Source organism: Melospiza georgiana, chromosome 4 (assembly GCF_028018845.1).
Source record: "Melospiza georgiana isolate bMelGeo1 chromosome 4, bMelGeo1.pri, whole genome shotgun sequence".
NCBI lineage: Eukaryota > Metazoa > Chordata > Aves > Passeriformes > Passerellidae > Melospiza > Melospiza georgiana.
Genome location: NC_080433.1, coordinates 33,450,312 through 33,594,490, shown reverse-complemented (window position 1 = coordinate 33,594,490; position 144,179 = coordinate 33,450,312). Strand labels below are relative to the sequence as shown.

Here is a 144,179-nt window from a genome sequence, read left to right as displayed (position 1 = left end):
AATTTCAGCTGTAGGTAAGGAAATGTTTCTGTATGAGAGCCATTTTGTAGAAATATAAAACCTAAAGATTAAACCCCATTGCACCATTTATAATCTTCATTGCCACACATTCACAACTAGATGAGCTTTCTTGTCTCAAAAACAGTTAACCAAAATGCAAATAAAGCTGCTTTGTTTTAATTCATGTGTTCTGCTAATGGAGCTCATCTCCGTACAGTAAAATAACACTCTCAAATTCAGCAAAAAATGTAGGTATTCATTTGCTTCCAAATTGTGTCTAAGGGAGTTATTAATACTTTTGATTCTCAGAAGACAGATCTATTCCATTTCTTGACTGTGAATTACAAGAAAATTGCCTTAAATCATGCTTGGATCCAATTCATAGCACCTTAAGCACAGCAAGTCCCCAGTGCAGCCTGCATCACGCAGGCACGGCAGGGAGCCAAGCACGGCTCGCATTGTAGATTTCCTCCCAGTCACTTAGGAGAAGGTTACAGCCCAATGATCACATGTTCAACCAGGCCTAAATCATAGATCAGCTTATGAAAGCCATCACAGTAAGCTCCCTCTCCTCCCATCCTAGGATTCCTAAGTAACTAAGGCGCCATTTCACCAGTCTTCCCAGCCTGAGCAGTTCTGCTCCTGCTGCTTTAATTTGTCTGAGTCTTAGCACAGACAAAGGGAGGCACACATTCTTGGACCACCATCACCTGGGAGCCAGCGGCAGAGTGCCAGCTGCTAGAACCTCCTGTAAGATTACTGACCTTAACACTGCTGAAGCTTTGTGGCATTCAATGATGCCTTTCTCTGCAAACTCTTCCTTGCCCCTTGTGTCTCACACAGACACCAACATGCCTGGGGCTGTAAAACCTTCCCTGATAGCCAGAGCACAGCTAAGTGACACTCTGGCTTTAGTAGAGTCAAATGAGCAGCAAGACAATTGTGGGATAAACCCCTGCCTTAAGCAATGTATCCTTTTTATGAAAATTGGGGGGGAAAATGGGCTGGAGAACTACTGAGCATGGGTCCCTGACATGTCTGGCAATGCCATTCCACCTTCTTTGTGTTCACTGCAGGAATGAAGGCTCAATCCTTCCTTCTCCCCACGAGCCCATGCAGGCATGTACTGCTTGACCATCCTGTTAGCATACACAGCCACATCACAAGCATTGCAGAGAATTGCAGGTATTCTCCTTTTGCCTCAAATCCTTTCAAAATACCTACTCTCTGAAATTTCAACACCCTGCTTTATTTAGTCTTCAAATTGCCTTTCAGTCATCACCAAAATGTATTGATTACAATTCATTTACTGTGTAAGGATTTACAGTGAACTATGCCTCAGTGAATTGTGCCAGATTAATTGTGCACTCAGCTCAAATACACAAGCAAAGTTCAGCCCTCACCCAGCTAAGGGGAGGGCTATCTTGGTAATTTATGATGTCCTCTAGCCAGGGGAGCAGAAGAGGGAGCAATCACTAACCAGTAAAGCCAGCTCTGAGTTTTTATCACACAGCAGCAAATGGGCCTTTGTGGTTTGCAACAGGGTGAAGATCCTTGCTGCAAACCCTTCTTCCATAAACCGTTTGTACTGGAGAGTCCAAGTTAAGAAAAGATTGGTCTGGTCAGAGTTCAGATGGGCACAGGACTGTGTAACCAGTCATTTCATCCACTTCAGCAGGACCAGCTATTTAAACCTGAATACTGGTTTTGCATGACCTGGTTTTGGTAGCAGGGGGCTACAGCATGGATTCCATGAGAAGCTGCCAGAAGCTCCTTCTGTGTCGAGCAAAGCCAATCCCTGACAGCTCTAAAGATGGCACATGCTGGTCAAGGCTGGGCCAATTATGGTGGTAAAGCCTCTGTGATAACGCATTTAAGAAGAAAGATAAACAGAAAGTGGTTGTGTAATTTTTTTAAAAAGTGATTGGACCACTCAAACCACAAAAAGTGGTTGGAGTGAGAACATGTGAGAAGAAAACTGCAGACACCAAAGCCAGTGAAGGAGGGGGAGAGGTGCTCCTGGCACCAAAGCCGGGATTCCTCAGCAGGCCATGGTGAAGACGTGGTGAGGCAGCTGTGCCCCTGCAGCCCACAGAGATCCATGGGAAGGCAGAGATCCACCTGCAGCCCGTGGAGAAGCCCTACACTAGAGCAAGTGGCTGAGAGGTGGCTGTGAGCCCATGGGACACTCATGGAGAGAGGGGCCCTCCTCTCAGGCTGGAGCAGCCTTTCTGTGAAGGACTGCACCCCATGGAAGAGTGACCCACGCTGCAGTGCTTTGAGGAGAACTGTTGCTTTTGAGCTGGACTCGTGTTGCAGCAGTTTGCAGGGAGCTGTTGATTGTGAGATGGACTCATATCAGAGAAGTTCATGGAGAACTGTCTTCCATGGGAGAGACCCCACAGTGCAGCAGGGGAAGAACTCCTCTCCCTGAGCAGCAGGAGAAGCCACAGGTGATCAACTGACCATAACCCTCATTCCCTGTCTCCTTGCACCGCTGGAGTAGAAGGTAGAACTGGGAAGGAGGGAGGAGTGGGAGAAAGGTGTTTTTAAGGCCTTTTTTTACTTCTCATTCCCCTGCTCTGATTTTGGTAGTAATAAATTCACTTCATATCTCTAATTTGAGCCTGTTTTGTCTGTGCTGATACTTGATGAGCAATCTCTCCTTGTCCTTATCTCAACCCATGAACCCTTTGTTATATTTTCTCTCCTCTGTGCAGCTGCAGAGGGAGGAAGTGAGCCACTACCATGGGTGCCCAGCATCTGGCCATCATCAGCCCATGACAACCCGCCACTGCCTGCCACCTCAGACAGGGCCAGCACCAGCCATGCTCAGCTCAGACATCTTACCATCCTTCCAGGGCCAAGCCCCAAGGTCTCTCTTCTGCACAAATACCTGCCCCACTTCCAGAACTGGTGAGTATTACCCGGGCAGCCCAAGACAGAAATTCTCCATGGGAAAATCACTTGAGAGAAGGAGGGACATTCTCATGGGAATTCAATTTTTTCTGGAGCTGGCAGCAGTTGTCTTCTTTCCGGATGAAGTAGAAACTCAAGGTTCTTCCTGCTAATAGTCATTAAATAACTTTTCTTTTTTTTTCCTAGTACCATTTCAGTATTTTGATCAAGTTCCAGCTTGGTTTAATTACATACTTTCTATCTGAATTCCTGCCCAAGCTTCATTTAGAGAAATTATTCATTTCCTATCTTCAACATTATTATTATTATTGTGCTTATTTGCACGATGTGCTTAGCATTCATTGTACACATCTTCAGTGATCTGATGGCCTCATCAGAGTGGTGCCGGTGGGCTGGAACAGAAGAACACTTCTCATCCGCCACCCTGAAAAATCAGCCCTCCTTCCCATCACATATAGGCAATTTTGCATTGCTGCACATTAGGGAATGCTCACACTCACATCTGGAATATGACAAAATTATTACCAGTTCCTCCTGAGAACATGCCTGAATGCTGAACAGTAACATTATTTAGAAACAAAATCCGTATCTGAGTGCAAGTAACAAGTAAAACGGAAGATGTTCATTTCAGACTATAAATTTTTCCAGGACACAGATTCCCAACAGTGAAGACAAGGAAAAGTTGGGTAGAAATGGCAAAAACACATACCCAGGAACATTTTTTCTCTTTCCTTGCAAGGATTAATGATTTCAACAGTCTTCATCTCACATGACAAACTTATGCAAACCTCATGCACATGGTTTTCTGTCCCTTAGTAATGGATGTGAACAGAGAACTTCCATTTCTTTATCATGTCGACAGCAATGTTTTTCTTACCACGGTGATTTATTTTCTACCCAACTGTTTTCAACTGCTTTTAGACTTCACTAAATATCTCCGTATCTCTCCTGCAGCTTTCCAAGTTTTAGCACACAGGGTCAGAGAAAAGCACTTTTTCCTTCTTTCCATCTCAGCCAAGGAACCTAGTTTGAGAACTCCTGGAGAGTGGCAGAGACACCAACACAAAAGCCATTTTGCTGGTTCACTGACAGAAGGGCAGTGATGGTACAGACAGAATGGAGGAGTACATAACCCCACACATGCTCAGGAGCAGTTGTGATCATTCCCCATACATGAGGTCAGGCAAGTATTAGTTAAAATTATAATTAATATAAAATGGATGATCCTTAGATCTGCATTATATTGCACTTTTGCCGGGCATTAATATCCCCAGGACAAGAGCAAGCCTTGCATAAATGTCAGAAATGGAGCAAACACCCAGTCAGCCTATCTTAATAAATTAACTGCACTCCAGCTCTTGGCATTTGCTTGCTTTCTGATGTGGATTAGGATCTGATTCCAAACACAGGGCATCAAAATCAAAGCATTAGCAGCAGCTGGACAGGGATGAGACAGCTCCATGTGGATTTAATCATGGATAGATGCAGAGTAGTGATGGAGCAGAAGATGACATATCACCATGCAGTTGACATAGCACTTCCTAATGCTGAAATAAAACCCAAAACAGTTTCAGTGGCTCAGCCTCAGTCTAGATGGCAAACAAATTTCAATGAGAGGACACCTGATCTTCTGCTTGTCATGCACACTCCTTCCTGCACCACACATTACTGCAATCTCTCTTGAGAAAGCACAAAGCCCCTCTGAGGCAGGAAGTTTCAGTGTCTGTAATATCAAGCCACGTTACTAGCACCTTTCCAGCCTTGCCTTGGGTTAGACACGTTTTTTCTACAGAAAACTGGAAGTGATTTAAGACATTAGCATTCCTTAGATGCATGTCACCCCCAATCTCCTCACACCTATCAGTAGGATCCTCACTCCCACTGCCAGGAGGACAAAAGGTGCAAGCATTCCTCACCTACTGTTCTTCAAAGCCGGTTATCTGAGCTCAAGGTGCTGGGGGATAACGATCTGACAATACTGTAGTATCCAACTGCAGCAGCTCAGCTGGCGAGACAGAAATCTCTAGCACTGATGGAAACTGAGCAGCTGGGGATGAGAGCTTCTTAAACTACCTCACCTAGAAACAAAAAAGCCTGTCCACATCCTCAGACATCTTGCACATTCTCTAAACCCACTTCTACTCAAGATGTAACATGTACGTCTCACCCTGGCACTCAAATTCAGGCTCCTCACAGCACATAGGTGTGAATCTCCCCAGTTACACAATCTGGGTAGCCACGCTAGCAAAACTCTTGTGGGATTTGATGAGTATTAGCAAGTATTGCCCAGGCTGTAATCAACTAACTACCCTAGAATCTGGGATTTGATACAACTTCGCATACTTGCAAGCAGACAACAAATATTCCAACATTACACAGCAAATAAACAGAATCAAAAAAGTAATGCTTTTGTTTGTTACTGGTAGTGGTTTGATCTTGTCATTTTAAAGGCAATCACATTTTGGAGAGGAGGCTTGGCACACCATTTCTTTATGTTTAGGTTGACAGCATTGTTTCCAAACAGCAAACATTCTGCCATACTAAATACATACATGTTCAGGGACCGACTTACTACAGGTATGATTATGCAACATATTTCTGGTATCACAAGCTCATACTGGCCCATAATACATGTGAAAAAAGCCAATCACTTGGTTTTAAAATTTTAAAAATTTAATAGTAATAAAATTGTTATAAAAATAGTAATATAATTAGAAAATAAAAAATTTGGTCAATTTGGATTAGGACAATACGAGACAACAAAAACAAAGAGTTACAGACAGTCTGGGTACCTCTTCCTGGGCAAAATAAGCCCCAAAAAGGGGGCTTGTTAACATGTTAACAGAGGATTAACCCTTAAAAGCAATAGCCTGTTGCATATTCATACATCTTATACCCTGTTGCATATTCATACATCTTATACATGATGCATAAATTCCATTCAAACAAAGGATTCTGTCTGGGATTTGTGTGATACATGTGACTGCTAAAATGGCTGGGGAGACAGAATGCAGATGAAGGGACAAGGTTTGGTGGTCAGCAAAGAAGATGAGCTGGCAGATCTAGAACAGGATAGAAAATTACAAGACACAGAGCTGTAATACAGTTGCTTTTTACAAAGAGAATAGCTAATGGGAAGAGGAGACAGCTAAAATGCTGCTACAAAGAGGTCACCACCAGTTCACACAAGCTTTTTGCAAACACATCATGCCTTCCTCAGTATAAAAGCAGCTGTGAGACTGGAAGTCTACAGTGCAACCAGGTGAAAAAGACAAAAGAGGTTTGGTTGGTAAATTCTGCAGAGATAGCCACAAAGATCAGCTGAGGAATTAGATGGGAGCTTCCATAAGTACCACACTAAAGTAAAGGAAAATAAGAGAGAAGACCTAGGAGCTGCTGTTTGAAAGCAGCAGCAATCAGAAAAGGAACAAAAAGCTACCGGGAATCCCTCTAGAGCTCCCTAGAAAGCTTATCATTTTATTGCACCACAAGATTTCATGAAATCACCAGAGCCTTGACTCTGCTTGCTGTTATCTCACACATAGTCAAACTTTTTGTTTACTCTCCTCACTCTCTTTCAAACAAACCAGTCAAAGAAAATGTGTTTCCTTTCTGAAGAGCCCTCAATCAATGCCAGCATGACCCTGTTCCCAGAGCATGGTGACGCAGAAGCCACATGGCCACTGGGACCTGCTGAGTAAGGAGCTCTACCAACACACATCAGCACAGAGCCAGGCACTCTGTAGGACCACAGGAGGACACAGGATGCTCCTGTGCAGCAGAGCTCAGGACAGCAGCATGCCCAGGGCCACAGCACGTGCATTCAGAGAATCAGGGGAGACAGGGAAGGGTCCCTATTTCAGCCTGCATAAATGCAAATGTTAGCCATGGCCTCAGCAGTATTACCCTCCCACCCATGCCAGTCTGTGAAAACTCCACCTCCTCTTCTCCAAATGGAATTGGCCCACTTCTCACCTCCCCAGCAAGCTTCAGCTCCCAAAAAGCTTTGTTTTTCAGGTGTCCTTATAAACACACCATCCCTGCTCCACTGCAGCTTCTCCCAATACAAAAATAATGTGTGTACCAGCAGGGTTTCATTTGGGGAAGAACAGAAAAGCAATTTCAAACCAAACGTGTCTTTAAAACACTTCTCAGATCTGACTGTCAGGCCTCTGGCAACCAGGACAATCGTCTAGAGCTTGTTATTAGGCCATAAATTATCTAGCCAAGAGCACCACAACCAGAAGGAGTCAAAGAAAAACACCAATAAAAAAACCAATGTGAAAATAAACCAGTACAGTTGTCTTCCCCTACCACTAAAATGCCCAAGTAGCAAAGTTACAGAATAACATTACAGTGAGGTTTTCTAAGAAGCTTGGTGCGAAATTGTATTACAAATCCTAGTATTTCTGAACCATCAGTTCTCTTCCAGGTCAGACCAGTATTCTATAACACATAACTTCTCAGCAGTACTGCAAATCTCAGACCAGTTCTCAATAAAAACCCCAAAGTGTTCTCATTGGAAATGCACCACCTTATATTGTAAGAATTAGAGAAAAATCAGAAAATATATAAATTAAACTCGCATTTGTTTACCACTTATTTTGGTGTTTTAAAAGGATTTAAACAAGAATTTGTGGAAATAGCTAGACAGGCATAATTATCTTTACCTACCAGGTGCATTTGCCAAGACAGGGACTATAATCATACCAGCGGTCCAGGATGGAGTATATTTAGAAACAAGTTCATTTTCATCTGGCAGCACAGCTTGGATCTGTTGAGAAATGCTATCTTCCATTCAAGTTAATATCTAACCATATTAATTTTTATGACAGATAAAAACATAACTCAGCTATTTTTTAAAACACAGAAATAATTTCAGAAGGTTTCTACAGAATTATTCTATCTCAATTTAAAAGTTACACCTTCAGATTTCAGTGGGTTTCATATATACTAGCTTAAAGCAACTGTCATTTTAACCTAAAATCTTAAACTTGCATGTTTTAAAACACTAATAAACTGGAGAGGGAAAAAAAAAAAAAAAAAAAAAAAAAAAAAAAAAAAAAAAACCAGACTGGCCTTTTTGCTAAGCTGTGGAAAAATACAAGACTATTGCAATTCATACTTTCCCAATAATTTTTCAGGTATGGAAACTGGTATCTTTCTGGACAAAGAAAGTGAAAAAAAAAAAAGAAGAAAAAAGAAACAAAATCATTGTAATATCCACACAGAATTATCATTTGGAATCAACATTTTGGATGGCCCACTGGAAACCAAGCTAAGCCTCTATTTCATAAAAATGTCAAAGCAGCCATTGCTTAGTGAAAGAAAGTGGAGTTTCAACTTGTGTGAGCACAGAAAAAGACTTTGTCATCTCTACTCCCAATCTACTCTCATCATGGCTTCCAGTAATAAAAGAAACCTCTTAGGAGGTTCAGGCAGCATACAGTACTGCTGGATAGATCTGTTGTTTTGATTTATCTGTCGATTTAAATTTCTCTGTTTCTCCATGTTTGTTTTTAATCTGAATGACAGCAGCTCAAAACAACCTCAAAGTTAGTAGAACCCATTCAATGAAGTTTTAAAATAATATAAAAGACTGAAAGCAGCCTTGTTTGAGGTAAATGAAGCTGTGTGTTTAAGGAGTTTATTTATATAAAAACTGAGAGGTTTTAGGAGAAAAAAAAATATGCTGCTGTCATTTGTCGACTCCAGGGTCTGGAGGGAGAGGTTTTGGGTTTGCCCTGAAAGATCTGACAATTTGTCCATGCATTTTCAGGGCTGGCAATACCACAGAAGGGCAAGAGATGGCAGCATTGGTAAAGCATCGCACGGCTCAGCCTCTCCCTTCCCAGGGCCGAGCCAGACCCTTTCAGGGCATTGTTCCATTGCTGCTTAACCCCCACATCAAAAATGTTCTGATGAAGTGTTCCCTGAATTGCTGGCTATTTGCAGATCTTGTTTGTGTGCGCTGCAAATGTAGACTGTTTAAAAAAAAGGGGAGTATTGGAAAAGAGAATGTTACTACTCTTCTTACCAGAACACAGGCCAGTTTTCAAAGGCTAGAACTGCCAGTCACACGCTCCTGCTCCATGTAGAAAAAAGATTGTCATTCCTCATGGTAGGCACCCAATATTCCAATCAGAACTCTATGAATTCTGACTTGCTGAAAAAGCATAAATTAAAAGGCAGTCCTTGCAAAAGAAACTTACAATGTAGATCAGGACACACAAAATGAAAACTCACTAAATCACTGAGAATGAGAGCAGAAGGATTGCAAATACAGAAAAACTATTCTACATAGGATAGTCCACCCTCACATAAATTTTGTAAAATAACCCTGCACTTAAGAAATTGAAGTGTTTGGAATCATAAACTAACTGGAGAAATTTTTATTTTTTTTCAAATATCACGTGGTTATCTCTGGCAAAGAGATTGCTGGGTTCCTGCATTGTTTCTTGAGAATCTGAAATCCTAACTGCTCGTAATGCGTGACTGTATTTCTCCATGTAAGACACAAACACTCTTATTAACAAAGCAGCCAGTGATGGGTTCATTTCCAATTGCTATGACATCATTCTAATTTCCTAATGGTATTCTAATGGTATATATAATGGTATTATAATTACAGTTGTAAGTACCTGAGAGTACTTATAGCTGTAATTATAAAGAAATATCCCAAGAGTGCATAGTATACAGACCTGACTTTTCCTGATCAAAGGCATTAAAGCGGTTTTAACACAAAAACTTGATAACCCTTAACCCACCACATTGGATTAACTGCAGAACAACAAAGGGGCCGCAGACTACTCTTCTTCCATATTTCTGTTCTCCTGGAAGCACACCACAAACCTTTTAAATAGTGAAAAGACTTTTGGAGTGACCACACTGCCAAAATACCATAGGGCCTTTTCTTTTAGAGAGACTATTTTAATTGCCTGAACTATATTGCAGAAAAGCCCAAACATTTGTGAACATTGGTCAAATGATTATTTTTAAGTGAGAACAGGTTTCTCTCCTGTTTTTTGATAAAATAGTCTGAAGAACCATCAGTTGCTGTAAATCTAGCTGGATTTATTCACATAGAAATAAAAAAGCAACAATTTTTACAAAAGTATTCTCTTACGCAGAAACTGGGGAGGTGTCCTTTATGATAACACTGGCAAAACCACAGATTTGTTCCTTCTACAACATAAAAGTACATTTTGTACACAGCATAACTGCTGAGTAAAAAAAAAAAAATTTCCCAAACAGAAATTAAAGAGGGCCATTGTGGCACATAAAACTAAGCAGTTTTTCTAAAATGTAGTAAAATACAATCTTAATTTAAAAAAACAAAAAAAAACACAAAAAAACAAAACTGTCTTCTCTCTGTTCCTGGGAAGAGAATTACTTTTTATTTTATTTTTTACTAAAAAGGTAAACCTAATGCCCCCTAGGGTTAGTGTCCCACTGATATTTTAATAACACTTTAAAACAATGAGGTAATCCTACCTCATTCAATGCCTTCACTATTTGAACATTGGAAAATGCCAGACATTTGCTCGCATGAACACGTAACCCTGTTCTTTAAAGTGATATCATTACTGCTATTCAAACTTAAAATATTTCTTAGCATAGTCATTAAAATATAATATGCTGTTTATGGTATTTTCTTAAAAAGCCCACTACATACTAGCTACCATGTAATGTCTTCAATTTAAATTATACTGTAACTTCTTCTTTCTTCACAATTTTTTACTAAGATAATTTCTTGCTTTATAAGAAAACATTTTGCAGCTCTGCAAGGTAAGAATCTGTTTCACAGCAACTGAGATACGTTTATGTGGTGAGATTTTTTTCTTAGGGAAGTGTCCTTTAGTCTCACAGAAAAGCAGTTACAGAGATGCTGAAAGCTGGTATTGAACACAGCTTAAATTAACATGAAGCAGCACAAAATAGAAGCTAACAGATAAAATATTCATAGAAACAATGTTTCTAGAGACACTCACTGAAATTCTTAACTCAAGAATGAGTATTACTTTGAAATTCTAAGGGGAAAATCCTGAGCTTGATTTAAAAACGTAGAGAGGGCAGTTCTACAGTCTGCTGAAACGGGAGGTCAGAGATATGTTCCTTTCATATCTGCCCTTAAAATATATTATTATAAGCATAATTCTCAAGAGGACATATTTTATTTTCCTAGTCATTTCATCAGCACTTCCATGGGGAGTTGCACATCTTTCCTTTCATTGTTGTTCCACAGCTGTCACGTAAGCAGAGAAATATGCAACACCATTAAGCAACCTCATCCCAAAACCTTGTGCCTGCCCCAGAACATCCCAGTTCCACTTACACAGACACAAGAAAACATACCTCAAGTTCTTCAAATCTTGCATAGTATGCCTTCTTCATTTGTAATACAAGAAAAGGAAGACATTGTGAAGTTAATATAAATGCAGATGTAGGTGGTCAAAATAGGGTGAAGGCCCCGGGAGCACAACTTTTCACTCAGGTGAACAAAGTTTCAGCCTCCCAAATCTCGCAATTATTTCTGCAGTTATTCAAATAAGCAGCGTTTAAACTCAAGTATTTTCAAATGGAGCAGAATTCATCTCAGGTGACCTGGGCCAACCAAAATTGCATTAGCAGGAGAGGATAAAGCCTGAAAAACACACCTGTTGTGATGCTTCCAAAAAGGATGGTGAGGACACAGGTGGCAACACTTGAATTCTCAGCAATTTGTGCTATAAATAACGGCAAGCTATCCCACAAGCAAATTTACTTCCCTTAATTGATAAACTTGCTAGATACTACAGGTGCTGGCCATGAGAGAAGTCTGTATTGTTAAATAAAGCTTTTTTAAACATAATATCCAGTCCAATAGGTTGCTATGCTACATCTTGCTGTGTTTTTTTCCTATTCCTACCTTTCTACTGCCTCTTAGTTGTTACTGCATTCATTAGTTGTTAATCAGTCCTGGTCACAGGTCTCTCATGAAGAACTCACCACTTCTTCCAAGTATTTTCATTTTCATAATGTCAAAACCAAGAAACAAAATTCTTGTGTCACATCATTCCCCACATGAACAACCATGCTGTCTTCAAAATCATAGAATATTTTCAAACTCCCATCCTTTTTACTATAATCTTTTATTTTTTTGGCTTTAGGGAAGGAAATGCACCCTCATATCAAACCTTAAATCACACACAAAAATATTTGCTTCTTATTGGCTGCTCCAGCTAGAACCATGACTGTCCTCCTGTACAGAGAATTATGGAGTTCTATATTCTACTTTTTTTTCAACTCTCACTTCTCTTTTCCATCTTGCCGTCCTGTTCTCTTCCACTTTAACTTACAGCTGAACCCAAGAGCTGTGAAGTATTCCCAGATTCCCACAGTCAAGAAGAACTAAAAAGATGTTGTGAGGGCAAGGAGCTATTCCAAGTATCTCACAGTAATCTCTAACTTCAACTTTTGCTCTCCTTTTTCTAAAGCAGAATCACAAGAATAAAACTCATGAAGTACATAAAAGTGAATAAAAGCACTGTCATAGAGGACAGCCTAACAAACAGCCCTCAGTGTGTGGGCCTCCCACTCATCTTCACAGAAGGCAGCATAAGGAGTCCCTGCACAAAGCACAATCTTCTTCTGCTTACAGAGAAGAAAAGCAGTTACCTGAATTCAAGCAGACAAGTGGTAAACATGATTATGTGATTCATCCAATAAAATCACAGAGAATCATCACACAGTCAATGTGTCACCTTTATTGGTCACAAGTAACAATTACCAACATTTTCTGTTTTGGTAGTTGAGATCCAACACCGGCAAGAGGAAGACAAAAACCACGTAGCAGATTATGAGTGCTTCCCCCCTCCCCGCCCCAACTGAGCAACATAAATCAGTCTGGTGGGCAAATGATTTACAACCCTTGACTCTCAGACTGAAGATGTCAACAACTTGATGTTGCAAGTCTGGGTGCAGACTCTGTTGCATGTCTTCCCACCTCTCCCTGCTCACCAAGGCACTTGGAAAGAGGCAGAGAGCACAGTCTATCATCTTGTGGTTACCAGAGCAGTAAATCAGGGGAGAGTCAGTAAAACAGCAGTTGAGACAGACACTCCATCATCTAACAGAAAAGCCTTACTGGATACACAGGATACAAAATAAAGCAATATTCATTATTATCCATTATCCATTAATGTTATCCATTATCCATTGTTAACAAGACCTCACTAATCCTAGCTATCATATATCCCAGCAGTCTTGAGCAGTCAGAGATGGTAGAATGCAGAGATCCATGCAAATGCAGCTCCTTCATATTTGGTGTTCCTCAGTCCTTTCTTCTTGTGATTCTTGTATTTTTTCTTAGTTCTTTCCCCTACTTCAGCACTTGTTTTTTCTGCCTCTTTTCTAAATCCTTACAAAGATACTCTCCTCAACTTCTTCATCTCCTTCCATTCTGCTTACAGGCTTTGAAATCACACAAGAGCACCATTTGTCTCTGGTTTACTTTGCTGGGCCAGTTCTGGGTTACTCAAGCCAATGGTCACACATGCCAACTACAGGCTGCACTGGCTACATCAGGACTGCATGTGTAATGATTCTCTCTCTTGATTAACCTAGTGGTAAACTTTGGGATACTACAGTCTCCCTAGCTGTCATTCTAGAATGTCAATCTTGTCTCTGTAACCATGTCTACAATGAACATGAAAGAAATGTCATGGAGCATGAAAAGTCAACACATAGAATGCATTTGCCTGACTAATGCAAAGCCCTTAAGCTAATTGCCTGAAAAACAAGTGAAACATAAACTCTGACTTAAACAACTCAACATAAACAACTCAAGCTCACAGGAGGAGTTTGACTGTGAATGTATAAGAACATGCAAGCAAAAGGGTTATTCTATTTTCATCAAGCTCAAGAAAAGGGGGTGATATGCAATGTCGATTTAAGGACAGGAAAGCACAATCACTTTCCAAGAACTTATTTTGGTTTTAATAGAAAACTCCCATTCTCTCCAGATTTAGAAATTTTTCTCTTTTTCTAAAAGTCTCACTATGCTGTAGGAAAGTATAGGACCAACATTACTACTCCTATGTAAGCAGCTGCTCGGGAGAGTGCCAGGACGCTTTCTTGTACTGCCAGCAACCAGCAAGTATATTCAGCTCTCAGCAAGCATCCTTTGTCAGAGATCTGCAGGCTTCATCACTTGCCAGGAGAAAAATTTAAACTCGATTTTTCTAATTCCTTACCTCCTGTTCATTCACGTTCTCATCTCTCCTCCATCTCAGCTTCCATTCCCTTTCAACTCTCAGCTCTCTTGCAGATTATTCTGCACCACCTGATCAATCTCTTCTGCTTCCAGGCTTCCTGAATATGACTTAACACTTCCCCAGGAAAGCTTAACAGAAGAAACTCAGTAAATTAGACCCTCTCCTTTTCCAATATTCACTCCTACATTTTTAATCCACCTTTTTTGTAACAAAGTTAGATAAATGAATAAAATTTTATATTTCTTTCACTTGAACTGCACTGCTGAAAAAATTATTTAGCAGCACTATGTCTGCTTCTGTATATATTTTTCAGACAACATTTTACTGACCATCTTGAGGATTTTAAAGCATTTCAAGACATTTCAGAACGGCACTGACCTAAAAAGAGATGATGCAGAAAGTTCCCAAGACAAATTCTTGCTATCCTCTAAACCTAGATTTCCAGAAGTATTATCAGAGTTCCACATAGGGATTCAAACTCCCATTCCACTTTAAATCCTGTGCTAATTTCTGTAATCATGGCAGATGCTATGGAATACCAAACCAAGATGAAATAAAGCATAGGGATAAAGAACAAAGGCAAATTCACACATGAATTTTTACAAAATTTTTATGAAAAATGTTTACGTACATTTACACATATGAATTTTACACTTGTAGTCTTTCTTTTTTGAGTAGTGGTTTCAAGTCATTATTTTTAATTTACTCATACGTTCCATAGTTTCTTACTCATTTAACTGTATATATGTTATGCATATATTAACTAAAACGTTGGCAAATATACAGAACCAAAGTTACAGAGGTCCACTTGGCAACAAAAATCTCCTGCAGCTTTGTATGAGACCACTCTGACCTAAAGCTGTGGCCAACTCTCTCAGTCTCTGCCAAAGCTTAAGGCCCTATGAATCTCTAGACCAATCCAAGACACTTTTGAAGCCTGAAAGCATAGCCTACCTGTATCTCCATTAGATGCTGTCCTGGTTCCAGCCAGGACAGGATTATTTTTTACAACAACCAGGAAGAGGCATGGCTAGGACACGGTGGTTATTCTGTATCACCTCATGTCACTGCCAGGAGTAAAGGAAGGGATTCTCTTACGGGGAGAAGTTCCTTCCAGTCAAGAAAATGTGGTGGGGATAGCCATCCAGTGTTCTCTACTGTTAGGAGGTTTCTTTGTGAATCATTTCTTTGCTTGTCCCCTCTGTCATAAGTATTGCTACTGTTACTGTGTATTTTCTTATCTCATTGCTGTTTCCAGTAAATTGTTCTTATTTCAACCCTGGTTCTTTGCCGTTTGTGTCTCCAATTCTCCTCTCCATTGTGTCACAGGAGGGAGGGGGTGGGGAAAAGTGGGGGAGCGTGAAAGTGGTGTATGGTTTGGAAAGTCTTGTTGGAGGCACTGAACTGGGGTTTCCATTCCTAAACCACAACAGATCCTTAGAGGCTCGCCAAGATTGTATACCCAACACTTCTACCAATTTATTTGTTCATCCAAACTGAAATTGTGTGGTTCTCAAGCAATTTGTCTTTTACTGAAAAACAAAAGGTATGTGAGTACAAAAACCAGATTAATTCATTCAACTGAAAATCTCTTTTCAATCAAGTTATCAATACTTTGTAAAATTAGCAAATAATGACTTCTCTAAATCCTGTTGAGCTTAAATTGACCATTAAACAAACATCAAAGAATAATACTGTTCACCTCCCCACCTTTCTCTAGACACTATTTCCTGTTGCTGCCCTTGGGCTGGCATTGCTGTTTGCACTCCTCACAGTCAGGAAAACTACGCCAGCAAAAGAAAAATGAGATTTCAACTGGAGTGACATCCTCAAGCAAGACATCACATAGCCACAGGTGCATGAGTGGCACACGGGAAGGGGTGGGAAGAAGTGACAGAAGACAGCAGGAGAAGGAAAGCCAGCCTGCTCCTTTCAACAGCAACCCATACTTCTGTCAGATTAAAATAGCAGTGCAGTGACAGTCTAAAGCATTTTGAACAAAGAAGGGAAGCTTCTTTTAGGAGAATTTGTTTCCTGTAAAATTTCCATAGTAGAACGTTTGTTTGCTAAAGGGAAAGTATTCAGTTACGACAAAGTATGGAAAAAACAACACATGTTTAAAAATCCCATTGTTATGTCAGGGTAGGAGATCTGAGTGAGCTTAATGGACTGAAAAATTTAAAGAATTATCATAAGACAATCTACGACAATTAAAAAACTATTTTACATACAGCTTTCTTAAAGGATTGTTTTGGATTTACAGCTAAATTGTATTTTCTGAGAATATCTATTCTCCACTCAGAAAAAACATGGGCATACTCTTAAAAAAATACAGATGTTGAATACTTGCTTTGCTTTCTGAACAGAAATGTTGGAACAGAATTGTTTGAGTTTTTATCACATTTCTTCTTCACTCTATGTTCTCTGAAACGATTTTTCACTTATCTTTTATGTTGATTCAATTTTTCCCTTTGCCTTCTATATAAAAAATGTTCCAATTGGCTACTTTCTTATAACTCAAAGACTCTGACATTCCTAATTGTCCTAGTTTTACTTGCGGGAGTTGGGAAGGGGGCAGAGCCTAGCACTGTGTGGGCATGGCTCGGTTGCTATTCTGTATCCTGAAATCATCACTGGGGGCCATGGGCTTGGGGGGAAGAGAAAGATAAACATGCACCATGAGTGTGCCATTTTGTTCCATTCCTTTCTCAGAGAGCCTGCCAGCAACCACACTATGAACTCTGCCCGTATCCACGCTGCCTGTCCCTTCCTGTCCCTCAGGAGAAATGCAGGTTGGAGTGGTGAACACCGTCAAGCCTGGCTGTGTACTGCTGAACGCAGCTGAACCTACAGAGCAGTGCAGTTCAGAAGCTGTCAGCCTGGGCAGGGCACTATGGTTCAGATATAGCATCATTCAGATTGGGGCATTTTCCGACAGCTGCTTTTTGTTCTCTTGAGCTCAAAGGAGAATGCCAGGCTGCAGTAACAGCTGCCATTTTCGCCTTTTTCTCAGGAGACCACATGGTGCTGGTGATGGTGCCATCCACCATCTTGTTTTTGTCTCAGGATGGTGCCATCTGCCATATTGTTTTTGTCTCATGTCAAACTGAGCCAAGGTGATGTGCACCTTTGAATGTGTAAATCACCCTCTCCTTTGTATACTTGTGTTAATTGCTGCTGTTACCCTCCCTATCATCATCCCACTGCTGATTGTTTTAGCAGATTGTTATCTCAACCCAAGGGGTTGCATTTGTCCTTTCAAAACAGGGAGGGGCAGGGAGCAGGGGAGTGGCTTATTTGAACTTTAATTCTCAGCTGATTTTAAACCATCACACTTACTCATTTTTAGCCCATCTTAAGTATAGAAGTCTCAGACAAAGAAATCATTAAACATCTCTGCCTAGTTTATGTCCCTGTTTGGGAAGTAACTGTCCTCATCAAGTAACTGACCAATGCTGTTATTGGTCTGCCTTTTGCTATTAATGTTTTTTTTTTAAGTTCTTTTATTGTTCCTGACAGTACTCGCCAGTTTCAACTCCAATTCAGTGAAAAGCATCTCTGTAGTCCTCCCACATCGCCTGATCTTGCTTCTAATGGCCATTTTTTCTTCTAATGCACATTTCCTTTCTTTGCCGTAGTGTCAGAAGAATATCACTGCTCAGTAACAGGCACTGTCAGAAGTAGAGCAGGAAGATTAAGCATTATCTGAGTACCCCTTAGACTGTTCCCAGGCTTTTCATTATACACAACAATAAATTCTTTTTTTAATTCACATTTCACTTATATGACCGATTGAAGCAAAAGGTAAAAATTGACAGTCTACACTGTATTATGTCCATACTAACCCTTAAAAAAAAATCAATTAACTATACCAAAACTGTCAAATTCCCTTAAACTGACTCCAACTCTTTTCCCTGTCACCACCTCTTCAGAAACGCATCCATCTCTCAGCTCCACTATTCATGGCATCATTCCAGCATCCTGAGCTCGACTGAAAGTGAGCACTCTCCTTGCCTGATTTTTCCTGGATCATTTTCAGAGATATGGTAAAACTTATGTTTTCATTCCAAGACTGCAGAAGTGAATTTTTAAATATATAAATATCTAAATACCTATCTTGCCACTCAATCCACTGGAACAAATATGTACACATAAAATCTTTTGCTAAGCCACATATTCAGTTTGAGTTCTTTGTGTATGGATAAAAGCCAAACAAAGACTTTCCTACTCAAATTCCCACTGAAAAAACAACTGCCATTGACCGGGAGAGGGAGACAGATGAGAACAGCCGAAATCAGGACTGTTGGTGCTGATCCTAAATTAGACATATTGCATTACACAGGTTTTTTTCAAGTCCCATTTCAAAAATGGTCAGTAGAGTACGTCTGTTACAAAATAATCCATATTCAGTTGTAATGCAAAATGGTTTCCTGATTCCTTAAATTCTTGAGGGTTTCTACTTTCTTTTATTTGTTAATCTTATTCTTGCAGTTACAGTTAAAAACTTGAATCCCTTCCCTAGAGTATTTTCTGAGGAAACCAGGGAGAGAGTGCAAGGAAATGGGGAAGAGAGGTAGAGCACTGACTTTCCCTTTGTTGGAGCAGCCTTCCAGAACCACAGCCAGGTCTGCCAAGATTCGAAAATTATAAATAAGATGTGAAAATGAGGGGATACTTTCAACTGTAAGAAAAAACGTAGAAATACAAGTATTTTCTTCTGGCATGAGAGATGAAGGCAATGGATGAGGTGGGGAAGGGGAAGCAGTTTATTCTACAAAGGATCTAGTCCGTTTTAGAAGACAGTTGTTTGCACACATCCTCCTGTGAGATCAGAGTAAGACTTTTTTTCCTTTTTCTCTTAAATCATCTATTTTACAGCTAGGCAAGGAACCACGTGTTTTGAAACGCAACATTCTTCTACTCCTGGAGCATGAAGTCCTTGAAATGCACAGCATAACTGCAAACCACTATAGTGTAGTGAATTCTGTGAATTCCCCTTTTTCCAGGCTTGACTTGGTAGTGTGTGTGCGCTTGTGCACACACAAACGTACATATGCAAGTTTGCACACACATAAATTTCTTGTCAGGTCATTGCTGTGAGCAATGGTGTCTCCTTCACCAGCTGGCAGTGAGAATAGTGTGTGAACAGCCTTCTGTAAGACCCTTGCAGCTGGTGAAGGGAATTCTCATGCTGCAGCCAGAAAACGGGAAAAGCAGAGATCAATGGTCTTCATTAATTGGCTTGCTGCACAGAAGTAGTCTTGACAAACTGGAAAAATAAGTCAAAAGAAACTTCATAAAGGTCATCCAAAATAAAGTCCTCTAACTGGTACAGTAATGTAGAAACAGCTTGAACTGGTCCCATGAGATGGAACCACAAACAAGGTAAGTCCTGTTTTTTTACACATTCACCCTATGCATGATAGTCTAGGGTCTTCCAGATGAGACCTTGGCTGTGTCTCTGAGTGTCTGGTCACCTGGATGGGCCACAGGTTCCCTGTACCCTTTGTTGTGCAAACTCTTGCCTGATGCTCCAGCCAATTCCTGCCACCCAGAGCTCCACCAGCAGCTGCACTGCAGCTACACACTAAGCTACTGAATGTATACTGCTCAACACTGTCCACCATGCTGCTGTGGATGGGGAGCATGAGAGCAGTTGGGTTAGAAATTACAGTAAAATTTTTACTTCTCACTTTACTTGAAGAATCTCTACATTTTGCAAACATTTGTCACAATGCAGCAACAAGATTACTTTTGCCTGGTTTTTGTGCCACCCTTAAAATCAATACATATATTTACATATATTTACATCCAGACATGGCTGAGAAAGGCCTGTAGGAGAAATCTTTATACCTAGTCCTTATACCCTTAGGGATGATGAATGTTGGAGATTCAGGTGCAGGTACACATGGTTGCCTCTCCTCATTAAGGAGGAATTGTTCACAAACAGCTTGACAGCAGAACAAATTAACCTCGCTTGTGATTGCTTGCTGCTACAAACAGGGTTGTTTACTCCTTTGCTACATCCCACATGTGCAGCACACCTACTCTACAGCTGGTTGCAGCATTTTGCTGGACTCCAGTGAGCCAGCTAAACTCATGGATTTGGCCCTTGGAGGATGGAACTAGAATCTGGAGTGTCAGTGAACTAAATTGACTTGGGGGATGTCTGACAAATACCAAAGCTAGCCCAGGTGAAAGTGGGGAATATCTTCAGCAGCAGCTGCCTTTTATATCTACTCCACTGAAGATCAAACAAAAGCCAGGGAAGTGAGTGGCATACATATATATCTACTTCTTCCCCTCAGGTGCGTAAGGTTAATGCCTTCAGAAGCATGGAGGTCTAAAAACAAAGTTTGCACTGAAACTGGAAACTGTGTAGCAGAGATGCCTAAAATTCAGGCATGTATACCACTTCAGCATGGCAGAAAATCATGCCTGACTGTGAGAAACTACACGCGTTTAAAAATGTCAAAGGCTTATTAAACCTTAACAAAATACAACAAAGGACTGAATAAGGAAAAATTACAGCGCTGAAAGTCTGCGATCAGCAGCCACATAGCGTCTACAAAATGGCTGCAGTGCCTTTTATACCCTTGGCGCCTCCCAAAGTCTTGTCAGTCAACTCCTTCTCTGCCATCCATTGGTGGAGATCACCTTCTTACACCTTGATTGGAGGTCAGATGTTGCCATGCCGTGCCTCCTGGTAACAAGCTCGCCCTCCCCTAAAGGCTCCGACTAGTGGCAACAATACAAGGGGGAATGGAAAGAGGACGATGGGGAGAACACATAAAAATAACATAACTATACATCTATAAAACTTCTCTTAACATACACATAATACTAATCTCTAATTGTGAGAACCAACCACCGCACTACCCATTTATAACATGACAAAACCATCAGCCACAGAGAAGTTGTGCTAGCCACTGCCTCCATACGGCTGAGAGACATGCCACAGCACGGCCAGGGTGAGGCGTGCTGTCTCCCTTCTGCTCCACATGCTGCTGCAGGAAATGCAAGTCAAACCTCCAGACAAGATCCCCTCCAACATGGAGTAGGACGGTGCCTTTGATCTGTAAAAGTGAGGAATGCGTTGGTGGAGGGAGGGGAGAAGAAGCAGCAGTGTTTTCCACGGTAATGGGCTGACATAGACAGGGTATGCTTATCTTGCTGGTATCTGCATGGAGCAGAAGGGAAAGGGTAACACCCAGGTTTGTGTCCTGTACTAATGAGAGTGACTGAGGAAAATAGGCAGGCACAGGGACACCTTTCTTTGTCATGGCGGCAGCTGGCAGTGGAGATACAGCGCTTGTAGGGCTGTGATAAAAAGGAACGGAGCAACTAGGGTCATGTGCCAGGGTAGTAAAAAGTCACATCCAAGCATGGGGCAGGCAGGAACGAAAACTGCACACAAATGCAGGGGAGCAAGGGACGGGGAACACTCCAGGTGCAGCCATGTCCCTGCAGACAGGCAGCTTTCACCAAAACCAGAAAAGCATGTTCTGCTTATTTCCTCTCTAAGTGGAAAAACCCCAAATGTTCAAAACAAAGTACTTCCCTCAGTATGGAGGAAATAGAAATGTGGTTAGGCAGTCAGGGCAGAGCGACAACACACACGGACTGAGGATGAGTAGCAGCCCTAGAGGCACAGAGCAGTGGTGGGGGCTGTGCTGGGCTGTGGGGAAGCCGCAGGGGAGCACAAGTTTGCCGTGCTTCTGAGAAGGAGGCCAGGGTGAGGGGGGAAGGGAAGGAGGAGGCGGCGGGAGAATGCTGAGGAACAAGGAAGCAGATCCGGCTCGGGCCGGTTTGAGCCGGTTTGGGCCGGTTGGGGCGCTGCAAGGACACAGCAGCTGAATAGGCCGCCCCTGCAGCTGGGCGGGCGCTACTCTCCGGCACGGATCACCAGAGCCTTCGGAGCGGGGCGCCGCGCCCCCGCCGGCAGCCGCGAAATGGCCCGGCCAGGCCACGCCGCAGCCGGCAGCTGGAGCCGCCTCCAGCCGGAATCCGCTCCTGGCTTCCCGCCGCGCCCCGCGGGGCCCCAGAGCGGCGGCGGGGCAGGAGGCCCCGGTGTCGGGTTTCAGGCGGAGGAGCTTGTTGTGCGGCCGGGGGAGGGGAGCGGCGGGGGAAGGGCGCTCCAGGGCCGACCTGAGGGACCGCTGCCCTGGGCAACCCGCAGGGCAGTGACCGCCCCGGACACGGCCCAGCCGCCCCGGGGAGCAGCCCCAGCCCCCGGTGCGGGTCCCAGTGCGTACATCCCGCTCTTGCCCGGCGGGAGCAGGGAGCAGTCCTGGCCCGGGGTGTGCCCGGCGTGCTGCAGGGATGACAAGGCTGTGTGGGGCTGGGTGGAGGCCTTTGAATCGCTGGTAATGCATGGAGAAAGAAATTGGTGTTTTCTCGGTAACCCTTAGGCCAAGTTTTTGGTCTGAAATGCCCGTTTTCTAGGTTCCTTTTCCACTGTGTTTGCAAATACATAAGTATTGCCTTTACGCCGTACTTTCGAAGTACAAAATGGCATCTGAACTCTTGTAGGAGAAGCAACAATGTCCCCTGAAATATATTTGCTGTTTTTCTTCCTATGACTGATACAATCTCATTAATAAAGTGCCTCGTCAGTGGAGCATTGAGCCACAGACTCCTGACTTTCTTTGGGTAACAATTTCACGCTTTCATACTTGAGCGAGTAGAAAGTGATTTTTTATTCTTTCTTAGCCTGAATTACTGTTAATTACGTTGTATTTTCAAAATGCACTTTCAGTGGCAATCTCCAGCGTAGTAAGTTCATCAGTTTCTAACAAATTGTACACTTTTCATCTGTACCCATTACTTCAATGGAGACAATTACTGGTGTTCATATTATTTTGGTTTTTCTGTCACACTGAGCTGGTAACCACCATATACACTGGTTCATGGTTTCAGCTTAACAGCTAACTCAAATCATTTAATCATCATACTGAAGAGCAAAAACAGCCTTGCCCCCTCTTTTTGTATTAGCTCAGATCTCTCTGTGTATCTTTAATCTCCTCATGAGCGTTTGATCTGCCTCTGGTTTCAGTCTTTCATCCCCACGACTCCTACTGGGTTATACAGTTCTCCAGATAACCCTGAGAAATGAGAGATGTGCCCTATCCACCTGTCTGTCGTTAGCAGTGGTTTTACTAATTGTTTGTGTTGGGGATTTTTGTTCCTTGGTGTGTAACTGTGTCAGTTTTTCTTTGCTGGCAGAAGTAGGAATGGTGATACAGATAACATGCACTTCTCCTTGGTTTTCTGACCCATTTAGAGTCTCTGGAGATCCATTTAGAGACACCATTGATAAAAAATAGTGACCGTGCAGCAGTATGGTCACACATCTTGCCAGAAGTGGAGCTGCTCTGATAACTCCAAAGCAGCCACTTTGGAGTAATCTAGCTCAGGCAGAATCTAAGGGTGTAGGAAGCCGCAGGATATGTGTTTTGTTCTTCAGAAGTGCAGAGGAGTCGGCATATGTCAATTTGGACAAATTCAGGTTTTATAAGCAGTAGCTATGGACAAAGTCACTGGGCCAGAGGTGTTTGTGTTTCAGCTCAATGTGATTAGTAAAAAGAGATTTGCCAGTTGCTCATATCCGTATTTTCTTCCAAGAAGATACACAAGTAAATATAGCTTAGCAGCAGGTACTTTTAATCCTCATGACAGAGAAATTAATGGAACAAGAAATGTTCTTACTATATATATTGGTTACTACAGCACATTCAGCTCTGGTGGTTTGGGTAAGTTAGCTGTGCTGTACTATTCTGATACTCCATATTGGCAAAGAATGGGGATGAGTCCCCTCATGTACTGTGGCATTAAAATTGTTTTTAAATCCATGGGACAGTTTATTCTCCTAACTCTGCTTCTGCTCTGGGTTTTTCTGTTTTAATAATAAAATGTGCACTTGTGGATCATCAGAGAAGAAAGAGACTAAATCCAACATTTCTGTTCTTTAGTTTCATGGATATTGCATCTTGAAGCATTTCTGCACTTCAGAAAGTTAGTCCCAACTATCTGTGACACCAACACAGAACTGTAAACTCCTGTTGCAGACAGATGTTTTTTGCCCATGCTGATTTGAGAAGTGTGACTCAATGAATAAGTTGTTTCCTGCCTGAGTCTCTTAAGTGTTGGTGAATGTGTTGCTTCAGCCAGACTTGCTGTGTTAATTTTGTTATGTTTGAAGTGTATCAAATTTTTGTAAGAAAAAAATAGGTCTGAATTATAAAAGATCGTTATTCTGTCTTCTTTTTTTCCACCATCTCCCCTGAGTGTTTATTGTAGCATTGTGGTGTAACCATAAGACAAAGTGTCAAATAAATGAGTCAAACATGAAGTAGATTCTTCATTATTTGCATATTTCAGTTTTCGTGGTTAATGCATCACATGGTGAGTTTACGTTTTAGCACTTTAAAGGAACAACATTGTGTCATCTGTGTCACAGATCCTTTTATAGGGTAGGCATGAAAAAAATTTCCTCACCCAACAGGAGAATGAGTTAAGGGGAGTTGCTGAAGGTCACTGCAAGTCATGTCATGCCCAGGACATCCATCATCTGACACCTAACTGCTAGGCTCTGCTACTCTTCTCAGATTACCGGGGTTTAGATTTTTAAATAAAATTGAATTGGCAGTCATTTTTCATCTATCTGCAAAGATAAGAATTGAAGATTCCATATCTATAGGCACAATTAAGAATATCACAAGTGTCTAAAGCTATATAGGATGTTCAGTGAACTTTCATTGCCTTTTATCCACTGTTGCTTAGGCAACAACAAACTTTGAACATGAGTCCTGCAAGATAAATGAAAGAAAAATTCAGTCTTTTTAGTGTAAATTGTACACATGCAAGCGAATTGTAAAGCATTGCTTAGTACAATTGAATACATATAAATGGAATTTCTTTATTTAGTTCCCAGTTTTCCTGATGTTTTTAATGGAGTATAAAACCACAGAACTTACGAAATACCCTTCCAGAAGATCTTAGAGATCTTCTTTTTTGTCATTGTCTTGTTATTGAATATAACATCTTGATCAAACTTCAGTTTGTGTAATTACATTTGGTCAGTTCAAGATTTAAGCCACTGTGGTATACAGCATGTGTTTGCAGAATCACAGAGGTACTTTGTTCTGCCCCAGACCTGGCTGAATTTTAACTATGCAGAGAGACCTCCTAGGGATAATCAGAAGTGGAGGGTCTGGAGCCCAAGTCTTAGAAGAACTGGCTGAGGACAATGGAGATATTCAGTCATTAGAACAGAAGGCTCAGGAGTGACCTTGTCACTCTACAACTACCTGAAAGAAGGCTGTAGCAACTGGGGAGTCAGTCCCTCCCCCAAGTAACAGGACAACAGGAAATAGCCTCAAGTTGCACCAGGAGAGGTTTAGACTGGATATTAGGAAAAAATTGTTCATGAAAAAGAGAGTCGAGTTTTGAACAGGCTGCCCAGGGAAGCAGTGGAGTCACCATCCCTGGAGGTATTGAAAAGACACGTAGATGTAGCACTTAGGGACATGGTTTAATGGTGCACTTGGCAGTGCTGGGCTAATAGCTGGACTTGAACATCTTAGAGAGGTCTTTTCCAATACTTCCCATACTTTTTTCCCACATTTCCAGTACACGTTATTTTCTTTCACAAGATCTTGGCCATGTTCAATGTACAGAATTAATCAAAATTATACAGCAAAGGAAGCATCCACAAAAGCCTTGTGTTTTTTGATGGAGATAGAAATTGTGTGGTAGGCTACCATTGTTAGTCTGGGCATTGCTCATGTTTTTTAACAATTTACAACTGTGCAAAGTCTCTAGATTTGTTACTAAGTTGGGCCTTGCCTAATAGCTTTTGTTTGTTGTAATTGTAAAAAAGTCTGAATCATTCTGTTAGTGTTTGGTCAGTTTTTAACTTACTGCTAACACAAAGAAATGTGGGCATATGAACAGTGTGTTGTTTCCCCCTCTTTGGGGGCATATTGATCCTGGCTGGTCACTACTTATTTGACATTTTCTTTGTTTCCTCTATCTTCTTGAGAATTCAGCGCAGTTTCTTCATTTTTGTTATTCATGCAAAACAAATCAAATTGTTTGTTGCTGTAGCATTTGGGGAATCCTTTGTGCCTTGTTACTGTTGAGGATTAAAATACAGATAACAGGATGTTCTTCTGAGATGAGTAATTGCTTATCTGTGTTACTCAGCTTCATTTTCTATAGCAGTTTATGGATTAAAACCTGTGTTAAAACCTCACATGTAGTTCTTTGATTATAATCTAGCTTTGTCCAACAGCTAGAGTAAAAACTTCTTCACTTATTCACTTGCTTTAGGGAATTCTAATTACCTCCCACTGGAAAAGGGAGTGTTAACATCCTTTGGGATAACTGAGACTAGAAGGAGTTTGTTTCAGGGCAAGTTTACGGTTGCTCCAAAATTCTCCAAATCTTTGAGTGCAAGAGAGATTGTTCTCCACTTTGGGTTCTTAAACACAGCAATAAGAACCTTGGTAAATAATGTATTTAGAGAATAAAATGCTTTATTCTCCTGTGCTGTTAAGTCAAATGGAAAAACAACATAACAACAACAAATGCCAACACCAAAACAAACAAAAACCCCCAGATGAATTAATTTTGCTTGGAGCATTTAAAAATACTTTCCAGCTGAAATTAAACATGGAAAATTGTCAAGGCCTAAAATTTGTTGTGATTAAAACTATTCTGAATCCTCAGTAATGATGTATTAGGACATGTCTGTTAATATCAAAGTAATCGCAATTAACAAATAACGGGGACTCATGAGAAATAAATTTTGAAGGTAGTGACTCTAGATTTTCTTTTCTCCAGAAGTCCCACACTCTAAAACTTCCAATAGTGTTTTCTGGCTTGTAGTTATTTGCAATAGAATAGAGTTGCTGGAAAGGCTTAGGGGATCATAAGTCTTCTCTTTAATTGTCTAAACTACAGTTGGAATTGTCTGGCAGTCTCTTAAGTTACCTGAGGGCAGGGGGGGAAACCTGATCTGCTGCATACCACCTGATTCAGTCACATGATGGCCGCATCCAGACCTGACTACCTCTGAAAAGTTGCTTGAAGAAGGTCAGAGACGAATTAAGAACACCTCTCCCTCTGTAGATGTCTTGATTAAGAATTTACATTAGCAAGTACATTACAGAGTTACCTAATTTTAAATGGCAGCACGGCCATGAATGTGTTTGTTTTTTTACAGTCTGAAGCATTTTGGTTACTCAGAACTTGACAAAAAGAGGGAAGGAGAAAGAGAAGAATGCAAAACTATGTCTGTCTCCTTTCTTGCAAAGTGAAACATAAAGTTAGAAGAGTTGAGGACAGGTCCTGTGAGACAGCGCCAGAAGAGAAGTGTAGTATATGGTGGAGATAATTCGTGCTATTAATGTATAAAATATTGTAAGATCCAAGCTATGTGTTTTGACTACCCCAGCCGGGAGCAGAGTCTTATTCTTATTCATCCAGTTCCCAGACATTAAGATCATATCAGGTTCTTTAACATAAGAATAGAACCTTCCTGAGCAATGATCACTGACTTCCCTGGAATGCCAGGACCATTCAAGAGTGATTTCACACCTCGAAGATTGCATCTACTTATGGTGATCACCACCCAGGCCACCCTGTTACATGTGAATGCTGACTTCTCTAGAGCGCTCTGACAACATCTAGACACCCAGATTGGACTTTTGTCTAACCCTGCACATGTATAGCCCTGGTTCTGCATGTGAAGGGACACAAATGAACATTTGGTCATCTCTGCCTCAGGCGGAATAAACTGTATAAAAACTCACTGCGCAAAGCAGCATTTGTGAACATGGGAGACTCTGACACTCGGGAGTCAGATCCGTGTGTTCACCCAGCGTCGATCCCAGGCTCGGCGCTGCCCTTGGCTGTGGTGGTTTTTTTGCTGATTGAAATTCTGTTTCACTGACAATCTAATAAATCATTGCTTGTGGGAAGATATCGTGATGTCATGCTCAAGATATCGCGATATTACGCTCAGGCGGAACCCCCTCCCCTTTTACCGTTACCGTACCGTTACCCCCTGTTATAAATTACCCTGTTCAGCCGTTAATAAACGCCATTTCACCATCCACCACATTGGGGTGTGCGTGTGCTTGGTCCCTGTGGCAGGGGTGCTGCCACCAAGTCGTCCTTGACCCAGGACACCATGCCCCTAGCAGCAGCCCCAGTTGCTAAATTTTCTTATAAATTTGGCTCTCGATTTGATAATTTATAACAGAAGCAACTATGGTCAAGAGAATGAGAAGAGAGAACAGGTTGGAAAAACTACACACGGCATAGGAAGGGAGAACAAAAAGATTGTAGATTGGAAAAGGACAATAAATGATGGAGGTTGGCAGAGTGTTGTGGTTTAGTACTTCTCAATTCAGCATCCCCACTGACTCTTCAAACCACACTGCCACTGTCTCTCACTCCCTCATTTTCCCCTTCCCCCTTAACCCCCTGGTAAGATAGAGAGGGCCTGAAAGGCAAAGAACACAGGTTGAGATAAGACCAATTTACTGGAAACAGCAATGAGATAAGGAAATGGACAGGAACAGCAACAATACTAACCACAGAGGGTTTAAGAAAAAAAAAATATTATCACAGAAAAACAATGATAATAGACAACACTGGATGGTTCCCTCTGCTCCATTTTCTAAACCAGAAGGAAAACCTTATCCCTGGAAGAAAGTCCCTTTCCCCTGCCCTGGCAATGGTATGAGATGATATAGAATAACCTCCAGGTCCTAGAACTGCCCTCTCTAGAATACTCTAAAGAAATTAAATCTGACACAGAGGAAAGGAATAAACCAGGAAGAAGGAAGATTAAATGAAGAATAAAACAGATAAAAAGTAGGAATTAATGAACAAGTAGATTTGCAGCTTTACTTCCAGAAATCATTCTGAGGTCAAAATACCTCCATAGACCTCAGTATAAAGTCTACTTTTTTTCTCACAGATTTATCTTCTAGATGTTAAAAGGTTTTGATTGGCATAGTCTAGCTTAGAGTTCATAGTACAAAACATGATGTATCTTGGGTACAGCCGTGCAGACCATGGTTTATAAACACCCATGTTTACAGGTCGTTAAGTATGAAATAACCAAGTAATTGAGATTCATCTGGTCATTAGTTATTGGGCTTTACCTCACAACTGGGATAAGGCTAGTAATGTAATATTCCTGGAGATATCTTTTAAATGACATTCGTTGATTAGACAATAGCATTTGTCTGAGTTATTTTTATTAATGCATTTTTCTGAGTTCCATAGTTTACTCATGGGTGGTGGTGATGGGTGTTTTAATGAACATTCTCTGTAATACTTCTTTTCCTGAACTGGACTAAGGAGCTTTCGGGATTAATTTTTCATTATTCACTTTAATTAAGCAACAACTACCTTGTTTCAACCAAGATTAGAAAAGTTTGTACTCCTTTACAGTGTCAGAGAATGGTTTCTGTCACCAGATATATGCATGTGTTGGCAAATAAAACAGACAAATATCAGAGCTGTAAGGGAGATTTCTATTTCACCAGTTATTTTCTAAGAAGTTGTGTCCTGTTATAATGTTCTTGCTTATTTTAGGCAGTATCACTGTGCACAGTTTTTCTGAAGAAGTGGAATTGATCAAAGTGCCTCTTGCTTCCATTGTCATTTTTAACCGACTACTATTTCTAATCTTTACTAGAAGCAAATGACAGTTCCCTAAATTTGAGCAATAATTTGGGAAATTATATTGGATATTGCACCAGTTCTGGATCACACATTGCCCCATACTTGTATTGTGTGGCTTGTATTGTACTTGGCTAGAAGGAAGGAATGTATGTACTGAATGTACATGGATTTCAGATGCATACTTTTTAAGTGACTCTTACCACAGCAATACACTTGTTAAGCAAGTTATTTCTTCTTTTGCTCTCATTGTTTGTGAGTTCTTTTTCTTTAATGCTGAGGTTACACAAAGTGTTCAGTGTTTGATAGCATAGGGTATAACTTTCCAAATGCCAACAGAGATATATAACAAACTGTTTCTCAGAGTGAGAGAAAAACACTGAAAACTGAAGAGACACTGCAGCAGAATTCGAAATATCACTAATTTATGTCTTGCTAATGGGCATATGTCATAGTTCCAAATTTTTCTTTATGTAACCTGAGCAGGACACATATTTTCGAGCAAACTGTACTTCTGTATGTAAAACGAAAAGGCAGAAGTTCTTTGAAGTCTTACTGTGAAATGCTCAATGCCATCAGGACTATGAAACCAGGGGAAAATAGCAAAAAGTGTTTATCTTCCTTTACACTTATGTTAGGATTGCTAGAAAAAGAGGGAAGGAGGAAGAATTTTACTCCTTGATCCTTCAGCTAACTCAGAAGTGAACAGTAGTGCTCTAACCAAAAGCTTGTGCCTGGAATGGAAATCCTCTCCCACACCCTTCCAGATTGACCTTCCCTCCCCCACCTACCATAGCTCGTATTTCAGAGCTGAGCTGGCCGCCAGCAGACTGTGGGCTGCCAGGAGGAATGCATTATTTGCTCAAAAGAAAAACAGAGGTGCAACCATTAACTGCCCCCTCCTGCCCCACTCCCCACAGAACAAGACAGATTTCTACATAGGAGAGGAACTTGCTATTGGTACAGCAAATCTCATAAAAACCATCATGTGTGCCCACCAACAAGAGGGCTTTATCATGATCGAGAGGCTGCATTTCCTCCCAGAAAGCTGATTGGGTCATGGCAGCTGACTTGTGCCTGTTTTCTCATGTGATCAAGTCCTAAAGCCAAATCCAGACTGTTGTTCTCATGTGATTTAGGCAATCTGCTTACATCTGGTCAGCAGAGAAGACACAGATCAATAAAATCAATAAAAGCAAAGTTTATAACTCAGATTACGCTGTTGTCCTTGGGCACAGGACATTTAACAGAACATCTTGCCTCTACGAAGAAATGTTTATTTAGGTAGTTACATTTTGTACCAACAGACACTGCAAGTGGATATGTATGAAAAGTTGAGGGTCTTTTGCCCCTGCTTCTAACACAAACAAATTGGCAACAGTGCCTCTTGCATTGTAGCTTCATCTCTTCTTTGCATTTTTGGCCTCATGGCTCTATTAGTCATGGAAACTGGAATGGCTGGATTTTCTTTAGCTTTTTCACTCTAAGAAATCAGGAAGAACAGTTCCAAAACATGAAATTAAAAATTCAATATTAGGAAAGTTTTATAAAAGCCAGGGATATTTTTGCTTTTCTTCTTCTACATCTTTTCTTTGGCAATGAATATTCACTCACTACTAATCATCAACCATAATTGAAGCATTTGTGTTAATGTGTGCACATTGTGCTTAGAATATATTTTGATTCCCAGGTAAGTTTTACATTTAACTGCAAGAGGACCTTTCCATGGAATTAGGTATGATGAGGCAAAGGAAATTACTTGAAAAAATGGCTGGACATAAAGTGACATGATGGCTGTATAATAAACTCAACATTAAACATCTATAAATAGATGAACAAATTAAGCCCAGTGGCATTGGCTATTGTACAGGAATTTTTATTCAAACAAGTATGCAGATATGTTTTTCCCTTGAAGTATTCATATTTGTCCAATAAACATTCTTTATATCATGTCATCATAGTAAGTGTGGAATGAAAAGAGTTTTCCCTATCAAAGCTCAGTATTTTAGGGTGACACAGCAAAAAAACTAAAAGGGTCAAGTGCTGTCTGTATAAATTAAAAACTGTGAAATAAGCTGGGATGTAAATTTAAGAGCACAACAGCTATTCTCACCTCTTCTTAACTAACATGAAGAGCTTTCATATTCTGGTTTTGAGTATCAGTGTTATATTGGCAGGTAGACAAACTCTCAGTTACAATGTTTGTTTTAACAGCACCATGAGGTTAGGTTGAGTTGGGAGAGGCGATGAATTTAAAAGTGCAATGGCTGCTCTTCGGTAACTGGGTATGGATATTCCTTATTAAGAACAAAAGCATGTACAAATGGATCTAATCAGCAATAGCTTCATGTGTGAGCAAGTACTAATAAATTATTTACTTAGAATCTAAGTGACAGAATTTGTCAGTCAGAGCGGTTATTTATTCGTTCCACTTAGAAGATCTGAATGCAAGCTACTCTTCTGGATAAGAAACTGAACCTGACCATGCCTGCACTCAAATTAGAGCCTTACAGAAGCAAGGTGTCAGAGAGGAGGTCTGCAAGCCATCTTTCATTTTCCCCCTGCCTCTGGACCCATCTTAAAGCCAGATCAAAAGAGGTCTGAGGATGCAGTTAACCGTGAAGAAGGGCTCTCCTAGGCACTAAAGAGGTAGAGATCCTTGAGCAGACATGTTGATGAGCCCTGGGTCTAGAAGTATTGAGTCACAAATGTTTTTGACATGATATATTTGAGAAAATTCAGCATCAGTGCCATCTCCCAGCCTCAGCAGTTCAAAGCAGTTTCAGAGGGGACACAGGTCTAGACTTGTCTGCACAGGTTTCCCATTGCCTTTATCTTTTTGGCTCCTTATTGTTAGAATGAAGGATTTTCCCCAGCCCATGGAGAGAGGCAATCACATGCACAGATTGTTGTATGGGAAGGCATACAGAGAAGCCTTGTAACTAGTTTCTCTTTTTTTTTTTTTTTTTGAATTGGGGAAGAAGATCTTGTCAGTTCACGGCTTCTAGGAGGTGATGGCTACTGTGCTGGAAATGCTGACAACTCCAAGAGCCTTATGTAAGAGCCAGCTAAACCTGTTACACAAGTATATCAGTTCCAAGGCATTGGCAGGCTCCAGAGCTGCTCTGGAGGCTTCCTGTTTTGGCACTGCAGGAAGGCCTGTGTGCAGTGCTGCTTGTGGCATGTCCTTCCAAAAGAGGATGGAAGAAGCCATCACATTTTTTTTTTTTTTGTTTCTGATCTCAGGCTTCACTGCCAAGGAATCTCAGGAGAGATTTCTGAGCAATAGAATTTTTCCAACCACTGCTTGTGGTTAAAGCTCCTGCTATCTCATGCTTTAAGCGAAACTATGTTACTACTGCAACTACCAGTGAAGGAATGCGTTGAATGCAGCAGGCAGTCCCGCTCAATGCAGACCTTGTCTTTACAAGCTCTTGAAAGAGGCCACACCCTCATCAAACCAGTTCTGTCTAGATTCCTTCTGCTGCCCTCCCCCACAAGAGGTGACTGGCACTGGAGCCTGAACCTTTGCACACCATCTTCTCCAGCCAGGATGACTAATAGCTGCCTGGCAGTGCCATGGAAACAGTTGTTAGGAAAGCAATAGAATTGCTGGTGACCAGACCCATGAGCAAGGATGGTGTCATGGGGAAGAGCTTCTCAGGACCTCGAAACCTCATCTGACATAGCTTCTCCCAGTGTTCCCACAAAGAGACAACCCTTCACCAGGTGACACCAAACGGTTCTTCCAAATACTGTTTTCTCAGCATCAGGTCCCAACCCTCAAGGTGTTTATTCCTCCTCACTAATGCAATTTATCCCTCCTCAGTGAATCAGATCAATGGTGTGTGAAGCTGCACTGTTAATTAGGTCACTGGAGAGAGGGGTGAAAAAAAGAAAACTAACCCAAAGTATATTCCCCTCTGTAAAGCTACATTTCAAACCGACAATTTCTGTAGTCTGGTGTAAAGTACATCTACATAAAGGGTTTATCAGCACAGGAAAAGGAGTGGCAGGCAAGCAGCTAGGGGTAGAAGCATGCAGCTGACCTTTTCATCCCTGTTAAGGTGACATGAGCCCCAAAGCCAGCCTGTGGTGTGATGGTGCAGCTGGTGTTGTCCTCTTCCTCCAGTGAGTGTTAACAATAGCAGAATAAGGTGTTTTTTAAGGTGCGCTGTTTTTGAAGAACTCTCTGCCTCAGAACACTGACAGTGACAGTCTTTGACTAATCTCAGAAGTGGTGAAGTGTGGGTAGGAGTATATTAACATCCATCTACTTTCTCCTTCCCCTTGTGGCTGTTCTCTGACATGTCCACAAGACCCTATTAAAGGAAAAAGAAGTTTAGTGGCCATGGTTTTGCTGTAGTAAGCCTTTCAGCAGGGGTTCCTAACACAAGAACTGTGTTGTGAAAGTAGCCCATGAAGTAGAGGGAAATGAACACTACTTCCTCAGAAAATAATTGTCAGCTCATTTTGTACAGGCTGCTGAGGACCACCAAGCAAATTAATAATTTACAGTCACTCCTAGCCTGAGAACAGTTGGAAAAACCTAGATGACCTAGCTTCTGGTTTATTAATCCTTTTAGCTTAGTTTTTTAACACCTGTGGCACCATCCTGCCCTCTCACAGTAAGAACACAAGAAGGTCCCTTGACTGCTCCTTTTCTTGCTGTTCATCTGCCATGTTCTATTTGTTTTTCCTGGCCATCTGTGTCCCATTTCCTTTCTGTACTGTTCTTTTCCTTCCTTCCTTCCTTCCTTCCTTCCTTCCTTCCTTCCTTCCTTCCTTCCTTCCTTCCTTCCTTCCTTCCTTCCTTCCTTCCTTCCTTCCTTCCTTCCTTCCTTCCTTCCTTCCTTCCTTCCTTCCTTCCTTCCTTCCTTCCTTCCTTCCTTCCTTCCTTCCTTCCTTCCTTCCTTCCTTCCTTCCTTCCTTCCTTCCTTCCTTCCTTCCTTCCTTCCTTCCTTCCTTCCGCCACTTCCTTCCGCCACTTCCTTCCGCCACTTCCTTCCGCCACTTCCTTCCTTCCGCCACTTCCTTCCTTCCGCCACTTCCTTCCTTCCTTCCGCCACTTCCTTCCTTCCTTCCTTCCTTCCTTCCTTCCTTCCTTCCTTCCTTCCTTCCTTCCTTCCTTCCTTCCTTCCTTCCTTCCTTCCTTCCTTCCTTCCTTCCTTCCTTCCTTCCTTCCTTCCTTCCTTCCTTCCTTCCTTCCTTCCTTCCTTCCTTCCTTCCTTCCTTCCTTCCTTCCTTCCTTCCGCCACTTCCTTCCGCCACTTCCTTCCTTCCTTCCGCCACTTCCTTCCTTCCTTCCTTCCTTCCTTCCTTCCGCCACTTCCTTCCTTCCTTCCGCCACTTCCTTCCTTCCTTCCTTCCGCCACTTCCTTCCTTCCTTCCTTCCTTCCTTCCTTCCGCCACTTCCTTCCTTCCTTCCGCCACTTCCTTCCTTCCGCCACTTCCTTCCGCCACTTCCTTCCGCCACTTCCTTCCGCCACTTCCTTCCGCCACTTCCTTCCTTCCTTCCTTCCTTCCTTCCTTCCTTCCTTCCTTCCTTCCTTCCTTCCTTCCTTCCTTCCTTCCTTCCTTCCTTCCTTCCTTCCTTCCTTCCTTCCTTCCTTCCTTCCTTCCTTCCTTCCTTCCTTCCTTCCTTCCTTCCTTCCTTCCTTCCTTCCTTCCTTCCTTCCCCAACATTAATTATCATATAAATCCCTCTGGGTTTTTTCTGTTCCTGTCAAAAATTACTATTAAAACCACAACAACAACAAAATTTTAATTTTTACAACATTGGACAAAAGTAGGTAATTTTGTTTGCCAGCCCATAGTCCTAAGAGAGAAAATCATCTTGCCTATAAGACAGAAAAACACTTTGACAGAAACAAAGCATAAAACATTAGGAAAAAATTTCTAGCAAGATATTTTTCTGGGCATTCTACAGCAAGGAAAACATTACTTTGGTAGAGTGCTTTAATCAGTATGCTCTGTTCTACAGTAACCAGGTGTTCGTTGCTTCAGAGGAAGGTACAAGCTGAGGACTAACTCAGCTAACTAAATCAGAGAAAATCTCTTTAACACTTCTCATCATCCCAACAGAGCCTGTCTTCACCTGACTTTACCTTTTTGGCCATTTAACTTGAGGACCTGATGTTTGTAACGGTTAATTTGCCTGCTCATTACACAACTGATCCAGATTCTAAAAGTTTCTTCTTCAAGATAAGGCTATCTTTGCTGATGAAAAGGGGTTGTGCTTGTGTGCATTCCTAAAATTTCTCTGTGGAATGCTAAAGGAGACAAACGTGGACAATGACTACTTCAATACAGTTAGACAAGGTCAGCATTATGCTCTAATACAGTCTGATACAGTCTTTCCACTCACCAGGCTAGATGTAGTGTAACAAAACCCACAAGGCTCTGACTTTCCCTGGATTTCCTAGCAGGATAGTGAATAAAACGGAAAAACCCCTCTAATTTTGTCTGTAAAAAAGACAGGCGGCTACTTGCTTTCCTCTGGAATCTGCTAGTTGTTTTTTCACTTCCTTTCCCCCCCCCATTTAAATATAATTCTTGTGTGATGACTCATGGCAGGAAACAGGGCTGCCTTGTGTGCTTGTGCAAGCTCCAGAAGGCATATCTGGGTCAACAGAGCATGTACAGAATGTCCTGCAAACTAGAATGCTAGGCAGTCCACATTGTGAGTGCTTACACTTAGAATTCAAGAGTACTACAAGTACTGGTGGAACACTATGTCCTGGGGAAAAAAAAAAAAAAAAGAAAAAGAAAAAAAAAAGGAGGAAATCCAGCAGCAAGAAATGTCATTTGCTAGGAAAAATCTGGAGCCATCCTTTCTGAGAAACCACTTTGTTTCAAATTACTCTTTGCTAAGTTGTGCAAAGAGGTGCGGAAACTAGAGAACATAATGAAGTTTAGGTAGAGTGCAAATTCTGATTAAAACTAAAAAAGTGATAAAATTGTGTGGTGACCCAAATAACTTTTTCCACTGTCCAACTTTTTCCATTGCTTCCATGCCTTTGCTGTATGACAGGTAATTATCTATGATTCATACAGGGTTACAGCCTGCATCTGTTGAGAAGTTCTGTCCAAACACTTATAGTCACATTTTCCAACAGTATCAGCCATGACTCATGTGGAAACGAGCGCGAAGCCTAGCCATGAAGATAAAAAAAAAACACTTTTAAAATTTGTTCAGATCTGTAGAGCCCAAATAATGTAATTTGGTTTGCCATTTCACTTCCAGGAAGTCCCAACATCCACTTCATGAAACAAGTCATGCCCGGGAAACTTAAATAGACTTCTGAGGACTTTGCAGATAGCTGACTTTGGGCTGATGTAAAGCTGGTTACTACTTTCAAACAGAACAGAAAATTTGACACTGATGCAGTCAATCCCAAAGTTACTTTTTCCAAGTACCACTCCTGAGTATGATTCTACTGTATCAGTTTTTGACAGTTAAATTTTTCTGGTTTTCAGATTGTCTTTCCATCAGTACAAATACTGGTTAGATGAGCTGTGATTCTGATTGTGCAGAAAATGGTAAATTTACAGGTTCATAAAGCATAAATTTCACTGCCAGTAACCTCTCTCAGTTGAACTGGGAATAAATATAACACCAGTTAATTACGGTGATCTTATGCTTTATCCTCTCAGCTTCTTAAGATCTCCTGGGGTCATTTTTAAAATAATCTACCTTTTTTATTATTTATTCAGCCCTGAAGTGCCAGAAAATTTATCTATCCTGGAACTGTGAAGACTGGCTGTCAGAAAAAATTTCTAATCAGAGAAAAATATGTTTTAAAACAATCCTTAGACTGCAAGGAATCCAAATCTTATCTGTCTTTCCTGGTGCAAACAAAACTAAAAAATGCTGCTCGATAAATTTAAGACCTTGAACCTTTTTTCAGTGATACAATTTGAAGTCAAGTTGGGAGCACAGGGAAGAGACAGTCTGACTTAGTTTCACTCTTTTACATGTCAACCACAGAAAGAGAAAGGCTCAAAAAAATTAAAAATCATGCAGGTTCTTGTTTGACATACTCAGTATATTTCCCTTGCAGGAGCATTGAAAATGTGTCTTTCTAAGAACATACCAGTTATCAAAAGCACACAATGTCTCTGCAAAACATAAGCCATCTACAAAGGTCAGGAGACCTCTTGTAAGGTGGCAGATTTTACCTCTCTCATTTGAGGGGTTAGGACTCTGCTTCAGACTGGAGAGAAGTCACACAGAGAGGGGTTTGAAGAGAGTCAAATGAACTATGCAGAGGCTGAGATGAGCTCTGTTCTGCAAAGAAGGGGTTTCAGCTGGGGGTCCTGGGAGAAAACTATCCATCTCAGCTCTTTCAGCTTCACCCAGCTTCTTCTTGTTCAACAGTTATGTCAAGGAGAGGCATCAGATCAGAGAATTCCTTTCAGCCATGCCTTTCCCTTAGCCAGCCTCATCTGCTGAGGATAGTGCTTGTGCTCAGTTGGGAACAGATTTCATTGCACTGTGTCTTGGAAATGGCTTCCATCTGGTTTTTATACTGTAAATTCTGGATTCTATGTAATTACTTTAGCCCAGGTTTTAAAATAGATCCATATAGTTTTGCAAGAGATTTCAACTGCCAAGCACCATTTCTCCTATGCTGTTAGTGAACCACTGAATTTCCCATCAGCAGGGTATTTCAACCAAGGATATCTTGAAATTGTAACATGATGTTTACTTGTCAGGCTCTGGTGCTGCGTGAACTGGAGCTTTCAGATTTGGCATTTCCAATCAAGAACCTAAGCATGATAGGAAATTTTTTAGACTTTGGTTTTGACACTTTCTTCATCATGCTGATAGATAATCTCCATTGGTTCATCTCCTGATTGTCTTCAGATCCTGTTAACAGTTCAGCAACAAACAAATATATACCTCAGCATTCAACTCTAATAACACAAATTTGTCCCCTTCAAGTTTCTGCTGACAGCACAGGAAAAAAATAAACAAAACTTGGGGAATTAAAAGGCAGGAGGTTTGAACTCTGATGTTCAAACCAGATAGAATTCTATTTTCTTCAAAATTCTCCATAGACAAAAGAGATTTATCATGACACCATTTCCAACAGAAAAACCAAACAAACAAGCACAGAAACAAACAAACAAACCCAGAAACCCAGCAAATTCTTTAACCTATAAATCTGCCTGCCAGTATTCCAGATCCTGTGTTGCTGGGTTTTTTTTTGCTTTAAGATCACAAATAGCCTGACACAGCAGGAGCTGGGAGCTGTAAGAACCCTGAGGTCGAACCAGTAAGGAAACCAGGTCAGACTGTGTGAGAGTGAGGTGTGTAGGGCGTCAAGCTGCTCACTGCAAAGGGGCCTCCATCCCATTAGTTAAAGTCCCTGGTGGTGAGAGTGTGACTGCCAGAGTCCTCCTGAAGACTCCAGGAATGTTTCCTTAGGAGTGTTTCCTCATTCCACAGGAGGGCTGTGAAATACCTGCCTTCTTCACTTGTCAGGTTTCTGGCCATTTTGCTGAGGTCCAGATATGAGCTCAGCAAGTTTATCCCTCAACCCTCTCTCTTCCTTGAAGCTTTATCAGCTACTCAGCAGGTGACAGCCTCTATCTACAGAGGTATGCAGGTGAAATAAGGAAAAAATTTTGTAAAAAATCTTTATTGGCCCAAATACTAGGCCAAACACCACCAAGGATGACATTTTGTTTTCTTTATCACTTTTTGATAATTTCTTTTCCCAGTTTGAAGTGCACTTGAAAATAACATAGTTTTTTCATTTGCAGTTCATTTCTACACAACCATCAAGCCTGTATGGAGTTGATAATCACTTGGAGCTTGGTGAGGAATCTGCAGCTGTGACTGTAATTGCACAGTCAGACCTTGTGGTAAAAAGATAAGAATTGTGCAGTGTTGCTTTAAGTTGGTGAAGAATTGATGAGGCTTGTTGAGAAAAACATGAGCTGGACCCCTTGTTTGTCTTTGCAGCTCATGATTGAAGGATCCTCCATAGAAAGAATAGGGATCTGTCACAGGGAGGATCTGTCAGGGGATCATGATGGGGCTGTATTGAAGCACAGGAGAGAAAGGTGTGGCCACTCTAAGGAGGTCTGTACCGTTTTCTGTGGAGCCTCATTAACAAGTTGTAACTGCAAACACTTGTACTGCATGGTGCACTTGTGTTTTGACATCAAGCTGGCACAATTTGAGGAGGAAGCTGTACAGAAGCAAATGGAGAGGTTGATCCAGGTGCGGAGGAATGGTGGATGGAGAGCGACAGGCAGCAGAGTGGCTCATGTGAAACACACACGGGTTCAGCACGACCCTGTTTCCTGCAGGACTCTCACGTGTGCAGCACAAAATCAGGTGAGATGACTCAGAACCAGCTTCTTGGATATATTTGTCAGTGCTGCTGTGGGAAGCCAGAAACCAGCAGGAAGGTTAGAAAGGTCTCTTCTTTGTTGGTCTTCAGATGTAATGAGGTCATTCCTTCTCCTCTTGATATAATCTGGCAGTGGGTATAAAGCCATTTCCTGAAACTATGTGAGTCCTACTGACTCATTAGTTTTCCTTTGGTTTTCTTTGAAAAGGATAAGTGGCTTCTAAGGCAGAAGATTAAACACATCTAAGGCAATTGTATGTTCATTTTGGCTCATTGGTCTGTTTTAAAATGTCTTCCAAGCCTTTTCTTTCTAAGTCATGGTAATTTAAGAGGTGTACATTGATGTTAAAATCTGGCCATCATAATTACCACTGCTTTCCAGAACTAGCTTTGGGGTTTTGTTTTGGTTTTGTTCCTTTGGATTTTTTCCTGTCACACTCACAGATTCCTGTGTATCTTTTTTTATTCCCTGGTGTCATGGTTTTAACCACATTATTATTCTCATACTTAATTCAAAACAAGTACTTATTCACTACTAAGAAGAAAATTAACTCTACCAGCTGAAAATTAACCCAGCTGAAGGGCACATGAAGGAAAATACCACATAATTCTAGAAAAGCACCTCTTTGGAAGGACATAAGCAAATTACATTTGCAATATGGAGAGGAAGCTAGTGGTTTGTCCCCTCAAAAAATATTTCTAGAAAAAGTGACTTGGATTCAGGTACACATAAATATAGCATCACTGTATTTCTAAGTTCTCAAACAGATCTTGCCTCCTGTGGACTTACACTTTTTCTTGCCTACAATATGGCAGTCTCAAAATTTAAAACATCTTGTCATTTCTTTGTTTAAGATCAGAAGGCAAATGTAACATCCACTGATAAACTGGTAGGATACCCTAGTATTAACATGCTGTTGAAGGAATGGCACTCCCCCATTTAGTGCTCCCAATGAAACTCCAAATCCCACATTTCTAGTCCGTTCTCCCCTTTCCTCTCTGCCTCTGTGCTGCAGCGGATTGGAGAGAATTGGAGGCACAAAAGGCAAAGATCACAGGCTGAAATAAGAAAATGAACAGCAACAGAAAGAATATTAATAACAAAAGGATATAAAAGAGAGAGTGCAGAGTTTGCCCTGACCACAGCCATGCTGACCATTCCTTCTACTCAGAATCAGCGTTATCCCACTGCTCCGTCCACCACGCTTGCCCAACCAGCAGGAGCCCCTTCTCCCCTGGAAGCAAGCAAGTTTCTCCCCTCTCCCTGCCCCCAGCAATGGCTGAGGTGGTAAGGAACAACTGCCAGGTCCTGGCTGCACCCCCTCCCCTCTATTGCAAAATTTAACCCTGTCCTGGTTGGAACCAGGACACAGGATGCAATTGGTGTTAGCATTCCACATTGTCTCCTCTCTGCCTCTTGACACTGGATATTTATAAGAGAGAGAGGTTCATTTTTAAGGACCTTATGTTGGGTTTCAAGTGAATCAATTCCCATGTGCTAGCATGCTTATATGGAAAACTGCCAAGGAAAACCCATTTGCTTCAGTTAAAATACTAGATTTTTTCCCTCCATGCTTTTAATTTTAAAAACTTTGATTTAAAGAGATCTTGAATTATTTTTTAAAAGGGAAAAATTGAATTAATGTCCACTACCATGCCACTTCATTCATGCTTCTGTTACAGAATCAGAGTTTTCCTACATTAGAAATGAAGTCCTGTGATCATTGGTCTGTGGCAGAAATGATTTGTTACACATTTGTTGTAACATTCCTCAGCTGTCTATGATGGTCATACCAATAACATTACATATTTTGGCATGCCATAATAAAACAGAACCACCCATTAAATAATTATTACCTATGTGAGACACCTGCTGAAGGTCCAATTAGGAACATACAAGTCTGTTCATGGATGAATATATACATATATATATATATATATGGTGAGGTAATGGTAATAAATATGGCTAAGCCTTGCTTGGTTTGGATACTTCAGAGACATGTTTTCATAGGTATATTAACCCAAGTTTACTGCATTCAGGTAAGGTGAGCACAGTAGTACACAGGGTTAGTAGTTAATTGACTGACCAGGCTTGGTAGCTTACAAAGTAATTCTCTTCAGAAGTCACTCATGAGAATCTTATTCTAAGTAGTATTTAATACTACTCTGTAATACTCCAGTGCAGGCATGCAGCCATGAAAGGATTTGAATATATAACCTTCTGCTTACAGAAGCAATCATGTAATGCAGGAGTGTATGCAGTGTGAAGGCTGCATTAGCTTTCGTGCCTCTCAAGAGAGGAAGTTAGGGGAACATTGTTGTTAGAACTGAGCTGTTGTGAACAGTGGGATTTCACAACAGAGATGACATTGCAAAGGCATCCTGAATTGGTAAATGTGTATCTTGACTTGCTTAACTACACATTTCTACTTTAATTACAGAATATGCAGAAGTAGAGTTCCAAGGACATTGGCAAATAGGTCCTTCTTATCTGCATTCTATTCTCAGCCGTAGTTCATTCAGCTTTGCTGTAGGAGAAAAATCATAATTTCATACGTCATCATTCAGTGCCGTAGTTTCCATGCCGTCATTTTCTTAGCCACCACCACTCAGTGTTTATATGAGCTAAGGGGAAGGGTTAGCATTATCTTGTAAGGACTCCACCAGAGTTTGGGCTTGGGAGACGCAGAAATAATTTCAGTGGGTGCAGTGATGATGTCATTGCATAGTACTCTCTGTTCTTAACTCTCCTGACCCCGTCTGATGGACTGCTTCCCTTATGGCTCTCACTTCCTTCTTTCATCAGCATTGCACTTCCTGTCTCCAATGGTCCTTCACAGCCTTTCATTCTCTTTGTTTTGCCTGCAACCAAGCCCTTCCTTTTTTCTCCCTGCCATATAAAGCAGAGAGACATATCTATAAAGGCACACCCTGAAACTGAAAAACCAAGACAGAAGTCATGGAAGCAAAAATATCAGCTACTGTTTTGCTCTACATTTGTCTTTTTTGTCCTTTGTATCTGTCTTAATCCTTATGCTCCATAGTGAAAAGTATTAGTGCACTGTAAAAATTTAAATATTTTTAATGATTCCAACAATAGAACATTTAAGTTCAACCATTGCATAAAAGAGCTTGAAAATTATTAAATTTTATGAAGGTTTCCTCTTTCTCTCCCACACAAACACCTTTCCCATTTTTTTATAATTAAAAAGAAGAATCCAGCAACTGAAAAATTCATGACCACGAAACCTATCCAGCAGAAAAAAAACTATGGAAAATTAGCCATTTTCTTCAATGCAGAATTGAAAATTATTAAATCCTACATGTATATTTTTCTGAAGGGTTTTACAATAAATCCAAAATTTGTTTTAATAGATCTTTGTAAGATACTGTAATAGGATGTTTTGTCCTTTGTGTCTTCCTTTTAATTAATATAATTCTAGTATTTATTATTTCCATATCTTATTTTACTGTAGATGCATGCAAATCACATTGCATCTTGAGACAGAAATAGAGAATAAAAGGATCCCTACAGTGGTGTTTGGCCACAAAACCTTGCATTTACAAAACATACAATGACATTATGAGTTAATATAAACAAGGATGACTGTTGCTTTTCACATGAATGAAAGGCAGTTACTTCAGTTATATGTCCCTGAGAAATCACCTATTTATTTTGCAGCTGAACAGTAAAACCAGCTTTTAATTCTTTAAGTAGAGCAACCCAGCCTAGGATGCTCAGAAACTAGGGCATCATTGCTGAGTTTCTTAGTGCACAGTATGGCAGCTTTAGTTGAAACCTCCAGCAGCTGACTCTTTTCCTCCAGCATTGGCATCTCAGCTTCTGAAGTCCAGCTGCAATAAACCTCAAGTTCAAAGAAGATCTACATTTTGTCCTGTGCCAAGTTCCCCTCAGTAGGGAAAGGACAAGTTACATCCCAGGCTGCAGCCAGGGAATCTGCTTTTGGGAAGAAGAGCACACTGAGAGATGTGTATTATGGACATGGCTTGGCATTACTCCTCATGGAATAATGGCTCTGTCACTCCTGATTCACCACATGGCAGACAGGCATGAGTGATCTGATCTTGGGTGCCGAAGTGAGGGGAGGCAGCACACTGCACCAGCAGTGTGTGAGCTGTGGGTGATGGAAAATGAGACAAGAAGAATTTGAGTCAGCCTGAAGCTTCCTGAGTCAGGGAACCATAGCCTGTTTATTCCTAAAATGTTTTATTGTTTGTGCAAATGTCAGATAACAAAAGGTGTAAAGCTCTACAGTCCTGCTTTCTCATTACCCTGTTTATGGGTTTTGGGGCCTCACTGCTCCAACATTTATGGCATCATTTACAAATTCAGAATTGTATATAACAAATCAATATATCAATACACATGGTAAAGCGTGGGGCAGAGGAAACCCTCACCTTCATATGTAATTGTTTAGCATTGCTAAATAGCAAACGAGGGTACATGCAATAGTTGGATACATGAAATAAAATATAGTGCTTTCAATAGCACAGTTGACTATAAAAGTATTACTGTTCTGTGCTTGATATTAAACATGTTTTCAATTTAAATTCAAGGTGAGTGTAAAGTAAGGTCTCTTTACGGATGGAATTACTCTCTTCCATTTATCTGATAAAGAAGAGCATACATTTTTTCTAATACAGAAGACCATAATTTGACCAATGTGTGCTGGTGACAGTAATAAAGAGGGAGACAGAAAGGCTGGGCATTTTATCACATTAACTAGGAACCAGAAAAAAAATTCTACACTTCAGAAATGCTACAAAGTGTGCTCATGAATTATAAAAAGAACCTGTAGTCACAGTGATTTGCACTTCCAGTAGAATCCTGGTGGCTGAAGAACTTGGCGTAGTTAGTGGTTTTTTGCAGTACAGGAACTGGGGAGTGAGGGACCACTACTTCTGGGACTTCACAAATTTACTTTTAGACTGTGGCAGTGAATCTGCCTACTTACTTGCTTCTAGACTGGCTCCTCATCAGCTGCTCCTTAATGTACCCACTTCACAGACAGCAGGAAAGTTGATACTAAAATGGCAATTCTAAAATGCTAAACAGAAGTCCTGTAGAATAGGTCTAGTACCAGAAATTCAGCTTGACATGTAGGGATTTTAACACAACAATTAAAAAATTATTTTCCATTGCAGAGTTTGATAGTAAGAAGAAAAAGCTCAGAACTGGTTTCTCTTGTGGATGCAAGAGACACGAGATTAATGCCTGGAGTGGAACAAAACTCAAGAATATCCAAAGTGGATACTTTTTTATTTATCTTTGGGTCACAGAATGGTTTTTGTTGGTAGGGACTTTTAAAGGCCATCTAGTTCAACCTGCTGCAATTACCAAAGACACTTTCAAATTGATCAGTCTTCTCAGGGCCCCATCCAACCTGACCTTGAATGTTTCCAAGGACAAGACACCTACCACCTCTCTGGGCAACCTGTTCTACTCTCACTGTAAAAAGCGGATTCCTTATATCTAATGTCAATTAACCTTCCTTCAGTTTGAAACCATTACACTTTGTTCTATCACAACATCTTTCCTATAGGCCCCCTTTAGGTACTGGAAGGCTGCAATATGGTCTTTCTGGAGCTTTTTCTTCTCCAGATGAACATCCCCAACTCACTCAGCCTACTTACATGTAAGTAACTGTACCAAACTGATGTGTGACTCAACAGGCAAGAAGCCACAATGCTGCAGAAGTATAGTTGCTTTGCAGACTTTTACTATGATTAGCAATTAGTAGTGTTGTGTTAGTGATTAGAGAACCTTGCATAAAACTGTAATTGGGGTGTCCCAGTTTGGCTGGGGACACATCACATGCATGCATAAATATTTACCCTTGTATTACATATTTTTTGTCTTAGCCACTCTACTCATTTGGCATGAGCAGGTCATGAATTTTCAGAACATCTAGAACAGAAAACCAAAAATGTTTGCATGTTGTTATGCAAACATCTTGCTTTCTCTGTTAGTTTCCTCTGGACCTCTCTCACTTTGTGACCTCTTTTGTTGGGATGCAAAGTCTAGATCTCAGCAAGTCTCTGTAAACACATTCTGATTTAGGGAACTGTACTTTACCTACCTGCATTACTAATGCTACTGATGAAAGTACAACCACAATGACCAGACTTTAGAGAGCAACTCTACTGCCTGAGAGTGATACTCTCCAATGGGTGCTTCTGATCTCGGTCTCCACCATAGAACCAGAATTGGGGCAGGGATGGTCTGTAATGCCCTTTCACACCCCAGCAGTCTCTCAGCTTGCCCTGTGTGTGGACTGGAGAGGGGGTCACAGAGCAGATAGGAAGGGCCAGCTGTGCATGCCAGGAGCCATCCCCAGGGATGGCCAGAGCCAGATCCCACAGCACTGGGCCAATGCAGGCCCAGCACCCCAGCACCTTCCTTCAGACACTGGCCGTGCCCCTTCCACCTCAGCCCATCCTTGCTCCTGCTCCTTGCCCTGTTGGGGCCCCCCACACCCCTGCCATGTTCCGAACTCTCTGGAGGCACCTCATGTCCCGAGCCCTGGTTGCCAGGCAACGCCGAGTCCCTCACTCGTTTCCAGGGAATGGTTCCCGCTGAGGCCGCCATGGCCATGGGCCCCTGGGGCTCTGTCCATAGGCTAGTGTCCATAGCCCAGGCCGCATTCCCTCCACTGCCCTACACGGGTATGGGACCACTGGCCACTCCACGGCTCTGAAAAGCACAATGGGAATATCTTGTTCATAGTTTTGTTCACTAGAAGCAGAACCCAGGCGTGCAGGTGGGCTGCCCAATATCATGCACCCCACTGTGGTCACAGTTCAGCCAACAGGCAGACATGTTATTTCCATGAATGCCATACCTTGGTGGAATTCGTTTTCTCTGAAGGTACTTAAGGGAGTTGAAGAGCATTTGCACACGGGCGTGCACACGCCTGTGCATGGCCAGAGAGGAGACATCACAAAGGGATCATCTGGAATAGGAAATAAATCCCTAAAAGCATTTGGTTTCTTCTTCTAGGAAAACTATTCTTACCACTTACCACTCCACCAATAAATTTGCAAGTAAATAATAAGTAAAACCATGATGCTAATCCTTGGCAAGAAGCAGAATGGTATAAGGGAAACCCAAAACTCTTCTTAAAAATGGATGTTGCTTTTGAGTAATTTGAAGAAGCCACTTTAAGATTAGAGGGGCCAAGCCCACTTAAAAAAAACACAAGCCTGCAAAGCACAAGAAAGTTATTCATCCAAGCAAAATCTGAAGCAGCACAAACCTATGACCCCTTTGCAACATGTAGGTGGCTTTCCTAGATAAATAGCCTCACCTCCTTTTCAGTATAATTGTAAGGTAATTTCAGTTCTTACAGTTTTGATGGATATATATAAAACAACTTTGATTTTCTGCTGTTGCTCCAGTGCTGTAGCTTACAGGTTTGTGAATTGGTAGCTACGTAGTTCCTCACTGGTTCTGCTGTTGGGTCATCAAAACTGTGAATGAACCTGCTTTTTCCTCAGCTGAGAAGCTCTGAAAAGTTTCATATGTCTGGCAGAAGTGGAAAACCATGGACACACTGGCAAAGAGTAAGGCAAAAGAGATACCAGACCCTGGAGTTGCTGGAGCAGGTGAAACAGAGTAATGCCTTGTGGACACATCTCAGAAGTAAATGGGCTGGACATTAGCAGGAGACTAGAACAAAAGGCAGAACTACACAGAAGACCGGAAAGAAATGCACCTAAAAACCTCAGTGATCTGAAACGGGATGACTATTTACCTGAGGGTTTCATTCCTTTTGATCAGAGTTTTGTCCCCTGATGGTAACTTGTGACCAGTTTCCAATACAATCTCAAAATATATTTTTGTGGGTCAAGTCTTGGGGACAGGAATGGAAGAATTTTTATGAAGAGGAGGATGCAAAGAAAGAAAAGATAATTGAAAAAATTTAATTAGTTAAGCAGGATTTAACAGATATATTCTTTCAAAATATATCAAATATTCAAGTGGTGTTTCTGACAACTATTTCTATAGTTGTCCAAGTCTGTTGTTAATCAAACACTGTGCGGAAGGTATGTTATTGTAAGTGTTGTGATATATTTACTTCTCTGTCATCTATCACACAAAAACTTTTATTTTGGTATCTGACAGTATTACTGTCAGATACACCAAAAAATTATGCATGCCTCTCATTTCAGGCAACTTAGCACTAGCATCATGAGGGTGGGCTGTTTAGTTCTGGTTAGGGTGTAGAGTTCTGGAGATCTCTGTATGTTTTCTCTTTCGAAACAAAAGACGTAGATAAACTGAGGTCACACAATGAGTGTTTATTAGTTTAAAAAGTCTGTATTTTCAATGAAATAAATTTTAATGTTTTCATAAAGTGGTGTTAATATAATACAACTGAAAGTAAAATATAATTTTCTTTCAAAATAAATTCTAAAGAGTAGCATTGGCATTTGAAAGTTCGGTGAAAACGCAAAATAAAGTGTGAATTTGCTCAAAGATATTATAGGCATTTAGAATATGCTGTTGAATCACAGAATCATAGAAGTGTTAAGATTGAAAAATACCTCTAATATCAAGTCCAGTCTTTAACCCAGCACCACCACATTCACAATTAAACCATTAAACTATGTCCTAAAGTGAGTGTCAGCATAACATCTTCCATTTATCTATGGAGTTTTTGCACGAGCCATTTCTCTTCCTCCAGCTCCAACAGGGAGAATCTTTCCAGAAAAGACTGCATTATAAATATGGTTCTACCCGATCATAATGAAGAAACTGAGCATGATGTTTTGTTTTGAATTTTTCTAAGTTGTTCATCTCATTTTGAAACAAATGAGCTACATTTGAAAAGATGATTATGTTAATAATTAATAGTTTGACTTAAATGATGAGCTATGTCAAGAAGACATTAAAATTCCAATTTGCAAGATAGAGCAGAAAAACAGAAACAAAGCAAGAACCTGTACCAACTTGTGTGAAAAGGAACTAACATTTCAGTATTTTTATCAAAAGGCAAAAGAATAAAGGGAAATACATTATTTATTACACAATAACAGCTTTGGGCTCTTCTTATTTTGAGACAGGGGTGGCAAAAAGGTGTTTTAATTTTAACTGCTCATTCCCCTAATCAATTCTAATGGGCAATAAATATTTTTCCTGAAGTCAAATTTGTTTTCCCAGTAGTACTAACTGGTAAGTGATTTCACTGTCTATCTTGACTGTCCTAAGTTTGTCCACGCTGTTTTTTCCAACAGCTCCTGTTGAAGAGGGGGAGTGAGAGATCAGCTGGGTGTTAAACAAGGCTAAGCCACCACAGTCTGTTTTGTTGTCCAAAATGTGGTTGAAGGAATTAGAGATAATGACAGTAATTGGGAGAGGCAGTGTACAAAACTTGAACTAGACATTGCCAGGGAGTGGAGTAATTTGGGGAAAGCTTTTATTTTCATGTTGTAAATTAATTTTGTGGATAATGTGGGATTAATGTATATTTTAATGACAAAAGTGTCTGTGATTTCAGGATCCTGTATTGTAGGGAATGACGCCATGAGAGGGGTCTGCTACAGTGGTAGGGGCATATGATTTTTTCTATATGGACATGTTAGCTTCTTAGCCAAATTCTAAGTAGGTTTCCTCATCAGTGGCTCCTTCCTTCCTTCCTTCCTTCCTTCCTTCCTTCCTTCCTTCCTTCCTTCCTTCCTTCCTTCCTTCCTTCCTTCCTTCCTTCCTTCCTTCCTTCCTTCCTTCCTTCCTTCCTTCCTTCCTTCCTTCCTTCCTTCCTTCCTTCCTTCCTTCCTTCCTTCCTTCCTTCCTTCCTTCCTTCCTTCCGACACTTCCTTCCGACACTTCCTTCCGACACTTCCTTCCGACACTTCCTTCCTTCCAACACTTCCTTCCTTCCTTCCTTCCGACACTTCCTTCCTTCCGACACTTCCTTCCTTCCGACACTTCCTTCCTTCCTTCCTTCCTTCCTTCCTTCCTTCCTTCCTTCCTTCCTTCCTTCCTTCCTTCCTTCCTTCCTTCCTTCCTTCCTTCCTTCCTTCCTTCCTTCCTTCCTTCCTTCCTTCCTTCCTTCCTTCCTTCCTTCCGACACTTCCTTCCGACACTTCCTTCCTTCCGACACGTCCTTCCTTCCTTCCTTCCTTCCTTCCTTCCTTCCTTCCTTCCTTCCTTCCTTCCTTCCTTCCTTCCTTCCTTCCTTCCTTCCTTCCTTCCTTCCTTCCTTCCTTCCGACACTTCCTTCCGACACTTCCTTCCTTCCGACACTTCCTTCCTTCCTTCCTTCCTTCCTTCCTTCCTTCCTTCCTTCCTTCCTTCCTTCCTTCCTTCCTTCCTTCCTTCCTTCCTTCCTTCCTTCCTTCCTTCCTTCCTTCCTTCCTTCCTTCCTTCCTTCCTTCCTTCCTTCCGACACTTCCTTCCGACACTTCCTTCCGACACTTCCTTCCGACCCTTCCTTCCTTCCTTCCTTCCTTCCTTCCGACACTTCCTTCCGACACTTCCTTCCGACACTTCCTTCCGACACTTCCTTCCGACACTTCCTTCCGACACTTCCTTCCGACACTTCCTTCCGACACTTCCTTCCTTCCTTCCTTCCTTCCTTCCTTCCTTCCTTCCTTCCGACACTTCCTTCCTTCCTTCCTTCCTTCCTTCCTTCCTTCCTTCCTTCCTTCCTTCCTTCCTTCCTTCCTTCCTTCCTTCCTTCCTTCCTTCCTTCCTTCCTTCCTTCCTTCCGACACTTCCTTCCTTCCGACACTTCCTTCCTTCCGACACTTCCTTCCGACACTTCCTTCCGACACTTCCTTCCTTCCTTCCGACACTTCCTTCCGACACTTCCTTCCTTCCTTCCTTCCTTCCTTCCTTCCTTCCTTCCTTCCTTCCTTCCTTCCTTCCTTCCTTCCTTCCTTCCTTCCTTCCTTCCGACACTTCCTTCCGACACTTCCTTCCTTCCTTCCTTCCTTCCTTCCTTCCTTCCTTCCTTCCTTCCTTCCTTCCTTCCTTCCTTCCGACACTTCCTTCCGACACTTCCTTCCGACACTTCCTTCCGACACTTCCTTCCGACACTTCCTTCCTTCCTTCCGACACTTCCTTCCTTCCGACACTTCCTTCCTTCCTTCCTTCCGACACTTCCTTCCGACACTTCCTTCCTTCCGACACTTCCTTCCTTCCTTCCTTCCTTCCTTCCTTCCTTCCTTCCTTCCTTCCTTCCTTCCTTCCTTCCTTCCTTCCTTCCTTCCTTCCTTCCTTCCTTCCTTCCTTCCTTCCTTCCTTCCTTCCTTCCTTCCTTCCTTCCTTTCTTCCTTCCTTCCTTCCTTCCTTCCTTCCTTCCTTCCTTCCTTCCTTCCTTCCGACACTTCCTTCCGACACTTCCTTCCTTCCGACACTTCCTTCCTTCCTTCCGACACTTCCTTCCGACACTTCCTTCCTTCCGACACTTACTTACTTCCTTCCTTCCTTCCTTCCTTCCTTCCTTCCTTCCTTCCTTCCTTCCGACACTTCCTTCTGACACTTCCTTCCGACACTTCCTTCCGACACTTCCTTCCTTCCAACACTTCCTTCCTTCCTTCCTTCCTTCCGACACTTCCTTCCTTCCTTCCTTCCTTCCTTCCTTCCTTCCTTCCTTCCTTCCTTCCTTCCTTCCTTCCTTCCTTCCTTCCTTCCTTCCTTCCTTCCTTCCTTCCTTCCTTCCTTCCTTCCGACACTTCCTTCCTTCCGACACTTCCTTCCTTCCTTCCTTCCGACACTTCCTTCCTTCCGACACTTCCTTCCTTCCGACACTTCCTTCCTTCCTTCCGACACTTCCTTCCTTCCTTCCTTCCTTCCTTCCTTCCTTCCTTCCTTCCTTCCTTCCTTCCTTCCTTCCTTCCTTCCTTCCTTCCTTCCTTCCTTCCTTCCTTCCTTCCTTCCGACACTTCCTTCCTTCCTTCCGACACTTCCTTCCTTCCTTCCGACACTTCCTTCCTTCCTTCCTTCCTTCCTTCCTTCCTTCCTTCCTTCCTTCCGACACTTCCTTCCTTCCTTCCTTCCTTCCTTCCTTCCTTCCTTCCTTCCTTCCTTCCTTCCTTCCTTCCTTCCTTCCTTCCTTCCTTCCTTCCTTCCTTCCTTCCTTCCTTCCGACACTTCCTTCCGACACTTCCTTCCTTCCTTCCTTCCTTCCTTCCTTCCTTCCTTCCTTCCTTCCTTCCTTCCTTCCTTCCTTCCTTCCTTCCTTCCTTCCTTCCTTCCTTCCTTCCTTCCTTCCTTCCGACACTTCCTTCCTTCCTTCCGACACTTCCTTCCGACACTTCCTTCCGACACTTCCTTCCGACACTTCCTTCCGACACTTCCTTCCGACACTTCCTTCCTTCCTTCCTTCCTTCCTTCCTTCCTTCCTTCCTTCCTTCCTTCCTTCCTTCCTTCCTTCCTTCCTTCCTTCCTTCCTTCCTTCCTTCCTTCCTTCCGACACTTCCTTCCGACACTTCCTTCCGACACTTCCTTCCTTCCTTCCGACACTTCCTTCCGACACTTCCTTCCTTCCTTCCTTCCTTCCTTCCTTCCTTCCTTCCTTCCTTCCTTCCTTCCTTCCTTCCTTCCTTCCTTCCTTCCTTCCTTCCTTCCTTCCTTCCTTCCTTCCTTCCTTCCTTCCTTCCTTCCTTCCTTCCTTCCTTCCTTCCTTCCTTCCTTCCCTCCCTCCTTCCCGCCTTCCTTCCCGCCTTCCTTCCTTCCCGCCTTCCCTCCCACCCTCCCTCCCTTTTTTCTCATTTCCCCAGGTACACCAATGTTCTGGAGAAATCATCTAAACTCATTCTACTAAGTCATGGAAATTAAATGCATGATTAAGTAACAGCATGGTAACTCCCAATGGGCAGTGCTGACACCTCCATTTGTTGATGACTTTAATCAGTACCAATGAATATTATGTGTTTTGGTTAATTGCATGCCTCAGTATTGGAGGAATGGTTGGATATTATCTAAGCAATATTTACACATGAAATAATAATCTTTGTTTACCACATAATAAAACCCTATAGGAGGAAGTAATGACAAACTACTCAGAATCTGGCCAAAAAATACCAGATGACAATTTCAATTAGGAAGAGGTTTTAAAGAAAGACAATGACTTCTAGCAAAAAACAATAACCAACTTAATACAGACAAAACCCAAAACTTGATGAGTTTTTTCTTAGAAATATGATTGCTTTTTTTTTGGTTTGTACAAATACTGTGACATTTAAGTTATCCTTCATTTCTGCTTTAAGACATCGTGGAGAAAATTCAACCCAAGCTGGAAATACAGAAGTAACAAAACTGATAATTATAAATAAATCCAAACAAGCTCTTTCTTACATTCCACCATTCATATGTCAGCCAATTTTTTATTTACAAAGTCTCCAGCAAGTCTGTAGAAGGTTGATCGTACTGGGATTGAAGAAAAAAAAGACCTTTTAAAATACAATTGAGATAATGAGATACCCTAAGTCCCAGTTATTATGTAATTAACATCATCTTGAAAAGCTCACTGCAGCTAAGCCCAAGTATTTTACTTCTCAAAGTTGTTACTAAATCACTCTGCATCTGATTCTTCATTGGCAAGTTCCTCCAGATTAATATAATTTATTGAGACATACCACTTTAATTAATTAACCCATGAGTCTTCCACTTTCTAGAAGGATCTAAAGCAGGTATGGCATTGAAAAAAGCCTAAGGCTTGAGCTGAGAATAAGAAAACTGAGAGAAGAATGATTTGCCCTGAGGGTAAGCCTTTTTACCAGTATATTTCCTATGCTCAACATTCAAGGTCAGTGCTTTTTCATTTATTTTTCATTTTTAGACTATGTTAGGCTAGACAAAAATCAACCCACACATTTCAGATGATTTGCAGATAAGATTATCAGTTTATTTACTGAAAACATCCAGTATGCATTACATTCCAGACATGTTCAAGCAGACTCCTTCTAACAGGTCAAAACGTATTTCCAAGGAGGAATCATATAAAATATTCTTTACATTTCTTTACCCAATTCTCAAAACACTTATATTGGGTAAAACTTAATGAGACACATGTTCAGAAAACTATGTAGTCTAATGATAAAGCATCCTGCATCTGAGAAGTATTATGGGAGCAAAAACTGAGTACTAATTTCACAACTTGTACTGCAATAACAATGCTCCTTTACCTGACTACTTTGTATTACTTTGCATTTTTAGAGGGAGAAAGACATCTTCCAAACCAAGCTATTCCAAGAGCAATTTTCCTGAAGTAATGGAAAGAGAATTGTGTTAAGGAACTAAGTTTCAGTCAACACACTTAATGGCAACCAGCTTATTTCATGGCCAAATGAATACTTCTAGCGATTATATCCTGTATATCAGGTACTGGTTTTAGAACTTGGCTTCCCAAGTTTCTCATCTCAAATGAGACAGTAGGAGACAAGCGATTCCTTCTAAAAAATGTACCTGATTGGTGCTCAGAATTGACTTTATTTTTGGATTCTTTTGGAAAGGATGTTAATTTAATGGATTCCAGTTGTCAATCACATCTCATTTTTTTAAAATCACTTTTTCTTTCAAAGTCTGATAGACTCTTTACTAGATTTTTAGCATAAAAATTAACAGATACTTGCCTGTATCTCAAAATACTGATAGTTTAGTAGGACAAATTTCAAAAGCTGTAAAAGCATGGTTTTGTCATTAATTGGACTTTGCACTTACCACTGAACTATACCAATATAACTGCTACAAAATAAGATTTTCTTATTAAAACCAGAAATTAAGTTAGACATAATTTGTTGGTGGTGGAAGGTAGCAAAGTGAGATAGGACAACTCCATAGGAAAAACAATTGGTAGGTATTTAAACTAAATATGTCTGCTCAGCAAATATATTAGTTAGTTACTACACCAAAGTCACAACAAAGTAAGTTTAATCAAAAACAGCTGAACAGGAGGATATTTATTTCATAATTAGTAAAATTTATTTTTAAAAACTAACATAAAACCCAAGAGGAATAGAGAAGACTTAGGAATTTTCCCCAAATCCTCTTATTTGCCTTAAAGATAATAGATAATAACAGTATATTTTACAAAATTCGCCTTACAGGAAGGTACTTAATCTGGGAACAGTAACCTAAGTGCAAATGCCTTAACTAGCTTTAATTCATTGCAGGAAACTTTCCTCAAGTATTTTGGTTATATTATCCATGTTCCTGCTCTTTGTTCTTATACTGTAAAGTTAATATATTTAAAATATTTATAAAATGTCTTAACATAAATTCATAGAGTACTTGAAGTTTTGTATTTTAAAAAAGTGCCCTTGTATGAAAAAGGAATTTTAAAAGCTTTCTGGTTTTCTTCACCAGAAAGTTAACATGCAGTTACTATACCAGTGACATTTTAAGCCTTCACAGTGAAATTCTTGAAGACTGAAATCAGAGAAATGTTAATGTTGGAAAAGACCTCTATGATCAGCAAGCTGAACCATTAACGTAACAATGCGAAATCACAGATCGGGTTGTCAGATAAGGATTTATTTTTTCTTATCAAAAATATATCTGTTAGTGAAATTACTTTCTGGTATTATAATGTTTCTTTAGACCTGTGTAGGAATTGTTTATAATCAGATAAGTTTTAATCATTCCATCCTATTAGGCAATTAATATGTAAGAAATACTGACTACTCTAGCGATTTACCAAAAAACAAATAATGTAAATCTTACTGGCTCAAAAGTGTCATCCATTTAGCAAAGTGACGTCTTTAAATACATGTTCTCCAGTATTTATTTAAAATTACTGGAAATAAAATTACTTTTTCCCTCTTGCTAAATGTTTCTTACAATCATCTTTTGTTTTTATTAATAGTCAGCAGTTATCTTTATATAAAAAGTACATTTTCATACTGGGAATGGTACCTTTTTTATGCATCACTTTCCTTTCTTCCTTTTAGCATTCCCACTGTGACCCTGCAATGTCTCCATTAGCAATTACTAAATCATATGGGGAGAGTTAATATTTTGAAAATATTCATGGTGTTAACGTCACACTTCTACCACAATCTAACATACAGAAAGAAGGATCATGTAATCAGATTTCTAGTGATATTCATAGGTTGGAAACTGTCCTATAACACTACCTGGAAATAAGAAAATTAAATACTGTATGCAGATTTTAAGCCTCAAGTTCACTGAAGAATTGAAATCAAGAAGAAATTCTCTGTTGCACATAAGATGCCCAATTTTTAACATTATTTTTGTAAAGTCCATTGGAATATATTTTTTTCTCTATGTTTATCATTACAATGCTTGAACACATTAATAGAGTAATCAGACAGGAAACTAGATTGATATCTACTTTTTTGTGGTGTTAAAATTTTGTATGTTGTCATTTAATTCCAGCGTACTGTTTGCTTTGCACATTCTTCTTACAGCAAAACCCTCACATTTTGCAAATAGAGACAAGTTGATGAAGTTTCAGTTCTCTGAAAATTTTTTATTTTAACCTTCTTCTTGCAAAGATGCCAAGCAATATAAACTGATACTACTGCTTTTTCAAATTTATGACCCGTCATAGGAAGAGTCGTTGACAAAAACCTGGAATTTCACGTCCTCAAATTCCTAATCTTATAATTCAAATATTATCTTTTCTTCAAATTTAAGGATGCAGTCCTACTACCACTGCTGGTGGCTGAAATGCGATAGCAGGGCACTAACTTGCTATAACACTACATTAATACAACTTCCCTGACTCCTCTTCATGCTATTCCCTCAGGTCCTGTCACTGGTTGCCAGAGAGAAGAGATTGGTGCCAGCTCTCATTCTTAACTCTCTCTTTGCTACATGAATTGTACTGCATTGAACAAAACTACATTGCTGAAATGGCTTCTATACTAAATTGAGTTTGGAAAAACACCAGTCGTTATTCAAAGAGATTACAGAGATTGAAAAGATTCACAGTTTTCTGGAAACTCACCTTTTAGCCAAAAAGCATTCAATCCTGATTGACTCCCAAAGGACTTATATGCAAGGACCCTGCAAAAGTGCTCACCAGAAGTGAATTTACAAGTTAAACAATAGGCATGGCTAGGAACTGCCAATTTATGGGTAGTTCTGGCCTCTTTTTTCTGAAAAATCTTGTCCTCTGACTGTATACAAAAGCTTAGAAGGCTCAACTTCAAATTCATGTATCCCTTTTTCAAGACAAAACATTTCACCATGGCACTTTCAACAATGAAAGTTTAAGACATTACGGTTACAGGTTTCTGTCACACTTCCTCTTAGAAATCGTCATGCCTGTAGCAAAGACAGCTGAGAAAGATGCATGTTCCCATTTCAGCAGTTCAAGTTCCAGGCTAGTACCTCTTCTTAAAGCCCTGTTGTAGATGTGTTTGCAAATTTATAGGCATGTGTACATTTCCTTGTTCCATCTTGGCTGTGCAATCGAAACATGTAGCAGAGAGATCAGGAAAACCACTGGGAATGGCGGAACTCTAAACCACCGCCCCTCAATCTGTTGAGGAATACCTTCAATGCAGGTAGCTCGGTGTGTGGCTGCAGTGCAGCTGCAGATTGAGCTCTGGGGGGCAGGAGCCCCAGAGGAGCAAGAGGCTGTGAACTGGTGGCAACCCTTTGCACAACAATGGAGGCAAAGGGCCTGTGGCTTTGGCCACGTGATCGGGACACTCAGAGACATGGCAGGAGCCAAGGACTCACCTGGAACACTTCAGACTATAGTGTGCATAGAATGGGAGGGTAAAAAAGCCCAGGGCTTCCTTTATTCAGGATCCCTCCTCCCTCCAAGGCACCAACCTCAGCTCTGATTCTGTTGCTGCACTGTGATTTTATTATTTTAAGGATCCAGATATTGGAGACTCTGCTATGGGAAGCTTGGGGTCAAACCAGTAAGGAAACGTGGTCTGAATGTGAGAGTGTGGGGAGGGCAGGGAGTCAAGGGGATCACCCATCGGTTGCTGGAGCCGCGAGTGTGAAGCAGCTTCAGTCCCAGCTTTGGTGGTGTGAGTGTGACTGCCAGAGTGGTTTCTGGACAGTCACACAGGAAAGTTTCCTTAGCCAATCCACCAAGCACACCTGACAAGACTCTTACAACGGCTGTGTCTCAGATACTGTTTCACAACATATGTGCACAGAGAAACCTATTGCCCAGCCTTGCCCATATATGACAGACATTAGTTTTATCTATATTAGCTTAATTTCCAAGAAAACAAATAAAGTTATGTTTTTCACACCTTCAGTTCAGGAAGAATGTGACCTTTCTTTGCCTCAACAGAGAAAGAACATGATTCTCCACTACCAGCTTAGTAGGTGACTGGTACTTCTGCTGGGAAGTCTACACATGCTCTTCCATGGGCACAGCCATGGGTCTCTCTCCTAGACCTGACACATGCCTCCTGGCACAGACCACCGGCTGCTCACTTCTGCCTTTGGCTGTTCAAAGAACACAATGTTCTAGCTCATGTCAAAGCAGGCCGTGTGTTTTTCTCCCCCTTGCCAGAGGCAGAAATGGAGGGTGGATGGGGAAATTGTTGTTTTGACCTGAAGCTTATCCAGGATAACCCATGTGCTTCAGTTTCACCTAAAAGCAGAGCCAACAGGCACCCTTAGGTTTCTTGGCACTCTTGAACCTCAATGCGCATTATCAAACTACTCCAAACCTCTTGGGCTTTGGTCAGGCACAGCCCTAGCCCAGAGGCGGGACATGAGGTGTGATAAGGGACGAGCAGCGAGCATTGCAGGTCACTGATAAAGCCGCCTGGCGGATTGCAGGCGGGCTTTCGAAGGTGTCACAGAGGCTGCAGGGCCACGTAGCCTGCAGCTCCTGTGGCGGGAAGCTGCGAGAGGGAAGGGAGGAAGGAAGGAGGGGGGGTTGGGCCGGCTGCTCCCGGCACCGCCCTTCGGTGCTCCACAGCGCCCCCTAGCGGCAGCGGCCGCAGCGCGCCCCGGCGCTTAATGCGTCTACCCTTGCACGGCTGCGCGCCAAGGGGCGGGGCCACTGCTCATTTAAATATCACGGAGGCTTATTTGCATGCCACCAAGATGGCCGGCCCTGCGATTGGCCGGTTCCGGAGCAGCGCCCCACTGCCGGCCCCTGTGCCCACGGGGGGGCGGGGCAAACTGAGGGAGGGGAGGAGACACGGGGTTCATTTGCATAGCGGCCCGGCGTGTGCGACTGGGGGAGGCGGTGTTTGTGCCCGGGGCGCGTTGCGAGTTTGAATCCACAGCGGCGGCGGCAGCAGCAGCGGCGGCGGCGGCGGCTGCTCGGGCGGGAGCTGCCGCGGACGCGAGGGCGCAGGTACGGCGGGGCGCGCTCGGGGCGCGGGGGCCGGGCGGGCAGGGCACGGCACGGCACAGCGGCGGCCGTGCTCGCTGCTCCGCGCGGCGGCGGCGGCTGCAGCGGCGGCGGCTGCAGCGGCTGCAGCAACAGCGCGCATGCGCCGGAAAGCTGCAGCGCTGTACACGCGCATGCATGGGAGCACGTGACCCGGCTCCAGTGCAGCGGCGGTGGCGCGCGTGCGCGTCCCCGTTGCTTTCGCGCGTTGGCGGCGGCGGCGGCGGCGCGGGCACAGGTGGGTCTGACGGGGGCGCGTACCGGGAGCAGCGGGCACCCGCATGGGCGCGCCCCGCCTCACGCGGCCTGGGCGAGGCGAGGCGAGGTGAGGGCGCGTGTTTGGGTGGGACAGGGGCGCGTCGGGCGCTTCGAGAGCGTTTCCTCCCTCCCTGCCGGAAATGGCCTGGCCTGGCCTGTCTGGTTGGTGCTGGGCGCCGCCGGGAAGGGCCTCACCGGCGCGGCGGGCGTGGGACATCGCAGCGCATGGACTGTGGACGCAACGTGGGGAAAGTATTGGTGGTGTTTTTACACTGGCAGACACCAGGGCACAAATTTTGTACTTTATGGATGTGCTTGTTCCTTGGAAACCAAACAGTTTCTATATGGGAACAGAGAAGGTCGAGTTGTGCTTACTCGTGTGGTGTCACCAGTAAACAAGGCCCAAGCGGCTCCTCGAGGTGTCATGGCCGCCCACATCAAAACATGGCGAAAGAGTTTAAGCCATGTGCTAAGTAAAAAAGGTACATTCGAACCTCTTCTCATCCTTAAGGTTAAATATTTTTAAAATCCAAACTTCTCCCAGTTAAGTGCTTTTTTCTTTAATTCTGAGGCCTGGTGTCGCTCTGCCCTGGAGTAGTTTTTTCTTCTAGCAAATCCGTCTTTCTGGATTTTGCAGTCGTTGGGAGATATTCAGTGGAATTGCTGATAGTAAGATATTTTATTACTTAACGGTAATCTTGAAATCATTCTAAGTAGCGTCACATGACTAGGTAGACTTAGCAGAAAAGTTGGATGGAAACGTTGATGGAAAAGTACCTGCTTAAAATAAAGGGGTGAACAGCTCTGCAATTCTAGGAAGCAGTCAGTGAGCTTAAAAATACAGGCTTCAGTCACATAAAAACATCACTTACACCTCTAGATATTTGCTATGCTAACCAGTGGAAGTAAGAGCATGTTAATGGGTATGTTTGCTTAATATTCCAAACTATACAAAAAATGCAGCATTATTATAACTAGGTTTATTAGAACTAATTTCTGCAAGATGAGAGTATTTTACAAGCATACTATTTGTCTCTCTTTTGCAAATTAAAATACATGCTTGCGCTTGTTACAATTCATAATACTTATGTTCGTATTTTTAAAAGCAGAAGAGTGAAGAATGTTCGTAATCTCTGCTTAAATGTGGAATGAATAATTTAAATATGAAATCCGTACACACTCATCAGCTATCAATATAAAAAATAAGTGGTGTTCTAATTAGGTGCTGGTTTTTGCAGTCCTACAGGAAGGTATGAAGAAGAGTGTTGTTGCAGATACTAAGAATTTCTTGGAAGAGAAGAAACCAAACACAAAAACCACTGCTGTTTGATACGTGATCTTGGGTAGGTAATTTTTCAGTTTCAGATCTATAAAATGGGGCTAATGATTCTTGTCAGGCCAATTGTAAAATATATTTGTTAGCAATTTTATGAGGATTTATGCATTTTATGAATTGTGGTAACTGCACCCACTAGTTATTTTTGACATATAGCAATTATTATTTTATATGCTCCAGAACTACCAAGTTAAATTTTTATGTATGTATAATCGAGGGAGCATTATATTAACAATTTTGGATTCTTGTTACATTTTTAGTTTGGAGAACTTAGTATATTTCTTGAAGTAAACCGTATTTTTATCAGCTGCAACCTTTCTACCAACTGTAGCAGTGCTGAGCTGATGCTTTCTGTGATAATATGGAACAGTGTTGTATTTTGTTCTATGAAGTAATTTACTGAAAGTGCTTTGGATGTTGTGTAGACTTAAAACTAATCACAGTACCGTTCATTTGTAAAATGATTGAACAATAATTATATGCATCAATTTAAATTGTTATTTTGATGACTTTTTTGTGAAACCATTTATCTTCTACCCCATTTGAGGTCTGTTTTCGAGGAGATGCTGATTCTAACAGATACATCTTTTTTTGCCACGTTTCCTAAGCTGTAGCTTGTCTTATTGTACTCATTTCAAAAACTTACAAAACCAACATTAACTATAGCATGTGAATTTCTCTATAAAAGCTCCTTTGGTAATCCCTCCTGTGGGGACGTAAAACACATAAGCATATGCTTTCCTACCATCATGGAAGGTGATTTTTCCAGCCAAGCAAGAGCCTGAACACCTTAATGAAAGTTATTAGTTAATAAAGCTTAAATACTGATTTTACTGAATTCGGTGCAAACAAAAATGTTTTGCATGTTCAGTGAATTCTAAAGTACTGATTTGCTGTTAGTAACTCGATTTTCATTTTCCTTCTATTTGCGTGTGTTTTTTGTTACTAACTAGAAATATTTTCACCATGAAATGGATTTGACTAAACCCAAATACTGTATTTTGTTTTCAAAGTAAGGTAAAAAAAAAATCATTTCTTACTATTTAGATGTTTTAACGATGTAAGTATTCATTAGGTTTATTTCAGTTTAATTGTCAGAATACAGAAATACGTGTGGCAAAAATGTGAAGTTCATTTATGGGATATAAGCAGTAAGGCCAAAACATTCTTTAAACCAGTATGTTCTTACTCAATAGTTTGCATGTTAGTGCTTTTCTTCTTTCGTATTTATTCTACTCCTGATGGGGTTTTTTTGTATTATGGGTTAGTTCCATCTTTACGTGATGAATTTTAATTTGCGAGTTATGGCAATGACACCTGTTCATTGCAGTTTTCATAAGAGGTAATAAATGAAGAAAATAAGTTGTAAGTTACAAAACTGTTAAGATATTTGAGTATGGGAAGCTGGGATTTTTTTTCCCCTCCTTGATGTTTTTTATTTAATGCTGCTCTTAAATGCAATGAAATCTAACGTTATTTTTGCAGAACATCACTCATTGGTCTCCTTGGTTTTCTCTAGTTCCTGACATTACTCTGAGGAATTGACCTATTCACATAAAATAAGTGGGAGTTTGTAAACTGGTCAGCATAAATGCTGTTTTCATGATGTATATTTGAAGTCCTGGTGTTTCAGTTCTACTCACTGTGCTATGTGTTTTGCATGAAGAAGTTTTTCTAGTTCCACTGTGCTGTAAGAAGCTGTTTATCAAGCAGCAGTGACTTAACCAAATACAGGATGGGAGTAAGTTAGGGCTGTTGTGTGTCAAGTTCTTTTTTTTGTTGGTTTTTTTTTTGTTTGTTTGTTTGTTTTGACAGTTCATTAAAAGAAAGTTAAAGTAATTTCTATAATCATATTTTTCTTGTCAAGTCAGCTGTAGATTGTTTTAATCAGTGAATATGGTTTAGATATGAATTGTGTAATACCTAATTTCAAAGTTTCTCTACTTTGGCCTTGGTTTAGATACTGAAGCCTACTGGATGATGCCAAGGAAAGTAACTTAAAATATTTTGAATGCTTGGGTTAGGAGGATCTGGAACATAGTTTGTGTCTACTTTTGACTTCTGGTTATCCTGTTGAGAGAATAATTTCACATGGCATTGTGAGAATCTTAGTTTTTATTAGCCTGAAAAGCTTTTGTGTATTATTGGTGGCATTTTTAGATGTTTTTCATTTTTCATTCATGTTCAGCTTTTTCTAATTTTTTTTGTATTTTTATAGTAATGGTAGTCAAATTCTTGATTTCATATGTACAGCGTGTAAGTTTTGAGAGTATTTAACTGAAGTACAGTATCAGTCTACATATTAGACTAGGAGAGTGTCATTGATTGTAGATACAAAGTACTGATATTCATTATCTAAATACTGGATTTTCAGAATGCGTTATTATTTTTTTACTGTGGTGAACAATGGAAGCGTGATTCAGAAAGGAGAGTCTGTTTTGTTAGTGTGGAGAGTTGGTTTTGTTGTTTTTTTTTTTGTCTTAAACTGCATATTCTGGTTTTAATGAATACTCTAGTTCTTAGCTCTGCTCTTCCTTGACTGTTTTTTTGGAAATATATGTAGGCCAAAAAGCATACCAAAGTTGAAAGTAGATTTCTCAGTTGCATGTGACTTTTACATAGTTTTGTATTTCATGGTTTCATCTTGTGTTGTATTATATAACGTTAAAAAAGCCAAAATGCTGTAGGTGCACAATAAATCATAATCATAGAATGATTTGGGTTGCAAGGGACCTTAAAATTCATCTGCTCCCAGCTGCCCCGCAATGTGCAGGGAGACCTTTCACTAGACCTGGTTGCTCAGAGCCCCATCCAGCCTGACCTCAAAAACTTAACATAGGTGAAGCATTCCCAATTTAATCGCCTCACAGTACAGTGCCTCACCGCTCTCACACAAAAGGATTTCTTTCTTAATATCTAATCTAAACCTACTGGTTTTCAGTTTGAATCCATTACTTTTTATTCTATAACTACATGACCTTGTAAAAAGTTTCTTTCCAGCTCTTTTTTTTCCTTTTACAAGCACTGGAAGGTCCCTTAAGGTATCTACAGAGCCTTTCCTTTTCCATACTGAACAACCCCAGTTCTGTCAGCATTTTTTCTTGGGAGAGGTGATCCATCTCTCTAATCATCTTGGTTGCCCAGCTTTGCACTGAGTGGTTCATGTCCTTCTTGTGGTGAGGACTCCAGAGCAGTGCAGGTGGGGTTTCAGCAGAGCAGAGGGGCAGCATTCCTTTCCTCACTGTGCTGGCCATGCTGCTCTGGATGCAGTCCAGGATAGAATTGGCGTTCTGGGCTGCAAGTGCACATTGCTGGGTCATGTCCAGCCCTGATCCACCTGCACCCCCCCAAGACCTTCTCAGCAAGGCTGTTCACCAGCTGTTTATCAGCCCCAGCCTGTACCAATACCAGAGGCTGTGCTTACATGCAGCTTCACCTTTGCATGCAGGCATAAGTTTCAGGCTTGCATAAAACTTCAAAAAATTTGTGTGGATAAGGTTATTAAAATGACACTTAAAAATTCTGCTAGGAGAATTTTTAAGTATCCAACAAGGTTATTTTTCTGGCTAAGAAGAAAAATTGCAATTTCAAATTGTGCAACAGCCCTAAAATTTTTAAAAGAAACCTGTTCATCTTTAGCACAGTAGTCCAGTTTTATGTGAATATTGATTGATGATTGTTCTTAGTAGTTCTTGGAAAAGTTGTTCGTTTTCAGTAAATATAAAGCATAGTCAGCATCAAATGTGATTATTAATAATTAATGATTATTATAGTTAATACCTGCAAATCTTGTGAAAAAATTTGCTGGAGTGAGGAGAAGCTACCAGTGTTGGTAGTGAGGGAGGTTTGAAATTATATGGTGTTTTGGGGGGATAACTTGCTGTCAGTCAGTACATAGGCCAGTTTCCACTGTTCACTTGCTTGGTGTAGTAAGGCACCAGTGATAACCTGAGTGAAAAACAGCAAGACAGTATTTGCAATCTGTAAGAAACGTGGATTCCCTAGTTCCATTGCTCACTCCTTATCTTGCTTAGCACTGCTGGTGTATATTTTTTTAATTCCCTGTATATTCAACAGCAAGTCTGCCCTCCCTTTTCCATCCTTCCCCCCATCTTTCAGGGTTTTTTTCTGAAAGTAAAGACTCCCTTGCAGGTGTAGCTGAGAGCATGGTACTAACTATACCATGCTAAATAACTGCCTGATCTTCAGTTGTAGGTCAGTTTGCATCCCATTGTAGTGGAAGAATTCACAACATTGTGTAAATGTATATATGTTGTATAAATGCCTTTTATGTTTCTCTGGGAAAACTTTTGTTTTGGAAAGTAAACTATGCCTTTTGTTATATTTTGAGCTATGCTTGTTACAAATAATTTAAGAACTATATGTAGGAATTACTAGCACTTACTTCTTTCATGAACCAACATCAAATCATTTGAGAATTTAGGGAATTAGGTGGCTGGGTGCAAAGTACTTTTTTAAAATGTGTTTTCAGAAATATTTAGCTCAACTAATAGAGGTACTTTTGTTGTGGGTAACATGAATTTTTGTAATACAGGAAAAATCTTCTCCTTTTTCTAGGTATGGTTTCTGAAAATGCTTTCAAGTAAACTCCCATAGTCAATGCACAGATTTCATTAAATATATGGCTATGGATATGGGAGACAAACACACAGATTATTTTAACAACTGTCACTTTGTGTTGTCTCAAGTATTATCTTCAATTTCATGGTAGTGTCAAAAAATGCTATGGTAAAAAAACCCCGAACAATTTCCTGAACAAAAACTCATTCCTTCTTCTCTCCTCCGTCAAAAGAAAAACGCCAACCAAACAATCCAAAAGCTGCCATCTTACTTCTAGCTTTGCTTCCAATGTGCTGCACTTTCCATAAGGTCTTTTTTAAAAGAAGTTGCATTCAAGTTTTTTTTTTCTTTCAGAAATGCATTAAACACATTAATATAAATGCTTGCTGACTTCAGTCAGTGTGCTGAAAATTTCCCTCTTTGGTCCTACCATCAAGAAGCTTGGAATAATGAAGTGTCCTTAAATGTTGTGCAGACTTTTGCTTTTCTGAACTTCTGTGCTGTTTGTCTCGTGATTATGAGCTTTTTCTTTCCCCCAGCAGTTTAGTTAGTGTTTATATGTGATGTCCCAAGTGAGAGCCAAGATGTTTCTTGAAATCAGTGTACTGGCCTGTGTGAAAATAGGAATAAAAAGGGATTTCAGTAGATAGTATTTAGAGACGACAGTTGAATTGTGTACAAATAGTAGTTTCTCCTTGATTTCATCAACGTAAGAACTGTTTTTTCTACTTAATGTTAACTAACATATAAAACCTCACACAACAAAACAAAAAAGATCAATAATGGAAGAGAGTAAATTGGAAAAGTGGATAGGATGTGGTTTGGACACAGGGACTTGTGGATGAGACATAGCTAAGTGATTTCTACGCATCTAATTTGAGCAAAAGAAAGTATTCATGCTTCGGTTGTTCTCTCCTGCACTTGTTATGTTTAAATGCTTAAAATCTTGTCTGAATGGACAGAAATTTCTGCCTGCCCTTGATCCTTCAGGAAGGAGCCCTGGTATGAACTGTGGCTCTATGTAATGGTATTTAAGAGGTGTGTGCAAAGGTGATATTATTTACACAGGGTAATAGCTAGAGAAACAACAGGATGCCATTCTCTTGCGGTTCTTGTTTGATGTCCATGAGAAATTGGAAAAATGGAAGTCTTGCTTTAATTTATGGCTTCCGTAATTGAACTTACTGAGATGATATTGGAATGTTTTGGCATGTTATCAAAAGAGGCCAGGATTAAAGGTTGTTTGGTGTTCTTATTGTAACATGTTAAACTTAACTTCCATTCTCTAGTCTTACAAAAGTGCTTTATTTTCTTGGGATTTTGACTAGAGAGGCTGTATAAATGCCATGCTAGGTAGCAATGAAAAAACTGTAGTCTCGTGCTAGTACAGAATTACACATTAGTGTGGGTGCAGTCTAACATTTCCAGGGCTAATAAACCAGTTTCAGAGGACTTATTCCATTCATAAGTGTATGTTTATTTAAACAACAGGTTTTATTTTAAACACACTTTTGTGTGTTAATGGAAGTCTATTGAACTAAACATTGAAGTTAATTAATGCATGTGATTTCTTTACTATTCAGAAAGATATTTTGCGTCCATGTGTCTGTATTAATGTATTACGGCCTCTGCATGTTCCTGAAGCTTTCTGACAAAGCAAGACATTTGTAGCAACAGGACTGTGACACGGATTCTGTTTTCTGTGGCTCAGGGAAAGCATTCTGTGAAATTTTTTTGCAAACTTGTTGGTTTTGCCTGTTCAAACCTATTTAAATCATTGTCATCCATATGTCAAGCTCCAAGACTCAGCGTTACATAAAACGCAGTGTTGTACAAGTGCAACTTTTGGATTCTGGGTTAGAATGTCCCTATGTTCTTGATGATATTCTTGAAATTGTGAAACTTGAAATCAGAATTCGCATTTTGATGTACAGATTTTGTAGACATACTGAACACAGAATTCTATTAAAAACATTGCCACTGGGGAAATCAAAGTATATGTATATTTGTTACACAAATGGAATATTTAAGTTTAAATTTTGGAATCTTACAAGTTATTGTAAATTTCCACAAGCTAATGGTGTGGTATATATGGTGCTCAGAGTAAGCAACATGGGGTATATAATTAGATAATACAAAATTTTATCTTTTGATTTGGTTGTAGACCTGATTTTTACTTTAATACAAGGTGTTAGTGAAGGAAAGCTTCATTGTAATGGATTGTTTCAAAGTAGCTGTAATGAATTTGTTCTCCAATGTTCACGAGCGTTTTTTGAGAAATACATTTTTTGAACTTCAAGTATATTTTCATTTAGTTTTTTAAATCTGTACCGTACTATCCGTGGAGCTGTCTCATACGTGGCATGTGCCCTTTCTTGTACTGCAGATCATGGTAATACAAGGTCAAAAAGAAAAGCCAGATAGTGTGTTTCACCATTTTTTTAAGTTAGAAATCCTGGCTGTAGTGCTGATGAGTGCATCAGACAACTACTGCTGGCATGATTAATCAATCCTGAAATAACTAGCTACAGCTAGCAACAGACATGCACAGTTACATAAGTCTAGACCTTTTCATAATTGGAGCGGTTGGAGGGCATGTTGTTCTACTTTTTAGGGGGGAGTGGCTTACTATGTTGGGCTAATTTTGGATCACAAAGATTACTTTTTGTTCAAAGGCTAGGTGTAGTTCAACTCTGATTTTCTTTGGAATTGCCCCATGGACTCTTGCTAGTATTTTGTTGTGAAGTAGATAAATTTGGATTATGCAGAAGTGAGGCAGATGTAGAGGAGCTCCCTCCAGAACTGATCCAGTGTTGCCTCTATGAGAGTGCGTGATTGGTTATTATTTATAATATTATTATAATTAATATTATTATTTTCATTACCATAAACAGATAGTAAAGTGAAACCTGTATTGGATTTAATTTTCTGGTAAACGTGTGTCTTAGGTTAACAACCCCATTGTCCCCACCATAGGTTCTCAAACCAGTTCTTCAGGAACTGCTCTGTTACGAGATTCCATCAAAATTCCTTAAGTGATTCCAGATACAGCCCTTCTTTGAAAAACCTAGACAACAAGCTGTGTTGCAGTCATAAGGACTTAGATACTTGGTTTCTCTAAGCATTGAAATTCTGGAATGTTCTTGGGGTTTTTGCTAGTTTTCTTATAAAATGGACATCCTTTTTTCCTCCCCAAGTAAAACTTTTATTTGGCAACTAATGTTATAGAATATTTTGAAGTAGATGAAGCAGTACAAAGCTGTAGATTAACTTCTTAAATTGGTTGTTTTGGTTTTTATTTATTTTTTTTTTTTTTAAGAAGCATTGAAGTGAGCCTGCTCTTGAAAACTGTTCCCTAATGTTTGTCAGCTCTGTGTGTGATCCGGCTCGGTATCCGTGACTGTTAATATGTGACATGAATTCATGAATTCTGAACTGCCTTGCAGTTGTGAGTGATTTGAAGCATGTGACACAAATCCTGGATCACCGGCCTAGAAGGGCTGCCTCTTGTTCATTTTTGGTTTATTTTGATTTTCCCTTCACCAGTGGTGCTAAGGAAGCTGCAGTGCTGCAGCTGTGCATTAACCACTTCCTGCCTGTCAAAGAAACCACTCCTCTGCTTGCAGGTACCCACCCCTTCCACCTCTGCAGTTTGTTGCAGTGTGGTAAAGACAGAGGTGCTTTGCTGTGTAAATGTTTTACCTCTTGCTGAGTTGTCACTGATTGGCTTGAGTGAATGCTGCAGCCATCTTAAGTCTTATTTTCAGTACAGCTGAGAGAGCAGTTTCAGAATGGCTGAAAAAGTGCTCTTCAGTGTAGCCGTGTAGCTTGACTGGGTGCAAATGAACAGAGCTGTTATCATCACGTGCTCCGGACCTTAGAGGTGAGCACCAGCTCTACTCTGCTGTGAAGCAATTCAAAACCTTGGTTAGGCATAGTTAAAATTAATTCTAAGCTATATAAAATACATTGCAATGCTGTTGTCTTTTGGGGTTTTTTTTTTTTGGTCAATTGTAGTGGGTTTTGGTTTTTTGCTGATTTGTTAGTGGTTTGATTTTTAGAGTTCAGTTTTCAGGGTTTTTTTTTGTTTGTTGGTATTTGAGATTTTTTTTGATTTGTGCTTTTTTGGTTTTTTCTTTGCTTTCACACTGAATTAATTCACAGACTTTTATCTTGTCTCAGTTACAGGATAGATTAGATGGGACGGGTCAAATATCATATTTGTCTTGCTAAAGCAATTATTTTACTTTGGCTTACCTTCTTAGCAGGCCAGAAGAGCACTTATTCTGTGCTGTCCCTTTCTCGAATGCTTTCCTCATACTTTTACTGAAAAATGAAATAAACACTTTACGAACTTCATTACATTTTTGAAACCAAGCAATTAGATTTATCATGTTTTCAATGTATAACTTTTCCAGTGGTAGATGATTACAATGCCTGTATGAATACATTAGAAAAACAGTGATTTTATAGATGTTAACTGTTCTGTAGGTAGCACTTATTTGCTACTCCAGAATAAGACTACCGATTTTATGGAATTACTACAAATGAGAAGATGGAAGTTTTGAAGTTTATTGTTCTTTTTTTTGTATAAATTAATTGAAATCTGAGTTTTAAAGTGTTAGTGGTTTCACAGGCCTCATGTATTTTGCTGTTGGTACTGGATGGTGACCTAGCTGTCATCCTTAAAAGTCATTAGAAGGTACTGTTTCCAGGGAGATGAAAGTTGGAGAAAAGTAATGCTCAACTTTTTTCACTGGGGAGTTGGGCAACAGAAGCGAAGAAAAAAGGCATTTTTGTTCATGACTATATAATTTCCTTGTTCTGTGTCTTATACCTAGTTCAGGTCTTCATGGGTTCTCTAAGCTGCACATAGGTTAAACCAAGAGTAAGTAAACAGGAAGCTTCTTGAAGTTCTCCAGAAATATCAGGAGCAGCAGATGAGCTTGGTGGCTCACAGTATTTTCCTGGCTGAAGCTGAATTTAGTGCTAGGGCTGTGAAAGCTAGTCTAAATGCTGACAAGTTTAGTCCTTCCTCAGAATTTCTGCACGTGAATTTGGTGCTTTCAGTATAATCTCTAACAAAGCACTTAGTGGTTAAATTAGTATTAAATATCTTTTTTTCATGTATTATGTTACACAGTTAATGGCAACACGGTGTTTATAAAGACACTGAATGTTCTGTGCAGACTTTGCATGTCAGATTTGCAGGAGATGTTGTTTATCCATGTTTATTCTGTTCATTTGATAAAAAAAAATAAAGTCAATAAAATCCAGAATTTTTAAGGTGAGATGATTTAGTGACTTCAGTTAACAGTAATTTTTTAAGTAATTGGTCATAGAATTTTTCTGCTTTAGGATAAGAAATGCAAGTATGTGATTAGAGGTCATAAAAAGTAGGTAGGTAGTTTTTTTATTGCTAGTGGAACTTTGGTGAATTTGATTAACAGCAGATTTTGGTTCATAGTGCCTTCTTTTGATTGGGTAAGATAGTTAAGATCCTGGGAACATTTGAGTCCTTTGAAATGTCTGAAAATTCAAATCACAAATCCTAATTAAACAAATTTATCTTGATAAAATTTGACAATTTACACCATACATTTACCTCATCTAATGAATGTAAATTAATAATGCAGCGCAACAATCATCTTTCTGGTTTTCTCCAAAATACTGGTTTTTGGGAGTTAAAGTTATGATTGGTTGGGTTTTTTAAAAAGAATGACAGGAATATAAATATTGCCCAGTGCTCTTTGTTTTGTTAAGATGTCGCTGTTAAACTGTGCTTTAATGGAAGCCTGAAAAGTAGAGTATTTTAGACAATCATTACAGTGTTTTTCATATGTATTACATTTGAAAAAGTACAGTATTTTCACACCATGTCTTTTATATAGTCCTTTTAGGGAATTTTTTTTTTTGCCTGTGGTTTTTTTTCTGTGAGCTGAGTAAGCTTATCCCCATTTTGCAGAAAATGTATGGAGTGGTTGCCAGAGCTCAGAGAAAAATTCTTGTCCCTGTGTTTCCCGTTCCCTTTGGTTCTTCTTTTCCTTTGCTTTTTAACAGGCCATTTTGAACACGGATCCATTTTTGGAAGTGCTGTACAGAATGTGACTGGCCCAGCAGGGAGCTGTAGTGTTTTGTTCCATTAACTGCATGGGTAGTGTGGTTCGGTTTGGGGTTTTGTTGGTTGGTTTTCTTTTTTCTTTCCTAAAGTAGGTGTTAGAATGCTAAAAGTATGGTAGGTTTTGCATATGGGGTATGTTCCCATTTTCAGAAATCCAAGTACATTGTAATGCTTTTTTTATGGTTGTACTAGTAGCTGAAAGGATAATCTCTTCTCTCTTCACTCCCATGGTGCTAATAGTTTGGGTCTTTCTTACTAATCAAAAAGAAAATGAAAACCACCAAAAGTCAAAGAAACAGGGTACTTGAGTGGGTGCTAAAACACCCCCCTCCCCCCACCACCTTTATTACATACCTAAATTAGATGTTCATGCTTTGAATTAGAAATAGATGTGTGTAATGAAGTAATGACTTCAGCTGAATTGATTGCTATACAGTTTTAATGCAAGATGTGTTGTCAGACTGAGGTCAGTATAGTTGTGTCTGTGTATTCTAGAAAAAATAGCTTTGTACTGCTGGTAGTCTATCCTTCAAGGTTACCTATCAGGAGTTAGATGAATTTCTATTAGGGTAGTAGTCTCAAATATACTTGATATTTTTTTTTTCCCAAGAGAAATACCATTTCCAAAAGAAAACCAGTAGTTTACTCTGAAAAAATGTATTCCCTTTTCTTGCATTTTATTTGCAAAGGCTGTACTTTAAAAGAGGAGTTTTCCTTAACAACTTTATTTTTTCATTTATACACTAACTTATTTTGATAGTATTTCACTACTAAATCACAGTTGCTTGGAACCATTCTAACATGGATTGATTATTTTTTATGATTCTCCTTTAAGTTCTGAATTGTCTTGATTTGCACAGCTGCATGTTCTATTTTGATAGAAATTTGGGAGCAAATGATTTCAGGCAGGATTTGCAATGGACTGGAACAGACTGCTGAATGAATTCAGTACTGTTTAGTATATGGCAATCACTTCAAAACAGCTGACTTGTTTGGTTCTTTAGGTGGAAGTAAATGGTTACCAAGTTCTTAGAACTGTCTGCAATGTTAAATACTTACTCATGTTATAACTGCTATTAAACAGTTGAATTGGATCTTTATTATTTAGCTGTAAAATTTAGTAGACTTTTTAAGCATGTACTGTCTTTGAAGGAATTATGAATAAGCCAAATTATTTACTGTCTTCCATCATCTTGATTTTCAGATTGAGATCAGTCAGCTGTTTAGTAAATAACAAAATACTGCATGTAAATTTAAGTGAGCAAAATGTAGGAGTTTTGAAGTTGATGAGAATACTCATACTGAGGATTTTCCATTTCTAGAAGAAAGGGAGTGCAACATATTAGACTGTTACAGCCTGGAACTTACCTGGTTTAGACACTTTCTCACCTCTTTTCTACAGCAGAAAAGCAGATAGAATTATTTTCAGTCCTCCCTCCCCCATTTCCTGCTCTTCCTGTTCTTTCTGCTGATACAGCCTTCTGCTGTAAAATATCTTCAAATAAACCACAGCAGCTAAGATAATAGTTTGATTGACAGTTTTCTGCTTCAGAAATGTACATCATTTTCTGTGTCTTTCAAACACTAATGTGAGAAAATTCTGCAAATTACTAAACTTTTAGCTGACTATTTAGTGAATAGTAATTTGATCTGTTCTGGTTTAGAGAAGAAAAATCGGGGAAGGGAATGTCTTGGACTAGTGTCAGAAGTCTCAGGGCCTTTCATTTTCATTTGCTCTGTGGTGGGTGTTTTTTTGTTTGTTTAAGATTTGTTGGTGTTTTGGTTTGGTTTGGGTTTTTTAGGTCAAGGTAGTAGTGATAGATTTCATAATGGTTGGATTTATGTTTATTTTTCCTTTTTATTTTAGACAAACTTTGTCAATTAAATGCGTCAATATTTAAAATAGTCTGGATTGGGGAAATAATTTTGCGTGAGTTTTTTTTTCTACCTATTTTGAGATAATCAAACCGATATTTGAAGATGTTGTCTTTGATTATTACCTATTGAACCCATGCAGTTAATAGTAGTTATTTTGAACACAGCTGGTCTTACTACTTTTGACTGCAACATCTGCTGTTTAAGGTTACTTCTCCTGAGGGAGTAGGAAGTCGCTTGCATGTTGAAGGAAGAGAGCTGGCTCTGAGAATAGCTTTTGGGCGTTTCCACCGACATGGGCAAAACGTGCTGAAGGCAGGCAGACGTTTTGGCTTTTTCTGTAGTGCCAGTCACCGGAGTATTATGATTGAGTATATCATGATTTGTTGTCTCAGAGTCACCTACTAAAAACAAAACAAACTACAAAACAAACCATGGTTCCCCCCCCCTCCCCCCCGCCCGAGGGGAGGGGGGAGGGGGGAAAGCCCAAGCTGGAAAGAAAAAAACGCTGCCTAAACCCAGTACTTGGGAGGCTTCTGAAGGGTCCCGGTACATTATTTGGGGTCGGTTGCCAGCCCTGTGTGCAGCAGACAGAGGCTGCCGCTGCTCAGGGGCTCAGCCCCTCTGCCCTGCGCAGCCGAGTTGGTGCGTTTCAAACTCCCAGATCAATGGCTCCTCCTCTCTGTGAAAACGTTTTGTGTTTGAAACGGAGCTTTGTCATAACCGGGGAGGGTGTGAGAGGGAGGAAGGCGCAGCCAGGGGTGCGGGTGACTCTGCCCGAACGTTCTGGAAGCGGGGTGGTGCTTCCCGCAGACTGCAGATGCAGCGCTCGCCCGCGGGAGCTGCCGGCAAGTTCAGGCATGGATTTCCCATAGCGGACTGGAGCCTGGAACAGAAAATGCTCCAAGGCTCTAATTTTTACAGTGTGTGTTTTAATGTGTTAAGAACCGTACTGTTATTCAGGTATTCGTGCATAACGCAATAGAACTGGGGGGAGGGTAGGACTATGGCTATATTTGGGAAATATAAGGGGTTTAATTTTTTGGTTTTGAAAGCAGCACTGGTGCCCTTTCTTTTTAAGCTCAGAAGCTGTTAATCCGGTGATTCATTCTGCAAATGACCACAGAATCACTGAAAGATGTATTTTGCATGGGCTTAGATGCGCTAGCATACACAGACCAGTCTGAAAGTAAGGCAAATCCAAATATATAGGTAACATTAAAGAGATGTTACTGATTGTCACTTTAATGTGATAGGCATTCTGGAAAAAATTATTAGCTTTCCCTTACAAATGACTCTGGTGTTTTGGATGCAAAAGGTGAGGAAAAATTTTAACAACAAGTTAGGAGTACTTTACATTGCTAAATATTTTCAGATACAAAAACAGTATCTTTTTGACATTACAGATTGCATATTGTGTTATGCTCAAATAACCTAGAACCAGCCATAATGAACAAATTATGCTTGCAGCAGAAAATGGGGCATATAATTTGACTGTGTATAGCTTTGACACTGTTGGCATGCTAAAGAAGAACAGTGCAGGGACCTAGAAGAGACCAGGGCTGTAAATAGGCTCTTTTGGTCCTGAGATGCTCTGCCACGTTCAGATTAATAAGCATTCCTGTCTCCATTACTTTGCTTTTTCACTAAGTGGTGCTAGGCTGCTATTACAGCTGCCTATACAGCTGCCTAAATGTCTAGCTAGCCAAACTTGATTTTATTTAAGGTAAATTTGTGTTTGTAACTGGTATAATAGTGTACCTATTTGCAGTGGTTCTTTCATACCCTAAGAGTTCTTGCAAGGCAGCAGGTGAAGAGGGAAGAGCTATGGCGAATTAATCCTTTACACACACACACTCTCACTCTTAAAGTCTAGCCTCTTTTTTCTTTCCCAAAAAAAATTACAGTGACTTTTAGAACACATTTTTGACAAATGTATCCTATTCTTCTATTTTAATTGAACTTTGACTGGAAGAAAAAAGGTAAGAATTTTAAAATTGGGTATAAAAAGTCAAAGTGAGGCTGAAATCCAAGCTTCCGCTGCTACCTGTTACTCTACCTTAGAGGTACTTGAAAAAATAATTATGATCGAGAGATTTTTTTTCTTTCCCTCCTGCATCTAACTAATTAAGAAAAGATAAATGTGAAATAGAGACAACAAATTAAATGGCCAGACATGTTACTTGTCAGTATTAGGTTAAAAATGAATTTGTCTTACTTGGAGCTAATATTTATTTCGTGTTGGAAATTTGCAAAATACTGGAAATACTAGGTTAAGAATACCTAGTTGCTGAGTGCAGTGTAATTTTTCTGGTGTTGTTTCTGTTTCACAATGACTGTGAGCAGTGTGTGTGTAGCATCCTGGTCGAAACAGGCTGCAATTTATTTTGCAGTCACCATTGTCAAATTTTATTTATATGAACAGTGAGAGGGGCACTTGATTTCTGACACGGATCTGGATTATTAATAAGCAAATACCTAGAAAAGTATATTCTAGAACCCGTTGGGAGGGGCAAGGCTTTGCTCAGCAATATCCTGCTGCAATTTAGGCTTGAAATCAGGCCCCTTTATGTAAATTTTACTGGCGCCAGCTAGCTGTAACTGCAGTCTGGCTCCCTGTCGGCAGCAGCGAACATGTGTCATGGATTCTCCTTCACACGGGCTGCTGGAGCACTCTGGTTTCTTGACAGAAAAAGCAGCACTGATGAATGTGAAAAGATGTACAAAGGAATCCAGGTGTAATTAGATTGCTAGTAAGTGAAAATCCTAAGGGAATTTCAGCTTTCTTGGGTTTTTTCAGTGTGCTGTCTTGTGCTGTGCTGTAATAAATCTTTGCCTGTTGGTACTACAGTGTGGTGTGTGGGAGGTACTTCACTGCACATAGTTGCTGCAGCACTCATAGTTGGCAGCACAGAAGGCAGTACAAAGAGTACAACTGGAGGCACTTGCAGTTGCAACAGTTTCCTTAGAGGCTGTGGCATGCTCAGTGAGCTGCAGGGGCACTCTGACGCAGTCAGCTACTATGTGGAGAAGTAGGAATTCCAGCAGGCTTTAACGAACAGATGTAGGCTACTAGCCGAGAGGTGTAACAGCATAGCTCAGGCTGGCTGAAAACCAGTACTCATGCTGCTGTGTAAACAAAACAAGGTCTTAGGATCAAGATGGCCGACCTGGAAGTCTACTTGTAGCTCGTAATACTTATGCAAATGAGCTGCATGTCAGTGGCTTACTCAGAGAAGGAAGCTCATTTTGCACGTGCCATCTTCTCACCAGGTAAGAGAATCAACTCATTTTCTGCATTCATGTTTTAGAGAACTTGGAAGTTAATTTTTCATTTAGGTCCCACCCCCTCACTTGGCACAATGCCAGGAATTAAATTTCAATGCAAGTGGCATTTTCTGGGAAACCCAAAAGTCATTTGTTCTGGTTGTAATTATATTAGGGCTGCTGTTTTTAGGGGAAATGTTACCTTGAATTTATTGTAGACTATTTACTTCAGTAAAATTAAGTAGTTAAAAAATATTCAAAATTTCAGTATGTAGTTTTTGTTGGTAATGTTACTGCTTTTGTTTGATTCCAACCTCTACTGTTTTGCTAGTGTGTTATTTTTGTCTCTATAGTGACACTGGTTGATGCACACGGAGGCTTAGCAATAGTGAGAGCTTACCCTGGAGGGGGTGCAGAGTTGACAAAGTTGAATCCACCAATTGTACTTCGGCTTCATGGTGTTATGAAGGATCATTGTCATCCTGGTTGTAATTTGAATTTTCTTCTTGTTGAGATTACAAAGCTGTTAAAGCAATTAGATACTGAACTGTTGTCCATGAATCTTTTAGTATATATACTTTCGTAAATGCCTATATGTACATTTAAAAAAGCTAATTTTGTTAGAAGGGAACTACCTTAGAATAGGGTGTTCTTATGATCTCTCCCCCTGAGAGGACAATAACCTTGCCTTAAAGCAGGAAATTTTAGCAGAATTGAAGTGTTGTTAATTACATAATATGCTCTATTGTGGTTATGCATGTAGTGCATGAAATGGCTGCATGGGGCAGACATGCTGGTTCTGCACAAATACATTTATGTTGTTTCTATGTTATAAGTTGAAGTAATGACAGCGTGGAAGACTGGAAAGGAGAGATGGTAGGAGAAAATTATTTGAAAGGATGGACACTGACCTAGAGAAAAGAGATAATTGGAGATGCATTAGCAAGCCAACAAAACATGGCCACTTAAAGGCAGACATCAGCTCAAGACAGGGATGTAGAACTGGAAGTAGAAAGGCCCGTTTTGGTTGAAGGAAAAATAAGATTAATTGAAGAGAATGAAACTGAAGAGGTAGAAGAACAAAGTAAGCAGATAAATAATTACAGGTTAAAATGGTAGTGATAGATATTAAAAGTATTGGAGGCATTCTGAAATAGCCTGGGAATTAAGGCCAATAGGGTAAATATACTAGGAAGGAGAACCAGAACTGGTTGATATTGCAGAGGGGAGGAATTAATGGTAATAGAGAAAGGTAAACTTTCCCATTCATATAGCAGAGAAAAATGCTGCATGCCTACAGTATGGGCCAAATGAGTTGCAGTTTGTAGACAGCTCATACACTTCGAAACCTTGGATAGCTTTTTTGTGCTAACTTAAGATTTTATATGGACAGAATTTTGCTTGTCTGCTTATATGCATGTCCAGACTGCATAAAGTAAAAAATGGGCATGTGTGAGAGAGCTTACAAACACAAGTGTATGGTACATTTCCCCACATTAAATTACACTAGAAACTTTTAACGCCTATAAAGTTTTCCATAAATGTCAAATTCTGTTAGAACCAATCTTGCTTTCACTGCTATATGAAGGAAACTGTTTAGGGTCCCTCCCTCTTTTCTGTGAAGTGTGTTAGTATGGTAGAGGAGAAATGGCATTGAGTGGGGCATGAAAAAAGTAGAAAACTGATTAAAATAAAATGTTCCTGGGAGGAAAACTATGAGTGGTAAAGCAAACAATAACAAATGTGATATTTGTTAAGAATTGAGAATTCTAACAGTAATGTAGGTGATGATGATAACAAAATCATAGTGAAAGGAAAAAAAATATATCACAGTAAATATTTTGGTGTTACTTTAGAATTATTTTTATGAAAGTGAGATTATATTACAAGATTATGTAGACAACCTATATTTTTGAAGCACTGAAGTTACAAGGAAGATACAAAGATTCCATGATAGATATTTCTTAGCAAAGGTTATAAGGAGGTCTTTGTAATCTGAATCCAGGAGTTTTAAAATAATTGGCTGAGAATTCTGAGATGTCCCTCCCAGTAACTCAGTATAAAGTTGGTACTGTGGAAGACCCTGAAGACTTTTTGAAAAGGTCTGGAGAAAAATCATGGAGGATTAACAGTGTGTCAGTAAATGCGAAAAACTGTTATTTCGATCAGTGCAAAAGAATATTATTTCAATCAATTATTTAATTGCTGAAACACTATTATAAAAAGGATATCCTAATTAATTTGTTTTAGAACAAAATTCCTTGGTGTAAATACCCAGTATCTTTAATGGACTGACTCATTGATACTCCTTAAATAACAGCTTCCCCTCCCCAAATTCTGTATCGATAAAACATTAAATTGATTTTTAAAGCTTTTGAATGGTGGAGGGTAGCAATCATGCTCCAAGTAGAGTTTATGATTGGTATTGTGAAATAGTTATTTTTTTAACTTAGAGGATGGAAAGATTGACTCTTACAGAGTCATCAGGATAATTTAGTGAGACCCAAACACCATTTATTAGATTTATTAAATTGTATGTGTTGCCTTTGCACACTAAAATCAGATTTCTACATCTATAGACCATCCAGCATAAAACACATTTGCTTGACAGGACACTCTGTCCTGGAAGTAAGTGGTGATCACACAGACAAAGTAGATAGGTAAAGCCCAAAATAGACAGATAACGTGGAGAGTCTGAGATTCTATAGCATACAGAGAAAAAGAAGTCGTATTATTTATAAAGTTATATTCCTGGATGTTACTAAATGCTGATGATGTGAATTATGCCTCAATACAGGTTGCAGTCCTGTTGTCTTCATTAGCATTTTACAATGCTGAAAAATTAGGAGGAGTCCTGGCAAAAAGCACAAAAATTATTATGACCTGGTCATATTCACCTTGGGGCTATATAAATAAAACAGTCTTATGGTTGCAAACGCAAGCCTGGGAGAGGTGGTCATGCAGACAAATTAATCAGGACAGTTTGTAGTTAGTCTGAAAAGTTATCAGGAAACAGTTCAGCTATGCTATGTGCCAGCACATGAAGAAAGGATGTATAATGATTCTTCACTCATTCAAAGAGAAATCTAGCCTTTGATTTTTTGGATGAGGTGAAACTGCAGCCTGTCCTTTGCAGGAATCAAGCAAGCATGTTGGCTTTGCTGGGTCACCAGGCAAGAGACAGACTGTGGACAGGTGTTCCTTTTGATGTTACAGATTTCTGGGCAGAATCTTTCTGGATGTTGACTTACAAGCAAACCTTAAATGGTCAAAATTAAATATACTTTCCTTTGTGTCTTTTATATATTTTATCAATTGAGGCATTTTTAAGTGTAATTCTTACTGTCTGCTTCTGACATCTAAGCCTGGGTCGCGTTTGGGAAACTTCCAGGCAAGAAAAATGAAGTTTCTTGTAAATGGTCACCCTGAGTAACTGTGCAGATGCATTTTTCTCCATATGATTTTTTAAAAAATTTGGGAAGGCGAGTAGTCTAAAATAGCTGTATAAATTTTTATGTACTTATGTGTTTCTGAAATGGTATTACTGGATTGTTGCTTCATCAGCTGCTTTTCCACCTCATAAATCAGCAAAATAAAAAGGGTTTTTTTTGTTTTGTTTTTTTTTTTTTGTGGAACTGCTTTGAGCTCTTCACTGAAGAAGTTGTCTTTTGCAGACCAAGTACTACCAACTCATGAATGCATTGGACAGTATCACTACAGCCTGGCCACTGTTTTTTGGCTCAAAAACTTTTTACATATTGTTCTGGCAAAATCATTGTCAAGTAGTGTATTGGTGGAGGTAAACTTGCAGCTCCATTTTTTGGTATTACATTATACTGTGAATCCTAGTTTGATATTCCGTGCAGACTATCAATGCTTCATGAATTTATAATATTGTTTTATTTTTGAAAATTTGCATTAGCAAGCAAAACAAGGACCTCATTACTGGAAGAAACGTGTTCTGCTTTTGATCACTTCCATCCTTTCCCCTTAGGAATGCAACACTGGAGTTGGAGGTGGCTCTAGGCCTGGTTTTTCTGATGTCATACACAGATCGTATATCTATGTGCATTTCATAAGTTCAGTGAGTTGGTGTGTATGATGTCACTAGTCAGCATGAACAAAACGTTGACGGCTGACTTCAGTCCACACAATTGCTGCCAGCAACCCTGCAGAGGTGATGGTATTGAGTAACTGCAAACTGGGGCTTATGGTGGCTTTGAAAAGAATTCATCAGGAAAAAAATGTAAAGCCTGTCATCCTTGATGTGAAGTTTAAACCCGGGAAAGCCTTCCAGAATTACTTGTGCGTCTTGCATAATAGCAGGCCTCACTGAGGTCATTAATAAACAGACATAAGAAATACTTTAGGAAGTGTAAGTTGATCTCATTTGAGGCCTGTAGCTGCTTAATCTAAAAGACAAAGGTCTTTATTGACTACATGGATCATGTCTTCAATCTTCCTCTTTATTTTGCTTTTGTGTCCTCTAAGAAACCTAACATGAGAACTTGCTGACTTCTGTGGACAAAGAACATCTCGCATATCTTTTTCCTGCTTTCTTCTTCAAGGATCTTAGACTGAGAAGCTGAGGAAACACAAAGATTAATTCTTCCATTGTTATGGAAAAGAAATGCCTTCAGACTACAGATTTTAATTCCAGTTTCTTATGTTTAGAAGTCCACGTTCCTTTGTAATATTAACACCAAGCTGTAATTCACAGAAAATACTTCACATTCTTTCTACTCGGATTTTGCTACAGATATAGCTGTTGACATTTGGTCATCCCACAACACAAAAAATAAATAGTACTTAGCAGCTAAAGTGATACAACACTTGCTAATTTACTCCCTTTTATTAAGATTCATAGTGCGAGATGAGAAAGTCCAATAGGTGGGTTGCTTTTAGATAATTTGTTTTTTACTCTACATCTTTGAGACTTCTGTGTAACATTAGGTTTGTCATCTCCTATTTAAAATGGGTAATTAAGCATTTGCTTTTTTCCCTGATCATTTTAAGGTAATGATTTGAAAACCTGTTGCCTGAAGTGCATGCATGATTCCACTTATTTAGTATTTCATAAAAACATACCTATTTGCAATTCTCATCACAAGAGTTTTCACCTAATCATTAGAATTTCGTCCTCTTCTCGTTCTTCATTAATTAATCCAAAGAGAGAGAGATGTCACAGTATTTAGTTAATGTAACAGAACCCTTTTAAGAAGAATTGAAGAGTACTTCTTAATGCTTAAGTGCTACTTAATAAAGGTGGGAGAGAATGGGACTCTGTGTATGGATATTGACTAAACTATTTAAGATGATACTGCATAGCAGTGGTGCTGCTTATTTTGCTAGAGTTCTGAAAAGCTTGTTGCCTCTTTTGAATTTTATAACTGTATGCAAATTTTGCAGAGTAGCTGTCCAGGGCATAAGATGCTGTCTTGTTGCATAGGAAACCCCTGTGGATTAGATGACAGTGAGGGCAGTCTCTCAAGGATCAGTAACCTCATAGCAATATTATCTACAGAAATATGTTGACTGTGTGGATTCTTGCAGTCTTTTTTCATTTCCTGCCACTGTGACATCTGCTGCTTGATGTCTATGTATTGGTAGAGTCACTGAAGGTCATTTATATTGGTTCTTTTTTTGTAAGATAGAAGAACATCTATGGGATCGTGTGTCTCATTCTTTAACTGAGGGAGTTCAATCTCATGTATCAGAGTAGTATTTTACTCCATTGTAGAATAAATCTAGATAATATGCTAATTGCTATATGGTATGAATTTTTTTATATTCCTGTTAGTATGAAATTCTCTACTTCCTGTCCTTGCTGAACTTAGGTGGAGAAACCAGGATGATTGCTGAATGTCTGTGGGATTTCTGTGGTACTTGTGGTGATTATTTCTTGTACCATGCAAATATTCTAAGATATTTTATCTACACATAGATACTTAGAAAAGCATAGGAAGAAAGAATCTTCTCCCATACCCCCTTTTCCCCTCTGAAAAATCTATTTTATTGCCTTTCATAAAACAGTTTTGAAAGGAGTGGAATGAGATGAGGTTATTTAAAGAATAAGTAGGGTTCCAGTGAATATGCCAAAATGGCAGATATCAAAATTGAGATGAAACTAAGATGTTGCTTAGCAACTGTGGTAGTCTCTGGTAGCCACAGATGAATACACTGCTACTGTAAAGTGAGTCTGTCTGAAGCAGGATTTCTAAAGAAATTACTTCATGAGATTTTATATCAATTTATTCCTCATTTTGGTGAACCTTTTGGGATGGGAAACAAAAACCTGCCAGTAAAACTTATTTTGCAAATTTATGTTTTTCTAGAGGTAAACACGACTTTCTGCCAAGTATTTTGGTCTTAACATTTTATATTCTAGTAGCAATAAGCACCAGCTTTCCTGTTCCTTGACTTGTCTTCACAATTGATCCAGGATTATACTGGATTAGTCATGCACGGGCTGCAGTTGCAGAATGGGGAGAAAAAACTATTTCATTATATCTGAATAATATAAATTGCTTTCAATATTTTTCCTCATTGCACCATATTTTGAAATCTGACTTCTTAGTTGTTGTAAGCTGTTTCAAGCATTCTTCTGAAATGAAATTTTGCAGGTGGAAGATGGGTTGTGATGGTTGAAACCTATATATGAAAACAGTTCAAGCTTGTGGGAATTTTAAGAGTGCTCATTTTAATCAAATTCTGTAGGTGTGTGGAGCTTATACAAAAAACGTGTTGTATTGCGTTGCACTTCATGTTTATCCTGATTTTTTTCATGCGAATTCTTAGAATTAAAAAACCCACCAGAAAAGGCATTTCTGACAGGCACTTAAAGAATTTGTCCGTTGCTTGATGTTCCCTAGTCTGGACTTCCAAAAATAACCTTTCCCGTGTAGAACTGGATTCTTGGGCCTTGCAGTGTACCTTGCCCTAAAATCAAACACATTCATAGCAGTTTCTGTTTGACATCCTGTTTGTCTATGTTGTTGTTACGTATATTCATAAATAAGAGTTGAAAATAACTTTGTATGAGCCTGTTGAACGTGTTACTCTTTGCAGCGTCTTTAAATATTTTTGTCTGTATTTTTAGTAGCAGTATTTACTCAATGAATAGTTTATATTGCTACATCAGAAGACTAAGGAGTCAAAAAAAAAAGAATTGAAGGAAAAAATGCAAAATGAGCCAATCATTCTATTGATTGACCAAAGAAGGGGAAGTGAGGTGCTTGGAATTCATATCTCAGGTGTGATAAAAGTCAGTATCTTACATGAATTAGAAATTAAGTTTCACAAACAATCTTGCTTTAGCTGTACGAAGTTTTTTGCATACCTGACCAGAGGTAGGAAACAAGATGAATTTGTTTTTCTGGGAGGAAATTGCATTAAGGATAAGTTCAGTTATGCTTATTTCAGCCTGATGATCTATTGTTTCCATATATTTTTTAGCTTCCATGTACATGAATTACATTTAAAGCCCTATACAAATAAAACTAGATCCTCAAGTTCACAACCTAATTACCATTTTAGACTTCTCTTATTATAAGCCATCTGATCATGTTTTCCTCAATCGTATGTATCTATATAAATACAAAATGCATAAAGCTTATAAAAGGTCTATGGACATAGAAAGACAGAGAAGAAGGGTGTTTTGTTGTTCTTTAATGACTTAGCTTATTAGTAGAAGATGGCTTATCTTGAAAAGTACCTTCTCAACTGTGCAATTACTGCTTTCTTGCTGAAGATGTAACAGTCCTTCAGAAGACTGGTGGAGTTGTCATCTGACCACCTTTAAAAGTCTCATTTTAGAGAGGTTTTAATATCTGCCAGCAAATATGGATTTTCTGGTAATGAAATCAGTTGTACAGGTCATTATGAACTAGTTCATAGAATATCTTAGATTGGAAACAAACTTAGAAGATCATGTGATCTGCTCTTTCTTGGGAAAGAGAGCCTAGATGAGATTATCTGACATCCCGTCCAATTGCATCTTGAAAACTTATAGTGATGGGGATTTTGCCACATCCTTGGGGAGGTTGTTTCAATCAATCATGTTCTTTGTTTAAAAAAAAAAACAAGAGAAGCATCTGTCTTATACTGACACACAAGTCATGTCTTTTCCTGATTCTTTACCCACCAACTGATTTCAGCCAAACTTTAAAAAGTTTTTACACTCTGGTAAAAAAAAAAAAAAAAAAAAAAAAAAGGATTTTCCCATCAACTGTGTATTTACTTTCAGGACACTACTCTCATCTTCCTGTGTTTAAATAGCTTTGTTTTTCAGAGGATGTGAGTTGACAAGAATTATTAGCATTAGGTGTAAGCATCTCAGAAATGAACATAACTGTGCTTTGTTGCTTGAGGTGCTACTGATATAGGTCAATACAACTGTGTCACTTTTAACTTGTGTGGCATCATTTCAAAACTTACTCCTACTGGTATTGAATTTAGAAGTCTGGCCATAAGGTGATAATGAGAAAAGAGTGTCTCTTACATGGTAACAATTAAATCTAGAATATTGCATTTGGTCTCCTAATGAGTCAGAGAAATTGTATACAGCAAGATCATACGTCTGCTGTCTATGCAGTAAGTGTGGTGAGTAGGTGGGTGTGTCGAAGGTTCTAGAAAGGAAGAATTCAGGAAGAACTGGTACCCTTTCAGGCTACATTTTGTCATTAAAGTGCCTTTCAAAGCTGGTTCTGTTTTTCTTATAATTTATTTCTATGATTGAAACTACATAAAGAAATCATAGGTTTGTTTACTTCCTGCCTCTTTTTCCTTGGGCAGCTTAGCAAAGAATTATATCTGGCAATCTGTGTCTCTAGAGCTTGTTCCAGATAAGCTGAAGTTAAAGAATCATCCATGCAGTGGTTGTTTAATATATAGCTTATGAAACATTTAGAGGACCTTTTGGGTGGCATATCAGGTAGTTTTTGCTACAAGTCTTTACAAATGTGAGATGTGACAGATCCTTGCCTAAGAGCAAATACAGAAAAATAATTGTCCACCCGCTGACCCAAATGAATTTAATCTGGCATTATAGACTTTTATTAGAATAAGTAAGTCTTACTCTGGTTGCATGCTTTGTACTGTAAGAAATTGAGTGCCATAGAACTTCATTAGAAAGGAACTGTTTATCATGGTAAAAATATGAATTACATGCATTATCTGGGATCCTCAGCATATTAATACAATCTGTTACCGGTACTAAAAATGTACCTTTTTTTCTTCCTTTTTCTGTATTTAGTAATGAATAGAATATTAGGTTGGCATTCTCTTTTCTAGTTCCCATCATTTCACAACATTAGCTGCCTTTGGAAAATATTTAGCGTCTGATAAATGAAAAAATGCCTTGTGGTAGGAGACAGTTTCTAGTAAAATGCATTAGGAGGAGCTAATTAACATCAATGCAGTAAGATACCTTTCCTTTAAGAATGCTTGCGACAAACAATCCTCACACTAGGTACAGGTAATAAAGTTTGGGTAAACTGTCGTTTTCACAAGAAAATTTGTGTGCTTTGGTCTGTTGGGTGGTAGTGATGGTGGAAGCTTCCTCCTAATTTTATTTTGAGGCTTTTTTATATGCATTTTTTTGTCTAATTTCACTTGCTTCGTATTGGGATTTCTGTTTAATTTTTGTGATTCTGTTGAGTCACTCAGAAGATACCAACTGTCCTCAGTAATCTTTGTGACCAACCACCTGCTTTGGCCACTTTTTTCCTGATCTTGTTATTTAATTGCAACAGAGAAAATACCGTTTTTTCATTCTAGCAGTGCTTGTGTGCATCTCATGTATCAGATGGCAAGTTTCAGGCTTCCCAAGAGCTAGGTTAGACAGGGTACATGTCCTGCCTGCACTGGCTGCTTCATTCACCTTACGATGTTGGCTTTTACCTGCCTTTATGTGTTCCATGAAACAGAAACCTGGGGGTGGATGTGTTGAATAGAAGGGTGTGGGAACCTATTTACTTGCTTCTGCTGCAGTCAGAAGAGTTTATGCTATCAGTTTCAGTGAAAATGAAACTATGGTTGAAGTCATAAAATTATGTACATGTAGATTACTGCTGGAATTACTATCATAGAACGTGTACATACATAGCATCTTTAAGATTTTGCATTTTACGGACTTCATTTTGTATCTAGATTCTATTCTTAAAATGCCTTCTCTATTGACAGAGTTTCTTTTCTTGGTTCATCCTGCTTGCCCTTCCAAATCCCACAGTCTTTAGTTTCAAGTGGAGGAATGGTACAGATGTTTCTGGTGAGGTGTGATTAACAAGGGCTAACTCAGGAGCCAAGAACTTCGTGTGGGAGTCCACAACATCTAGTAAGGATTAGGTGGCATTTGTTGCAGGTGTTGTGGATTACTCCATTGCCATCTCACCGACATGGGGTATTAGTCAGAAAGATGGTTTCTGTTCCAGCTTGCCTAGAAACGAAAGTGAGAAAGAAGATAGTATGCAGATTATAATTGTTTGTTTTGATTTGAAAAGATAATTACTTCAGAATTTATTGCTGTCACTCAAAAAGCTCCACGGCAACCCTGAGGGAGCTGAGTGCGCCGTGGCTGCCCGTACCGTCACGTTAGGGTGGCTGCGCGTGCCTTGGCCCCTCGCGTTGGCCGCGCCCCGCTGCGGGGCCGCTCCCAGCAGCAGCAGCGCGGGCTATTTTTAGCCTGTTGCCAGGGAGATTTGGGTCATGCAAAGCAGCTCTGCGGCAGCCAATCCCGAGCGGGTATGCAAATCTCTGGCAGTCCCCGGCATCGGGTAGAGCCGACGAGAGGACAAGATGGCTGCCGAAGTGCGGCCTTGGCCTGCCTCAGACACGGATAGAAAACTCACTCTTTCATGTGTGAAACGGGGAATATCCTCCCTGCCCCGAACAGCTCCTAGTCCCCACCAGGCTTCAGTTTATGGAAGAGCTGGTTTCCTGGCCCCCTGGCAGCGTGCCCCTTCCATCCTGTACGCAGGACAGGTCTGGTGCGGGCCAGGCGAGGTGTGCTGCCCCTGCCACAAACGGTGTCTTCCCCGGGGGAAACGCTCCCAACACCCAGCGTACCAACTGCTGGTTCAGTTCCACTTTAAACTTGCTTTTCAAACGCAATCTTTGCAAAAAAACTTCGTAAAAGGTGTTTATATGTTTGGCAAATAGTAATGTTTCAATGCAGCATCACCTCTTTTGTTGCAAGTTTTGTTTTCACTTCTGCTTCTTGTGGCATTTGAGAAGTGACTCTTGGGATCACTGTCAGCATCAGGTAGCTCACCTCTGAATTCTGATGTCACTGAGGTGCCAGCTGGAAATCCAAGGTTACCTCGCCACAGCTAGCTGCATATGTGATACGGGAACTAATCTAGACAATAGACTGTTCAGGGTAAATGTCTGGTTTTTCATTACAATAGTGTTTTTCTGCATTTTTGCTAACAGAAGCCAAGGGATGCAAATGTGCATATGTTAGTGATACCTTGTCAAAGTTGTAGCCTGTTGCATTACTGAAAATTATACATTTAAAATTTATAAAGAATTTCCTTATGAAAGGGAAAAAAATGTATTTTATAATGCCTAGAAAAGCTTAAGCATGATCAGAACATCTTGCCTTTTTTCTGAGATTGTTCTTTTTCCACAGAGAGTCTCATATTTTTTCATTTAGATGTGCATGAACAATTCATTTAGGTTGTTCAGGTTTAAACTTTGGAATATCAGAAGTTGAGTAAGTTTTTTGTTGTAGATGTGTTTTGGCAGTTGCTGACCATATCTATGGAATTATTAGGTCCTACTCATATTGAGATAATGGAACGGAAATTCAAGCTGTTTATCCTAAACCAGAGATGAAACTGTAATCTGAGACAGTGCATAGTAATATTTATGAAATATATCTTTAAATGCACAAATTCAACTTCACAGTCAGTAAATATTTCTTTTAATTTTAAAAAAATCCAACTTCTTTAGAGTTTTAGCTTGTGCTAAAAATCTTTCTGTAAGAAAGCTGAATTTTGCTGTTACCACTGTTTAAAACAGCAGGATTTGTTTAGTGTTTGGAGATGTCACAGCTGAATTGAAAGCTGATGTTTTGAGTTGTTGATAAAAGCTGGAATCTTTAACACATGTGGGAAGTAAGAAAACACGTTATCACAGCTTCGTTGCTATTGCTGAGTTCCAGTCATGCACTTTTATTCGTTTAATAAACTAAGTAGCTGTTAAAATCCAATATACAGAAAAAGATAAACTTTATCTTGGAGAATCAGCCTAAGCTCCGTGTGCTAAATAGTGAGTGTTTCTAAAGGACTTGGGTTGCTTGTAAAAGTTGTGTAGGAGAGACTCTCCACATGTTTTCCATTCTTCCATGTTCCAAAGAATCCAGTTATCTAGGCATAAAGTGATAAACATTTAAGAACAACTCTGCAAAACCAGCAGCAGATGAAATATCTTAGCTAGGTTAATAGACCTGTGAGTCATTTTTGTCCCATGAGCAATTCATTTTTCTCACAAGGCATCAAAGCATCATGGGGGAAATAACCTCATAAGTTTGGTATGAGGAATAGATTAATGAGCCAGTGTCAGAGGGGCTATTATTCTCTGAGGTAGAGGAGACACAAGAGAAGTGCTTAAGTTACTGTGATGTCAACGTGATGAGAGCATCGTTCAGCTTAGTACATGACACTATCACATATACAATAAACAAGACCAACCTCTTTGAAATTGTACTGTGAGTTTACTCTGGTTTAAGAAGGCATTAACCATGTAGATGCGTGTTTTTCTTAGGCAGCGATACATATGTGGCCTTAATGTTTTGCTGAATTTCAGAAGGCGATTTTTGGGAAATGTGGGGGAGATTGGTTTCTCCTTTCAAGGCAGAAGTCATACTGCAGTCATGACAAAACACCAGATTTCTGTTGGAATACTAAAGAAGGCAGTGGTACTGCATAGGATGTGAAGAAAGGAAGGTTTTCCAGATGCCATACTTAAACCCAGGCTGGATCTCAAGAGGTTTTTCTGATTCAGCATTCAACATGGCAGGAATTCAGTGATCGCCTGACAATGCTCCCGCGCATTAAACACCTGTTCCTTATGGCGGCTGTGCACCCGCACTCGTGGGTCAGCGCTGCTGTGCAGCTCCAGGTCTCAGACGGAAAGCCCTTGGCTTTCTATAGCGCCCTTTAGAAAATCCCGCTCCTTTAACGCGCGCCCCCGCGCTCGTGCCCGCGCCCGACGTTTGCCGCGTGGGGCTTGTTGCTGGGTGGAATTTCAGGCGCTCCCGTCTGATTGGCTGCCGCGCGGCCGCTCCGTTCGGCCAATGGGAGGCGGGCCTGCCCGTCCGTCCCGTCGCCGCGCGGGCTGCGGCCGGTGGGGCCCCGCGGGCGCCCTCTGGGGAGCGGCCGCGCCACTGCAGGGCTCCGCCGCAGGGGAACGTGCCTGGCTCCCCGCTCTGCGAGCCGCAGCGCTTGGGGATGTGGCGGGAGCGAATGAGCCGAAGGGGGTTTTAATTACAGCTCACCTTGTTCTGCTGTGTGTGCGCACTAGGTGAAATAGGGCAGGATGGTGACGTAATTTTTTTTCTTAGAAAATGATATATTTTTCTCCCTACTCTCAGCTAACACTAACATAACTTCAGCCTAAAAGGGACAAAAACTGAAATTGTCTTTGGTGTGCTAGAAGAGCTATTATTTGCACATACAATAATCATGTGATTTCTGTTTTGTTTATTACATTTAAAAACAAAGGCACAGTTGTACGTGGAGCTCAGTAAGCTGGCGGTGTGCATTCCATTCAGCCAGATCAGTAGACTTGTATTATTGGTGGAAAACCAAATTATTGGTGCATTATTTAATTATGTCTTATATAAGAATAGGTCTCAAGATTTTTTTTTCCCCTTCTTTGAAAATAGTTCATAAATTTCTGACAACTTACATCAAAATTGCTATGGAGGATTTCAACTGACAACTGCTTTTTATGAACCACTACTTAAAAGGTAGGTTTTATTCACCACTTTCATTCTCTGGAAGTCTCCATCTAGAACACAATACTCATGACCATTTGCTGCTTCACTTTCTTTGATTTGACTATGCTACCTTTTAAGTAGGCTTGCACATTTGAGTGCTGATGTTCATTATCAGTGAATTTTATTTCTTCATGTAGTTCTTGTGCTTTGACAAACATTTTATGGTTGTGGCGCATTTGGCTGGTGCTGCGTGCCCTCAAGGAGCCCTTTGCTGGTGCTGTTCTAGACCCGTGATGTTATGCAAACCCCATTACGCACTATTGTTCAGATTGCAGCTTCTCCCTCTCCACCCCCCGCTCATTTTTCCATGACCTTCCCTTTGTCTGCTGCCTGTCACTAGGCGGGATTCAGGCAGCTCCATGCTGATTGGCTTCTCATGGGCTGCTTACCTGAGCACATGATCATAGGCTGATACATACCAGCTAATCAGCTAATACAATCCTTTATTGCTTTAGAGCTGTGGTCTCTTTGCAGAGTAAGAATAATAAAAAATACAGAAATAGAGGGAAAATGTCTCAGAAAAGGGACCTTCCCACATTCCTAGCTGCACTAGCACGTTTTGTGCCATTTAGCACACATTTTGTCATGAGAATTTCTAAATTTTGGAGGGAGTTGCCTAATGATGCGTTCATGTCTCACATGACTAATTACATATGACTTTAAAGCTTAAAATGAAAAAGGGAGGTTTTGTATCTAAACAAATGAACACTGTGTATGCTGGCCTGTCAAAATTATTGACTTTAATAAAACAAAAAAATCAGCCCAAAGTCTCTGTCCTTATTTACAGCATTTAACCCTTACACAGGTAGCTGTACATGCCGGAGTCATTTTGTGCTGATGCATACAAAAGCCATTCTTTGAAATAAAAGGTGCTGCTCTGTTGGCTTGGTGCCTAGGCCGTTGGTTTCCTCTTTGTGGCTTGGTCGCAGGATGAGTAAAAAAAGAAAACACCCAAGCATCAGATAAGGGAAGTGTTTAACAAACATAGCTAAACTTCATGTTGCTCACTATAAAGGGAGACTACCAAAATGCATTCATTTAGAATAATAGCATCTTGGTAAGTTTTATTTGAAGATAAAATGACTGAATCCATGTAATTTGCTCTGTTGCTCCCAGAAGAGGTGCACTTTGCCCCTTTGAAAGACTGGAAACCAGCATTTATCAAATGGTGGCTGGCTGGCTTACACTGATGTGACCAAGCCCATCTGGACTGGCTACCAGTTGATTTGATTCTTTTACACTCAGCTCTCACATGAATCTGTTCTTTGGCTGCACTGTGCTCCCTTGTGGGTATGGCTGGAAATGCTTAAAGACTGGTCTGCCTTTAGAAGATATTTTAAAACATCATTTTCAAAGACAAACCCAAAACATTGGTTCGTCTCATCTATGCTTTTAATTTTGTCACAGTAGTTTTTATGGAATATTTTTTGTAGCTTTAACCAAATATTCTTTGTTTTCAAAAGACTGTGGGATTGAGCAGGAAAATGTGCATGAGTTACTCCCATAACCATTTAACAATGGAATTTTAAGAAGCCTGTATTTCCTACAGGTTCTTTCTAGAACTGTGTTTGTGTTTTGTTTTTAACTAGATTTTGGATAATATCCAAAGATAAAAAGTGAACAGAATTTTTAAATATATGAGCAATTCAAACTTGTTTATCTATTTTTTTAGGGTGCATCAATATAAAGGGATTCTGATGTTTGAATTTTTTTAAGACTGCTCTTCTTGGCAAATGTAAAAAGAAGTGTCCTTTATTTTCTTTGTATTTACTCTGTATTAAAAATGTTAATGAAAAACTGCTTAGACGACTTAAGGAAATTAGAACAGCAAATATTAATTTATTTTAAGTTATATGGTTATTCAAGTGATGCACTTAAAGATTTGGTTTTAAGACATCTGTAAATGTTACATTAATCTGTTAGTGTATTTTCTGGTCATAGGAAAAGTAAGACTGTCAATTTTGTAGTATATTTTGCAAACTCTGGGTAATGCCTATAAAAGAAAACACTGCAGGCTGGGAGGTTGAACTATCCTGTTGTAACTTTGATGCAGAGGCCTGTTCTTGTACTGTGCTACCGGAGGGTTCTCATTAGTGGCTCATCTATTAGGAGTTCTTGGACTTGTTCAACGTTAGCCAAGCCTGATTTCTTTTTCCAAATTTCCTTTACAAGATAAAAATCTGTAACAGCATATGTGTTGGTTGTAGGGGTTTATATGAATGAAGGGGTTGATATCATGTTTGCTTTCCGTTCTGAGTTCTTGGGAAGACAGATGGGATGTGCTTTCTGTACTTTCAGGTCTAAAATTCTTGCATTAAATGTATTCTCTTCTGAAGAAATATGAAGAAGTTTTATTTAGTGTGTAGACAGCTCTGGAAAGGCATTAACAGCTCACCTGGAGTGCTTAAGTCATCTGACGGAAAATGGTTGTGATGAGAACCTTTTTTCAACTCAAGTAAACTGCAGTTTCAGATCTCTGTTTCTGTAGGTGTTATATTTTGCTCCCACCAGTGGCAATGCAGTAGTAGACAATCCAGTTCTGAAAATCTAGGTCAGAATGGCAAAAAATCATCATAATGGTTATTATTGCAAGTTCATAAATAGATCTGATACAACTTTGTGTCAAAATTTGTTCATGTGTTCCTGAGGCATGAGTCAAACTGTTAAGTACTATCAATAACACAAATCTGAGGATTCTAGATTGTTTTGTGGAAAAGAACTCAAAAAAGGATAAGGGAAGCTCAGTGATATGTTAAAAGGAAATATTAAAAATTGCTTTGTCCCTGTTTTTGTCAGGTTGCATTAATTAAGTATGAAATAAGCCTTAGAATTGTAATGTAAGGTACATCGTGATTGCTGGGTTTAATAGTAGCATTCATATTGTACTTTAGAATATATATTCTTACCTTACAATGTAGAATATTGTAGTTAGGGACAAATGTTAAATAATTTTCTTCACAAAAAAATTATTCCAAACAAACTTGGAAAGATCCAGCAAACCCAAATGATAGGAGCTAAAGCATGTGACCCACTATGAGATGCTGAAGGAGCTCAACAGCTTCAGTTTTCTGCAGAGGAGGCTTCAGGGCAATCTTAGCATTGCCCAAATAAAACTTGTGGATGAGGTCAGCTACAAAATGGAGTGGAGCCATTGTTATTTAGAGACTGTGCCATCTGTGTTGTGAATTTTGCAGCTTGGTTCATAGACTTGTCAAATATCCTGAGTTGTAAGGGACCCACAGGGATTGAGTCCAGCTCCTCACCTGGCACAGGACACCACCAAGAATCATTCCACCTGCCCAAGAGGGTCGTCCAAATGCTCTGGAGTTTGCGACTACACAAAACTGTCATTGATCTGAGTTAGTGTTGGCAGTAGTCCTGCTTTCTTTTCCCAAAAAAATTTAAAATAATTTATATCCCACCTGAATAGACAAAATGTAATCTATTCATTAATTTCTTAGCTCTGTAAATGAAGATTAATTGGGAGCTGACACAAAATGAATCATACTAAGTATTTAAAGTGCATCCTTTGCCTAATAATTCTCCTGTGTCACTGTTAAAAACATTTGTCTATCTGGTCCTTGTGGGCAAAAAAGTCACATTGAGATAACTGTCTGATGATTTTTCTCTTTTAATTACTGTTAATGTAATTTTTGTATGTTTTTGAAAAACTTAATAAAGCTGTATGCTTGATGGGAGTAACTTTATGGTGGTTTGTAGCTTCAGCAGACCTAAATTGGTTAGCACCAGTTGATTCAAGATCTTAGTTGTTGAGTTTCATTTAGAATATAGAAACTTTCGTAGCTGCCTTCTGCTTCTGAATGTTATCTTATTATACCTTTAAAACTTAAAAGGCCATTAAGCAAGACCACGTGGGGGAAAAAATATATTTTAAAAATCTCTATGGATTTGTTTTGTTTCATGGAAACAGATGAAATCAGATTTTGGTGTATTTCAACAGAATCATTATAGCTTCCTAGGTAACACTGGATTTAACTCCCGGTTTTGATTTGATAAAATATATTTTTCTTACACTTTTTATAAACATTTATATTTTTCTTAATACTTGTGTGGGTGGATGGAATGAATATGACTGTTGAGGGCAAACCCAGCAGTTTTCCTTGATAGAGGGAGTTTTTCTACAAGGTGCTCCTATAGCTGTAGTTTTTATGGCCTCAAATAGTCTTAGTAAAATGTTACTACAAACTGAATGAAGGTGGTCTAAAAATCCAAGTTTATTTAACCATTGTATAGAGGTGGAGGATGAAAGTCTGTTGTATTTATGCCGAAAAAAGTATCTTAATGATACATTGAGAAATTCTTTTTATGTAATGAAGTTTTCTTGAAAGTGATTTGATAAAAAAATCTTGTCATTTACCCCAGTTATTAATTCTGTTTGTAACTTATGAAATTGAATATATTTGGATGGATGGAAATGTTCTTGATCCATCAGTTTCCATTTATTTTTACCTTTTGATGAGAAGAGAGGCTGCTGGCTCTTACCTTAGTATAACATCTATTTTTATTGGAATCTATGAGACAAGTGGTGTAAAATGTGTAGTTGGAATATTAGTGCATGATGTCTCATGTGTGACCTCTGTGATCTTTGCATAAATGTGTTTGTGCAGCATACAGAGAAACTTGGATTCACGTTTTGGGAAGTCAGATGAAGTGTTGACAGGTGTTTATTTGTTTTTGTCAGTACCGTTTCAACTGGTTTACTTTAAAATGTGCTAAATGTTACAGTCTTTCTTAGTAGCAGTGTAATATGACAATGATAAATCTTTATCTTCACAGTTCTTTCTGAATTTTTTTAAGGGCTAAGATGGATAGCGCAGAGGAACCTCAGAAAAAAGTCTTTAAAGCACGAAAAACCATGAGAGTAAGTGATCGGCAACAACTCGAAGCTGTCTATAAGGTTAAAGAGGAGCTGTTGAAGACAACTGAAGTGAAACTGGTAAATGGAAAACATGAGAATGGAGACTCTGATATAAATTCCCCTTTAAGCAATACAGATTGTACAGAAGTCAAGAAAGAAATTAATGGTGTGGTTGACTTGTGTGTTAACTCTGAAGAAGGAAGAACAGCTTGTGATGAAATTAGTGAGACCAAAAGCCCTGAAAGTAGGGCAGGAAACATGGCCAATGACATAGAATCCAAACCTCCAGCGCTGTCTTCAGAAAATGTTACACCTGAACAAGCTCAAGATACTGACATTGCAGTAAAATGTGAGGCTGAAAATGGAGTTGGTAGCAGTAAAGATAACTTCCATGAAGAAAATAATAAAAAAGATCATTTGGACCAAAGAAAGAATGATATCCCATTGGAAGGTGAAAGTAAACCAGTCTGTGATATTAGTGACTCTTCTGAAGAGAAGGGAGAAACAGATTATTTACCTGTTAATTCAAGTTCATCTGGTGAGGAAAAGAGGACTGAAGAAGTAACTGCTGAAGAGGTTGTTGGAGAAGCAGCCATCTCTAGCAGTATGGAAGCTGACCAGGAAAAACAAGAAGGCAGTGCAGGACCTGCAGAAACCACTGTTTCGAAGACAATAGATGAGCCAAGTGAAAGTATCTTAGACAATACGGACTCTATGGAAACAGATGACATTATTCCAATTCTGGAAAAACTAGCCCCTGCTGAAGATGATCTGAGCTGTTTTTCTAAAAGTTCTCTGCTTCCAGTGGATGACACAGTCGCAGATTTAGAAGAGAAAATAGACAATTGTTTGGGTTCACCATCCAAGCAGGAAAGCAATGAAAGCCTGCCAAAAGAGGCTTTCTTAGTACTGTCTGATGAAGACGATCCCTGTGATGAGAAGGAGGAACTTGTTGAAGGGATATTGCCAAACAAGTCAAGTCTTCCAGGTAAGAGTTTTCTAAATCGTTCATTTCCATTCAAGTTTTGGATTTTGTTCATTTCTTAGAATGACACACATGTGCCAGGTTTCTAAATCAAAGAGGCAATGTTACCCACCAATAATGTTATGGAGTCTTAGTTTTTAAGGCTGGTATTTGAGGCACAGGAAAAAGACTTTCCAGTGAAAAATGGTCATCTTCCAGATTTGGAAGATGACCATTTGATTTTGATTTTTTTTGTTTATTTGTTTTGGATTTTGATGTTAGAGTTTGTTTGTTGTTTTCTTGTTGGTTTGCTTTGGGTTTTTTTCATACTCTCTAAATTTGGGTGCCAACTTGGATGAGGTAGTGGGTAGAAAAAGAGGAAAGATGAGTAATTGTCAGAGAGGGAACAGAAGGATTTGGGAGAAGAGGAACTGCATTCATTTACCGCTTTCACAGGGAAGAAAGTATTTCAGCTTTCTTTAGCATGCAAATAAATGATAAGGAAAACATGCATATAATCAAGATGTGCCTCATCTTCTCTTTTAACTTTTTTTCCCCCACTGAAAGACAGTATTGGAAAAGTTTCATGAAAAATGCATGTCATGTATTGTTTTTGTATTATATACCTTTTATTCATTTAACTCAGTGGTTTTATCTAAGTTTTCTTTGATGACTATGGCAGCTGATTGATGCTTTTAGATGTTAAGTGTGGAATCTCTTCATATAGTTAGCAGAACCTTTTTTTTAAAGTTAAACTCAATGGATGTGCTTTGTAGTATACACTATTTAATACAGTTTTGTAAGCTTTTTTCTTTTTGACAATGGACAGTCATTGTTATTCTATTGCACTGTTGAAAATAAAACAGATAAATAATTTACAAATAAGTTGACAGTGTTCTTTTATATGTAATTAAGAGAGATGTTTCAGATTATCTTGAAGATGGAATTATTTTTTTGGTTTTTTTTCATTGCCCTCTTCTCCCCAGCCCCCTGCCCCCCCCCACCCATATATAGCTTTTATTTATATGCTTATTTAGGCATTAGCTGTTGTCAATGAGATTGAAAAAGTGATACCATTGTTCTGCACTGAAAGTCTTCCAGAAACTATTGGAGGTGGGGGAGGGAAGGTTGTGTGTAGTTGTGTCAAAATCGTAGGGTTATGAGTTTATTTTATGAAATAAATGGTACAAATAAATTGGTTATCTTTGCTCTCACTGCAGTTTGAGTTCTCTCATTGAAGCTATTAATTTTAGTTTTTTCATTTTACCCAATGAGAAAACACTCTGAGATCACAGAAGAATTTGCTATGGAGCAAAAAGACTGAAGTGAATATTAAATACTGTGCTACAGTTTGCAGAAGCTTAAAATTAATGTATCCAGCAATAGATTTTTAAGATTCTAAATTCTGATGACAAGACAAATTCTTTTGACTAGTTGTTTTCTTTATTGACTAATAACAGCTTATGACTCTTACAGTTGTGTGGGTGTAAACTGAGACGGTTCATGAAATCAAAATTGGTCACTATGATGTTCTGCCTTAACCAGCAACAAAGATAATGGCAGAGAGGTTGCGTAGGCAGGAAACAGTTGTATGAGAAAACGGATAGAGTTACCTTATAAAGAGTAATTTTTGGAAAGAGTCTGGGAAAATTAAAACTGTGGAGACTGTATGGAGATCATTTCAAGATGCTATATTGGAGAAACAGGTGCAAACTGCTCAGTTAAGAAGCAGGATTTCAACAAGTCCAGATAAAAGCCAACATGGCTAAACAACAATGGAAAAATGGTACTAGAAGGCTTTATTCAAATGTACCGATTAATGGAATGTCTTTCCCAAGTGGAATTAGTAACTATAATAGCTAAGTTGTCACAGATTTTTTTAATGAAAGATCATACATCAGAAAGCCTTGGAGCTTTTTGTGTAAGCAAACAAGCACATGACAAGGAAGCCCTGATGTGAATTATCTTGGCTATCCAAACACAAGTGATCTCTTATCAAGAAATTTTGGAAATGAAACAGTAAAATGGAAAGTCCTTGTGGAGGAAATAATCAGCTGAAGAATAAAAAATAAATTCAGAGTTCCAGAGACTAGTTCCAGAGACTTTGCTGTATGACAGAATTAATAAATAGCCAAAATGAATGGTAAATCGTGATGTCACAGTTTGCTGATTTGAAGAACTGGAGAAGAATTTTACAATGCTGATTGACTGAGAAACAAATGTGGCAGGTGAAATTCATAGTCGTTATCTACAAAGTGGTGCACATGAGTACAAAACTCATAACTTCATCAGAAGGTAGAACTGACTTGCCACTCAATAAAAATATTTCAGTATTATAGTAGGTGCTTTTGACAAAACCTTGATAAAATGGCAGTTGAAATCAAGTGAAGAATGATTGGAATCAACTAGGAAACAGGAAAACTTTTCTATGGTACATCAAGCTCATGGGAGGCTGACAAGGTTGCATTCATTGCTTCTGCTCGTGTAGCATCAAGATGATGAGATCACAGCTTAGCAGTGGAAACTAAGCTGATAGCCAGTTGTGAAATCTTCTCCTTAACTAGAGAGTTCTTCGTGTTGAAACCACTTGTAGTTAAATGACAGATTTGTTCATAGTAATGGAAGTTAGTAAGGAAAGGGCTTTCTCAGCCCTGAAATTACTTGTCCTCTATATAGAGGTTTTTTGGGGGGGAATATACATATATATACATACATATATATATATATATATATATACACACACATATATACACACATATATATATATATGTTTATATATATAGACATTCTAGGTATGTGTATCTTTCCATGGAATATTTGTGTCTTTCAGCTGAATATTAAAATCTCTGAGTTGTGGGAAAAGTTGTCTTAAACTTAGCAATTCTTCTTTAGATTCCTAGGTAAATGAGTCCTATTTTATTCATAGCAATTAAATACATGGAGTTTATTTCTAAGTCTTAAGAAACAGGTGGCATAGGCATTATACTAATTTATTACCTTAAATGTAAATCATATTTGTATTGAAGAAGTTGTATTATGAATATTATTTTTACATTTATAGGAAAAACTAAAATCCCGTAGTGCCAGGTTATCGGGTTTTGACTCCTCCTTTTTCTGATTTATTGGGTAACTTGTTTTAAGTCATTTAAATGTTCTTCATAATAGAAGGAGACTTATGGCATACCTTTGCAACCAGAACTTTCCTTAGAAAAGCTGGTAAACTCTTCTGTAATAACAAAATTAATATAGGAAAATGAAGTGTACAGATCAAGATGTGCATAAGAGTTCTTACTTACTCTCTTATATTCTGGATAAATTTTACTGTAATCATAAAAGCAATAGAAACACATAATGGAAGCTTGTTTCATTCACATTTGTACAAAACATGTAATGGAAGCTCATGGTGCATATAATAGTATTTTTCAGGAAATGCTACCATTTTTATCTTTGTATGTTTGGTGGCTTCCAGTTTTTCTTCTTTTAAGCATTTCCTAAACTAAATATTTTTAAATGGCTAGTCCTAAGTTGTGATACTTTGTATTAGCAAGAAACTTCAAATTAAAATTCATATCTGTTTACCTAAATCTAGGCCTTTCCTACCATTAAGATTATGTTCGCAGTTGCCAATTGTAAATACAGAGAGATATTAGTATTTTAGTATTTTGTTAGTGAAATTTTTATGCTTTGTCCCTAAGTGGGAAAGTAAGCTAAAATAAATTGTTGAGAACTTCAGCTGCATTAAAAATATATCATTATATTTCAGAAGTAACTGAAACATGTTTCCCTCATAATTACCATTCGGTAATTCTGGTTAAAATGTTAAGCAAATTCAAGTGAGTCTTAATGTGTTGCATGATAGTTCAAATTTTTGTTTTGAGGGTGTTCCCTTATTTTTTTTATATCTGCATTCCCTCTTTGTCATGATTATTTCTCTTGCCTTCCTTCACATGTTCTCTTTTTCATATGTTTTTTACATTCATTAGTCAAAATAGGACTGTTACAAGACTTGTAGATCTGAGAAAGTGTGGTTTTTTTCTTCTGTTTGTAGAAGAGGTGGAGGGGGAGAGAAAAAAGGAATGTGAAGATAAAGAGGAAGAAGAGGCTCACAAAGAAGAGGAGATACAAATAGAGAAAAGTATGTAATGTTAAAACCATTGTGTTTCACTGTGTTGTATGTTTTTAGAAGCACAGAATCATTAGGTTTGGAAGGGACTTTTGATGATTATCTAGTCCAATGCCCCTGTTAAAAGCCAGGTCAATTAGAAAGCAACTTGCCCAGAACTATGTCCTGACAGGTTTTGAGTATTTCCACAGGCTAAGATTCCACAAATTTCCTGTGTTCTGATCCCAGTGTTTGATCACCCTCACAGTAAAAAAGTTTTTAAATGTTTGAGTGGAAATTCTGGTATTTCAGTTTACATCCATTTCTCTTGTCCTGTCACTGCTACTCACTAAGAGTCTTGCTCTGGTTATTCTCCAGCTGTCAGGTAATTCACACACATGATAAAATCTCCCCCAGTGGCCTTCTCCAATTGAACAATTCCAGCTCTTGATGAATGCTCCTATCTCAAAAAACATCTTGGTGACTCTACACTGCACTCTCTCCAGTATGCTCACCTATTTTTTTTGTATTTAGAAACCCAGAACTGGACAAAAGACTCAAGGTTCAGGCTCACATTTCCTGGTTAGAGGGGAACCTCCCTCAACCTGCTGTCAGTACTCATTCTCAGGCAGCCAAGAATGTTGTTGGCCTTCTTTGCCAACAGGGCACATTGCTGGCCCATGATCATCTTCATGTACATGGAGACCACCAGGGCCTTTTCTGAAAAGGGGTTTTCCAGCCAGTGAATTCCCAGCCTGTGCTAATGCATGGTTTTATTGCTATCCAAGCATAGCACTTGGGCATCTACTTCTCTTAAACTTCACGAGGTTCTTGCTTGCCCATTTCTCCAGTTTGTCAGTGTGACTGAGTGGCAGCATAACTACTTAGGAGTGTAGAAATCACTCCTTCCAGTTTTCTATCACCTGCAAGTGGCTGCAGATAATCTTCTTACCCCATTATCTAGGTCATGAATAAAAATGGTGGTGTTGGTACCAGTGGCAGGCATCTGCTAGTGTGCATTACTGAGCTCCAGCTGGACTATGTGCCAATAATCATGGCTCCTGGAGCCCAACAGATGAGCCAGTACAATTATCTAGGCCATACATCAAGAATTTAAGGATGGTTTGGGTGTCAGAAGCATTATTAAAGATGCTCTCCTCTCATCCACCAAGCTAGGGGTCTCACTGTAGAAGGCTATCAGGCTGAAGGTGCCTTTGATAAATCCATTCAATTCCCCATCATCTCCTTCTTGATAGGCCTTGAGATGATTTCTATCTAGATGTACTTGTGTTCCGTCATGTTCCCAAGGATTGAAGTAAAGCTGATAATCCTGTAGTTCCCTGGGTCCTTAGCAGATGTCCCTCTTGTCTTCGAGAACCTTCTGGACACAGTGCCAGGAGCTGGAGGAGTGACTAAGGTCTCTTGGGTTCTTTTGTGCTTCATCATTGTAAAAGTCCTTTTTAATAACAATCTAGTTCTGTTTTGAGCCTGTTCTTTTGTTAGTTTTTTACTTTCCATCTTAACCAAGAAGTGAAAAAAAAAGTTTGAATGGTTTTTCAGTCACGTGTTTGAGGTACAAGTTAAAACTTCATGGCAAGTAAATACAGTTAATTGCTGGCATAGTTAAATGAGATGTCGTTTTATTTGGCTGGAATTCTGAGAAGAGGATTCCTTTTTCAGAAGAAGGTTTTCTTTTGCTTCTCAGAAGCCATGTTTCATTACAGGATGGTGCTGATAGGAGCAGGATGAACTGGAGGGAGGCTCTGGAGAGAGGACTGGTGGTAGTAGAACCATTTTGCATTTGGGGCAGTGACTGGGTGAATCACAAAGCAGAACTCACTGACAGGGCAGTAATGTACAGATACCAGAAGGACTGATTTTGTACTTTGATGTCATCAAGCTTGTTTTTCCGAAGGCATTCCTACTGGTTTACCATGAAAAAGCTTAAACTAAGAACAACTTCATGGTAATTATGGCATTCTGAAGATACCTGTTTTTTCACGAGTTCCTCATGAGCAGTTTTATCTAATTGTTCCAGATGAAGCATCAAAGAGAAAGCGTTCCAAATCTGAGGACATGGACAATGTTCGTTCTAAACATCGTCGGTACATGGGAGAAGATTATGAAGCAGAACTCCAAGTCAAAATTACTGCCAGAAAGGATGTTGACCTAAAATTACAAAAGGTAAAATAGAGGTGCAGAGCAAAGAACATAAAAACATGCCTGTCACTTGTGTTACCATCTTTGAATTAGCAGTCCTTCTGCACACACTCTCTGTCCCCAAAAATTTTCTCTTTTTCGTGATTGAACATTGGATGTAATTCAAATAACAAAGGTGCTTGATTCATATAAAGTTCTACATAGCCCTCCTTTTAAGAAGAGACCAAATACCATTTGAAGACTATGCTGCAGGAGTTATATTTGAAATGTATAAAATACTTGAAGTCTCAAGTGACTGTAGGTGGAAAACATTAGTAAAGGATGTATCTCACCATGATGATTTATATGTGCTGCACTTTATTCTGTGCGTAGCTTTTTAAAAAAGGCAGTCTCCAAAGAAGACTGTAATCTACCTGGCATTTTGCAGATTTTTGTAGAGCTGTTAATAGCCTGATTGCACTATTACTGTATAAGGAACCTATGGTCATGAAGAAAAGAAAATTGTGCTGTTCTTCTGTTAGTTCATTAGCTAGCATGTGTTGTAACCTCATTAATTTAGGATGGCAAAAAATGAACCACATTAGTGGCTTATTTATTCTTATTTCCTATGAAAACTTTTTACAGTGCAGTAGGTATAGATGGGAGAAGAACATTAAATAATAACTTCTGTCAAGTAAACTTTGTTAAAACCAGTCTTCTTACGTTTTTAGCTTCTGCAAGAAAGGCAACACTGAATTTTTGCTAGGAGAAAATATATCTCAGAAAAAAGTTTTTGTTGAATGTCTTAAGTTTCTGTTCTTTGAATGCCAATGTCCCTCTCAAAAATAGAAAAGTAAGAAGAAGAAATAACTTCTGTAAGCACAAGTTAATTGCACTTTAAAAGAATACCTTCTGTTGTTAAGGTTCTTTTTATATATAGTAATATTTTATACCCTTATTATACTGCAAGGAAATTAATTTGTTGAATTAATGGAAAACCATTTGTGTTTTCCAAAATGATGTCAAAACTTAGCTGTGCAACCACACACTTATTGCTGACTGTAGATTTATTTGATTGACAGGATACAAGAGTTGTCATTGTTCTCTTTATAGCAAGATATTTAATAAGAGTTGAGAATATTTTTATAGGTGGTCCCCCAAAGTTTGGGATTGCATTGTTGTATTTTTTATATAACAATTTTGCAGATTATCCAGAGACTGTTAGAAGAAAAACTTACCGCTTTACAGTGTGCAGTATTTGACAAGACTCTGGCAGACTTGAAAACCCGAATGGAGAAAGTAGAATGCAACAAAAGGCATAAAACTGTGCTTACTGAAATGCAGGTGAGTGTGTGTTCAGCTCCATACTAAGGTCAAATGCAAAAATAACTTCCTCAGTGTTTAGTAGTAAGGTTCCTAGAGTTGCCAGTAGTTGGGAAAGCATTCTGATTCTGCAAGAGGAGGAGGTGTTGGGGGGAGCAGCAAATACTAATGTTCTTTTTGAGTTCTAAAACTACTTTCCTGCTCAGAAGGAGGGAAGCAACCAGTTAATCATACAGAACTCCAAAGGGTATCTTCCATGTGGCAAACTGATTCATTAGCTGTTAGCAGACTGCTTTTCCACTCTTCTGTTCCATTTAGGCATTTTGAAAAAAAATCCAAGTATGAAAATATCTAAGGTCTTTATGAAGCTGGAAAGTTACTTAAAAATGGGAACATGCAGAAAGGAGAGGACAGTAGCGCTGGACTTGGAACATTGTTCTACATGTTTCCCCAGAGTGTAAATAGTTTATGTTCTAGCAAGGAGGCACATAGCTAGTGTTGAATGCGGTATGCTTTCCTGCATTATTTATAGAAAACATGTACATAGTGGTGATGTGAAGAACATCACAAAAAAGAATTTTGAACTGACAGGACAATTAAAAGCTTATCTCATAACAAATTCAAACAATAACGCCATTCTACTTTTTTATGACAAGAAACATGGAGTTTGCCAGATCACTTCCCACTGTACAACTCTTTCCTCTTGTTGCCACAGACATTTTATGTTGACTTCTTAAGTGCTTTCTAAGATGCTTTCAATATAGTTGTTTACCAGTGTCTTTAGCCATCAGCTAGAGTGTCAAAGGAATAACTTCATATAAGGCTTTCATGTATGTAGTTTTGTGTGAACATGCCAGATGGATTCAGTTTGTGCAGTTGTGACTAGGAAGGAAAATAATTGATACCTTGACTGTGATGCACACATTTGTCTTTCTGCTATAATATAGTTGAAAATAACATAATTGTACTGTATTTCAAGGGAGAATAATTTCCCTGATATGAAAATAGCATTTGACTTAACTATGTCTAGTTTATAAAATTTCTTTGATGGTTCTTGGGATTTATGGTTTTGTTTGTTTTCGTCTTCTTCCTGTTTAGGCTAAAATTGCAAGATTGACAAAGCGGGTTGGAGCAGCCAAGGAGGACTTGAAGAAGAGACAGGAAGTAAGAACTAGATTTGTTGGGGTCTGGGGTTTTTTCCTGACTTAGCCTAATCCTTGTGTTGGAAAACAAAAAGAAAATTTATATGCAGAAAGATGTTTATTCAAGAAAGACTTATTTATTCAATGATATTAACAATTGGGTTTGTCTGGTTTGGTTAAAGAAATCTTAACATCTGCTATGTAATTCTGAATTATACAGAAGCTTCTTTAGCTGTTTTTAGTGTGAAAACACCTTAAACTGTATATAACTGAATGAAATTTACTTCAGTATGAAGAGCACCATGTAAGTAAAAGTGCATCCCACTACTGTGATTCTGAGAGAGGAGAGGGGGAAGAAGACAGAATATAGGAGAGGGAGACAGTAGGACCAAGGAGATTTTGTGTAGTTGTAAAATATGTCAAATTCTCCTGCAATGTTGACTTCAGAAAATGAATCACTCACACAGCAGTGAATGGATATGAAATAGAATGAAAATATAAGTTTGCAAGCTGCCTTAGAGTTGTTCTGTTATGGCCTCTCTCTCATTCTGTGTAGAATGTGGCAAATGCACCTGTATCTCCAGCGAAAGCAGCACCCGACCCTGCAAATGTAAACAATGCCACGTGCCGGTAAGCAAAGCACATCACTGGGACCGCGTTAAAATGCACAATAGGACGCTTCAGATACTCTCTGTACTTCCTTTTTTTTAATTAAAGTGTTTTTTCCTTTTCCTTCATTGCTCTTCACTTGTAAAATCTGATTTGTTTTTACAGAAGTCATAAATTGACAGAATTGAACCCATTCTTGGTTAAATCTAGATGGTATTTAGCATCAGTTTCAGTGTTTAAAAAGTACAGATAATAGTGGAAGTTTAATTTCAAGAATAGGAAAATTCTTATGGTGCAAGGACTTGAAAATTTATGAATAATTCCTTACTTCTTTTTATTTGGGAAATAGCCAAAGTTAATTTGCCTGAGAAGCAAAAGTGAGTTTTGAAAAAGTAAATCTCAAGAGAACAGCTGTAAAATTAGGAATTTTTTCACCATTGTACTGTTCATAAATATACCTTATGTGGATTTTTGAGAGAAATGCCAACTCCAACTTTGTTCCTTAGAAATGCTGGCACAGTAAGGCAGATGCTGGAGTCAAAGAGGAATGTGGGAGAGAGCACACCAGCAACTTTTCAAGCCCCTGCGAATCCAGGTAAGAAACTCCCTATGGACTATAAACACACTTCTTAAAAGTTTTATTGCTTTCCATTAAAGAAGTAACTAACCAAACCAAGCAAAACTGATTTTACTCCTTTTTTCTGACCTAAAAAAAAATCATTATTTTTAGTTGTCTAGTGCATTCCCTGTTTATGTTTATTTAGTGTGCTTACCAGGTATGGAAAAAAGGTGTTGAGTTGGCCAAGCAGAACTTGTGGTAAATTAGATGCTTCAGTAGACTGCATGCTGGGTATGGCAGCAAAATTGGCTGTCAAGAACTGAGACTTGTCTCAGGCCCCTTATTGTACTTGGTCATAATAGGATGGTGATGATACCCTTCTCTCTACCTAATGACTATAGAAATTGAATTGGAAACTAAACAGCAATTATAAAGCACATCTGAATCTTTCCCACAGGATTATCTTACAGTTTGTATGTACTGGCTTTCAGTAGTGTTTTTTGCTCCTGATCTTTAGAATTAATCCTGAAATTTTGTTGCATTAGAGTCAGTATCTTCTCTGACACATTAATACTTGGTTTTGGTAGAACCTTCTGGATACAAGGTTCTACCTATACAAGACATAACTGAAATAGTTTTTCTTTTCTTGTGTTTTGTGAAGCACCAATTGCTCTGCTGTTTCTATAATGGGTGCTTAAAATGCTGTATTTTATGTTTTCAGCGGTTAAATCTTGGAGCTTTCTTCAAGCCTGTGTCATAATTCTTTATATATATTTTTTCCTGATATTTCTTATAAACAGAAATTCAATATTGACTGTATCTTTAACCAGGCCATTGAACATGAGAGTGTACAACAGAAAAATAACACCTATAGCCTTTATTTGCAAAAAGAAGTAATTATACACCACTTTTTTCATAGAATCATAGAAGTATTTGGGTTGAAAGGGACCTTTAAGGATCATCTAGTCCAACCTTCCCACCATGGGCCAGGCCATTTTTCACAAGATCAAGTTGCTCAAAGCTCTGTCCAGCCTGACGCTGAACACTTATAATGATGGGGTGTTCCCAGTCACTGTGGACAGCCAGTTCCAGTGACTCACTGCCCTCATCATAAATTTTTTCCATTTGTCATGTTTCAGTGAAACTTCCCACTTGATTCAAATACTTAATTTTTTTATTTATTTTTTATGTGTAGTGCCTGCTTCCAGTCTTGCTGCTTCTCCAGCAGTTGTCAGTGGACTTCCTAAGCTTCAGACTCCAGTGTCCTCCACCAGCTCTTTGACAACAGCAGTGCTTCCCACAGCTAACACGGCTACAGTTGTAGGCACTAACACAGTGCCCACTGGCAGCACTCAGTCAGTGTCTGTCTCATTGCAGTCTTTGCCTGTAATCCTGCATGTACCTGTGGCAGTGTCATCCCAGACTCAGCTTCTGCAAGGCCACACAGGGACTTTGGTCTCTAACCAGCCCTCAGGCAACGTTGAATTCATATCTGTACAAAACTCATCTACAGTTGGTAGCCTTACCAAAACGACAGTGTCTTTGGCATCAACTAACACAACTAAACCAAATAACATCCCACTTGTGCCCAGTCCTGGTATTCTAAGGAACTCTGCAGCCAGTGCTGGGTCTATAGGCACAACGTTGGCAGTACAGGCTGTTCCTACTTCACATCCTGTTGCCCAGACCACAAGGACTTCTTTGCCTGCAGTGGGTACTCCAGGACTTTATAATGCGACTGCCAGTCGAGCGCCCCTACAGATGAAGCTTCCTCTCTCTGCATTTAATAGTACAGCTCCTACTGAACCACCCCCCCTTGCAGCACCCAAGATTGGTAAGTTGTGCTTGAATGTTGGCACTGGCAGAGGAGGATAGTGGTCACAGGGAAACATAAAAGTGCTCTCTGTGGGAAATTGTTTCTTAAGGTGTCTTATAGAGATAGTTCTTCTAGGTTGCATTTCTGTTGAAATTTTCAAGATCAAAATAATCTATCTCTATGACAGATCTGTTTCAGACATTGTTGAAAGTAAACTCCTCTTGAAGTCAGCGGTGTGGCTTTGTAAGCTTTGTTTTATTTAGAGTTTGATTTATATAATTCCTAGCGTGAAGTAAGAAACTCCTGTCATAAAGAACTTGGTATTTCATTTTAACACAGCCTCTCAGAATAATATGAACTACCTTTGTAAGTAAAGGCATACTGTGAAAAGAAAGTATAATTGTAACTTAATTTTAACAACACTTAAAAGAAAACAAATTGGTAGAAAAAGGCAATTGAATATGAACCTAGTTCCAAAGGAATGCATTTACAGTATTTAAATAAAGTCTCTAAATACAGTAAATGTTCAGATAACAATAATTAGCTTGATTATTTTAAAATACTTTTTCTCAGTCTTTGGTCCTGCCCTGACGGTTGTCTGCATTTCTGATTTTATGTACCTCAATTTTTTTTTTATAATCGGTGGGATTTTGGATTTTTTTTAATTGGTGGGATTTCAGGATTTATAAGTGTTGGAGTTATAGCCTCATTGACACAATATAAGCTAGAAGGATCTCAAGCAAAACTTGACATCAGAACTAGTTTCATTTCATTTTCCTGTATCTAAGTTACTTATGCTAAAATATGTGCTCTGTAGAGTTAGACATTTATGTTTTATATTGACTCTTAGCTCTAAAGCAAAAAGATGTGATTTAAGACAACATAAAAAGGGTTGAGGCTGATGAGATACAGTGAAAAAAGGGAGGACCTATGTGTCCAAAGAATGTCTCATTTTATGCAGTTTCCATGGATTTGCTTTGTACCCTAGTAGTTTTCTCACCAGAACTGAAATGCTGATTTAGGCCAGCACTGTTGCTGATGAGCTCTAATTAAAATGAAAAGGAATGAGAACCGAATTTGAATTTATATATTTGCATCAAATATTAAAGCAGCTTCTTAAATTGCTAGTTTAATGTTGGCTGAGCTACTAAAGATACTCAGTCTCCCTGCCTCAGTTATATATTTTGCAGTCTCTTTAAGCATCCTTTTTGCAGTCAGGTCTTTTTTTGTACAGAAATATTTAACAATTGTATTAATTTTTAGTTGAATAGCTTATCAATATGCATACAGGGGAAGGAGAGATTGGAGTTATACTTTGTGCTCAGGCAAGGAAATTGCTCATAAAATACTTTTAATATACTGTCAAACTTACAAGAAAAGGAACACGTCAATCAAACTTGACTACTTATAATTGAAAAGTGAGGCTAAATGTAAAATATGTCACATATTGAATGTTTCATGTCAAACAGTTTTGAATATTGCCTTCAAATATGGCTAGTGGGTAGCAATAAGTAGTACTGAGTAGATACTGCAAATGAACAATTTTTTGACCCCTCAGAAAACCAGACAAGCAGGCCACCAACAGATACTTCGTCAAACAAGCGACCTGCTGAGGGAACAACACAGGTAGGCTGTTGATTGTTTCTATATAAAATTCTAAAGTTACAATCCACAGGAGATTTTCTTTATTGATTATAATTGCACAATTTTAGTTTCTTTTGTGCCATCCTTTCTAGTTTCCTTTCTAGTTTCTCTCAGTTTATATTCTTCTTTTTTTGATTCACTGTTACTTACAGCATGAGCTTCTGATAATTTTTTCAGAAGTGTTCTGATGGGATTTCTGTAGGTAGACGAGTTGGTAAATCAGGAGCAGACTAAAAGTTGTCTGCTAAAACAGAGCTAGCATACAAAGAGAAGACTGCCCAATCTTTGTCTGAATGGCTTGAACTTATATAGATACAAATATTTTATAAATTATCGCACTGCTCTCGTTCCTACACTAATCCAGAAGTTAAAATTGGAATTTTAATGTTTGATTGCCATATATCATGGGAGAAAAAAAAAAGGAAAAGAAACCTACTTCATGAATAGCTACTTCATAAAGGATAGCTTGCAATATTTCTGGATTCCTTGTCTAAAATTTGTTGGACTTCCTTTAAATTTAAAGTTTGAAATTAAGCTATTTAAAATTCTTCATAAATAATTTTTTCTGTTGATATATGTTTCAAAAAACACCTCATGCTTAACTATTCCTATTAATTAGAAGTCATGTTATTAAGAGGAATAAAATTAATTGCTTCTAGACAGCATTTCCAAATTCATTAGTGTCTCATGGTACAGTTAATCTAAATTGTATTTCAAAGCAAGAAGGAAATATACTGTACAATATTCTGGTTTTCATCTGCTGAAAGTAGTCTGGCAAAGGTAGTCAGTATTTTAGAGTATAAACTATGCCTCACTCTTATCTTTCAATTAAGATAAAGAATGGTTGTTTGGAACTTCATTTTTCAAAGATACCTGTGGATTATAGCTGTTCAAAACCCTTGTTAGTACTTGATACATAGGAAATCCAGTACCATAATGGATGACAGTAGTACAGTTTTAAGGTTTAATTTTCAGTATAAGATGCATATTTTGGAATTTTTCTTCAGTTAGAGCCTGAAACTTGGAAAATTTTTGGAAAAACGAATTGTGTATGATAATGGTATTTAGCAGTGGAAGATGAGCTGGAAGGAGGGAAATAAGACATAGGATGTTTTCTGGTTTTCAGTCTTGTGTTGTGTAGTGTATGTTCTAGGTTTGCTTTCTGTGAAATCAGGTAAAGCTTGTGTAATGCCATGGTTAAAAAAGAAGAACCTGATGCATTTTACTTGGCTAGTGAGGTATGGAATTGACATGCTGTTCGGTTGAAAAACCCAGTTAATGCCACCTGCTTTTTGTTAGGTAAAATCCAAAATATTATATATTACTCCACACTTCACAGCTCTCAGATCATAAAGTAGTTCGCTGTGTGCCGAATACCCGTGGCATATTTGATGGTACAGCTTTGATCAATTGTTTCAAAAAGCAGTTGAAACAGGAAGAGACTCCATCAGAAAATAAAGAAGCAGTAGAAGCAGCACAGATGAATTTTAACTTCCCTGAGGATGTTCTCTTTGGCTTGGAGGAAGAGGAAGAGGATGCTAAGAGCATCAAAAACACCCACAAGCAGACTGGCTGGGCAGCTAACCTATTAAAACAGTGGCTGGCCAAAAATGGCAAGGATCCTAGCTTTGAATTGGTCCCAGTAAGTGAACTCAATGATATCTTAAGAGAGTTTTATTACACAATAAGAAATCACGATGGAAATACCTACAGTGTGGCAAGCTACAAGTCAATGCGTGCCGGCTTAAACCGGCATCTCAAAATGCCGCCTTACAATCGTCAGATTTGCTTAATGAAGGACAAAGAGTTTGCCAGTGCAAACATGGTGTTTGTGAGCGTGCTGAAGATGCTGCGCATGCAGGGGAAGGATGAGACTCACCACCATCCTCCTATAGCTGCCGAGGACTTGCGTAAGATTAAGCAATCTGGTGTGCTGGGTTTGCACAGTCCCCTGGCACTCGTCAACAAGGTGTGGTTTGATTTGCAGTTGCATTTTGCCAAGCGAGGGAGGGAAATTCTGAGAGATCTGGCTCCAGATGCATTTGTGGTTAAGATGGACAAGAATGGGCGTCGATACGCTATGTTTAGATACCCTGGCAAAGGCAAAAATGGAGAAGATCCTCATAAAATGGGTAAAATGTATGATATGCCTGGGGACCCAAACTGTCCTGTATTTTCCTTGGAACTTTATTTGTCCAAGTTGCCTCCAGAGCCCCCTGCCTTTTACCTGCACCCTCTAAAGCTAACGTCAGAGCAAATGCAAGAACAGCCTGTCTGGTACAAAAGAGAACCAATGGGTGTGAACTACCTGGGTACCATGATGCCCAGGATAAGTGTGGCAGCCAGGCTCTCTCAGCGGTACACCAATCATTCTCTCCGAACTACCACCATCCAGCTACTGTGTGAAGCAGGACTGGGGCCTAGGGAAATAATGGCAGTGACAGGCCATCGCTCCGAGTCTGCTATTAGGCACTACTGGGGATCTGCAGAGGTTCGCTACAGGGCCTGGTCAGATATAATGGAAAACAATGCCCCCAGTTGTCGATACAGCAAGATCCCAAATGAAGTGAGAAAAGAATCCGTATCTGGTGCATCCACCTCCTCTGTGAAACGTACTGTTCTAGAACAAAACAAAAGTTTATTCCCTACAAAATCTCTGGTGCCACCTGGCACTAACTCTGTGGCTTTAGTCCCTGAGGGACGCCCAGCTCTGAATTACAAAAGCCCAGTCCTGTTGAACCGCAGTTCATCCAAGGTGTTTCTCCCCAAGAGTGTGACCAGTGGGAACCTACCTGCTGGTCCCCTTCAAGGCTGTTGTAGCAAACCTGTCTTTATAAAGCGTGTGATAAAACAAGAACCTATGACTTGATGCTTCTGTAATAGAACTGATTTCAGATGAATTGCTAAAATGGAAAAATTATCAGATTTGGTTTTTTATTTAGTCTATGAAGGAAATTCCTTATGGTCTAATTCAGCAAGAGGTTTGCATTCAAGATGTCAGCTATGGAGCAGAAATTTAAACTGTGGAGGGCTTGGAGTTTGTGTTACTTTTTGTGGCAGCTGGGACTCTTCCAAGTGGCTGAGCAGAGTTATTTAAAAAACATTAAAGGGAGATATTGATTTCCACTTAGCTGAAGATATGCTTTCTTCAGTAAGAGTGTGGTTTTTATATTTTGTGAAGAGTGTTATATATCATACCATTTTGTGACTGCTGGCACTAATGTAGCATCTTACAAATCAAATACTTGATTACTGAAGAGCACCAAGAAAATAGAAGCTGAATGAAATAGATACAGATGCTCTACAAATATATACATACGCATGAAAACACCTGGAATTGCTTAACCACTGTCACCCTCTGTTCAAATTCTTATCAGACCTACCAGAGGACTGTGCCTTTGTTTCCTTTTTTTTTTTTAAACCTTCTTCTAAATTGATTTTCTCTGTGAGCTGCAGATTTGCATTGGAGGTCTTTCCTATTTAATATTCTTGGCTTAAGATTCCAGTCATTCTGTTCTCCAAAGGCATTATTGATATGTGTAGTATTAAAATTGGGATCTCTTTGGTTGTGCATGAAATGGGGAAAGCATTCTCAAAAGAGCTGAAAACAATTTCTTGCTTAAATGCGAGGTAATTAGTGTTTGTGTTGTCTCTGTGCCTAACTTGAGAGAGGGTCTTTGTTTTTTGTATATCCTCTCACCAACCCCCTTCGTTGTCACATCATCTTTGCACTCTAGTCTTTGCCAGTATATATAATTCACAAGAAGTACACCTTGTTCTTCCTCACTGAACCCTGTCCAAATATTTTTGGTTTTAACTTCTTCAGGTCGGTAAACTGGTCCTGTCATTGTCTTTTCTGTAGATTTTCACAGGTTAGAAATTCTCAGCATAGTGGATGTGAATAATTTTCATCATAGATTCTGACGAGAGATCTTCCAGTAAATAAAAATAGAAAACTGGTTATAGAATTACAGATTATGGTTGGTCCACTTTGGAAGAAGAAACAGCATAACATTTAAAACTGCTTTCCATATATTAACAATGAAATAAAAATTGTTTTTTCCTTTTCAAATGCGGGTACACAGAGGCACTTCACATGGTTTATCATACTAAGGACTTCACTTGAAATGTTGATGTTGCTCAACAATGGACAAAATAGGGAAAAGTCGCAGCTGAAATGACAAATTGACCATGGTAAACTCTTAATTCTGTGGAGAACTTCCTTGCTGGGATAGGCTTTCAAGTTTTGAATGAGATTTATCACTCTGTTGTAGTGTATAGTCAATATAGACACTGTTATAGTCTGTGCAGAGGACTTGATGCCTGAATGTTGGAGTTTATATCTTGGCTGATAGTATTTACTTTTGTGACCTTGTGTCAATTATTCATACTTACTGCATCAATTTTCCAAAGTGTAAGACCAACACAGTGCTCCATTTTCTAATGGATTGTGATAACAGTTAAAAGGTTTTAAAAGTTCTTTAGTGATCTTAAACTCATCTATGGTTGAGATAGTTGATCAGATGTAATTGTTAATATAGAAATTACTTCTACACTGTTCTGCTTCCTTAGTAGGAGTGTTAATTCATGACATAAATGACTAGAGGAAAGAAAGCATGGGTCCTTTTGTCAAGCCTAAAGTAAATCAATTAGAGATGGTAAAGAAAGTGATCCTCTCTAATGGCAAGAAGAAAAAGTGAAAAAACAAATGGCAAACAGTTCTCAAAATATAGGAGAACTGTGTAGTAACTTCTTCAAGGTTATTTTAGGGTAACACAGATTTCAAAATTTTAGAGATTCATGGAATTAATAACTCGGCAAAACTGGCAAAATTAATCTCTAAATTGAATCTAAACTTCCACCAGGATGGGTATGTATTACTGTCCTCTCCCAGAAAAAAGTTACCATCTTTGTCTCAGGTAGTTGCTTCTTCCAGTATATTGGCACTGAACATTTATCCTCCAGGAACAAGAAAAGTAGGTTGCCGGATGATTCTGTGTTCCCTCTTGCCGCATCCTCTGGTCATACTGACCACATAACCCTGCTCTGGTTCTTACTGCATCTGGGTGACTTAGTGCAACAGCAAATTGCTGATGGCTTCATTCTCCAACACAAATCTAGTTGGTGACTAAAATAGAAAAAGGGACTCTAGGCCAGTCTTGGCATGTCTCTCATTCTTTTTGATTATCGTTTGGCTTCTAACTTGACTTCTGTTCTGTTGGCTTATAATTGGGTATTTTTGGATTCTCATTTGTTAAATTCTAGTTCTATTGGCACCAATTGTACAGTGTCCTCTTATTACCTTCTGGGGTTTTGTATGGGAGAATTTTTTTATTTTTTGTTTTTTAGTAAGAAAGTATTCCTCATATGGACTGGAAGTATTATTGCTTCACAAGACGTGGCATCATTATTTACTAAGCTTTCTGGTAAACTTTGATTTCTAATTAGTAGAACATCTTTCTAACTTTCCAGAACTGAAAAAATCTTTCTCCTCTTTCCCCTCCCACCTAAAGTGTTAAATAAATCTTTCCTACATGTATTTTATTTCTAGAAAAAATGAACCAAATGCATATTTTGCAGCTTTTGTGAAGTCGGTTTTGGCTGTGAGTACAGGGAGCAGGGAGTCAAGTTTCAAGTCAGTGCTCTTCATGGCAGTGCATGTTATGCTGTGTGAACATAATAAATTCTATCAAAATGGACATTATTGTACTCCTCAGTTGCAGTATCAGCAGAGAACTTCAGAATAGCAGGGTAACAAGTTTTGGGTCTTTTCCCATTATTTCTCTGCTATAAGTGAACCTCTTTGGTGAACCAACAGGTTAAATATAGTTTGTTGTCTAAATTTAGATTTATACTTTGGCTGCAAATTCAATGCAAAATCGCCAGTCATCATTTAAAATTAATTTTAAAAATCCAAATATAAGAAATATTCTTTGGAAGAAGTTTATCGTCTGTGTTTCTTGAGTTTTCTAATTAGATCTTCTCCTAAAATAAGATAGTTTCATTTCAGTTGCAAAAAAATCCCTAAAAAGCAAAACCAACCAAAAACCCCCAACCAAAAAAATCCCAACAAACAAATAAAAAACCACCAAAAACCCAAACAACAACAACAAACCCCCAGCGCTTAGTCTAAGTCAACTACATTAATAGTGACTGCTATGTTATTGTTTAAATTCCATTTTCTTTGATGGAGATGACTCTGAAAACAGTGAAGAGTAACTGGTTCCTTACCTAATGCTTGAATAAATTTAGTTTTGCTTCTCATAGTCATAATTCAGCTTTGGTAGTAGTGTTGTGAATACAGGACTTGTTTTCCCTGTGCTTTCCTGTGAAGTTTGGAAATCTCAGCTGTTACTTGAAGGGTTCTCGAATTACTTCTTGTTTATATGAAGTTGGCATGGTATCTTAAAGTATGTTAAATTTTCTTTGCTTATATGCACCTTCTCTGTACCATGTGAAGTGCTCCACTGTGCAGCGTCAAATACCTGAAGGCATTGAAAGGATGCTTTGAAATGGAATTTGTTCTTGGGTTTGTTGTGGTTTTAGTCTAGTACCTCTGGTTATCCTGAACTGAACTGCTTTTCAGTAGCTGCTAAAGTTTTCCGTATGCAGCTTGGATGTATGATTTTGCTGTGTTACTGTTTTCTTCTTTTCAGCCTTTCTCTCTGCTTCTTGCTCCAAAAGGAGTGGCTGCAGGGATGTGGAAGGGGATGTCTTACTACTTGTATTAGTCTTTCATCTTCAGCTTTTTCCTGTGTACACAGAAATTTAAGGGTTGTTATTTGGTCCCAGTCATTTTATCTATGGCCATTCCAGTGCCTTGGGTCCTTGAGTTGCATTTCTGAAGACATGACAAGCACTTTTACTGTATTGGGACAAATGTTGTTGTTATAGAGGCAGAGGCATTTTTAATTATATAGCAAATCTTTAGAATGGTTTAAAAGTATTTTAGTACAAATCCCGGTTATAGATACAGGATTTATATATATTATATATAATATATAAATATAGCTATGGTATACTGAGAGAATCTATGAAAGCAGTTTTATTACACTGTAACTTAAAGTAACAGTGAACAAATCTTAACAGGGTGAAAATGTCTGGCATAAGTCAATCTTCAAGAATTGTTTGCATTATATTTATTAAAACACCAGGTCAGGTGAAGAGTCTTTTTTTCCTGTTCCTCCTTCATGTGCAATTTATTTTCTTAAGGAGTAAACCTGTTTTTTAGTCTAAATTTCATCTGTGCATTTCACTTTACAGCTACTATTAATTTATTAAATAAAAGTCCACAAGTGTCCTACCCATTTCCCATTGTTTCTGACACACCTTGATTTCTTTGGTTGAGCTACAGTTTAATTTAAGCTATCTTGCTGACTATTGGAAATTCATTTCGTAAAACATTAATAAAGTATATTTATAACTCCTATCACATTACTCTGCAATGTCTAACAAACTTTATGAGTGTCTCTTAGGAAATAATGTGAACAAAGTTGATATGTCAGCGTACAGTTTATAAGCAGCTGTTAATTCTATGTTGTTGAAGCGTTATTGATGAATATGTTACCTTGCATTTCATGGTTTTATCACTCAAAATAAACATATACAGTTATAGATGTCAAATGGACTGCTTGACTTTTGTCTCTGACCATGGGGTTATGTTTGGGCTGTTTAAAATGCCACTAGCTCTCTCTGTGAGGTGGAACCTTTGCCTGAGACTAATTAGAAAACTAAATTATAAAGTTGTTAGCAGAACATCGTGTAGCTGAATTGGATGGCTGTTTTAAGGAGCATAGTTAAAGTGAATCCATTCTCATGTGACTTTAAAGTGATTGTCTTTCCTTGCGACTGTATCTGTGTTACTTAAACTACTCCCAACTACTGAGCAGTTTTTAATGAGTAAATATACTTGTATATTGTAGGCTCAGATTTGTCATTTTAGGCCAGAAAATTTGGGAGAGGTATTAAAACAATCTCACTGATTATGCCATTATTCCACGCATGGCTAATAGCTTTTAAAAGCTGCAGAAAACTAATCTGAAAAGTATTATAAATATATTTACTGTTCAATAAGATGGCCAGTATCTGCTCTTTGCACCAAAGAAATGAGAGGGTATATAATACATAGGGGTTAATATAACTGGTTATTCATTTTTTCCATGTTTATATTGTTCTTGTTTGGTAGGAAGTTAGCACAGTACCAGTTAAGGGTAAGGGGAATGGAGCAATTGTGTGAATGCAACACATAAAGTGTCTGTTAAAAGTATTTTTGAGTATTACACAAATATGCAACCCCACTATCAAAACATGTATTGCAGCACTATGAAATTTTGTTTGTGTAAACTTTGATCTTGGTAAACTGCTTCCTTTATTACATTATCATTCTCCTTTTATCTTGGTAAGAGATGACAAATGTGTTTGGTACCTGGTTGAGTAGATTATCACGACATCTTTGGAAGGCTGGAATAATTACTTCAATTTTGTGGGAGTCACTGCATTGGAAAAAATAACGGTTGAGGAGTGATAAATTTGACACTGAAACAGTCTGTGGCTGAAATATGCTCAAAAATGTATAAAAAAATAATTTTCACAACTGCTTAAACTGTGCTTGAAGTCTGTAATTTTGTATACAGATGACTCAAAATGAAATACTGACCTTATAATTATGCATACAAACACGGTATTGCCACCCTCTCTACATGCATTCCATTCCCAAGACATATTTTAACATCACTCCCCATAATTTAAGATTGATTTTGCTATTATATAACGCCTTGGTGCGTCATGTATTATTGTGGTGGTGTGATGCTTCATTAATTGTCTGGTTTGCAACCTCCAGATTTTTTTCTAGTTTGTTACAGTAGAAACTATTAATAAAATTGTCTGCACTGTGTCAGTGTGCCACACATAATCTTCAGATTATTTCGGTCTTTACTACCCTGAAACTATTTTTTTATGTTGCAATGTATTTTTTTGTTGTTGCATTTTTTCCCCTTAATTTTTCACTCTTACATACTGAAATGTTTCCTGTATGAAAAGCAGGTGGCATTACAATCAATAACCTTGTTTATCTCTTTGTGATGAGCTGAACTGTGGCGTTATATAATACCAAAACTTTTTAAATAATGTACATAATATGTGAATAGAGAAGTGCATATTCAGAACTTCCTTCAAAATTCCAAGTTGTAGCTTTTGGTTTTTCATTTGGTACAATACATGTGCATGTTGTTGAGCTGTTCCATTTGAGCTTTAGAAGTTTCTTTCCCAGTTTTCTACAGTAATTTGCCCATTGACCTGTATGTGCTGTGGTAGTGTAACTTTTTCTGTGGTAAATTTCACAATTGCAGTTATGATGGGAGATAACTTCTTTTCTCAATATCATGTCTACCAATCTGTGCTTTGGTCCCTAAATTGTCTCCTTCCTTACCTGTGTTTTCCTTGTAGTATCAGAATAGAAAAAAATCGTGGGGATGGGTGTCTGTAAAAAAGCTTTCTCTTTCTTTTCAAAATTGCAAATAAATCAACCTAATTTGCAGCAGTAATGATTTGAAAAGGTTGCTGGATAGCAAAGCTAAGGTAATATTCTTTCTCCTACTCCATTGTATTTTCCAACACTGTAGAATGCTCTCTGCAAGTAGAAAAACACATATAATAGTACTAGCCTGTCTGAATGTCCCTGCTTTTCTAGAGGCAGATGAGGGAACTGCTTCAGAACCACTTGGATGCCAGAGACAGCCCTTCATTTATTGCAAGGCTGATGCCCCTCTGATTTCCCTTTATTAATATATTGTTTTCTAGTGTGTGGATTAATTATTTGATATTGCAGTTGATGACATATGGGATATTATGACAGTCTTCCAATAGCAGGAAAAAAGTTTCTAATTATAAAACATTTGCATTGACGTTACAATTTATCTTAATTGTAACGTCAAGTTCAAGTGACCCTGTATTTATCTATTTTTGACAAGTTCCATGATTTTTATTATCTCTAAGAACCCCTTTTCTGTTATACTTACTGTTTAAATTGCTTTAATATCCACTGGTTTTAGAAAGTCAATGTATAATTACTTTCTTTCTCAAGGAAACTGTATTATTGCTGCTTTTTCCTGGCAATTATTCCCACCAGTATATCTTATTTGTCAGTCCATGAATTTCTCAGTACTTTCTTCCATTCTTAAAAAGACTTTAGTGGCTGGGATTGGAAGAAAGCAATTATGTTGTCTGTGCATAAATAGTAGAAAATGCATGAAATCGTGAGCATAGGTAATTTTTACTGATTCTCTTTAGAAAACCCTTAATTGAAGTGTAATTACTAAAATATGAATAAAGATTTTGTGTAATCAAATAAATTAAAGTTTTGTTTCTGGTAGTTTTCATGGTCAAGAAAATCTGGAAATGTTAGTTTTAAGCAAAAGTTTTACAGTTAGTAGAACACTTAGAAGTACCAATTTCTAATATGAAGTAGGAAAAGTGCACAAATTTGAGTAGTTGCATTCATTTAATGCATGCTTTTCATTGTTTTCACTTCCATATGCACTATAAAGCAGTTTCCATGTAACTGATAAAGGGAAATTTAGAAGAGGTTATAATGTCTTATTTCAGGACTTGACAGGTTTCACTCAGATACTTAAAAGAGAAGAATGTTTACACTTCCAGTTTTGCCCTTTTTTCTAAGGTCTTTTCAGTTGCTGCTTTCACAAGTTCTGTGCTTGCCATTAAAATACTTTTCCTTCACACATGGCAAGCTGATGCTTGCCTGGGGCATGTGACGCACGAACAGATCATTTCATGTGGGTAATTGCAATAGGTGTGGACATGACTTTGCAGACTAAAGCAGCTGGGGCAGAGGGCCTGCAATTTGACAAGGTTTTCTTTAAAGAACACATTTTTCCAAACAGATCAAGGTTGTAAATGCAAAGGGCCTTCTCCTCTGTGGGCTGTTTCAGGGAAATTACACAACGCTGGGAATATTGAAGTAACTTTGCAGTACATTTGCCCCATCATTCCGTGTTTGTGGTGGTGCAGGCTCAGTTGCTGCATGGCTTGTTATTTTCCTTTCCCCCACTACCTTTCTTCTTCCTCCTGCTTCCTTTTTTCACCTTTGTTTCTGCTCTTAGTTGTACCTTGCCGTCTTCACCTTGTGTTTTGCCTTTCATCTCCAAGTTGTTACATGTGTTGTCTTGGGCTGGAGTTCGATTTCAGTATGAAATGTTCAGTTACAGGACACATTGCTCTTATGCAAAACATTTTAATTGCAATTTGAAGTGCACCTACCAGCTGAAGACTAAACATGTGGCCATATTAAAACTGAGAAGTCAAGAAAATATGAAGTCTTGTATTTTTCTTACTTTCTTCCTAAATTTATTTTTACATACGTATTTAAAACTCTGGCATTTCAGAGTGGGATTTGTTAGTTTGAATTTTTAATTCCATTTTTAATTCACTTTTCTCATTCCACTGTTTTGTGTTAAGACTGTTACACTGCTGACAGCCATATGAAAGGAGAGATATTTAAACAAGGGCAGCTCAGATACAGTTGTGATTAACTGGATGGTTCAGTCCATGATGCTGCTACTTCCAGGCTATACAAGCTTTGCTCGCCTGCTGAGATAACACAGGTCCAAAATGACAATGTAAATTACAGTATTTTGGAGAATTTCTACTTACTTGGAATTTAAAGGCACATACATTAAGATACATGAGCTGTAAAAGTATGGAAAAGTGGGTTTGGTAGTTTATATTTCTTTTAAATCTCAATGTAGACCTTTTTTGCTAGATTACTAGAAATTGCCCAGATGCTGTGTTAAACAATCAGTTTTAAGTGCAGCTTCTGTTTGGTCTGGAGACAGGTGCACTGGTTCTGACAAAGGATTGACAGGTTGTCTGTGGGGTTGTGATTTTATTCACTTTCGTTGGGTTTGTTTGGTTTTGTGTTCATTTGTAACTGTGACTTTTTAAATATATACAGATCAATTTATGATGTGGTTGTTTTGTTTCTGTTTCAGTTTATTTGTATTCTAAGGTGTGTGAATCCTTTGTTACTAAGTCTTGCTAGGCAGTATATAAACCAAACCATCAGGCAAATGTTTGAGGTTCTCATTAATGGTTTCCATTATTTCACTGATATGGCTGCACTGATAGAAAGGTGTTAAGATGTCATCATCTGTTGTTCTGCTGAGATCAGCTGAAGCAGTTTCATGTTGCTGGCTTCCTGTGCTTGGAGATAGCTAAAAAGTGATAGCAGACCACAATGCTTTGACTAGACTTTTCTGCTTTACCAGTTTCTACCCAAATGCTTGCTGAAATCTAATATTAGGAGCTGAAAGACTTGTTCTCTTGTTTAAGTTTTTGACACATATGGAAGTGTTGTTCATATATGACTGAAAGTCCAGTGCCAGGCTTCCTCTTGACTTCATCAGGGCTGCAAGCATTCTGAAGTTGTCTTCTAATTTTGCTCAGAGCAGTATGTCTGAATCTCCATTTCTTATGTCTAACATGGCAATCTTGTCCAAAGAATCCCATTCCCTCTTTTTTATGGAAGAAAAGAGCAGTTGTTTCTCTGTAGTTTTTCCTCATAGTTCTGTTGTAAACTGGAGTTGCCACAAGTCCTTGTACAATAAAAAATTTCCCTGAGAGAATTTCTGGGTGAAATAGTCACAATACTAAAAAAGGGTGGTTTTATTTTCTAGTTTGGTTGGGCACAGGGTTTTCTGAAAACTATTACTTGCATTTCACAGAGATGATGCTCTGGGGTTAAATTTGTAGCTCTTAACCATTCTGGTGGTGTCAGTACTCAAGAAACATCTGGATAAGGTGATAAAGTTGCTCTCTGAGATCATGGAGATGCTTAATTTCACCATGGGGAAGTAGTGTGGACCAGTCCTCTAACACCAGATTGCTAGTTCTTCCTGGATTTCCTTTTCATTCTCAAATGAAATCTTGAATTTGAGATATCTACAAGCATCTGAAAACTGTCAGCACAATGGGTTATAGAAATGAATGCTCCTTCTCCTCCTTATGAGTGTAGGTGGATGCTGCAAATAGTCAAAATGCTGACCTTTATGGCAGGCATAACGAGCAGTCTCTTTTGTTTGGGGATGCCCTGCCTACCCCATCCTCCTCTAGGTAGGAAACACAATGTTCAGCCTTATTGGTTTCTCAAGTTTCCTTAAGATTTTCCCTAAATTTCATTTGAGGGAAATGCATGGTTGGTGAAGTAGGGGAATCTGGCTGGGGACTTCATGGTGTGCTGTGTATAGAGTACAGCATCTGCTGGGGGTAGCTGGAATCGGTGTCTCAGAACCAGGACTGGGGTTGTTGCACAGAGCTCTGCCCAAAGGCTGCCCTGCAGATCTGCAGCTTCTGGGCTGGGCTGCAGAAAGAGCCTGACTGCTTCTGCATAGCTCCTGTTGAGGAGAATGCTGTCCAGGGTCATTTAATAAAAAGCCTTGAATAGTGGAGCTGGCCAAGAGAAGGTCTTTCTTCCTGAGAATTGCACATATGAGACCTTGTTGGCTGAGTTTAATAAGTCTGTTTAACTAAGGCTTATTCAGGATTTGGGCCTTCCAGACCTATTAAAATAAAGAAATGCATGCTGTGACGCTTGCTGACTTGGAAATTCAAAGAACTTTCTCACTGGCACAGTCAAGTGGGGCTTCAAAACAGTTTGCTGTCATACAGAGTATTTTTCTAAGGATTTTGATTTCCTTGCAGAGGAAGAATTGAAAGGAAGTTACTTCAGACTAATGTAGTTTTTAGTGGGAAGAAATAGCTTGATATTTGGTTTTCTTCTTTCTGTAGTTCCTTTTAAATCTCCCTCTCCATTTATCAATCTGCTTTCTCCTGGCAGAGGGAGCCATGGTTCAAAATACACATTGGTGGCTGGGAAGATCATCCAGTTGGAATGAAATTCCTCTTGACTTTATGCTAATCAATTTATCATTGATTATTTTAATGTGCCTTTTTCTTAAGCTTCAAGTTAAATCAGCTCATCATACTAAGAAACCTGAAGCTAGAAAGTATTTTAAATAGCAGCCACTCAACAGAAGAATTATGTTATGTTAATAACTCTGAAATATGTTTCTCTATGTATTGGAAAGATAAATCCTTATGGAGATCTCTTCTACCACCTGTGAATATAAGTAGTTAGATATTTTGTACTTAAATTTGGTATTGTATTTTATTAGCAGAATTTCATCAGTGGCAGCATCAGTACTTAAAACAAAAAGAAATCAGGTTGTAATCATGGATAATATAGAGAAATGTCAGGCACTCCAGATTCACTGACTGATAATTCAAGCAGCTTCTACTTGCATTTAGTAATCATAAGATGCCTCTTTTTGCCTCTCCTCAGAGCCTTGCCTGTGTGAGGATTGCCTTTAGGACTTCCTTAAATGCCTATTTTTTTCTAAATGAAAGGTCATAGAGCAGATAATCTCAATGCTTAGGCTTTGTGCATTGTCACCATCTGACTGCACAGAAAAATCTCTAATATTCCTAGAGTGTATCTTGTCAGCATTTGTACAGACCATGTGGGTGTGATAACTTATACTTTTTCCCATGTTAATTGCTGAGAGATATTTGATAATTATGGTGCTTTTGTAACTCCTTGTCTGTCCTAAGGAAACTTGTTTAATCCATAAATGTGTAGCAGTTCAGTCCAAGAATAAGTGATAATCTCTCCACAGAACAAGAAGAAACCTCAACTACTTTTTGTAGCAAGTTTAAGGAAGTAGAAACTCATATAATCATGATTGTTTTCTAGAAAGTGTCTTTAAAATCACAGAAATATATAAGACCTCCCCCATATTTTTCTCATCACCTAAGGGAAAATGTTAGGCATCTCTAGAGTCTGACCAGCCATGGGACAGCAATTGATCTACAAGATAAATCTTGTTTGATGGTCTTCTAGGGTTTTTTGTTAAAACATATAACCTGGGCAATAGCTTAAAAGAATTCTTTATGCTCTCTAAAGGGAAGATTAAAAATAGATTTGTATATAGAATAATAAATGCTAAAGTTTTTCATAATGGATGAGAACACAATAAAATTACTCAGTACAACTGGAGTTTTCTGATGATTTTTGATGTGTTTCGTAAGCATACGAGTTCCAGGGTAGTTCACTTTTTCCTAATATGAAGTCAGTGTCTTCATAAGTACATAGGCAAAGCTGTCTCAAGATAAGTAATGCATTGTCCTGATGACTGCTCTGTCAAAGTTATGCAGAGGAAACGACAGGTTATAACCAGAATAAAATGTTAGGAGTTATAGTTGAAATATACTTTATACCAGCAAATTGTTATGCATTTACCTGTAAAACAGCAATGTGCTACTATTCATCAGGGGTTTTTACTCCTTACAAAGCTGAAAATACTTTAATACTTGTTTCTGCAATACAGTCATTTGGTTATGGCCCATTTTTCAAGTCCTGGGATATTCGTCTGAAATTACCTTCTCTTGATCATTTCATCAGTTCCTTTCTAATAAGTATCAGTTCTGAGATCTCTCCTGAATGTACAATGTGTCCCTTTTCCACCTGTGTTCCCTGGATCTACTTTTGCAAAACGAAGGAGTTTTGTCTTTCAGAGCGGGAAGTTCACAGGAAGTGAATCAGGAGGTGTCATTGATCTTACACTGGATGAAGAGGATGACAGCTGCTCTCAAGGTAGGTGAAAAATACTTTCCTAGCTGCAGGGATAGTTGAGCTACAAGTGTTATTTCATCCTTTGAATGGCAGAAAGGAATCAACTTCTGTTTCTGCTTAGTGTATTCTTTTCTTTGGTGTTTCAGTTAGATAGGACTCCAGTTCAAGAAATTATGTTAGATATTAAAGAAAAGGAATTTTTTTTACAGTCTTAAAGAATTTTACTATTCTTTTTTTTAAGCATTAGGGCTATCTGTGCATACGTACCTCAGGCTTGGGGAGTAATTTGAGATGTTTGAGTCTTGATGAACTTTTCAAAAGCTCTTCTAGATGTATTTATTTTTTCTGTTTACTGATTATAATTAAAGGCCTTTTAATTCTACAGTTGATATTTAGGCATTAGAGTACTACAACTTCTAATATTTTGTTTAACTAACACTTTATGTGCAAGAGTTTAAAGACCAAATGCAAACTATTGTTTGCTTTAGGACTGTATGCCAAGAGCAGAGTAAATATAGTCATGCTCTTGTGTACTTTGGCAGTTTCAATGCACTTCATCATTTAAAAGAACACATTTCTTTTTATATAAATCTTGTGTAAATGTAGGCCAGTCTAATTATAGTTAGCATTGGATTAGTGAAGAATGGTAGTACTTACAGAAGTAATGAGTCTCTACTTAAGGCCATGTGCTGTGCTGTCATTTCCATTGGGGAAAAAATCATATTTCTACTACTGGAGATAAAATTTTCATTCTGTTTGGCCTCTAAATGCATGTCCCTGTGCTATATTCTGAAGTCCAGCCACCAAGAAGTTTGATTCCTCTGGACAAACTTGATAGTTATTTCTCTAGCTTGTGCATTCAAGTTCTACACAAAGATTCTTAATAGCTTGACTTGCTTTGCATTTGTATTACACAAATGTAGAAAATCATTTTGACATGTGGTAGCATTTCTTCTAGTGAGAAATCATAGAGTTATAGAATGGTTTGGGTTGGAAAGGATCTTTAAGGTGATTTCATTCCAACCCCCCCTGCCATGGGCAGGGACACCTCCCACTAGCCCATGTTGCTCAAAGCCCCATCCAGCCTGGCCTTGAACAGTTCCATGTGATGTTATCACCAAAAAGGGAGTGTGTGAGGTACACAAGTATTAGGGAGGCATGATGCAATTCGGATTGCTGACTGTCTGCTTTTCACAGTGAATTGAGTATGAGCCGACACTGTGTTCTCATTTCAATTTAAGTATTCCCCCAAACTGACACTGGTGGAACCACAGCTGAAATAGGATGTCCAGTTCTGGCTCCCTTTTCTTCAAGCTCAGAAGTGTTGTGGTAGCACTGGAGAGGCCCCCACTGATGGTGTCAGGATGGTAAAGGCCTGGAGTGCATGACCTGAGAGCTAAGCAAGAGACAATGTCAGGGCAGCCTGCAGCTCCTTGGAGGATGGTTACAAAAATGACAGAGCACAACTCTCTTCAGCAGTGCCAAGTGATACATTAAGGAACTGTGACCATGAACTACAAGTTCAGGAATGAGGAGGAAAGAAATCAGCATAGTGCTGCACAGAGGGATGGTAGAAACTGTCCTATTGAATGTTTTTGAGATTTAGCAGGGCAAAACCACAGATCATTTGAATAAATTGCTATTGGCAATCCAGCTTCAACGAGAAATTGGACTACACAGCCACCAGAGGTCCTTTTCAGCCAGGAGTTTGACTTGACAAGCTGAGTGGCAGAATAGCTGAGGCAAACAAGTTTTTATCACTGTCATCTCTTCTGAGGGTTAGTTCTCAGAAAGATAAAAAGGTGGTTACCTTAAGACTGTGCAAGCCTGTCAGACAAGGTTAACCTCCCCAGTCCTGTTTAATATTTTGTAAAAGACACCCAGCAGATAGATTAAAATGGATTTGGGATATATTTTAAAGTAACATGTCACAGTATTGTAATATATTTCAGCTAATATTTTTCTATCTTAAAAGTTTCTGAAAATAACATTTTTTCTTCCTAATTGCATTAAGTAGATGCTCACCTCACAATTGCCACAAAAGATCAATACCACAGTTGCACATACAGTTGTAAGACTGCTTCTGTAGGTAGGAGTGCTACAGAGTCGTAGCTCCATTGCAGCTTAATTCTTCCTCAGTTTCTTTGTTGGGGCTTGAGCCAGTATCTTAAAAATTTATCCACTGGGATATTCTGAGATTCTTTCCCCTTAATGTCAGGTCTTAGAATACTGTCCTTCCATTAGGAGGAAGGTTAGTGGAGTACTTTTGTGCTGGGTTAGCTCCCCTGTGTCTCTTCCCTGTAAAGCAGAAGCTGATAGTCTGAAGCCAATGCCGATTAGTTGATGTTTAGAATTTGTGTGAGAAGTCAGTGGTTTTTAATATGTACTGTTAGAAACATAGGAAACCCTAATAAAAGCTTGAGTTTCACCCTGCAGTGAGAACACAGCACTAGGATTTTGGAGCAAGTTTCTCAGGAATGTGTTCTGATAAAAACTTCAAGGTTAAACAGAGGAAGACTACAGTTGTAAGAGCTTTTGCATGATCATAAGCATCTGTATACCTTTGGCCAAGTATTTTTTCCACTGAAGTTCATTTACAGCAAATGTGGAGCAGGTTTTATTTTCTCCCAGATTTACACAACCTCAGGATAGAAAATACTTTCAGCATTATGGTGTTTCCTGCAGGAATATTAGCTCAATACTAATTCAAATTCAAGATCAACACTTACATAGTGTTGTTGGGAACATCAGTTCCTGATTGTCTTTAACAGCATTGTAACCCACATAAAAAGTAAGCCTAATGCTGCTACTTGTAAAAGGTATGTGAATAGATCTTATTATCTGCTAATATCTAATATCATCTTCTGATTTGTGCAAAAATTATGAATGAAGAGGGTGTGTAATTTTTGAGAAACCATGTTAAGAGTAATCTAGATGCTTTTCTGTCTGCAAGTATCTTGCAATACTTGCACTTTGGACCTTGCTGGCCTTTTTATAAAAGGATCATCAAATTATTTTGTATTAATATTGAAACAATTATTAGATTTAGTCTAAAGTGGGTCTGTAGTCTAAGAAAGATTCCTAAATGTACTCTTAAAACAGCTATGTTCTGCTTTTTCATTATTTTGTAAGAAAATTATTATATACATAATCAGTGTTTTATTTTATAAGGTGTTTTATCTAGTTAACAAATCTGTAGTTCTCTGGATAATTTTTTCTTATTCTTGAGCATGCCTGTGGCATGCTTGGTGTTCTGTAATGCACCTATACCAGTTATGAACCAGAACACTGTTCAAAACTACTTTGTGCTATAACTGCAGTGTTGTAGACCGTTTCTGGCATGGAAATTAGTCCCTCTACTGATTTGTGTGTTAGAGTAGGAGTTTTGCTTACACCTCCAGTAGTAACAGTTTCCATTTTATGCTTATTTCCATAAATCATACTTTTCTGTGTCCTCTAAGTCCAAGGTTGTTGTGAATATGATGCTGTGTACATTTAGTATTGGAAACTGTTCCATAATGACTTCTAACCTTAGTCCTGTGCTTACTATGTACCCAGTCTTCCTCACTTTTTTTTTTTTTTTTTTGCTTAAATAGCCTTTGCCTCTTTTATTTCCATTTATTTAATGAAGTCTAGTTAGTTATCTGTCATCATTTCCTGTGGGTGGTGCAATGCTGACCTAGTTTCCAGTCAGTGGAATGTCAGCAGGGCTCTTCTTGATTTGTCAAGGGTAAATGAACTTGCTCAGTGTGAAATCAAAAACAAAAGCAAAACTGGAAAATCCCTCTTGTTTGTCCAGACTGTCGTCTTTCCTTGAACCACATTTACAGCAGTAGGCTGTAAAGGTGTTGTTGCACTGTAAGTACATCTTGTAAGTCATGAGTAAGAAGGCACTCACATCACTGAAATTATTCAGTGGTAGTTGAGATGTGCAGCAGTCTCTAAATATTTGAAGTAAAAACAGATGTGTATACATGTCTGTAGGAATCTCTTTGGAGTCAGTAGTTTATTGAACAGTGGATTCAGTGAAGTAGCTTGGCTGTTGAGTCTACTGAAAAACAATATGGGCTGCAATTCATACTGTGTTTTATTCTTGAGGTCTTGAATTTGGGGATATGGTCTGGGGGTGACTATGCTGGTGCAGGGTTGATGGTTGGACTAGATGATCTTTAAGGCCTCTTCCAACCTTGATGATTCTGTGATTCTGTAATTATGTCTCATAGAATCATAGAGCAGTTTGTGAAGGGTACTGCTACTTCAAGCTGTTAGCAGCTAGTGTTAAACACAGCTCAGGGAGACCATCCAAATAGTCTTAAACTGCCAGAAACCCCAACACTGAGCTATGGTGGCATTAACCCTCTTCTTAATGCTTTCAAATCTAGCTGGTATACTTAGTTGAACATTTTAAATGTGGTCCTCACTATATTACTCTATTTTCTCAAGAGTAAAATGAGTATTTACATATTGTCATCTTTATATTCTATGCTCTTTTACTAAATTAGTGGCTGATGTATGTACAGTTTTATTAGTGGAGAATCCTTTTGAGTATCAGTCCTTAAAATCTACTCTTTTATCTTGTGGTGTTTAGTTCTTCAGGGGTGAGTGCCTGCTCTGCACATTACTGCTTTAATGTCCAGATGAAAGCTTCTCAATTTTTCTTAGTTCAACTTGTGCAAAGTCTTGATTGCATACAGACTTGCACTCTAATTAATATTTTATATAGTCACAAATAAACTAAAGAAGGAAAAAGTAATGCAGTAGTAAGCTACAGATACATGCAATATTTGTCAGTATCACAAGTCAGTAAGTCATGTTGAGGAGGGTGTCAATGTGATAAAACAAATTTTCTTTTTAAAATTTCTTATAAATAATAAAGCAATTTCCCCCTTTTTAAGTAAATACTGTGAAAATTCAAAATAGCAGCAAGAGGACTAACAGATTGAAGAAAGGAAAGAGTCAGCAAATAAAAAGATGTAAACATCAAAGGTAGACAAGATTTATTTAGGGAACAAAATTTGAGTACTGCACTGTTCAGGCCTTTAAAGGTTTAAGATTTGCTTTTAGTAACAACTTTTAAAGACTTTGGCACAGTGTTCCCTTGAATTCAGGTTTCCAAATTGCTCTGAAATATGCAGACTTCATGATAATAGAATAAAACATTGTAGAGTGTGTCTGGGCAGGGGAAATTGCAGGGATGAAAGTAAGAAGATTTAAATGAGTTTTCTGCAGATTTGTTTGCATAAGCAAAAAAGGTCAGAGAAATGTCATGCTTCGAATATCCTCACCAGTCTGTAAATGGGAGAGGGAGGAAAGGATTGTAAAACTCCGTGGTGCTTGGAACTGTGATTCAGAAATAAAAATTTCTGTTTGCTATTGCCTATATCTTTTGTTTCTTTTAAAGCAGATGGCAAGAAGCAGAAGCAGAACCAGAGCCAGGCACCTGTGCCAGGACTGAGCATACCCACCCAGCCCTTGACTCGACCCCTGCAGCCTATGCCACCTTTGCAGCCAAGCCCTGTGCAGCAGCCAGGTGTGCCAACAAGTGGCCCTTCCCAGACCACCATCCATGTGTTACCAACAGGTAACTTCATTTGACATCACTGAGTGAGTGCAGTGGCTGCTTTTTTCCTTGAGTTAGACTGCTGTGTGCTCTACATTTTGCTAATCTTTTAAAGTGAATATACAGAATGTTTGAGTCACTTCATAATCTTTCATTCTAGTCGGTTTCCCGTAGCATTTTTTCTTTTAAACTGATAAAGGGGAAGGATAGTTCTATTGATTTGAAAAGAATTCAGGATCAATTTTATTTATGGAGAGGAAAAAATCCTGCTAAGGATAGTCATGGAAGTTATTAAATATACTACTGTTGGTAAAAGTGAAGGAGAAGCAACCTGTACCTTCTTTAAGTAACAGGGGAAAAAACATTATCAGCATCACTCTTGTGTCTGTCCATTGGCAGTTAATTCTTTTGGCAGAGGGAATGGCAAGGCTGACATTGAAGTTCTAGCCCTAGTTAAATATTACTTTGCAGTGTGATTGTTTTCCCCTGTCTAAAGAAACATAGATCTTCTTTTTTTCTTTCTTTTATTCTTTTTCTGTATGTGATTGCTGAAGATTAGTTGGCATTGGAATTCCCTTATGATTACTATGTTCTGCAGACTCCTTGATGGATTTTATATTCTTCCACTGTCCTTACACACAAGACCTTTGCAGGGAGTGGGGGAGATACTATATTTATCTTTTCTGTTAGGAAGCTGTATATATATTTACTTTAATATTTCAGTAAAATACCGTTTAGGCTGTTTTCGCTTCTCTTGCAGTACCCAAAGCAGACACAGTTGTTATTTGACATGGCTCAGATGAGTCAGTTTTCCAAAGGACATGTGTACTCTGGAATAGGCATATGGCTTTGACTCATGGAATCAGATTTAGGGTGTGCTCTGTCTGTTTTTCAGCGTCGACAGCGGTGAATGTAACTCATCGGCCCGTGGCTCCAGCTAATCCCAAGCTTCCTATCCCAAGAACCCCTGCTAACCATCAGGTGGTCTATACCACTATTCCTGCCCCACCAGCCCAGAATCCTGTAAGAGGAGCTGTCATGACCAGCCCGGGCTTAAGGCCAGTCACCCCACAGACTGGAGGTAAGGGATGATTCCTTCCATGTGCTTCTTACCATGACACAGCGTGGTACGTTCTACCTCATGGATGTGGCATTTATGTTTTTGATTTGGATGTGTTGTTTGGTCTTTTTGCAATACAGGTATTAGTTAGAGAGTTTAGGGGTTTTTTCCCAGTTTATAGAATTTAGAAAATTCTCGAGCTACTAAGAAATTCTATTTGCAGCTATGTGAATGAGGAGAAATTGGAGTTAAGTCATCGCAGGCACTAGCTCTGCCAGTTAAGTATCTGTGGTTGACACACCCCATACTTTACAAGGCAGTGGAAGGTAATATGACAAGCATCACTGTAGAAAATGATGTTTGATTTCCTGTCTAAAAGGTATATTTCTGTCAGGCATCCTAGTGTAATTCCTTAGCAATCTCTGATGTCCTGTGCTCAGCAAATTTCTTTCCTTTCTCAAGGCCTCAAGAGATGAAATTTCTCACCAGATGTATCAGAAATTGATATATGCTTGAGTTTCCTAGAAATGTTGGCAAGTTCCCCTTGACTTTGCAAATGCATAAGTGATACCTTCTCCTAGCAATAAACTCATTTTCTGAAATGAGTAATAGATGTCAAAAATAAAGAACTTAAATGATATTTTGTTACAAAGTGGTGGATTTTAACTGGTTTTTTTGGCTCCCCACAATTTCTACACTATGGTTGTTTTAACACCTTTATGTTTAACATAAATTTCCCAGTTTTATGAGTTTGTGCCTACCTTTGTGATGTCCTGGTAGAAATGCTGCTACTGATGTATATTGATTTATGCTATCATTGCAACAGCCTTTAGTGCCAGTAGCAGATGCTTCTTGAGTAAGAGCGCTGCTGCACTTTGTCTTTGAAAAATTGATTGTGAGAACCCATCCAAAGTGTTTTGCAAATTGCAGTTTTGTACTTCGGCCTCAAGTGAGTAGTATCCCTACCTAGAAGTGATGCTGTGTTTGTATCTTATATCTTATTAAGGCATTTCTGACCATCTTCAGATGGTTGTAGTTTCCTGAGACAGAGCTACAGTCATACTAAACCAGTGTATCGTACCAGGTTCTCACAGAGAAATAGCCAGCTCAGGTTACAGTTTAAACCACAAGAGTTCACACAAGCTTCATCAGCTTCTTAGAGAGACTCCAATAAGAAAAAGATATAAAGCACCTGCCCAGTGTTTAGCACTTTATAATTAAAGCATTAAGATTTAGCACTGAGCTCCCTGACTTGCACTCACAGATTACACAGATTTCTGACCCTCATTCCCTATGGATTGTAGTTTGATGTGTGTTTATGAAGAAAAGAAATTGCCATACAATAACTGTGGTTTCCTGATAATGTGTTGCTTTGTGAGCTTGTCTTCTGGAGTATTAGAATGCTTCAGTCTTACACAAGTGTAGAACTAGGGTATTGTAGAGATTGCCTCAAATCTTGTATTTCTCAACAGAAATGGAGGGATAACCCAGGCAATCCATAACAATGAGCAAAGGCTTTGAGTTCACAGAACATAAATGTTCCATTAGTGAATAGATAGTGTTTTTTAAGATAATTAGATGTGGTATAAAATGAATGAAAATTTGGTAGCTTGCAAGAGTTTTGGCTATTATTTACAAGGCTGTAAAACAGTCTAGTTTATTCCTGCCAGGCAGCTTAGTTTGCTGTGGGAATGACTGAAAACGGTGATGCCTGTGAAGTAGTGTCCATCGTGGAGTCTGTTGTGGGAGGGAGGACAGGCTTCTTGGACAGTGACTTAGCTTTTTTGCTTTCAGTGTCATCCACAGCACAGCCTTCTGAGTGAATAACATTGTGCTGCAGCAGCATTTCTCTTTTCCTTTCTGAATCCCAAAATGATGTAATTGTTCTTTTCATACTTAAGCTCCCTGTATCTCCCACGCTTCTCCTCCTCACCCATTTCTTTCATGCTACAAAGTGCTAAAACAACATTCTGTCCCCTCTGCAAACACAAGCGCTCGCTCTGTCTCACTTTTACAGCTTCAGGGGATGGGAGGTGACTTTGTTGTTACACAGTGCTTCATCAGTCTGCTGGCAGCTGTAGGAGTCTGTCTGAAATTTGGCTTCATGCAGCAGAACCAAGGAGTTGGTCTTCCAATGTTGTGTTTAGCCGCCTGTAAGTATTGAATGCTCGGTGTTGGTTGTGCTCCTTGCAGGTGTGACCGTGCGGATGCCTCAGACGACCTACGTGGTGAACAACGGGCTGGCTCTGGGCTCGGGAGCACCTCAGCTCACGGTGCACCACCGACCGCCGCCGCAAGCGCACACTGTGAGTGGGGCTCTCCGGCCACCTCCTCCAATGTACAGCCTTGTCTCTGCACTGGCACTCTCAGGCTGCTCTTAGTGTGAGCTGCAGAGCACTCAAATGCCTTGTTGACACTCCACAGCCAATTCTGGGCATGGCACCACCCAGTCACCTACAGCCTGCCCAGAATGATAAAAGCTGTGCAATCTGTTAGCTCACCCTGGCCTTCTCCAAATTACCAGGAGAACATACTGAAAATGAGTGCATGAGTTGTCTGCAGGTGACTCACGGAGTCAAGCGTACAGAAAAACTGCCAGTAAAATGTGTTGTCATGGTTTGGCTATGAATTGGGTGGCCACTTTTTAGTACAGCTCTTTGCAAAACTGAGTTAGGAGAACGAGGTGCGGACCAAATCTCCAAGGTTGCCAACTCCCAAACTCCAGAGGTTTTTAGTCAGTGTTGAGGGTGATCACTTCTGCATCACCTAAACCCCCTTTTGGTTAGAATTTGAGAATTCTCTCTAACACATTTAATTTCATTTCAACTACATTGCCTGTACACCCAATGTTGAGCGGTCACATTACTTACAGTGTCCTGAAATGGTAAATATATTGTCAAGAAGGTGGCTTACCATCCTTTCAGTCTAGACATAATCAACTCAGTGCACTTGTCCATGATAAATAATGAGAATAAAGGAAGCAAGTATCACAAGATGCCAAAAACTACCCCAGATTCCAACCTGAAAGATCTCAGGCTTGAAGCATGGTAACCACATTCCTAAATTCATCCTAACTAATATAAATGAGGGACCTAGGACTATTTTTGCAGTATAAAAAAGAAGTATCACTGGAAAGACACATTTGTGCCCTCATTTCAAAATTTTCTGGAAAGTGAGGCTGAGCTTTTGTCATCAATTTAAAGTGATAGAATCTATGTGTCATCATTACCCCGTCTTCCTTTTGTGACTGAATACCTGTCTGTAGAAGAGAGGATGAGTTGTCAGCTTAATGCCCTGTCTGGGGTGTTGGGTAATGTGGGAACAGCAGCTCAAATGTAGATTGGTTCAAAGTCACTGTGAACCTGCTTGCCCAGTCCTGGTAAAGGGCACAGTGTTGAGTTCATCCCCCCTGGCTGGGAAGTAAAGAAGATACAGGGAAATTACTGTGGGATACAGGGGTACAGGGAAATTAATGTCATTTGCACAACTAGAGATTTAAATATTAATAATGTAAAAATTTATGGCATCCTTGCTCCCACCCCTTCTCATCATTTGCAGCTGCTGCCTTGCCTGTGCACACAGGACTGAGAGTTCTGATGGCTGGGTGACTGCAGGCTCATTTGCTTCCAGTTACCTGGGGAATAATGAATTAAAGGCTCCTTCCATTGCTGTAGATTCTGACTTTTCCCTTATTGCTCTTGTGCTGCTTAGGAGCCACCACGCCCCATACATCCTGCTCCACTTCCAGAGGCACCACAGCCACCACGTCTGCCCCCCGAAGCCGCCAACACTTCTCCACCTCAAAAGCCACAGCTGAAGCTGGCCCGGGTACAGAGCCAGAACGGGATTGTGCTGTCGTGGAGCGTGATGGAGGTGGACCGGAGCTGTGCCACCGTGGACAGTTACCACCTGTATGCCTACCACGAGGACCCCAGCGCCACCATGGCCTCGCAGTGGAAGAAGATCGGGGAGGTGAAGGCGCTGCCGCTGCCCATGGCGTGCACCCTGACTCAGTTCGTGTCTGGCAGCAAATACTACTTTGCAGTCCGGGCTAAGGATGTCTATGGACGCTTTGGACCCTTCTGTGACCCCCAGTCCACAGATGTGATCTCTTCCCAGAGCAGTTAAACTAGAGATCTTTGGACCCTTGAAACCTGTCCTGCTATCAAGAATTACCCCAGTTCTGGGAGGAGTTGATCCCATGCATGTAATTCACCTTTAAATCCACTCTGCAGGATTATTTTAGACAGTTGTGTGATACACTACATGCACTCAGAACCAACAGAAAAATAAAGTCTGACCTGCAGCAAGAGAGCCTGTTTTTTCTAAATAGTTCATGCCATTGGCCATTTGAAAATTTTGATTTTCCTTCCATGACAGGTGTTCACCTAGATACCTACTATCCTTTATTGAAGAGCATCCTGAATGCCTGGGGTTCTGCTTCAGAATGGAAACAAAATAGTAAATTGCAGTTTGTCTGAAGTAAAACATATAAATCTGTAATGTCTGTTGAGACACCAACACAAGGGCAAAAAAGATCTGCCTCTTGCCCCCCCAGCATTCTGTGACATAACATGAAGGGTGATTCAAGGTCTCACTTTTTTTACTGGAGGCTTGAGTGGTCTGGTCTTACCTTACAAACTGTAATAAGCTCTCTGAGGGGAGGGAAGGGAACTTGAGTCTGGCCAGGAACCCATGTAAATTTGGAGGTGGTGGAGAAGAAAGAATAATCAACCCACAACCTCCTACCTCTTATAAGTAAGAATGCTCCTCTATTTTCACTATCCTCCCCTACTGACCCTGGGAGCATTCCCAGATCTGAAACTGGATTGTAAAGTCTCCGTTCACACCTTGATAGTTCTGGCAATGTCTCTGTTCCTCCCCTCATACATCCAGCCCTATTTTTTAGATTTATTTTGTGCCTTAAAGAATAATTTCAGAAATAAAATGTAGCCAGATACCTTGTGGTGTTCTTTTATTTGCTTGGAGTTATTTTTCCTTTTACCCTTCTAGTCTTTTATCAGTGCTTCTCATTTTCCAGGCCTGCAGTGATTGCTGTTTATGTAAAGACAAGAAAGTGTAATATCTGCTGATTGTGAATTTGTTCTTATCTGCAGTATCACTCAACCCTTTCCTTACTGAGTAGTTGTTTTTGTCCTGTCAAGAATATTGAGTATACAGACATTATTTTCCACCAGAGCCTTTCCTGGTTCTTTTGGGAAAGCTGCAATTCAGCCAAAGAAGAAACCCCTGTGGTGCAGTGCCATGAAAGCTTCTGCCTGTTTGCACTCGTTTGGATGCTCAGTGAGTACAAAAGGAGGAGCTGCTTCCCCGTGTGCGTCTCTCTCCCATCACCTGCCTGCCTCTGCAGAAAGCAGATGTAGCCAAGGGGGTTTTAGAAACTGTTTTAGACACTGGCCTGAACCTTGTGAGTGATTGCAAATGTTAATAGATGCTTTCATGATGTTTCTGAGCTGAGAAAAGAAATTGGTGCATCTCCCCCGCTGTCATTGACTTGTTAAACTTGCTTTTTGCAGAACACCATTTTAACACACCTGGACAAGAAAGTAGATGTGAGGATTGAATTTTGGCAATTTTCAGTTGCATTCCTACCCTGTAGAACTAAACAATGGGTTTAGAGGGGAAAGATATTTTTTAATCTACTTCACCATATAGCAAAGGTGCAGACTATGACATTTTGTCATTTCAGTGCTCTTTCTCAAAACCAGCATGGTGAAGTGTGAAGCAAGACTGAAAAAGTATCACAGAAGTTAAATCCTCAAACAGGGCTGAAATATTCTAAGAGATTATGGGTTCTGTAGCTGTGGTTCCTTTGTTTAGAACCTTTACAACGAAAAAAAGGGCAATGTAGACATCTATCTGATTTAATGCACTACTTCATGTAGCTGGGAGTGTCACTTCTCTCAGGTGAGTTATGGATATTCTCTGTATGAAAACTTGCATTTAAAAGTTGCATTTTGGCAAGCAAAACTTCTGGCTTAATCCAAGTATCCTCAGAGAAGGTTCACACTGTATATGAACAATGTGTAACCTTTCCTTTGATCTGCAGTTGTCCCTGTATTTCTGGTGCTATTAGCAAAAGCTCCTTGAATTTTTCTGTGTTTAAGTAAATATTCTGTTTGCTTATTTTAAGGAATAATTACTTAATAATGCATTTAGATTGTTTGTGGAAGTAGACTAAATTACAGTCCTTATAAAGATAGTTCTGTAATAGAGATTATAACAGTTATTTCCAGTTGATGGCTGTCAAGTCCTTGGGCAATTTTTTTGTTAATGTGTCTTTGAGGTGGTACCAAAGAGCCTTTGGCTGTATTAGTAGTATGAAGTTTTACAGTTTGAAAGTTGAAATAAACATGAGGATACAACCTAGAACTTCATTTATTTAGTTGTTATTCCAGCCCAAACGATAAGTGAGCTTTGTTATAGTTGGAGCTTCCATTTAGATATCCCTTGTTAGGTTTGTCTCCTTTGGGATAGGCAGGGGGTGAAAGTCCTGCATTAAAGTATTTTCTTTCCTCCAGTGGAGATATTAATAGGGATGGTGTGTCATTCCATTTGGAGGTTTTGTGGGCTGCATCATTAGAGAAAGAAGATTCATACTTACTTACTAAAGATTTAGTTCTTTGCTGAACTGACTGTAAAAACTGGCTTCTGTCTTACCAGCTCCATTTCTGGCCTGTATGGCAGCAGTTCTGGGTTTTTGGCAGGATTTTGTGAGACACTTCATTGACCAAAGACATTGCAGCTCTGGCGTGAATGATCACTTCCCTGTTGTTCCATCCCAGCAGGGCTGTTAAAGGTCGAATTTCAGTACCTTGAGCAAGTACTGGTGGAGAAATGTGTGATAAAGCACACCTTGACTTTGAGTTGGTGTGGAGGACCTCCAAGAGAGCTGGTCCCTAAATCACTGATGCCCAAAGAGAAAACTATCCCAGTTTTGTGCAGTCACTGTCATTGTGAAACAGATCTCTGCAGTGAGTTGCTAACAAACACGAGTAGAGCTTAATTCCTTACCTCATGGCAGTTTTTCCCATGTAGTCGAATGGCTGATGGTTTTATTATCCTTTACCTCCCAGAATGCTTAAAACTATTGAGAAGCTTTCTGCTAGCAACAATCAATCAGAAACAATTTGTTTCTTTTATAGACTTTATTTGAAAGTATAACCAAAATATTTGGCAACATTCAGTACAGGTCTGTTAATACTATGCTTCTAGACTGGTCTCTTCTTTAATGAAAAGTATCAATCACTGAAGCCTTCCAATAATCCACTTTTAAATATGCTAAAAATTTCTATATGATTTTTAAGTGGAATTGTTGAGTTTGGTTTCTTCTCTGCACTTAATGCAAATTTTTCCATCTTTCAATAGCTTGGTATAAAGTTGTTCCTGACTCTGTGTCTGAATTCTGTGATTCTATGTTTCGCTGCTGCCTCTGGGCACATGACATTTCAGCAGTACTGCCTTGGACTGAGTTGCCCATGTTTTAGCAAATACTGCACTGACTACAGTGGTGTTTCCCATCCTTATTTACTTTTGGGTGTGCTTTAGGTTTGAATTGTTTTCTCTGTGTGTGATACAAGGGCATCTGGATGTCCAAGTTGAAAGTAATTTGAGTTAGTTCCTCTACGTGGAGAGTAGCCCTGCTGTGGAGTGCTGGTGGCAAAATGGCATTCTGCATTTCTCCTAGTTACAGCTTCACTGGCCTGTTTTATTGCAGTATGGCTAAAAAACTATTGGATACAAAAACATAAATGCTAGGAGGGGACTGACTGCAGACTGCATCAGTACTGTCTCCAGTGACAGCTTCAGAAAACACAAGGATGCAGATCTCTCAGCCTGTAATTAATTTCCATGCTCTGAGCACCTTCCCCTATGCATTGGCCTGACGTTGCTCCTTGGAATTGTTTGTGCTGCCCTTGGCCATGTTAGGTCACTGAGCACAAGCACTGACACCCATTCCCAAGGCTTTTAGCACAAGGCTGGAAACACTCATGGTGTTCTCCCTGTAAAATTAAGAGGTCTTACCCTGCTTCCATTGAAAACAAAGACAAAACCCCTCAGTCTTCACTGGGACCATGACTCAGCTCAATAGTAGGATCTGAACATCATTTTGTACTGTAACAGAAACAACCACTTCAGCTCTTCCTTGATGCTGTTAGTCTTAAATGTACAGTAAATAAAACCAATATTATATAAAGGGATGGGTCACGTCTGTTCCTGCTCCCAAGACAGCCATTCCCCAGGATGAGTATTGTATACACTGTACAAAATCAAGCTGTGATTCTGCCTTCTTCCACACCCTTTGAGTATTCTCCTTTTGTGAAAAATATCTATGCAGATATTTTAAATAGAAGCTTGATATATTAAATATATATTTTTTTAATTCGTTGATTTGGGTAGGGGTGGGCATTGTATGAAAACGCTGGAGGGAGAAGAAATTAAATGACACTAAGCCAGGCCTGCCATGCAAATCTGTTCCCTTCCAAACACCTTCTGAGAGGAGAAGGAAAAAAATAAGGATAGCTAGGAGAAAACAAATCAATGAATTTTCCTTTTCATCCCTTTTAAGTTAAAAAGGCATCTTTCTTTCTCATTGTCATTATGCAGGCTGAGCATTCTTTTCTTCTTTTATATACATATGCCTATATATATGTACAGATGTGTGTATATAAATACACACACACACACACATATATATTTGTACTGCTGTCTTAAACTAATAGGGTGTAGCTGTAAATAAAATTGCTGAGTAGTAGTTGTTCAGGGATTCCTGTTCAGCTTTAGTAATTTGTTGGATATCAGAAGTCAAATGTGCAAAATCCTTTGCTGGAAAATTCCAAATCTGATTTCTTGTTTTGTTTTGCAGCTGGACTTGTAAATACAAAATAAAAAATGTAGGACTGATTTAATGTCCACTTTAAACTGGGCAGTTGCCAGCTTTCCCCATTTTTGTATGTACTGTAGATTAGTGTGTGTCTGTGTTAACTGTTAGTGGGGTTTTGTCTGACAAGCCTGGAATTTATACTTTGAAATAAAACTACTGGGTTTTTAACAGTTTGAGTCATTTGTGCTTAGTTCCTGACACTACAGGAGGCAGCTCTCAAAAAAGAGCCCAAAGCCTGCTCCTCCTCTCCAGAGGAGTTGCCACCTTGCTCAACCAACATTGAGCAGCAAGGCTTTGGCTCGTGGTCATTCCCAGGAAGTCACTGCATGCTGCTGCCCTCACAGAAGCAAAAAACCAAAGCAATGTTGTAACTTCTGCCAGGTTGCCGTTCATGCACTTCTGCAAGGCATGGACAGAGAGAATAAAGTGACCTGCACCCCAGAGTTGCCCTAGATGAACTCAGGAATGGAAATCCAGTTGCTGGTGCTGCTCTCCTTGCCCTCCAAGATGCCAGGTTTGACCACCAAAGCAATGGTCATTCTTCCAGCAACAGGCTTTTGTCAAAGTACTGGAGTTTTTCAGAGCACCCTTCAAGCATGAAGGCCCACTCACCTGGCCAGGAAGCAGCTGCTGTGCACAGAACAAAGTGCATCTCTCAGGGTTATGAAATCAGGATTAATAAATTATAAATAAATAAATAATTAAAACATGTTCAGGCATCATGAAGGGCTCTGCCCCCGCACCCAGCTGCCTCAAGGGTAGAAGCCAGAAATCTGCACATTGACAGATGATGTGCAACTCATTTGGGACCAATAAACAGCTGGACTAGAAGGCAGTCTGGGAAAATCTGCCTCTTGAACACAACTCTGCTGCCAAACTGCAGAGAACTCAGAGTACTTAAAACATGGAGTTACTCATGTGCCAAGCCTGTACTTTGAGGGCATATAATTAATTTGTGATGCTAATAATTAGTTTCCATGCACTTACTAAAATTTGCTTCAAGTCATTGACCAGAAGATGATGGACTCTTGTGAAGTGATGCCTCAGCACAATCCCACTTAAAAGTCCTGAGTTTCTCAAACTGCCTATTTAAACTACAAGTATATGTACTGCACATAGTGCAGAACCTATGTTTTATCATCAAATACAGCGTAACTACTCTGCTCAAGCACTGCTGTAATTGCAGTTCCTGCTGAAGAGAAACTGCAAGTAGAGCAAAGTGAGAATGTGAACGTACAGAACACACTGTTTGCTGCAGAGTAGCTCTGGCACACACTCCATGGTAGGTCTGGAAAGTGCTACAGCCCCAGAGCAAAGTCCATTTCTGTACACCACTGATGCTTCTAGTAAGGAAACTGGAAAAATTCCAGCAGTCAGCTGAGAAGCAAATCTGAGCCAGCGGAACAGCACCAGGACACTGCCAACACTGCTCTTGGTTTCTCCCTGAAGTACTGTGCAGCCTGGACAGGCACTGGTACCATGCCCCAGTGTCTCCTGCTATGACAAACTGTGGCCCCTGTTAGAGCTGAGGCTGTGCAGGGTATGACCACTGGAACCAGGAGGGGCAGGTTTGCTACTGAATTTCAGAAAAGGGGAATGGTAAAGCATGTGAAAACTTGTGTTCCATGTGACAATTTTGATGCTCCTACTGAGAGGAGTCATTTCCTCTAGGCATTGACTGAAGAGTATTTTTTCATTATGGCAAGAGAGATTTATCACTACCACCTCCCACTTCCATCTCCTCACCAAATAAGTCCCTCTTCAGCCAGACCTGGAAACCTGAAGTCAAAGAATCAGAAGCCACAAGACTTGGAAAAACCTGAAAGCAGAGTATGAAAAAGGTGGCAACTTCTGCCACAAATCCTCTGCTTAGACCATACCTTCATTTTTTTTTTTTATTCCAAGTGGCATCTGCAGAAGGAAATAAGATACTCAAAGAGACCTTTAAACTTCATGTAGCTGTCTGTCAGTTCTTTTGCACCTGCCAACAGAGCCATGCAATGCCGTCAAAGCCTCCTCTGGCCACTGATGCAACTGTACAGGGAAGAGGAGCTGGACCTAGCTGCTGTGGTCAGGACTGGCAGATCCGCCCTAGCTGGCCTGGCAACAAAAGAAGCACAAAGGACAGCACAGCAAGAGGAAGGCAGTGGCCTTTAGCAGCACAACCAAAGGCAAAAAGTAGCCACAGTCACAGAGACTGGAGTCCAAAGGCTCACAAGGTCCCATTGGTGTAAATATTTACTTACAGAAAGGCACTCTCAGAACAGCTCTGATGTCCCACAGCTCTGGGTTGGAGCACAAAGGTCATACCTCAGGGTAGGAGGCTCAAGGTGACAGAAAGGCAAAGCTGCCATTTCCAGGCATGTTGTTGTGTCATGGGCACATCACAGGTGCCACACAGCTCCACTCCCTGCAGGTGGAAGCATCTAGCTAGCTGTTACCTGGGTCAAGAACACTGTTCACTGCAGCAATCCATTGGCAGTTTCCTGGTCCCTGGGGACCAACTTATAAACAGAACTTCTCCATTTGTATTTTTATATAAAACTGTGTGAAAAAGCAGTAAATTCATGCTGCTGCAGTGTTGCTGCATTGTCTAGGAGTGACAATGAAATCAAGCCATCCTCCAGCCCCTCTGTGCTTTCAGTTTCAAACAAGCAGCTGATTCTTGGTCCTCTGCTTGCTGGCAGCTCAGCTCCTTGCAGTGTTCTTCATGACCCAGATCCATTCCCTAAGTGTCCTCCTTAATGCCTGCTGCAGCCTGTTCAATCCAGGTCAATTCAATCCAATCTGTGGCAGTGGCTCCACCCCCACATGGAGGAGGTCTCTGCACACAGCATC

General features: G+C 39.4%; 1 protein-coding gene across 7 annotated transcripts; it reads left to right on the top strand.

Annotated features, from left to right (window-relative positions):
* The first annotated feature begins 59,390 nt into the window (after positions 1-59,390).
* Positions 59,391-141,511, top strand: ATF7IP (activating transcription factor 7 interacting protein). 7 transcript variants are annotated; one of them, XM_058023686.1, is made up of 16 exons: positions 59,391-59,520; positions 61,053-61,157; positions 95,815-96,863; positions 100,888-100,974; positions 102,980-103,125; positions 104,287-104,424; positions 105,502-105,567; positions 106,102-106,175; positions 106,661-106,749; positions 107,909-108,547; positions 110,088-110,155; positions 125,759-125,837; positions 131,221-131,397; positions 132,272-132,457; positions 134,630-134,742; positions 136,148-141,511. In XM_058023686.1, the coding sequence occupies exons 3-16, from the start codon at positions 95,822-95,824 to the stop codon at positions 136,562-136,564; spliced, it is 3,321 nt and encodes a 1,106-aa protein (XP_057879669.1). In that variant the 5' UTR covers positions 59,391-59,520; positions 61,053-61,157; positions 95,815-95,821; the 3' UTR covers positions 136,565-141,511. The 7 variants fall into 7 exon arrangements, with proteins under 7 accessions (XP_057879669.1, XP_057879668.1, XP_057879664.1 ...); XM_058023685.1 differs by having other exon boundaries at positions 131,218-131,397; XM_058023681.1 differs by lacking the exons at positions 125,759-125,837; positions 131,221-131,397; positions 132,272-132,457; positions 134,630-134,742; positions 136,148-141,511 and adding exons at positions 90,883-90,966; positions 111,597-115,166.
* Positions 141,512-144,179: the final 2,668 nt, after the last annotated feature.

Excerpts from the sequence above, each read along its gene's own strand:
- ATF7IP (XM_058023679.1), top strand. The coding sequence starts at position 95,822 with ATGGATAGCGCAGAGGAACCTCAGAAAAAAGTCTTTAAAGCACGAAAA. Across the intron at positions 96,864-100,887 it reads AAACAAGTCAAGTCTTCCAG|AAGAGGTGGAGGGGGAGAGA; the intron begins GTAAGAGTTTTC and ends TTCTGTTTGTAG. Across the intron at positions 108,548-110,087 it reads CCTTGCAGCACCCAAGATTG|AAAACCAGACAAGCAGGCCA; the intron begins GTAAGTTGTGCT and ends TTGACCCCTCAG.